This window comes from Salmo trutta, chromosome 21, assembly GCF_901001165.1.
Source record: "Salmo trutta chromosome 21, fSalTru1.1, whole genome shotgun sequence".
NCBI classification, from domain to species: domain Eukaryota; kingdom Metazoa; phylum Chordata; class Actinopteri; order Salmoniformes; family Salmonidae; genus Salmo; species Salmo trutta.
In genome coordinates, this window is record NC_042977.1 from 36,523,822 (window position 1) to 36,668,000 (window position 144,179).

Here is a 144,179-nt window from a genome sequence, read left to right on the forward strand (position 1 = left end):
CTTCTATAAAAAGAAGGCGACTCAATTACCACCCCATCGACGGGGGGGATTGTGCGATAAATCTCTTGGTAGACGCAGCACTTCCCAGGAGTCCCGCGTATCCCATCGCAAGAGGAGATGGCGGCTATGGAAACATATGTCTCCGAATCCCTGGGGCAGGGGTACATTCGGCCCTCCACTTCACCTGCCTCCTCGAGTTTCTTTTTTTTGAAGAAGAAGGATGGAGGTCTGCGCCCGTGTATTGACTATCGAGGCATCAACCAGATCACAGTGAGGTACAGTTACCCGCTACCTCTCATAGCCAGTGTGATTCAGTCAATGCACAGGGCGAGCTTCTTCACAAAATTGGATCTCAGGAGCGCTTACAACCTGGTGCGTATCCGGTAGGGAGACGAGTGGAAGACGGCTTTTAGTACCACCTCAGGGCACTATGAGTACCTCGTCATGCCGTATGGGTTGATGAATGCTCCATCAGTCTTCCAGGCCTTTGTAGACGTGATTTTCAGGGACCTGCACGGGCAGGGTGTAGTGGTGTATATTGATGACATTCTGATATACTCCGCTACACGCGCCGAGCATGTGTTCCTGGTGCGCAGGGTGCTTGGTCGACTGTTGGAGCATGATCTATACGTCAAGGCTGAGAAATGTCTGTTCTTTAAACAGTCCATCTCCTTCCTAGGGTACCGCATTTCCACTTCAGGGGTGGATATGGAGAGTGACCGCATTTCAGCCGTGCGTAATTGGCCGACTCCCAGCATGGTAAAGGAAGTGCAGCGGTTACTACCGAAGGCTTATCCAGGACTTTGGTCAGGTAGTGGCTCCCATTACCTCACTGCTGAAGGGGGGACTGGTGCATTTGCAGTGGTCGGCTGAGGCGGACAGGGCTTTTGGACACCTGAGGGCTCTGTTTACATCGGCTCCCGTGCTGGCTCATCCGGATCCCTCTTTGGCGTTCATAGTGGAGGTGGACGCGTCCGAGGCTGGGATAGGAGCCATGCTCTCTCAGTGCTCGGGTACGCCACCAAAGCTCCGCCCCTGTGTCTTCTTTTCGAAGAAGCTCAGCCCGGCGGAGCGAAACTATGACGTGGGGGACCAGGAGCTGTTGGCTGTCGTCAAGGCCTTGAAGTCGCGGAGACATTGGCTTGAGGGGGCTAAACACCCTTTTCTCATCTGGACTGACCACCGCATTCTGGAGTACATCCGGGCGGCGAGGAGACTAAACCCTCGCCAGGCAAGGTGGGCCATGCTCTTTACCCGTTTTGTCTTCACCCTGTCCTACAAACCAGGTTCCCAGAACTCTAAGGCAGGCTCACTGTCCCGGATGTATGACACGGAGGAGCGGTCCATGGATCACACTCCCATACTCCCGGTCTCTTGCCTGGTGGCACCGGTAGTGTGAGAGCTGGACGCGGACATCGAGCGGGCGTTGCGTACAGAGACCACTCCCCTCTAGTGTCCAGATGGGCGTCTGTACATTCCGTCTGCTGTTCGCAACCGTTTGATCTATTGGGCCCACACGTCACCCTCCTCTGGTCATCCGGACATCGGTTGGACAGTGCGCTCTTTTAGTGGGAAGTACAGGTGGTCCACCTTGGCCAAGGATGTGAGGGTTTATGTTTCCTCCTGCTCGGTGTGCGCCCAGTGCAAGGCCCCTAGGCACCTGCCCAGTGGGAAGTTACAACCCTTACAATGGCCGTGGTTGCACCTGTCGGTGGACTTCCAAACAGATCTTCCTCCCTCACAGGGTAACACCACGATCCTGGTCGTTGTGGATCGGTTTTCTAAGTCCTGCCATCTCCTCCCTTTGCCCGGTCTCCCTACGGCCCTACAGACTGCGGAGGCCCTGTTCACACACGTCTTCCGGCACTACGAGGTGCCTGAGGACATAGTATCTGATCGAGGTCCCCAGTTCACGTCAAGGGTCTGGAGGGCGTTCATGGAATGTCTGGGAGTCTCGGTCAGCCTTACCTCAGGTTTTCACCCCGAGAGTAACGGGCAGGTGGAGAGAGTGAACCAGGATGTGGGTAGGTTTCTGCGGTCTTATTGCCTGGACCGGCCGGGGGAGTTGGCGGCGTTCATACTCTGGGCAGAGATGGCCCAAAACTTGCTCCGCCACTCCTCCACAAACCTCTCCCCCTTCCAGTGCGTACTGGGGTACCAGCCGGTTCTGGTGCCTTGGCATCAGAGCCAGATCGAGGCTCCTGCGGGGGACGACTGGTTTAGGCGCTCGGAGGAGACATGGGACGCTGCTCATGTGCACCTTGAGCGGGCCGTGAGGCGTCAGAAAGCTAGCGCAGACCGCCACCACAGTGATGGGACCGGGTCTGGCTGTCGACCTGAAACCTGCCCCTCTGCCTGCCCTGCCGGAAGCTGGGTCCGTGGTTTGTGGGGCCATTCAAAGTCCTGAGGAGACTGATCGAGGTATGTTACAGGTTACAGCTTCCCCCCGATTACCGTATTAACCCCTCGTTCCATGTGTCTCTCCTCAGGCCAGTGGTGGCTGGTTCACTCCAGGATTCTGAGTTGCGGGAGGTTCCTCCACTCCTCTGGACATTGAGGGGGCCCCGGCGTATGCAGTTCGAGCCATGCTAGGCTCGAGGTGTTGAGCGAGGGGCCTTCAGTACCTAGTGGAGTGGGAGGGGTACGGTCCAGAGGAGAGATGCTGGGTGCCGGTGGAGGACGTATTGGACCCTTCGATGCTGCGGGAGTTCCACCGTCTCCATCCGGATCGCCCTGCGTCTCGTCCTCCGGGTCGTCCCCGGGGCCGGTGTTGGCGCACTGCTGGAGCCGCACGTCAAGGGGGGGGGGGGGTACCATCACGACTTCCACCGAAGTCGGTCCCTCTCCTTATTCGGGCGGCATTCGGTGGTCGACGTCACCGGTCTTGTAGCCATCGCCGATCCACTTTTCATTTTCCATTTGTTTTGTCTTTGTTTTCTACACACCTGGTTACTATTCCCTAATTACATGTTCATTATTTAACCCTCTGTTTCCCACATGTTAGTGTGCGTGTTTATTTATTGTTCACGGCGGTACTTGTCGCCTGGTTATGTTTGCCGGGTTATGTATTTACGCCCGTTATTTTCAAGTGACCGGTATTTCTCCGCACTTTGAGTATTGTCTGTATACTGGTGCTGTCGTGGAATTAAATACCTTGACACTCATTTTTTTGCTCTCCTGCACCTGATTCACTGCACCAGTTAACCACCGCCTGACACTCTGTCAGGTTAGATTGGGAGCATCGCTGCACAGCTATTTCAGGTCTCTCCAGAGATCGTCGATCAGGTTCAAGTCCTGGCTCTGGCTGGGCCACTCAAGGACATTCAGAGACTTGTCCCAAAGCCACTTCTGCGTTGTCTCAGCTGTGCGCCTATGTGTCTTTTACTGAGGAGTGGCTTCCGTCTGGCCACTCTACCATAAAGTCCTGATTGGTGGAGTGCTGCAAAGATGGTTGTCCTTCTGGAAGGTTCTCCAATCTCCACAGAGGAACTCTAGAGCTCTGTCACAGTGACTATTCTTGGTGACTGTCGTGGAAATATTCGCTCAATCATATTTCACAAATACCGGAGCCAGTGAGTTCAAATAGACTTCTATTACTACAAAATAAAAATCGAGCTGGTTCTTGAATACAACTCTTTCCAGTCTTGGCACACACGTTTTATACATTATTCCTCCTTACATCACACTCAGTAACTCCTCTTAATGATTCATCCCCTCTGGCATTTAGCCCCGATATCTTATTGCTTTGCACTAAGTTTAGTTTGGTTTCATATTAGGGCATGGAACCCGTAGAGCCACAGAAATAGACAGACCTGTTCTTGACTTAAGACAGGTGCATACATGTAGGACCCTAGCCACAGTCCTCGGTACTTTACAAAAATAACCAGACAAGTCATCCTGCTAACTCCTCTGAAAGGGACACCCATGTTCTGGAAAAAAAACTAGAGGTGTAACCATAGCAACAGTACATAGTAGGCCATAACACAGTTACAGGAATAACCAGTCGTGTCCAACTCCAGACAGGTGCATGTCTAACGGTGTCTAATGACCCAGAGCACAGATAGAGTACACTAGTTTTGCTGGCTCCTTCTGAAATAAATAATTGCCACATATGTACTGGGAAATTCACAATATGACCTCCCTGTACCGGGTCACCTTCAGTGAGTCTCATCTTTCCATATACTGTAGTGGTCATATTAGTTTGTAGCCCAAACCGTTCGGACGCTACAGACGTTTTTGAGAGAAGACCGATTTTCACGATATCTCCTGGTAGCCCTGCCACTTTCCACCGCAGATGCAGAAGGCATTGACATTGGCGGATTGAGACACAGCCCATGCAATATCTCTATCTTAAACAGATGGATTTTGATAGGGTTGTTTTAATTATGTTAATTCGATTAATATGTGAGATACAGTTGAAGTCGGAAGTTTAAATACACCTTAGCCAAATACATTTAAACTCAGTTTTTCACAATTCCTGATATTTAATCCCAGTAAAAATTCCCTGTCTTAGGTCAGTTAGGATCACCACTTTATTTTAAGAATGTGAAATGTCAGAATAATAGTAGAGAGAAGGATTTATTTCAGCTTTTATTTCTTTCATCACATTCCCAGTGGATCAGAAGTTTGCATACACTCAATTAGTATTTGGTAGCACTGCCTTTAAATTGTTTCGGGAAGCCTTCCACAAGCTTCCCACATGAAAATGCAAATCAATTTATAACATTTTTGACATGTGTTTTTCTGGATTTTTTGTTGTTGTTATTCTGTCTCTCACTGTTCAAATAAACCTACCATTAAAATTATAAACTGATCATTTCTTTGTCAGTGGGCAAACGTACAAAAAGCAGGGGATCAAATACTTTTTTCCCTCACTGTAGATGTCCTAATTGACTTGCCAAAGCTATAATTTGTTAACAAGAAATTTGTGGAGTGGCTGAAAAATAGTTTTAATGACTCCAACCTAAGTGTATGTAAACTTCCGACTTCAACTGTATATGGTCAACTTTGTCATTTCTAGCTAACCATTTATTTAAAGAAGTGTGGTTGTGCTGGTTCGGCCAACAAAGGGAACTGCTCACTCTAGTGGTTACTTCACAAGCTCTCACTGCTGTAGTTCTAGTGCTAGCTTGTTGTCAGTTAAATGAGTGACAAGCCAACTGTAGCTATATTAAGAAGAGCAACCAGATATAAACTCATTGTTTTAAACTTGATTTTCAAGGTATAAGGCTCAATCTTTCTACTCACCACACCCAATTACAAGAGGGCAACACATGGGTGCGACTGGTAAGGATTAATGTATTTTTTCCCCCATTCTATCTCTGCCCTGCAGCTCCTGTAATAGGGTTGTCACTTCCTTTAGGATACAAATTACATTACGCTCAAATTAAACCACCATAACATATTAGGCCAATACTTGGAAAACACCCTACTAGCACCATAGTTCCCTTGTTTCTTTTATCTAAAAAAACAACAGCATGCAAAAACATTGATTTACAATTAGAAATCACAGAGGTAAGGGAATACCCCTCTGAATTGGACAAAAATTAATGGAAACATATTGCCATTGGGCGAAACATATACACGATTGCAAATGCCACTCAATTGTACGCCAATACATTCAAACCATATTGCAAATGTCATACAATATCAAAAGATATCATTCTGACACCAAACCCACTTTGTCCAACTCTGTTAGAAGCCAACTATCATGTATTTCAGAGCAGGCCCAAAATTCACAGCGTCTTCTGTTTAAACTATAATAAAAACCTAAAACACGTAGTTACGTTCTAGCTGCGGGTTCAGTTCTGACATTATGTGTAGGCCTAGCTGAGGCGACCCCAAATCTCGGCTCGATCGGTCATTTGGTGCCCGAGCAACGACCTTAATTGGTGCTGAAAATTCACTTTTTCCGGGCTTTGCTACGGGGTCCTTGAATGAGCTATCGGACAGAAACGTTAGGGTCCGTCTCTATGGGCCGAGGCGGTTTCAATGCACCTAGTCTTGTGACTCTGGGACTTTTCTAAATGTCGTCATTTTCATGATGGTCAAAATGAATTGAAGTTTTTGCAAATGTACAAGGCTGTTTCTCGGTCGGAGAACCTTCTAGAGCCACATAGCTCACCGTACACTATCGACTTGAGCTCTAGAACAGGTTTCTAAAGTTTCAGAGCTCTAGGTCTGACGGTTCTTTGATAGATCAAACGAAAGTAACTATTGCAGGCTCTGTGTGTCTGTAAGCCCCACACTGTGTCACTCCATCCTTGCTGTGTGTGAGTTTTTCTTGGAAATCTGTTGGGAGAAATTACTGATTAACAGTTGATGAAGGTTGCCTAATCACACATATGAAGTTTTGGAAAGATTTGACTTTAACCCTTCGAAACAGCCCCTATGACCCCAATTTAAGGCACTTCCGGTTGGCACAGGAAGCTGAAAGTAAACACATATCCTCATTGGGGTAGGCTTTTACAGAATCCTGAGTATCAAGTCTTTACGTTAAGAAATTACTGATTTACACAGGGTTGAATGCAATGTTTTTCACAAACTGCAGGATGGGTATATCAAAACACCTTTAGGGTGAATTTTCGGTTGATCCAGGAAGCTTAGAATCAACACAAGTAGACCTCATAGTGGCTTGATGAATTGTCATCGAAGACAGGTTCATAAGGCATTCATAACCCACATAGGCTTCAGGTTGAATTTAGGGGAGCAGGCCATGTATTCCTATGGGCAGAGAAGTCATTGCAAATTTTTTTCGTAATTTCCGGTCACAACTTGCAGACTTGTTTACGTGCTGCTGTGCATTATTTTGCTAACCTTACTTTGCTACCTGACAACTTTACATTTTTTACTTTTTAATTACCATTTATATTTTTAGTTTTTCCCTCGCTCTACTTTTTTTTAATTCAACTTTTTCACTCCGGACGCTTTATCTGGACGTGGTTTGTCAGGACCTCCACCAGCCGAAGCTAAGTAGAGACATTAACATGATGCCCAGCTTCAGACGCAATCCTTAAGCAAGGGTAATTTCAGTGTAGGAAAGGATGAAACAGCATCTGTACCACCAGTAAGTACAGATAGTAGTATAAATCCCCTCACACAGTCTCCGCATCCGGACAACTTTCTCATGGCTTCTGGAGGGAAATGCTGTAGGAATGCTAAACCGGTGTCGCTCATTCAGCCGACAGAAACTTTCAACCGGTTCTCCCCATTGAGCAGCGAGTCAGAGGCCGAGCCTTCTCTGGTCTCTCCTCCCGTTATGGGGTCTGAGACGCCGAAGCCTCCCACCATTAGCTCTGACAAATTGAAAACCCTAGTCATTGGCGACTCCATTACCTGTAGTATTAGACTTAAAACGAATCATCCAGCGATCATACACTGTTTACCAGGGGGCAGGGCTACCGACGTTATTAAGGCTAATCTGAAGATGTGCTGGCTAAAGCTAAAACTGGTGAGTGTAGAGAGTATAGGGATATTGTTATCCACATCGGCAACAACGATGTTAGGATGAAACAGTCAGAGGTCACCAAGCGCAACATAGCTTCAGCGTGTAAATCAGCTAGAAAGATGTGTCGGCATCGAGTAATTGTCTCTGGCCCCCTCCCAGTTAGGGGGAGTGATGAGTTCTACAGCAGTCTCACAACTCAATCGCTGGTTGAAAACTGTTTTCTGCCCCTCCCAAAAGATAGAATTTGTAGATAATTGGCCCTCTTTCTGGGACTCACCCACAAACAGGACCAAGCCTGGCCTGTTGAGGAGTGACGGACTCCATCCTAGCTGGAGGGGTGCTCTCATCTTATCTATGAACATAGATAGGGCTCTAACTCCCCTAGCTCCACAATGAGATAGGGTGCAGGCCAGGCAGCAGGCTGTTAGCCAGCCTGCCAGCTTAGTGGAGTCTGCCACTAGCACAGTCAGTGTAGTCAGCTCAGCTATCCCTATTGAGACCGTGTCTGTGCCTTGACCTAGGTTGGGCAAAACTAAACATGGTGGTGTTCGCCTTAGCAATCTCACTGGAATAAAGACCTCTTCCATTCCTGCCATTATTGAAAGAGATTGTGATACCTCACGTCTCAAAATAGGGCTACTTAATGTTAGATCCCTCACTTCCAAGAAAGTTATAGTCAATGAACTAATCACTGATCATAATCTTGATGTGTTTGGCCTGACTGAAACATGGCTTAAGCCTGATGAATTTACTGTGTTAAATGAGGCCTCACCTCCTGGTTACACTAGTGACCATATCCCCCGCGCATCCCGCAAAGGCGGAGGTGTTGCTAACATTTATGATAGCAAATTTAAATTTACAAAAAAAAACTCACGTTTTCGTCTTTTGAGCTTATAGTCATGAAATCTATGCAGCCTACTCAATCACTTTATATAGCTACTGTTTACAGGCCTCCTGGGCCATATACAGCGTTCCTCACTGAGTTCCCTGAATTCCTATCGGACCTTGTAGTCATGGCAGATAATATTCATATTTTTGGTGACTTTAGTATTCACATGGAAAAGTCCACAGACCCACTCCAAACGGCTTTCGGAGCCATCATCGACTCAGTGGGTTTTGTCCAACATGTCTCCGGAGCTACTCAATGCCACAGTCATACTCTGGACCTTGTTTTGTCCCATGGAATAAATGTTGTGGATCTTAATCTTTTTCCTCATAATCCTGGACTATCGGACCACCATTTTATTACGTTTGCAATCGCAACAAATAATCTGCTCAGACCCCAACCAAGGATCATCAAAAGTTGTGCTATAAATTCTCAGACAACCCAAAGATTCCTAGATGCCCTACCAGACTCCCTCCGGCCTACTCAAGGATGTCAGAGGACAAAAATCAGTTAACCACCTAACTGAGGAACTCAATTTAACCTTGTGCAATACCCTAGATGCAGTCGCACCCCTAAAAACCAAAAACATTTGTCATAAGAATCTAGCTCCCTGGTATACAGAAAATACCCAAGCTCTGAAGCAAGCTTCCAGAAAATTGGAACGGAAATGGCGCCACACTAAACTGGAAGTCTTCCGACTAGCTTGGAAAGACAGTACCGTGCAGTATCGAAGAGCCCTTAAGTTACTTTCAATCATTCTTACTGTCAGAGTATAGGGTGCATACAGTGCCTTCAGAAAGTATTCATACCCTTTGACTTGTTTCACATTTTGTTGTTAGTCCCTGAATTGAGAATTTATAAAAAATACTTTTAAAAAACTACACACAATACCCCATAATGGCAAAGGGGAAAAAAATGCACATTTATTGAAAATGATATACAGAAATATCTCATTTACACACCCTTCAGTCACGTTTTTCTGGGTAAGTCTCTAAGAGCTTTGCACACCTAGATTGTACAATATTTGCAGATTATTCTTTTAAAAGTTCTTCAAGCTCTGTTAAGTTGGTTGATGATCGTTGATAGACAGCCATTTGCAAAATATTGGCATACATTTTCAATCTTATTTAAGTCAACTGTAACTAAGCCACTCAGGAGGATTCAATGCCATCTTGGTAAGCAACTCCAGTGTAGATTTGGCCTTGTGTTTTAGGTTATTGTCCTGCTGAAAGGTGAAATTGTCTCCCAGGTTCTGTTGGAAAGCAGACAGAATCAGGTTTTCCTCTAGGATTTTGCCTGTGCTTAACTCTATTCAGTTTCTTTTTATCCCCCAAAAACTTGCTAGTCCATGCCGATGACAAGCATACCCATAACATGATGCAGCCACCACCAAGCTTGACAATTTGAAGAGTGGTAATCAGTGACGTGTTGTGTTGGATTTGCCCCAAACATAACACTTTGCATTCAGAACATAAATTTAATTTCTTTGACACATTGTTTTGCAGTATTATTTTAGTTATTTTTGCAAACAGGATGCATGTTTTGGAATATTTGTATTCTGTACTGGTTTACTACTTTTCAGTCTTTCATTTAGGTTAGTAATGTGAAGTAGCTACAATGTTGTTGACCCATCTTCAGTTTTGTCCTATCACAGCCATTAAACTCTGTAACTGTTTTAAAGTCACCGTTGGCCTCGTGGTGAAACCCCTGAGCGGTTTCCTTCCGTTACAGCAACTGAGTTAGGAAGGACGCCTGTGTCTTTGTATTGACTGGGTTTATTGATACACTATCCAAAGTGTAATTAATACCTTCACCATGCTCAAATGGATATTCAATGTCTGCTTTTTTGGGAGGGGGGAGGCTGTAACACAACAAAATGTGGAAAAAGTAAAGGGGTTTGTACTTTTCTGAAGGCATCATGTCAAGACCAAAGTTATTCTTGACCATACATGTCTTGCCAAAATTACCAATTGAAGAACGCAGTGTATAGTCTATATTATATATCAATACAACAAAGAATTCCAATGTACATGTATCTATGGCTTTTAATACCTGCAAATGGCAAATAAACAACTTGAACTTTAATTTATTATAGAGTATAGCCTACACTCCAGTGATCTGTCTTCAAACAGTGAGTTGTCATTCTAGTGAAGCCTGATATGATTGTCCCCTCAAGATGCACAGACATGAGATGAATTCCCTTTAGTAGGGCCATGCAATAATACCTTAGATGCCACAAAGAAATCAAAGATCATATAATCTCTGTGTGACTTTGACAGATTTCATATCAAAATGTTAATGCGTTCATCAGGGTAGAACATGCATGCCCCATCTCTCATCACTTTATCTGTAGAATCATTATCTGTTGAAACAATGGCTTCCACTATTGGTCTGCTATCAATGAATCTCTTTCTCAGTGCATCACTATCTGGTTATTGTTATGACCCTTAACAGGCTTGGTAGAAAATCACTTAGTTTTGGATTTGTGTTTACTGATCAATAAGATTGTGACTTACAGCTGGAAGGCGTGTGGAGATGAAATATTGTGGAAAAATACAGCGCCACTTTTGGAGACCACCACCAGTTGGTGGCGCTCTTTATCAATGTGAGTTGTACTTACCACACATAGGTTGCTTTTGTCATTTATACCTCAATACATTGAAAGCATTTAGAATTGGAGATAAGACACCGGCTACATTTAGCCTAGTCCTTGATGAAAAATCATTTTTCTTAATGGAAAAGCTCAATTGAAATTGTTTTCAGGTCAGAACAAAGCTCAATTTAGGTTTGGGGAACCAGTGAAGATATGAGTTAGTTGTGTGTGTTCATTTTAGACTTGGATCTTTTGTGAAGAATAGTAGCTATAATTCTAAACCATTATGCTTTCTGTCAACTTAAGTGGAAGCATTTCATATTCACAAGCAGCCACAGATTTGCACGTGCACACACACATCCACACACCTGAGCAGCAGAGGAAAGTGATGTTGGCAGATAGGTTATATTGGCGACGCATGGTGTGTAAACAGCGGAAGGCTCATAATGAGTTTAAATGACCCTGTGTACCACGGAGTGCCATAGTGCTTCTGTCTGAGACACACACGTGGGGAAGCCAGCTTAACTTCCGTTCCTTTATTTATGACATAAATAAATATTATTTAGGTAACACACTTGTCTTGCTGTCTCACACAGTATATGTCGTTTCTTGACATATTGTCATGACATCGACGGAAGATGGCGCCCCTCCTCGCCCAGGCGGCGCTCGGCGGTCGTCGTCGCCGGCCTACGAGCTGCCACCGATCCTCTGTTTCATTTTCTGTTGGTTGGGTCTAGGTTAGGTACGCACCTGTTTTGTATTAGTTCTTTAGTGGGGGGGGTATTTAGTCTTGCTATGTAGGTTTGTTTTTTGTGTGTGATTATTTTACGTCAGGACAATTCGTCTGGGGAACAGGTGTTTCCCTCTGCCTGTGGGTTTTGCAGAGTATATTGTGGGCTGCGTCCCTACATTGTGTGCGGGCTGTTATTTTGGGCTTTTTGTATTGTTGCCCTGCCCTACCTAGTTTTTGGACAAGAGTGGATACCTATTAAACGTGTGTTCACGGACTTGTGTCTCCTGCGCTTGACTTCCCCCCTCCTGCTTACTTGAGCCGCCTGACAGAATCACACACCCAATTGATGGAGTCAGCAGGAGCTTCAGCGCCAGCCCCGTCCATGGAAGAAAGGGTTGCCCAACACTCCGCCCTCCTCCACCGTCATGGACCAGGTGTTGGCGCGCCTGGAGAGTTGGGACCGAAGTGCTCCCGCCCCCACTAACGCGGCTGCTCAACAGCCTGCACCTCAACCAGCGCCGACAGCACCCAGTACTAGCGGGGTTAAACTCGCGCCCCCCAGGGAGTACGATGGGACGGCCGCTGGGTGTAAGGGTTTCCTACTCCAGCTGGAGCTATACCTGGCGACCGTCCGTCCCCCTCCCTCGGGAGAGGAGAGTGTCAGCGTCCTCGTCTCGTGTCTCACGGGTAGAGCCCTGTTATGGGCCAACGCCATGTGAGACAGTCCGGACTCAGCCAGGGACAACTACCCGGAGTTCACCCGCCGCTTCCGGGCAGTGTTCGACCATCCCCCGGAGGGTAAAGAGGCGGATGAGCGACTGTTTCACCTGATACAGGAGACGAGGAGCGCGCAGGACTTTGCTTTGGAGTTCCGGACCCTGGCCGCTGGAGCGGGGTGGAATGAGAGGGCCCTTATAGATCACTACCGGTGTAGTCTTAGGGAGGACGACCGCCGGGACACCACCATCACCCTGGATCAGCTGAGTGACCTGTCCATCCGACTGGACAATCTGCTGGCCGCCCGCGGGCGTCCGAACCGGGCCCTGCTCATTCTACCTCCCAGCCCTCCTGCTCCAATGCCTATGGAGATAGGGGGGGGGGGGGGGCTACAGCCAGGAAGACTGGAGTGGGAGCCCTCTCCTGCACCCACTGTGGTCGCAGAGGGCACACTGTGGACCGGTGCTGGAGGAGCTCGCCCGGGAGTCCAGAGGGCAGGCAGAGCACTCCTTTGACATCTCAGGTGAGTCAGCACCAGCCTCACCCAGAGCCCCCTGTCAGTCACATGCAGGCATTAGTTACCTTTCCTGCTTTTTCCCCTCACTCCCGGCTTAAGGCGCTAGTCGATTCAGGCGCGGCGGGGAGTTTTATGGACCGTGGGGTCGCCGCTAAGTTAGGGATTCCCCTGGTCTAGTTGCACCAACCCTTTCCCGTGCACGCCTTAGACAGTTGACCACTAGGGTCAGGGCTGGTCAGGGAGGTCACTGTGCCACTGGTCATGGTAATGCGGGGGGGGGGGGGGGGGGTCATGAGGAGAGTATCAGTCTCTTTCTCATTGATTCCCCGGCATTTCCGGTGGTACTAGGGATCCCCTGGCTAGCCACTCACAACCCTAAGATTTTGTGGAGACTGAGGGCTCTTAAGGGGTGGTCGAAGGAGTGCTCGGGCAGATGCATAGGGGTTTCCGTCGGTGCGACTACGGTGGAGAGTCCAGACCAAGTCTCTACCGTGCACATTCCCTCAGAGTATGCCAATTTGGCTATTGCCTTCAGTAAAACGAAGGTGACTCAATTACCACCTCATCGACGAGGAGACTGTGTGATAAACCTCCAGGTGGGCGCTGCACTTCCCCGGAGTCATATGTATCCCCTGTCTCAGGAGGAGACAGTGGCTATGGAGACATACGTCACTGAGTCCTTGAGGCAGGGATACATTCGGCCACCCAAATCACCCGTCTCCTTGAGCTTCTTTTTTGTGAAGAAGAAGGAGGGGGGTCTGCGCCCGTGCATTGAATATAGAGGTCTAAATTCCATCACGGTGGGTTTCAGTTACCCGCTACCTCTCATCGCCACGGCGGTGGAGTCATTTCACGGGTCGTGCTTCGTCACGAAATTGGATCTCAGGATTGCGTACAATTTGGAGCGTATTCGATGAGGGGACGAGTAGAAAACTGCATTTAGTACCACATCTGGCCATTATGAGTACCTCGTCATGCCGTATGGGTTAAAGAATGCTCCCGCCGTCTTCCAATCCTTTGTGGATGAGATTCTCCGGGACCTTCTCGGTCAGGGTGTGGTGGTGTACATCGACGACATTCTGATCTACTCCAGCACACGCGCCGCGCATGTGTCTCTGGTGCGTGAAGTGCTTGGGCGACTGGTGGAGCATGACCTATACGTCAAGGCTGAGAAATGTGAGTTCTCCAAACCAGCCGTCTCTTTTCTGGGGTATCGCATTTCCACATCAGGAGTGGTGATGGAATGTGACTGCATTTCGGCCGTGCGTAATTGGCCAACTCTCACCATGGTGAAGGAGGTGCAGCGGTTCTTGGGGTTTGCCAATTACTACCGGAGGTTTATCCGGGGCTTTGGGCAGGTGGCGGCTTACATTACCTCACTGATGAAGAGGGGACCGGTGCAGTTGCGGTGGTCGGCGGAGGCGGACAGGGCCTTTAGTCGCCTGAAGGCTCTGTTTACCGATGCTCCAGTGCTGGCGCATCCGGATCCCTCTTTGCCATTCATAGTTGAGGTGGATGCGTCCGAGGCTGGGGTAGGAGCCGTGCTATCACAGCGCTCGGGCACACCCCCGAAGCTTGGCCCCTGTGCTTTCTTCTCTAAGAAGCTGAGTCCGGCGGAGTGTAACTATGATGTGGGGGACAGGGAGTTGCTGGCTGTGGTAAGAGCCCTGAAGGTGTGGAGACATTGGCTTGAGGGGGCGCGTCACCCTTTTCTCATCTGGACCGACCACCGTAATCTGGAGTACATCCGGGCGGCGAGGAGACTGAACCCTCGTCAAGCCAGGTGGGCGATGTTCTTGAAGAGATTTCAGTTTACAATCTCATACATCCCAGGTTCCCGGAACACTAAGGCTGACGCACTGTCTCGTCTCCATGACACCGAGGAACGGTCCACCGATCCCACGCCCATACTTCCAGCCTCCTGCCTGGTGGCACCGGTGGTCTGGGAGGTGGATGCGGATATTGAGCGGGCGTTACAGGCGGAACCTACTCCTCCTCAAGGTCCCGTGGTTCGTAAGTACGTCCCGCTCGGTGTCTGCGATCGGTTGTTCCAGTGGGCGCACACGCTACCCTCCTCGGGTCACCCAGGGATTGAGCGGACGGTGTGTGGTCTTAGTGGGAAATACTGGTGGCCCACCTTGGTGAAGGACGTGAGGCGCTATGTCTCCCCCTGTTCGGTGTCCACCCATTGTAAGGCTCCTAGGCACCTGCCTACAGGGAAATTACAGCCCCTCCCACGTTCCACAGCGACCATGGTCCCACCTGTCGGTGGATTTCCTCACCGATCTCCCGCCGTCTCAGGGGAACACCGCGATCCTGGTCGTTGTGGATCGGTTCTCTAAGTCCTGCCGTCTGCTCCCTTTACCCGGTCTTCCTACGGCCCTGCAGACCGCGGAAGCTCTATTCACCCACGTCTTCCGGCACTACGGGGTGCCTGAGGACATCGTCTCTGATCGAGGCCCCCAGTTCATGTCCCGGGTGTGGCGGGCGTTTATGGAGCGACTGGGGGTTTCGGTCAGTTTGACCTCAGGTTTTCACCCCGAGAGTAATGGGCAGGTAGAGAGGATTAATCAGGATGTGGGCAGGTTTCTGCGGTCCTACTGCCGGGACCGGCCAGGGGAGTGGGCGAGGTTCGTGCCATGGGCCGAGATGGCTCAGAACTCTCTTCGCCACTCCTCTACCAACCTGTCGCCTTTTCAGTGTGTGTTGGGTTACCAGCCGGTCGTGGTGCCCTGGCATCAGAGCCAGACGGAGGCCCCTGCGGTGGAGGACTGGGTCCAGCGCTCTAAGGAGACCTGGAACGCCGTTCAGGAATCCCTGGAACGGGCCAGGGCACAACAAAAGGAGAGCACTGACCGCCACCGCAGTGAGGCCCCCGTGTTTAACCCAGGGGAGAGAGTCTGGCTCTCGACCCGGAACCTGCCCCTCCGCCTGACCTGCCGGAAACTGGGTCCGCGGTTTGTGGGGCCATTCAAAGTCCTGAGGAGAATAAACGAGGTGTGTCACAGGTTACAACTTCCTTCTTATTATCGTATTAACCCCTCGTTTCATGTGACTCTCCTCAGGCCGGTGGTAGCTGGTCCGCTGCAGGACGCTGAGGTGCAGGAGGTCCCTCCACGGCATACACAGTCTGGTCCATCTTGGACTCCAGGCGCCGGGTGAGGGGCCTGCAGTACCTCGTGGACTGGGAGGGGTACGGTTCGGAGGAGAGGTGCTGGGTACCGGTGGAGGACATATTGGACCCAGCGCTGATACGGGAGTTCCACAGCCTCCATCCGGATCGCCCTGCGCCTCACCCTCCGGGGCGTCCTCGAGGCTGGCGTTGGTGCGCTGCTGGAGCCGCGCGTCAAGGGGGGGTACTGTCACGACATCGATGGAAGGTGGCGCCCCTCCCCGCCCAGGCGGCGCTCGGTGGCGCCGGCCTACCAGCTGCCACCGATCCTCTGTTTCATTTTCTGTTGGTTAGGTCTAGGTAAGGTACGCACCTGTTTTGTATTAGTTCTTTAGTGGGGGGGGTATGTAGTCTTGCTATGTAGGTTTGTTTTTTGTGTGCGATTATTTTACGTCAGGACGATTCGTCTGGGGAGCAGGTGTTTCCCTCTGCCTGTGTGTTTTGCAGAGTATATTGTGGGCTGCGTCCCTACATTGTGTGCGGGCTGGTATTTTGGGCTTTTTGTATTGTCGCCCTAACCTACCTAGTTTTTGGACAAGAGTGGATACCTATTAAACGTGTGTTCACGGACTTGTCTCCTGCGCTTGACTTCACCCCTCCTGCTTCCTTGAGCCGCCTGACACATACTGTATCAAATGGATGTTTTTGACAATACGGTGAGCATACTGTATAATATGTTCCTTATTTTTCTATCTATCACTCTCTTTCTCTCTCCTCCACACCTGGATGTTTTGTTTGTGTTGTGTTTTTAAGGGTTTACATAACAAAAGGTGTATCTCTTATCTAAGACTGCCACTGGGTTAGAGGACCAGAGGAGAGGGAAAGAGGGAGGGGGAGGGAGGGGAAAGGAGAGGGGGAGGGAGGGAGGGAGGGAGGGAGGGAGGGAGGGAGGGAGGGGAAGAGAGAGAGAGAGAGAGAGGAGGGGGTGAGGAAGATGGAGGGAGTCTGAGAGAAATAAAGGTCAGCAGTAGGAGGGGGGCAGAGGAAGAAAATAATAGAAGTGAAACATATGCTGGGGAAGAGAGAGGGAGATGGGAGATAGACAGAGAGATAGAAATGTCAGCATGTGGGGGATGCAGGAGGGCTTGGGGAAAAGGGAGAAGGGATAGAGAAAGAACAGGGGAAAAGAGGTGGACAACGTGAAAATAGGATATGGAGGTGGAGGACTACTCTAATAACTATAAATTAATAAATTATTGCTCTTAAGGCGCTACAGAGGGTAGTGCGTACGGCCCAGTACATCACTGGGGCCAAGCTTCCTGCCATCCAGGAGCTATACACTAGGCGGTGTCAGAGGAAGCCCAAAAAATTGTCAAAGACTCCAGTTACCCAAGCCATAAACTGTTTTCTCTGCTATCGCACGGCAAGCGGTACTGGAGCGCCAAGTCTAGATCCAAAAGGCTCATTAACAGCTTCTGATCCCAAGCCATAAGACTCCTGAACAATTAATCAAATGGCCACCGGATTATTTACATTGACACCCCCCTCCATTTGTTTTTTACACTGCTGCTACTCACTGTTTATTATCTATGCATAGTCACTTCACCCCTACCTACATGTACAAAATACCTTGACTGACCTGTACACCCCCGCACAATGACTCGGTACCGGTACCCCCAGTATGTAGCCTTGTTTTTGTTACTTTGTGATTTTTTTAATTCTTTTTTACTTAAGAAAATATTTACCAAATAAACTAAACTCTTTCTTCAACTGCACTGCTGGTTAAGGGCTTGTAAGTAAGCATTTCACGGTAAGGTCTACACATGTTGTATTCGGCGCATGTGACAAATACAGTTTGATTTGATATAATAATTGTATTGAGTGGTCAGACAAAAATACTGTACACCAGATTAAGACCTCTGTCTTTGCGCCACAGCTCATTACCTCTGAACTACACTGTGTGTGCGTACACACGTGTATGCGCATATGTGAGTGTACAGTGTATGTGAGAGGGTGGGAGGCAAGTTAGGGACAATATAGGGAAGGACACAGGTGTGTGCCCTCCTCTCTCTTTCTCTCTCTCTCTCTCTCTCTCTCTCTCTCTCTCTCTCTCTCTTTGTATGCAGCAAAGCCTCAGATGGTGAAAGGATGGATTTTCCTTTGAGCAGGACCCTGGTCACGGTGAGTGTGAAACACCTATAAACAACCTGATTTCTCTGTCTTCTGCTAAAGTCCTTCAGTCTATCAATCTTCCTACTGTTATTTCAGTATGCACACTCTTGTCTTTATATTCATTTATGTTTCCACCAATTACAGTTGAAGTCGGAAGTTTACATACACTTAGGTTGGAGTCATTAAAACTGTTTTTCAGCCACTCCACAAATTTCTTATTAACAAACTATAGCTTTGGCAAGTCGGTTAGGACATCTACTTTGTGCATGACACAGGTAATATGTCCAACAATTGTTTACAGACAGCTTATTTCATGTATAATTCACTGTATCACAATTCCAGTGGGTCAGAAGTTTACATACACTAAGTTGACTGTGCCTTTAAACAGCTTGGAAAATTCCAGAAGATGATGTCATGGCTTTAGAAGCTTCTAATTTGAGTCAATTGGAGGTGTACCTGTGGATGTATTTCAAGGCCTACCTTCAAACTCAGTGCCTCTTTGCTTGACATCACAGGAAAATCAAAAGAAATCAGCCAAGACCTCAGAAAAATAATTGTAGACCTCCACAAGTCTGGTTCATCCTTGGGAGCAATTTCCAAACGCCTGAAGGTACCACGTTCATCTGTACAAACAATAGTATGCAAGTATAAACACCATTGGACCACGCAGCCATCATACCACTCAGGAATGAGATGCGTTCTGTCTCCTAGAGATTAACGTATTTTGCTGCGAAAAGTGCAAATCAATCCCAGAACAACAGAAAAGGACCTTGTGAAGATGCTGGAGGAAACAGGTACAAAAGTATCTATATCCACAGTAAAACGAGTCCTATATCGACATAACCTGAAAGACCACTCAGCAAGGAAGAAGCCACTGCTCCAACACGCCATAAAAAAGTCAGACTACGGTTTGCAACTGCACATGGGGACAAAGATCATACTTTTTGGAGACATGTCCTCTGGTCTGATGAATCAAAAATAGAACTGTTTGGCCATAATGACCATCGTTATGTTTGGAGGAAAAAGGGGGAGGCTTGCAAGCCGAAGAACACCATCCCAACCGTGAAGCACGGGGTGGCAGCATCATGTTGTGGGGGTGATTTGCTGCAGGAGGGACTGGTGCACTTCACAAAATAGATGGCATCATGAGACAGGAAAATTATGTTGATATATTGAAGCAACATCTCAAGACATCAGTCAGGAAGTTAAACCTTGGTTGCAAATGGGTCTTCCAAATGGACAATGACCCCAAGCATACTTCCAAAGTTGTGGCAAAATGGCTTAAGGACAACAAAGTCAAGGTATTGGAGTGGCCATCACAAAGCCCCGACCTCAATCCTATAGAAAATTTGTGGGCAGAACTGAAAAAGTGTGTGCGAGCAAGGAGGCCTACAAACCTGACTCAGTTACACCAGCTCTGTCAGGAGGAATGGGCCCAAATTCACCCAACTTATTGTGGGAAGCTTGGGGAAGGCTAGCCGAAACCTTTGACCCAAGTTAAACAATTTCAAGGCAATGCTACCGAATACTAATTGAGTGTATGTAAACTTCTGACCCACTGGGAATGTGATGAAAGAAATAAAAGCTGAAATTAATCATTCTCTCTACTATTATTCTGACATTTCACATTCTTAAAATAAAGCGGTGATCCTAACTGACCTAAAACAGGGAATTTTTACTGGGATTAAATGTCAGGAATTGTGAAAAACTGAGTTTAAATGCATTTGGCTAAGGTGTATGTAAACATCTGACTTCAACTGTATGTTATAATGATTGAAGTCATAGTTATATAATGTCATGCAATGGTAATGGGATAGAATAAGAGTTAATTCCATTGGATTATCACTGCAAAGTGTTAAATAAACAATCCTGGTTAAATGTACAAAATTATGAACACAGTGAAGTTGAGATGATTTAATAGTGGACACAATGTGTCTAAAGCTATGCACAGCTTACGGAGCTGTGAGGGGAACGGCACCTCCGTACCTTCAGGCTCTGATCAGTCCCTACACCCAAAGAAGGGCACTGCGTTCATCCACCTCTGGCCTGCTCGCCTCCCTACCTCTGCGGAAGCACAGTTCCCGCTCAGCCCAGTCAAAACTGTTCGCTGCTCTGGCACCCCAATGGTGGAACAAGCTCCCTCACGACGCCAGGACAGCGGAGTCAATCACCACCTTCCGGGGACACCTGAAACCCCACCTCTTTAAGGAATACCTTGGATAGGATAAAGTAATCCTTCTAACCCCCCCCCCCCCAAAAAAAAAAAGATATAGATGTACTATTGTAAAGTGGTTGTTCCACTGGATATCATAAGGTGAATGCACCAATTTGTAAATCGCTCTGGATAAGAGCGTCTGCTAAATGACGTAAATGTAAACATTTCTTCAAGTGCAGTCGCAAAAACCATCAAGTGCTATGATGAAACTGGCTCTCATGAGTGACCGTACATACGGTCACTGTGGGGACAACGTCGTTGATGCACTTATTAATGAAGCCGGTGACTGAGGTGGTATACTGCTCAATGCCATTGGATGATCCCTGGAACATATTCCAGTCTGTGCTAGCAAAACAGTCCTGCAGCGTAGCATTCGCGTCATCTAACCACTTCCCTATTGAGTGAGTCACTGGTGCTTCCTGCTTTAGCTTTTGCTTGTAAGCAGGAATCAGGAAGATAGAATTATGGTCAGATTTTCCAAATGGAGGGCGAGGGAGAGCTTTGTACACGTCTCTGTGTGTGGAGTAAAGGTGGTCTGGAGTTTTTTTCCTCTGGTTGCACATGTGACATGCTGGTAGAAATGAGGTAAAACAAATTTAAGTTTGCCTGCAATAAAGTCCCCGGGCCACTAAGAGCGCCGCTCTGCCAAGAATACAATTTAAAACAATAACAACATGAACCTAAAGAGACTTGACCTGTACACAGCTCCAAAACATTTGCATTTAATTGCCCACTTCAGATTGGGTACATGTATTACATAAATCACTATCCACAAGATTCATTTTGAGCCTTCGCTCTGGGTAAAATAAAACCTTTGAGTAAATTTGAAATGAATAAGTTGATGGGCAAGTCTCTTAGAAGAGGTACAAATATTGCCCCATATCGTGGTCCAATCCCATTCAAACCCTGCACTTTGTAGGTCCTTCTCCCAGATCTCCATAACAATTAGATGTTTTATATTATGAGTAACTAACCTATCATACAATGAGGACACCACTGGACATGAAAGTGAATTCAATAAAGATTGGGAGTTTGGTTTGGTGTCCCATGGTACACCGTAGGTTTTCAATGCTGTACGGAGTCTGAGATAATATTAATACAAAAAACAGGAAGAACCAAGGAGAGAATGACTTTCAGATCTTGAAAGGAACGAAGCCCTCGTATGTTGAAGATGACCTTCACTACCTTGCTGAGACCATAGGGGAATGTAAAGGGCGATTAGGACGTTTTTTGCTTTATCCCAGAAGAAGGAAGGTCCTGAATTCTAATTGGATGTGACTTGACTTACTTTATTTTCCGCTAAGGCATATCAGATGAAGAGTCAAGACAAATAGTCCGTGACCTCAGCTGGAATGCCTAATAGTAGAGTTTAAAGTAGGGTAAAGAGATCCCTCCAAACTTTTTGGGGTGTTGTAAGGTGGAGAGGACAATTCCAGGACATTTCCCATTCCAAATGAAATGTCTCACCAAGATAATGTACAGTGCATTCGGAAAGTATTCAGACCCCTTCCCTTTTCCACATTTTGTTATGTTACAGCCTTATTCTAAAATGGATTTTATAAAAATGATTTTATAAAAATGTTCTAATGACAAAGTGAAAACAGGTTTTTAGATAAAAAAAAAAAAATACCTTACTGACATGATTATCCAGACCCTTTGCTATGAGACTCGAAATTGAGCTCAGGTGCATCCTGTTTCCATTGATCATCCTTGAGATGTAACCCCTCCTTCCACCCCTCCTATCACCCTTCATTCCACCCCTCCTATAACCTTTCCTTCCACATTTCCTATCACCCCTCCTCTATAGTGCAGTGTCTCCCACCACCATGCCGGCCATAGTGAACCTGCTCTTCAACACGGTGTTCACCAACACCACCATCTCCTTCTCCCTGGTGCTGCTCCTGGTCAGAGTGCTCTCCCTCCTGGTGGGGGTCGGGGGTCATCTGCTTATGTGACCTTTGCTGATGTGTAACCCACGGCGACACTCCAAGCCCAGCTCCGTGCTGCTCCTCAACCTGAGCCTGGCCACCCTGGGCGCCCTGATCACCCTGCCCTGCGTCCCTCTCAGCGACAGCTCCCAGGACTGGGAGCTAGGGGACCGTATCTGTGTGCTGCCGGGCTTCATCACCTCCCTGATGGCCGGAGTGCATATACAGTATTTAGTCTGGAAACCTTGCCGGTGCTCAGGTACCGCATAGTGGCCCCACCTGCTAGAACACCCACCAGCCCCACTGAAGTGGAAGTATAGGAACTTTGGAATTACACTACTCATCTACACTCAGTTGTACCCACCTCCGCTATATATTCTCCTCTCTCCCGCTCTTTTAGTGCCGGTATCGTGGCAGTGATCTCGCTAGTCTCTGTCACCATGGCCATTCCCCACCTATATCCATTTTGACGGTGGGTGTATGTAGTCTGTAGCTGGGTTTCCTGGTGCCAGCCTTCCTGGTCTACTACGTGGCTCTGCTCCTTTGCATTGCCCTCAACTCTGGACTCATCATCAACCACCTCCGCAACAAGAAGGCCACGGCGCTCCTGATCCTCTCCACGCTGTTCTTCGCCATTATCTGGCTGCCTTACTACACCCTGGAATACGTCAACGTCAGCTCTGCTGCCTCGCCTATCAGCCAACAATCATTCAGGCGTGAAGCGGTCTCCTGTTGCCCTTTTCCTACCTCAACTCGTCTGCTTCCCCGACACATAGGAGTCTCTACTCTGGGAGGTCTCTGTCGGACATCATGTTGGTGTGTTTAGCATCCTGCTGAAACCCACCCCTCTACTTCCTCTTGTCTTGCCCAGCGGTGCGTCAGCTCCATGCCCTCCTACCGTCACTGAGGAAATGCTTGGGAAAACGGCACCAGCGAATCACCCCCGCGCTGCCACCACGTTTTCCTCACCTCCTCCCGGCACACCTTGCCACTCAGGCTGATCCAGTGAGATGAGCACATACACACACACACACAATGCAATTACACAACCGATTTTGATTACATACATGCTTACACAGTTTATGGGACAATTACTTTTCTTCTAACAGGCTATACCTTTTAGCCTACATATGTCAGTGTGTGTGTGTTCATAAGCATCATAAATGTGATGTGTCATAAAAACAGAGGCTTAGAATCTTAGATTTCCAATCACATTGCAATTGTCACTTAGCAACTCAGACTCCTCACACAGGGAGGAGAGACTTAGTGGGGGGCCTGGCAGAGAGAGGGAGAGGATGGAAAAAATGAAGAGAGCGTAATTCAGGGGGCTGATCAAGTGGTAAAGTGTGTGTGTGGAATGAAATTACAGTATTGAAGGCAGAAGGGCATGAAATATATTGTTAGTGTTTCTCTCACAGAGAAGACAACAACATGACTGACAGGTGAGAACCATTTATGCCATCATTGAACAACACAGTTAGTATTATAAACAAACCAAGCCTCCCAAACCAATAATACTAACAATCATGAAGAATACTGATATAAGTGGACATACCATTGATCCTTCATCTAACTGGGCCTTAATTGCATGCTGTGCATAATCTTAAAGGCCCAGTGCAGTCAAAAACATATTTTTTCTGTGTTTTATATATATTTACACACTGAGATTGGAATAAAACTGTGAAATTGTGAAAATCTGACAATGTCCTTTTAGTGTAAGGTCGGCCCCGGGGGCTGCATGCAGCCTGCGACCTGACTCAATATGGCCCGTGGAATCATGCTCAGATCACATAAAGAATTTGCGATAGTTAAGTTTTGAAAAACATATTTGTTATTCAAATTAAAAGCCCAATGAATACTCGCCTTTGTGTAATGATTTAACTCCCACCGCTTGTGGGACATTTATTTTGAAGGCACGTATAAATCACAACTGTACGAGGACAGACAGTGACTGACAGGCTGACACACATGTCACAGTTACAAATAGTAGCTAGCTAGAAATTGTGCAAAAAAAATGTCAAAGCTAAGTTTTTCAAAGCTAACAAAGTAGACAATGAATGCAGGGTGTTCCAGCAAGAGTGGACATCGAAATATGTCTTTATTCAGGTATCAGGGAAAGCTGTGTGCTTAGTGTGCAAAGAGAGCATGGCTGTCTTGAAAGACTACAACTTGTCCCGACACTTCCAGATGAAGCATGCAGAGAAATATAAGAATATGTCTTCTGAGCAGAGGGCAAGTGCATCGAAAGAGCTTCTTTCTCAGTTGCAAAACCAGCAGGGACTTTTCACAAAACTGCATTCAGTGAACAACAGAATTGCGAGAGCTAGCTATGCGCTGTCACACAAAATTGCTAAACATATCAAGCCATTCGCTGAGGGAAAATTCATTAAATAATGTTTAATTGACTCTGCAGCAATACTTTTCCCCGACAAGGAAGAGCTGTTTGAAAATGTTCCCTGTCAAGACGAACAGTTGAAAGACAAGTTAAAGGATTTCACCTATTTCTCTTTGGCCCTGAATGAGAGCAGTGACACGGCACAGTTGTTGATATTCTTACGAGTCATAACCACAGACTTTGAAATCACAGAGGAGTTTGCTTCAGTGCAGTCAATGAAGAGCACAACCACAGGGAAAGATTTATTGGAGGAGGTTAATAAGTGTGTGGCAAAGCTGAGTTTTGAAAAGTTATCCAGTGTGACCACTGATGGGTGCCCAAACTTGACAGGAAAAAATGTTGGCCTTTTGAAAAGGATACAAGATCAAGTAGCTGAGCTGAACCCAGATCAGAAAAGTATTTTCCTGCATTCAAGAGGTGCTCTGTAAATGTGTTCTGAAAATGAACCATGTTGTGGATACAGTCACTAAGTGATAAACTTCATAAGAGCTAAATCTGTTAACCACAGGCAGTTTGTCTCACTGTTGGAAGAGACAGAGTCGGGTCATGCATACCACACAAACGTGAGAGGGATGTTTGGGGAAGGTGCTTAAAAGGGGGTGGGCCCTGAAGTCAGAGATTGCTAAGTTTTTGCAAATGAAAGGAAAATATGTGGATTTCCCTGAACTGCAAGATAAAGAATGGTTGGCTGATTTTGCCTTCCCCCCGTGGACATCATGGCCCTTTTTTTTATTTTAAATTTCACCTTTATTTAACCAGGTAGGCTAGTTGAGAACAAGTTCTCATTTACAACTGCTACCTGGCCAAGACAAAGCAAAGCAGTTCGACACATACAACAACACAGAGTTACACATGAAATAAACAAACATACAATCAAGAATACAGTTGAAAAAGTATATATAGAGTATGTGCAAATGAGGTAGGACAAAGGAGGTAAGGCAATAAATAGGTCGTCGTGACGAAGTAATTACAATATAGCAATTAAACACTGGTATGGTAGAATGTGCAAAAGATGAATGTGCAAGTAAAGATACTGGGGTGCAAAGGAGCAAGATAAATAAATAAATACAGTATGTGGATGAGGTAGATTGGATGGGCTATTTACAGATGAGCTATGTACAGGTGCAGTGACCTGAGAGCTGCTCTGACAGCTGGTGCTTAAAGCTAGTGAGGGAGGTAAGAGTCTCCAGCTTCAGTGATTTTTACAGTTTGTTCCAGTCATTGGCAGCAGAGAACTGGGAGAGGCGGCCAAAGGAAGAATTGGCTATGGGGGTGACCAGTGAGATATACCTGCTGGAGCGCGTGCTACGGGTGGGTGCTGCTATGGTGACCAGTGAGCTGAGATAAGGCGGGGCTTTACCTAGCAGAGACTTGTAGATGACCTGGAGCCAGTGGGTTTGGCGACGAGTATGAAGTGAGAGCCAGCCAACGAGAGCATACAGGTCACAGTGGTGGGTACTATGTGGGGCTTTGGTGACAAAACGGATGGCACTGTGATAGACTGCATCCAATTTGTTGAGTAGAGTGTTGGAGGCTATTCTGTAAATGACATCGTCGAAGTCGAGGATCGGTAGGATGGTCAGTTTTACGAGGGTGTTTGGCAGCATGAGTGAAGGATTCTTTGTTGCGAAATAGGAAGCCGATTCTAGATTTAATTTTGGATTGGAGATGATTAATGTGAGTCTGGAAGGAGAGTTTACAGTTTAGCCAGACACCTAGGTATTTGTAGTTGTCCATATATTCTAAGTGAGAACCGTCCAGAGTAGTGATGCTGGACAGACGGGCAGGTGCGGGCAGAGATCGGTTGAAGAGCATGCATTTAGTTTTACTTGCATTTAAGAGCAGTTGGAGGCCACGGAAGGAGAGTTGTATGGCATTGAAGCTCGTCTGGAGGTTAGTTAACACAGTGTCCAAAGAAGGGCCAGAAGTATACAGAATGGGGTCATCTGCGTAGAGGTGGATCAAAGAATCACCAGCAGCAATAGCGACATCATTGATGTATACAGAGAAGAGAGTCGGCCCGAGAATTGAACCCTGTGGCACCCCCATAGAGACTGCCAGAGGTCTGGACAACAGGCCCTCCGATTTGACACACTGAGCTCTATCAGAGAAGTAGTTGGTGAACCAGGTGAGGCAATCATTTCATGAATGAACTGAATTCTAAACTACAAGGGAAGGGCCTTCTTGCACATCAGATGTACAACCTTGTCAAAGCCTGCAAGGGAAAATGACTTGACAACACACAGCATATCATATCAACAATATCTCATGGTTTGACACATTTTTTTAAAAAATATTTTAGTCATTTAGCAGACACTCTTATCCAGAGCGACTTACAGTAGTGAATGCATACATTTCATACATTTTCTTTTCTGTGCTGGCCCCCCGTGTGAATCAAACCCACAACCCTGGCGTTGCAAACACCACTCATTGCAAAAACCATGCTCTACCAACTGAGCTACAGGGAAGACACAGTTTGACTTCTGTATTCAATGTTTGTCATGGGGGGTTTAAACATCAAATGTAGATTCCAAATGATTAAGGTCAGTGTTGTAAAGTACTTAAGTAGTTTTTTGGGGTATCTGTACTTTACTTTACTATTTATATTTTTGACAACTTTTAATTTTACTTCACTACATTCCAATAGAAAATATTGTACTTTTTACTCCATACATTTTTCCTGACAACAACAAGTGCTTGTTACATTTTGAATGCTAAGCAGGACAGGAAAATTGTGAAATTCACGCACTTATCAAGAGAACATGTGGTCATCCCTACTGCTTCTGATCTGGCAGACTCACTAAACACAAATGCATCTTTTGTAAATATTATTTGAGTGTTGGAGTGTGCACCTGGCTATCTGTACATTTTTTAAACAAGGAAATGGTGCCGTCTGCTTTGATTAATATAAGGAATTTAAAATTCTTTATACTTTTACTTCTACTTTTGATACTTAAGAATATTTTATCAATTACATTTACTTTTGATACTTAAGTATATTTAAAACCAAATACTTTTAGACTTTTACTCAAGTAGTATTTTACTGGGTGACTTTCACTTTTACTTGAGTAACTTTCTATTAAGGTATCTTTACTTTTACTCAACTATGACAATTGGGTACCTTTTCCACCACTGATTAAGGTAACGGTTAATGTTTGGGGTAGGGTAAAAAAAATCTAACATGAGTGCCTAGCGCTGGGATTGAACAAGCTTGCGGTTTACCCCCATCCGCCATCCTTGTCCACTACGCCCTAGCATGCCTACCTCATGATAATAGCGCTCACTGTTACCTCGAGTGACCGGTTTTGAAGGCATCTCCCGACGTCCTGGGGATGTGGACGAATGTCGAATGTCACCTTGGATCTCGAGTGACCTGGCCGGTCATATAGGCTATTTGTTAGGCCTTCAGTCGGCATAATCTCCTTCAACAGCCGTGTAACCTTGAAGAAAGACGTTCCTTGACTTATAAGTGTTAATAGAGAATTGCTTGTTTTTATCTGGAGGTTGGACAAAATAACTTGGACAGGGACAATAGGAGCACATTGATGAATAGAGGGAGATGTCATTTTAACAAGGAATGACCAATCAAATCTACATACTTGGGTCTGACTCTGTAATATTATAGCAAAGAGCACAAAGGGCATCCCATGTTTTGGCATGGTTTGACAAGCAGACTCTCTAAAGTAGGCTAATTGGATTTGAATGCGAGGCAATTCATATTTAGAGACAGCAAAAGTGGTATTTAAAATTCATTGGCATGGTGGGAATCACTTGAGCCCGAGATTGATTATGTAATCAGTTGTTTTGCATCAGGCTGAGTGCGTGTGTGTGTGTGTGTGTGTGTGTGTGTGTGTGTGTGTGTGTGTGTGTGTGTTAGTTGCACTCATTCAGTTTGAGAGAGCACGTTCAAAACCCACTGTAATCTAACAACACAATGACATGGAACACTTACTTCCAAATGTTCAATGACTAGTCTGAAAACGCACTCTGAGAAAAACAGAAATCTGCCCTATTTGCCACTTGACCCCTCTAACCTATTTCAGCCGGAAAGATCCTGCACACTATTGTTAATCAATCAACCTATTAACATGAGGAGCAGGAAGCATTTTGTCAGGCTGAGCTTGCTGTTAATGAGTGCAGTCATCTCAGTGAACTGCCTGCACTGTGATTCACACACACACACACACACACACACACACACACACACACACACACACACACACACACACACACACACACACACACACACACACACACACACACACACACACAATGCTCGTTCTAATGTACTGATGAGACTTCAGTACTTCCTGCAGTGAAATGACCAAATCGCCCTCTAGTGGCCTCATGGGTGGAATGTTATTTATATTTTTCATAATTTCGTAATGAATAAACTTTCTGTTTTTTTTTAACTGCAGAAAATCCAAGGTTTCTATTTCAAACGGTTTTGTTATTTCAGTCCTCATTCAGTCCCCATTCAGGCTGCATCAGTCTCACTCTGAACCATAACATGCTGCCCCGCTCTAGCTGCCACTGCTACTGAGGCTTGGGCCCAGACAGACAAAGAGATAGACAGACACAGGAGATTGCTTTATCAGACCCATAAGTGTGTAACAATTAACCCCAAGGAGTAACTGGGGCTCTTGTTAATTATCCCTGGGGTGTAGTGAGTGTGTTGGAGGTGGTTCAGAAACAGTTGTTCATGTGATGAGTAACCTAACCTTGGCTGAGACCTGCAGACTCATGGTAGCTCCCAGAGGAAATCCCTGTTCCAAAAAAGGTCCAGTTGCCAGGACCACAAATACAAATTCCATCTAGACACCGTAGCCCTAGAGCACACAAAACACTATACAGACCTCGGCCTAAACATCAGCACCACAGGTAACTTCCACAAAGTTGTCAACGATCTGAAAGACAAGACAAGGGCCTTCTATGCCATCAAAAGGGACATAAAATTTGACATACCAATTAGGATCTGGCAAAAAATACTTGAATCAGTTATAGAACCTATTGCCCTTCATGGTTGTAAGGTCTGGGGTCTGCTCACCAACCAAGAATTCACAAAATAGGGCAAACACCAAATTGAGACTCTGCATGCAGAATTCTGCAAAAATATCCTCTGTGTACAACGTAAAACACCAAATAATGCATGCAGAGCAGAATTAGACCGATACCCGCTAATTATCCAAATCCAGAAAATAGCCGTTAAATTCTACAACCAACTTAAAGGAAGCGATTCCCAAACCTTCCATAACAAAGCCATCACCTACAGAGAGATGAACCTGGAGAAGAGTCCCCTAAGCAAGCTGGTCCTGGGGCTCTGTTCACAAACACAAACACTGTGACTGACCCAAACTTAAGGAAAGCTTTGACCATGTACAGACTCAGTGAGCATAGCCTTGCTATTGAGAAAGGCCACCGTAGGCAGACCTGGCTCTCAAGAGAAGACAGGCTATGTGCACACTGCCCACAAAATGAGGTGGAACCTGAGCTGCACTTCCTAACCTCCTGCCAAATGTATGACCATATTAGAGACACATATTTCCCTCAGATTATACAGATCCACAAAGAATTCGAAAACAAACCCAATTTTGATAAACTCCCATATCTATTGGGTGAAATACCAGTGTGCCATCACAGCAGCAAAATGTGTAACCTGTTGCCACAAGAAAAGGGCAACAAGTGAAGAACAAACACCATTGTAAATACAACCCATATTTGTTTATTTATTTTCCCTTTTGTACTTTTACTATTTGCACATCATTACAACACTGCATATAGACATATGACATTTAAAATGGCTTTATTATTTTTCAACTTCCGTGACCGTAATATTCACTGTTCATTTTTATTGTTTAGTTCACCTTTGTTTATTATCTACTTCACTGTTTTGGCAATGTTAACATATGTTTCCCTTGCCAATAAAGCCCTTGAATTGAATTGAAAGAGAGCGAGAGAGAAAGAGAGTGGGGGAGAGAGAGATGAGCTGTGTAGCTCAGGTATACACTAAGGGCATTCTTGGGCGTTGGGACAAGAGGATGAGAAGGGGGCGTGCTAACGTTTTTTTCTGTGCACAAGAAGGGCCGCTTATTCATAACACCCAAACGCAGGTGTAGACCAGGCTACCTATTCATATGCTCTGCACTCTTCTTCGATCAATACCTACACATCGAGACCAAGGGGCTTCGGGAGGAATTACCAGCCGGGGAATGGTTTCGCAATGTTAATTGATATTTGGTGCGGTTATTTTGTTCTCTCTCATCCATACTTCCCGAGCGCAAATGACTTGACATGGATTGTGGTCGCAATTAGGGACTTTATTTGTGAAAAATAGAGGAAGAATTTAACACGATGACTGACCAGGTAAGGTGACAAAAAAATGTCAGCACTGACCTCACTGTTTTTATGTGCCAAACGTTTTCTTTGAGTTCAGTAGACTATAACAAATTGCATCTTTAAGCTACATACCGGTGCGATGTATGCTACATAACGTCTTCAGCGGAAAGACTACGGAGCCGGCTTGGGAGCTTCGCGATATGTGGAATTCTAGTAGCACGTGCACGCTGACAAGCTGTCACTATGTTTACGCGCACAACTCACACTCTCAATCCGAGTTGTCTGTTGTCTTCCCGAAAGGTGCGGACACATCAATTAGTATTTGTTTAATAAGCAGGCTCATCTCTCTTCTATCATAAATTAGGATCATTATTATGATGTTTTTACTGTATAATTACTCGACATGTTGAATTCGAAACTAAAATGTGATCATCAGTGGGCGAAATAATAGTGGGTCTAATAATTACACTATAGTGGCAACACCACCAACAGTAGCCTAGCAGCCAGAGCAATGTATGTTCTACAGTGGTAATAACATGAGCAAACAGAAGTATAGCAACAAAGCATTGCCTGTAGGCCTACAGTATTGAACTGTAGTATTTTGTTATTGCCCAATGTTGTCTGTGTTACGGTTTGACCTAGTTTCTCACCTGTCAGTCGGTCCTTCTCTGTGTCTGTCTTTATTGCTCTCCTGCATCTCCTTGACAACAAAGACCATGATTAATTAATTGCACCCTTTCAATTACTCTTATTGGTACTGTGTCTGAGTCCAGCAATACACTCTATCCCTGTGTGTCACCGAGTGGAGCTCAGCCACAGGTACACCTGCTCCTGGCTCTGTGCTGGCTGTTTGCTGGCTGTTTTCTGGCTCCCAGGGTGAGTGCTCCAGCTAGATGAATTGCTGTATTAATATTGATGGCGGTCATCTGACTGATCTGCTGCAGTACACACACTGAATGCTCCCAGGAACACAAACTGATGGCTTTAGTTGTTGTTGAAACCAGAGAACACTGAAGTATCTATACTGTGTGTGTGTGTGTGTGTGTGTGTGTGTGTGTGTTTGCATATGCACACACACACAAAGGTTTATGTAGGCCTATACGTAGGTGTATGTGTTTACGTTTTGCGTGCATAGAGCCCATAGCTTACTGTAGACATGTCTATCTGCTTTTGTGTGTGACATGCAGGAGGGCTCATGGACATTTATGTTCTGGACCTATTTTCTGCTAATGCATCCCAGAGTCCCATTGTAACAGTCTTGCTTCCATCCCTGTCCTCGCCCCAACCTGGGCTTGAACCAGGGACCCTCTGCACACATCAACAACCGCCCCCCACGAAGCATCGTTACATTTCACTCCACGAAAGCCGTGGAGCTGATCTGATTGGTCAGAAGACCAATTAGTGTCTAAACGCAGCCTTTGCTTCCATAGTAGTAGGCCTACTGTGTCAACTATTTGTGTCAAATGTAACTCTTCTTCTCCTGCATTAACATTCACTCAGCTCCATGCTCATAAGGGTCATGTCCTTTGGGGCGTGTACTCACTACCTATTTTTTTGTCTCTCTCAGTACAGTATGTTTCTTACCACCGCTCCCCCTCTGAGAAGAGGAAGCACACCTCTACCAATCAAGCACCAGCTGAGGCGGGAGGAGGCCGTATCAGAGGACCGTGATTGGATACCAGGGATTGACGAACCATCCACACTGCCAATCAGTGACACTGTTTGCCAGGATGAATCATTTGGTCAGGCGGTGGAGGGGTATCATGGGAGTGCTATAAGGATCGTACTACTTGGGCAGAATGGGGTTGGAAAATCATCGCTGGCTCTGTCCCTGGCTGGACTGTCAGACAGATCTCTGTCGGTGGACTCTGAAACAGCCTGTGGTAAAGTTCTTCAATGTGTGTGTATATTTGTGTGTGTGCGTGCGTGTGTGGATTGTAGTGGGTGTGTGTGCAGTGTGCACGTGGTATCTACTTTATGTCAATCGCGTTATGTCAGCCGCCACAAAATACCAACATCATTCTGATTCGTGAGGTTGAGAGTTACTTTTCCCATTTTCTGAGTGCACTCTAAAGGCAGAGAAATTACAAGATAAACCAAAAAAGCACTCTGTGTCACTAGGCTGTCTGAAAGGTCAGGGTGATAATAACAGCAGTCTTGGGCCAATCACTCAACCAATCAATGCTCCAGCAGAGTGATGGGCACACTGCTCTGTAAGTGGTGCTGCCAGAGACATGTCATGAAGAGTCAGACCACAAAGTATTCATTATGGTTCCTAGAATCCTGGCAAGTCAAGGTATTTGCAACATAGCTATTTCTGGAACCTTAATGCTCTATGTGGGCCACCGTACTGTAGGCTACCATAACCTTGTCCCATATCTGTGTGTGCTTCCAACTCCTCAGCCTACCATTGTGTAATACCAGACATAGGCCTCGGTTAACTTTAATCAATAGGCTCAACTCAAACCATTTGTGAGTGTGTGTTATCATGTGTTTGTGTATCACTTTATGTGGAAGTATTGTTGTGTATGTTCATGTGTCATGTTTGGTTACAGGAGAAGGCTACGAGCGCACAGTGTCAGTTGACGATGAGGAGAGTTCAGTCATCATTTATGACAACTGGAAACAGGTATTTAAGGCATTCTCTACACCGCAGGTGTCAAAACTCATTCCACGGGGGGACAAGTGTCTGCGGGTTTTCATTCCTCCCTTGTACTTGATTGATCAACTAAGGTCACTGATTAGTTACAAACTCCCCTCACCTGGTTGTCTAGGCCTTAATTGGACCCAAATTGAATGAAAATAACAAAAACCAGCAGACATTCAGCCCTTCATGGAATGAGTTTGACACCACTGCTCTACACTGTCATTCTACTACTGTCTATATGTTCAACTACTTCTCTCTGTACTGTCTGTCTTGTCTTGGTCTCTCTCTCTCTTTCTCTCTGAATGTAATTCACTTTGCCTTTATGACACTGATTGCATTCCTGTTCATGCCGCTACATTTTGAATAGATAAGCCACGCGGAGACAGTGGCAGCCACAGATTATTTGACTTTTAGCCATTTTTAGCTCTTACTTAGATAACTTGAAATTGCTTTCACATTCATGTGATTTGCTCCAATTTCTGTCTGAGTACAAATATTTGGAGGGTGGTAATGCAGATGATTTGCTTCATTATATGATAAATAGATAAATTACATGATAAATTACATGATAAATAGCCTGAATGCGTACAGTCCTCTCTTTTCTGGCAGAATTTGGAAGGGATTTTGAATGATCTTAGAATGAGATTGTTTTGTCCTATTGAAATATTTTTTTTGGGGGGGGGGCACTGACGATTTCATTATGATAAAGTACACTTGGTAATAGTCTAATATTAACCAGGTAATAGCCTTCTATGATGATGGTACACTCAATGCTGTAGTGTGTACACATGGACTTTATACCAGATGTCCAGGAGGACTCCCTAGTTTACTAAGTCTGAATTATTTAAACCTACAGATGTAGGATCTTAATTTTATCACCCTGTTGCAGGACAACTTTCCTGAAATACAGGACATTTAAAACGTGTAGTGTATTTGAGGTATAAAAAGGCTAGACAAGTTTTAGTAATTTCCACTATGAAATGTCAGACTTGATTTTCCCTTAGGAAAAATGTGTCAACCCATACAAAAATGTCCATGAATTATAATCCCCATAATAATTCCCATTTCCTGTTGCAGAATGATTTTCCTGCTGTAACAAACTGGTTTAAATTAAGATCCTGCATCCAATAAAAGAAAATAGTGTTTGTGACATGCTTCATGACAAAAACATGTGTAGACAGACAGTGAAATGCTTACTTTCGGGCCCTTCCCAACAATGCAGGGAGAAAAAAAGAGAAATAATAGAAAAATAATAACGGGTGTAATAAATACATAATGAGTAACGATAACCTGGCTATGCACGGGGTACCAGTAACGAGCCAATGTTTAGGGGTATGAGGTAATTGAGGTAGATACAGCACAGTGCCTTCAGAAAGTATTCAGACCCCTTGACTTTTTCCAGAATTTGTTACATTACAGCCTTATTCTAAAATTAATTAAATTAATGTTTTTCCTCATCCATCTACACACAATACCCCATAATGACAAATTTTAGCAAATGTACACTACCGTTCAGAAGTTTGGGGTCACTTAGATATTTCGTTGTTTTTGAAAGAAAAGCAAAAAAAAATTGTCCATTAAAATAACATCAAATTAATCAGAAATACAGAGTAGACATTGTTAATGTTGTAAATGACTATTGTAACTGGAAACGGCAGATTTTTTTAACGGAATATCTACATAGGCGCACAGAGGCCCATTATCAGCAACCATCACTCCTGTGTTCCAACAGCACATTGTGTTAGCTAATCCAAGTTTATCATTTTAAAAGGCTAATTGATCATTAGAAAGCTCTTTGCAATTATGTTAGCACAGCTGAAAACTGTTGTTCTGATTAAAGAAGCAATAAAACTGGCCTTCTTTAGACTAATTGAGTATCTGGAGCATCAGCATTTGTGGGTTCGATTACAAGCTCAAAATGGCCAGAAACAAAGACCTTTCTACTGAAACTCGTCAGTCTATTCTTGTTCTGAGAAATGAAGGCTATTCCATGCGAGAAATTGCCAAGAAACTGAAGATCTCGTACAACGCTGTGTACTACTCCCTTCACAGAACAGCGCAAACTGGCTCTAACCAGAATAGAAAGAGGAGTGGGAGGCCCCAGTGCACAACTGAGCAAGACGACAAGTACATTAGAGTGTCTAGTTTGAGAAACAGACGCCTCACAAGTCCTCAACTGGCACCTTCAATAAATAGTACCCGCAAAACACCAGTTTCAAAATCAACAGTGAAGAGGCGAATCCGGGATGCTGGCCTTCTAGGCAGAGTTGCAAAAAAAAGCCATATCTCAGACTGGCCAATAAAATGAAAAGATTAAGATGGGCAAAAGAACACAGACACTGGACAGAGGAACTCTGCCTAGAAGGCCAGCATCCCGGAGTCGCTTCTTCACTCTTCCCAAAAACCGAGCCATGAGGTCGAAGGAATTGTCCGTAGAGCTCCGAGACAGGATTATGTCAAGGCACAGATCTGGAGAAGGGTACCAAAAAATGTCTGCAGCATTGAAAGCCCCCAAGAACACAGTGGCTTCCATCATTATTAAATGGAAGAAGTTTGGAACCACCAAGACTCTTCCTAGAGCTGGCCGCCCAACCAAACTGAGAAATCGGGGGAAAAGGGCCTTGGTTAAGGGAGGTGATCAAGAACCTGATGGTCACTCTGACAGAGGTCCAGAGTTCCTCTGTGGAGATAGGAGAACCTTTCAGAAGGACAACCATCTTTGAAGCACTCCACCAATCAGGCCTTTATGGTAGAGTGGCCAGACGGAAGCCACTCCTCAGTAAAAGGCACATGACAGCCCGCTTGGAGTTGCCAAATTGCACCTAAAGGACTCTGACCATGAGAAACAAGATTATCTGGTCTGATAAAACCAAGATTGAACTCTGGCCTGAATACCAAGCATCACGTCTGGAGGAAACCTGGTGGTGGCAGCATCATACTGTGGGGATGTTTTTCAGTGGCAGGAACTGGGAGTCTATTCAGGATTGAGGGAAAGATGAACAGAGCAAAGTACAGAGAGATCCTTGATGAAAACCTGCTCCAGAGTGCTCAGGACCTCACCTTCCAACAGAACAACAACCCTAAGCACACAGCTAAGACAACGCAGGAGTGGCTTCGGGACAAGTCTCTGAATGTCCTTGAGTGGTCCAGCCAGAGCCCGGAATTGAACCCAATCAAACGTCTCTGGAGAGACTTGAAAATAGCTGTGCAGCGACACTCGCCATCCAACCTGACAGAGCTTGAGAGGATCTGCAGAGAAGAATGGGAGAAACTCCCCAAAAACAGGTGTGCCCAGCAATTTGCAGAAATATCTAAAAACCTGTTTTTGCTTTGTCATTGTGGGGTATTGTGTGTAGATTGATGACGGGGGGAAACACAATTTAATCCATTTTAGAATAAGGCTGTAACGTTAAAGAAAAATGTTTTTTTTACATCGGTAGTGTCGTCTCGCTCAGGGGAACTCTATTTTAAGGCATTTCTCTAAAAGGGAATCAACTTTCAAGCTTTCTTTCACCTCTTTTTATCTCTCTGGTCTTGCTTTTTTCAGTAAAGCTGTCTCTTTCTCCTCCCTCCATCTTTTCCCTGATTTACCTCTTTTCTACAAAAAATATAATCAAATTGTATTTGTCACATGCGCCAAATACAACAGGTGTAGACCTTACAGTGAAATGCTTACTTACAAGCCCTTAACCAACAATGCAGTTTTCATCTTAAAATCCATATCCTCTCTCTCTCCTTCTCTCTTGCCCCTCTCATTTGTGTGCTCCCTTTCTTACTCAGAACTGACCCTTTTTTAGTGTAGTTAAAATCTCTCTGAAAGTCAATTACATGTGTTATTCTCTGCATGTTTATACAAGTGCAGGTGTTAAGCCATGGCAACATGAGCAGGCCAGTGGGGTTTGGAGCGGCTCCAGCCCAGCAGCAGTAAGGAGAGAGAGCAGACTGGACCAGCTCCCGCTCGCCCCAACACACATACACATACACACACACACATACCCACCAACACCCTTCTTTCACTGCTGATGCCACATTGACCCTGACAGCAGCAGGACTGCAACGAATTGTGGGTGTGCGTACTTGTATGTGTAGCATACGTGCAGTGTGCACTGGCCCCAGAGGATTTTGCCTAACTCTAGCTAGTTCCCTATTCCATCTGTGCTCCACCCTCCCCAGGTTACCATGGTGACCAGTGGACTGAACAAATCCCCAACATGGATTACATCATGTAGTTGTAGAAGCAGTGGGCTACAAAGCTTCTGGCTCCCATTGTCGGTAGGAACCTCTGGTTTTACTGTAGCTGCATGTGCCTCATCATAACCCAACCAATTATCTGGAGTATTTTATTAGGATAATAAAACATTTAGAAAAACTAGATTGGGATTTTAGAGTGGTTCCTTGGTTCCCAGCTGATTCACACCTGTTGCTAGTTGTACCTTCTTCCATGTCAAACCAACTGAGTCCTACACTATCAGCAGCCATACAGCCACATCATCACAGAACATTTCAGAATACACACACACACAAAGCGCTCAGAGAATCTACACACACACAGCAGCGCTCCGAGCTTCTCTTCAGCTAGCCCTGGGACTGGGAGTCTTGACGTCAGGCTTAAATAAGTCATCCAGCTTCCTAAAATAGCTGGCACATGCTTGGCCAGGACCTGGATGTCCTCTACTGTACTATTTGCCATCTTCCGTGTAGATCACTCATGCAGACAATCAGCCACCATCTTTCAGGGCCAGTGGGATGTGTTTGATGGTTGTGGGTTGGTTCTCTAGCACTTCCTCTCTCTATTAACAGGCTGACCACACCTGTATGCACCACCAGGCTTTTTCGATGCTGGAGGTATGAGCCAGCTGTGAGCGAATGGATCTCAGTGTAGAGCCATTCATTACTGCACTGGCAAGCCTATCGAAATACACTGTCTGTCTGCTGCAAGTGTCTATAATTATTTGACAAGTGTAAAGTGCAACATTTATGGTAGAAAACCTTGGAAGCACTCCGAGGCCAATCGAAGTAGGCCAGTACACGGTAGCTATCTTGTAAGGAGACAAGGATGTGTGTGATTTGGTGCTGTGCACTGACTGGCTTGGGCAGGAGCTCACCGGGGCCGAGTACCGGCACCTCACATTTTCTACTGCTGGAGCTCGTTTAGTTTAATTTTAGTTTCATTTATTTTCACCAAAGAAAACAAGTGATCGACAACAATAAAAAAAAATAAAAAAAAGTGAGCCGGTGTGGATGGATCCCAAGGGCTAAAATGAAAAACACCTCTTGTAGAATATTGTGGAGCTCCTGCACCTAAATATAAACATTACCGGCACCCAAATTGAGTACCGGCACCTATTTATGTCCAAGTCATGCGCTGGTGGTGTGTGGAGGTCTGGGTCAGAGTCAGTAGTAAGGCCTCATTAGTGTCCTAAGTTTTCATAACTGTGACCTCAATTGCCTACCATCTGTAAGCTGTTAGTGTCTTAACGACCGTTCCACAGGTGCATGTTCATTAATTGTTGGGAAACAGTGTTTAAACCCTTTACAATGAAGATCTGTGAAGTTATTTAGATTTTTACGAATTAAGAAAGGGACGTTTCTTTTTTTGCTGAGTTTGTATGTAGAGCAGTGTTGTGTGTGTCTGAATAGAGGGGTCAGTATCTATTGTTGTGTGTGTCTGAATAGAGGGGTCAGTATCTATTGTTGTGTATGTCTGTCTGCATAGAGGGGTCAGTATCTATTGTTGTCTGTGTCTGAACAGAGGGGTCAGTATCTATTGTTGTCTGTGTCTGAATAAAGGGGTCAGTTAATATTGTTGTGTGTGTCTGAACAGAGGGGTCAGTATCTACTGTTGTGTGTGCCTGTAAGGCTTGGGCGTAGTGGGTGAGGAGTCAAGCGCAGGAAGCAGAGAATACAGGCTAGTGGCTTTTAATGAACACAATGGCGAAACACAAGCCACCCCAACAGCTATACTGAGCGCACACAAAACCAAAGTGCCCCAAACACAGGGGACAGAAGATGGTTGGCGCAAACCACGCACTAGCACCTAAACACATATAGCGTGAACACAAGCCAAAAATACAGAACAATAATCCCACACACAGAGCAGGCAGGCCTACTGGCTAAAATAGCCCAGTAAATCAGCCCAACACAGAACAGGTGGAAACAATAACGGAAAGGGGGGGAAAAAAGGGAATCAGTGGCAGCTAGTAGGCCGGTGATGACGACCGCCGAGCGCCACCCGAGCAGGAGGGGGAGCCACCTTCGGTAGGAGTCGTGACAGTGCCTGAACAGAGGGGTCAGTTAATATTTTTATTCTTTGTCTGAACAGAGGGGTCAGTATCTACTGTTGTGTGTGCCTGAACAAAGGGGTCAGTATCTATTGTTGTGTGTGTCTGAACAGAGGGGTCAGTATCTATTGATGTGTGCGTCTGAACAGAGGGGTCAGTATCTATTGTTGTGTGTGTATGAAAAAGGGGTCAGTATTTATTGTTGTGTGTCTGAATAGAGGGGTCAGTATCTATTGTTGTGTGTGTCTGAATAGAGGGGTCAGTATCTATTGTTGTGTGTCTGAATAGAGCAGTCAGTATCTATTGTTGTGTATATCTGTGGTGTGTGTGTACGGCCGCAGCCAGAGCTGGCCAGATGGCCTCTATAATGTCTGTCCGGAGGGGTGTGACCCCTCAATACCCCAAGAAACCAACTCAGCCCTCAACACCACTTAAGCTCTACGTCCAATTATCAGATTTTGACTCCTCAGCCAGAGGAAGGTCTCTGGGCCTATCTATCTCTGTCTCCACTCCTCTCCCGCTCCATTCATCATTCTCTTGACCTCTTTATTCTCTTGTGGTGCTGGACGGGGTGTGTGTGTGTGTGTGTGTGTGTGTGTGTGTGTGTGTGTGTGTGTGTGTGTGTGTGTGTGTGTGTGTGTGTGTGTGTGTGTGTGTGTGTGTGAATAGGTGTAATGAGGGGTGCTTTCTGAACTGTTTTCCATGTACAGGCTGTAAGCTGCTTTATTTTGAACTCATAACTCATCTTGTTTTTGTTAAGAAGTGGCTTTAGAACAAATAGATATGAGTGGTTTTTACAGAGTTCAGAGTTTAACATGGGACACAGTATTTGGTAGTTCATTCAGCTATTGCTGAAGAAGCAGCTACTCTTCCTGGGGTCTACATGAAACATGAAACATTACATCATACAGAACACTAATAGACAAGAACAGAACTACACACATTTAAAATAAGAACAATGGACCACAGGAGGAGAATGCAGACTGTCTTGGAGAGACTAATATACAGTAAGAGAAAGAATTTAATTTTCTTTTGGAATCTTTCATCAGAGAGGCTAAGCATACAAGTCAACTGTATGTCTAGAAATGCATTGGAAATAATTCAGCTTTCTTTGTAAAAAAAAAATATATAATATATATATACTTTTAACTTCAAAACATATTTGACAAAATGATGTCTAATGTCATGTATATTCACCGTTTTCCTGCATTGCATTTACACATTATCCTGAATGAGATTCATGGTGAAAACATCAGGTTTCAGTTGTTTCTGTTTATGGCTTTTACTCAGGAGGCCCTGGCGCATCAATAATCTTTGGTGATTATATGGGGACATACGCTAAGTGACAAGTTACTGGACTCTCACAAGCTCACTTTGAGTATATGTGTGCATTAGTGTGGGCATGTGAGAGTGTAGTACACGTATGCAAGCTGTAAAAAAAAACGTTTTGTGTGTGTGTGTGTGTGTGTGTGTGTGTGTGTGTGTGTGTGTAGGGCAGTATACCATGACAGATGGTCTGAGTGGAACAGAACAAAGAAGAGCTGACTGACTAGAAGACAAACACAGTGTTAAGTTATCAAGCATCCCACTGATGGAAAGCTCTTTTATTTTTGTCACAGTTACCCTGGAGAGCTCTCTGTCATGACACCGCCCATCCTTCTCCGACGTGGCCGTGTTTCTCTTGGCTGCTTACAAAGATTAGTGGCTGTCTCTCCCTGCTCCACAAAGCCTGCTAGTCCCACTCCACTACCCCATCTCCTCCCTCCTCTCATCCCCCTCCACTCCACCCGTCTCTCATCCCTCCCCTCTCCTCCCCTTGCACCAAGCCCAGACGGTGACAGGTGGCCAGGCTCACTTCCGCGCCGCTAACTCCCCTCCCTCCTCCGGAGAGAGATGGAGTGGGTTCCGGAGACCATGGATTCCCTGCTGTGGGGTACAATCCTCTTTGGCTTGTAGGAGCTGGGAATTTTTCAGGCGGAGTCTCTCCAGAGGGCTGAAATGTACCTTCAGATCCATGTGGATCTAGGGCACACAGACCGAAACAGACACAGGCAGACACAGGCAGACACAGGCAGACAGGGCTGGCTATGGTGGGTTAAGAGAGGGGGCTGGCAGCTCTTCTCCTTCTGTGTGCCTGAGTGAGTGAGTGAGTGAATCAGAGAGGCCTGTCCTCCAGAGCCACAGTTTACTATACAGGCCAGGACTAGAGGGAGGGAGACATCATTTAAGCCCAGTGAAACAGTGCTTGTGTTTCACCACAGTGGCCACCACTAAAAGGGTCAGAAGCTTCAAACTGAATCAGGAAGTTCACAAGGGCACAATGTGTTGTGTTGGATTTAGGACAAAGCCCCTGTGAGTCCACTCAGCAGAGAACGTAAAGTAGGATTAAAATAAGCTTTATGCCAGGTGGTGAGGGATAAGAACTGGCACAATAATCATCTTAAATCCTCCCTCTGATATAAGCGTTCATTATGTTACATACATTAAAACAAGGTAGGTTGTAGCCTGGGTGGTGTGGTGGTCAGTATACATGTTTGCCTGGGTTTGAATCCAGCCCACTCTTTACCTTTCTTTCTCTCAGTCTCTACGCTATCCAACAAAACATAAAAAAATGCTAAATATGTTTATATAAACAAAAGGTAGGTTATTGAGAAGAGAACAAGCGTGTATCAGTGTCATTAATGTGTGTGTGTGTGTGTGTGTGTGTGTGTGTGTGTGTGTGTGTGTGTGTGTGTGTGTGTGTGTGTGTGTGTGTGTGTGTGTGTGTGTGTGTGTGTGTGTGTGTGTGTGTGTGCGTGTGTGTGTGTGTGATGCAGGACCTGTCCACGCTGCAGTGTGAGGTGGTTGTCCTGGTGTTCTCGGTGACTGACAGGAGGAGTTTCCAGCGCACTGCACAGCTCCGCCTCATCCTCAGGGAGTCACTGCCCCACACTCCCATCATCCTCGTGGGCAACAAGAGTGACCTTGTCCGTTGTCGAGAGATCAGCACAGAGGGTAGGGAGGACATCCTCGCTATATATACTGTAACACACATACGTACTGTTATCACATGAGTGCCCAAGGCATATATGTTTTTACGTACCTCCTGTCAATCAATCTAAGGGTCTCTCCTTTCCACCTTGTGCCACCATTCTCATGTAATCACCTACAGTGCAGTGTACAGATATAATACAGTATCGCATGCAAATGTATAAAATGCATACTTACAGTCGATACAATAGAACCCCCACCCCTTTTCCCAACCAATCTCATCATAACACCTGCAATGTCTCAGTACAGTATGGTTGAGGTTGGCACAGGAGTGAAAATCCATTCCTGTCCCTTCTTGTCCTGTCAATTTTTTTACTGTACAGTCTTGATCCTGCAACAGTTCTATAACGCCGGAATTTTCCTGTCCCGCCCAATAAAAATCACTCCTATTCCATCCCGTGCTCATTTTTACACGCAGAAATCAGCTCTGCAGATATCATCTCTGCATGTGAGTAGCCATAGCAACTGCTCCATTTTGGCTGCCGCTTAGGGCTCACGAGACAGTTGCCTGCCCTGCACATACAGCCGATAACAGCCACATTAGGAGATTCTTACGATGAAGGCAGCCTCACTACTTAGTCGGAATAACTCAATTCCTCTCTTAAAGGCTTCGTCATTCACTGACATTCGTTGGCATCTGAGGTAAAGTAGTGAGTGCGGAGTATCCTTGGCTACAACTGGAGCGAAATGACAATACATTTTTTATAGGTTTTTATTAAGTAAACTACACTACCGTTCAAACGTTTGGGGTCACTTAGAAATGTCCTTGTTTTTGAAAGAAAAGCACATTTTTTTGTCCATTTAATCTAACATCACATTGATCAGAAATACAGTGTAGACATTGTTCATGTTGTAAATGACTATTGTAGCTGGAAACGGCAGATTTTTAATGGACTAACTACATAGGCGTACAGAGTAGGCGTACAGCGCTACAGAATGATTTTTATTTAAAGGTAATGTTCCTGTGTGAGTGGAGACTACATTCACGGTAAATGCTGAATATTTTGGCTCAATCTTAAATGACTTTTAACTTCTTATGGGCAGGTGGGATGGTAGCGTCCCATCTGGCCAACATCCGGTGAAATTGCAGAGCGCGAAATTCAAACGACAGTACTATAAATATTTAACTTTCATAAAATCAGAAGTGTAATAAATCAAAATAAAGCTTAACTTCTTGTTAATCCAGCCACTGTGTCAGATTTCAAAAAGGCTTTACGGCGAAAGCAAACCATGTGATTATCTGAGGACAGCGCCCCGCATACAAACACATGAAAAACATATTTCAACCAGGCAGGTGCGACAAGAAAGTCAGAAATAGCGATATAAGAAATGCCTTACCTTTGATGATCTTCTTCTGTTGGCACTCCAAAAGGTCCCAGTTACATCACAAATGGTCCTTTTGTTCGATAATATCCTTCTTTATATCCATAAAAACTCAGTTTAGCTGGCCCGCTTCAGTCAATAATCCACCCAGTTTCCCTCCATCAAAATGCATACAAAATGAATCCCAAACGTTACTAATAAACTTTTCCAAACAAGTCAAACAACATTTATAATCAAACCTTAGGTACTCTAATACGTAAATAAACGATCACATTTAAGACGGAGAATCGTTATTGTCTTTACCGGAGAAAAATCCTAAAGAACTCTTCTATGCGGTTGGAAATACTACAGCCAAAATGGGAGCCACCTAGAAAAACTACAATTTCTGGGTCATTTTTCCAAAAACCAGCCTGAAACTCTTTCTAAAGACTGTTGACATCTAGTGGAAGTCCTAGGAACTGCAATCTGGGAGGACTTGGCCTTATAATAAAAGTTAAAGCCATTGAAAATAATGGTAGGCTGAAATCTTTTTTTGGGGGATGGTTTGTCCTCAGGGTTTCGCCTGCCATATCAGTTCTGTTATACTCACAGACATAATTTTAACAGTTTTAGAAACTTTTGAGTGTTTTCTAGTCAAATCTAATTATATGCCTATCCTAGCTTCTGGACCTGAGTAACAGGCAGTTTACTTTGGGCACGCTTTACATCCGGACGTCAAAATAATGCCCCTACCCAAGAGAGGATAAATGTATATTGCACAATCTGTAACAGATACAGATTGAAAAGAGCCCTTACTGTGAAATGGCTTCCAGTGGGTTTAAGAGCAAACATTCTCTAGGGCTGGGAAATTATGTTGGCTACCTTTGGATAATGGTGCCGGAGGGGATGGCTACCATTTTACGGGCTCCTAACCAACTGTGCTATTTTGTACATTTTTTCTCATTGTTTGTTTATTTTGTACATAATGCTGCTGCTTCCGTCTCTTATGACCGAAAAGAGCTTCTGGATATCATAACAGCGACAACTCACCTCAAACTGGATGAAGATATTTTCTTTAATGAATCCGCCGAGAAGGATATACTGCTACCCCGAGACCAGGCACTAATCCCCGTCATTCGTGTGAAGGAAAGACGGAAATACAGGGGGCGGAGATCGGGGTGCCTTGTGACAATTCGTTGGAGAGTGGGTATCCCGCCTCTACCATCCGTTCTATTGGCCAAAATGCAATCACGCCGTTCGAGATTATTCTACCAACGGGACATTAAAAACTGTAATATCTTATGTTTCACGAGTCGTGGCTGAACGACGACATGGATAATATAGAGCTGGCTGGGTTTTCCGTGCATCGGAAGGACAGAACAGCTATGTCTGGTTAGAAGAGGGGTGGGTGTGTGTGTCTATTTGTCAATAACAGCTGGTGTGCGATGTCTAATATTAAAGAAGTCTGAAGGTATTGCTCGCCTGAGGAAGAGTACCTCATGGTAAGATGTAGACCACACTATCTACCAAGAGAGTTTTCATCTATATTATTCGTAGCCGTCTATTTATCACCACAAACCGATGCTGGCACTAAGACTGCACTCAACGAACTGTAGAAGGCCATAAGCAAACAAGAAAATGCTCATCCAGAAGCGCCGCTCCTAGTGGTCACGGACTTTAATGCAGTAAAACCTACATACGTTTTACCTCATTTTTACCAGCATGTCACGTGCAAACAGAGGGAAAAAAACTAGACCAAATTTACTCCACACACAGAGACGCATACAAAGCTGTCCCTCGCCCTCCATTTGGCAAATCTGACCTGATTCCTGCTTACAAGCAAAAACTAAAGCAGGAAGTACCAGTGACTCGCTCAATGCCCTCAGACAAACCATCAGTACAGGACTAAGACTGAATCCTACTACACCGTCTCTGACACTCGTCGGATGTGGCAGGGCTTGCAAACTATTCTGGACTACAAAGGGAAACCCAGCCGCGAGCTGCTCAGTGACACGAGCCTACGAGATGAGCTAAATGCCTTTTATGTTCGCTTCGAGGCAAGCAACACTGAAGCATGCATGAGAGCACCAGCTGTTCCAGACAACTGTCTGATCACGCTCTCCGTAGCTGCTGTGAGCAAGACCTTTAAACAGGTCAACATTCACAAGGCCGAGGGCCGGACGGAATACCAGGATGTGTACTCAGAACACGCGCAGACCAGCTGGCAAGTATCTGAACTGATATTTTCAACCTCTCCCTGACTGAGTCTGTAATACCTACATGTTTCAAGCAGACCACCATAGTCCCTGTTTCCAAGATAGCAAAGGTAACCTGCCTAAATGACTACTGCCCCGTAGCACTCACATCCGTAGCAATGAAGTGCTTTGAAAGGCTGGTCATGACTCACATCAACACCATCATCCTGGAAACCCTACATCTACTCCAATTCGCATACCGCCCCAAAAGATCCACAGATGACACAATCTCATTCACACTCCACACTGCCCTTTCCCACCTGGAAAAAGGAACACATATGTGAGAATGCTGTTCGTTGACTACAGCTCAGCGTTCAACACCATAGTGCCCACAAATCTCATCACTAAGCTAAGGACCCTGGGACTAAACACTTCCCTCTGCAACTAGATCCTGGACTTCCTGACTGGCTGCCCCCAGGTGGTAAGGATAAGCAACAACACATCTGCCACACTTATCCTTAACACTGGGGTCCCTCAGAGGTGCGTGCTTAGTCCCCTCCTGTACTCCCTGTTCACCCACGACTACATGGCCAAGCACGACTCCAACACCATCATTAAGTTTACTGACAACACAACAGTGGTAGTCCTCATCACAGACAACAATGAGACATTCTATAGGGAGGAGGTCAGAGACCTGGCAGTGTGGTGCGAGGACAACAACGTCTCCCTCAATGTGAGCAAGACAAAGGAGCTGATCGTGGACTACAAGAAAAGGAGGGCCAAACAGGCCCCCATTAACATCGATGGGGCTGTAGTAGAGCGGGTCGAGAGTTTCAAGTTCCTTGGTGTCCACATCACCAACAAACTATCATGGTCCAAACACACCAAGACAGTCGTGAACAAGGCATGACAACACCATTTCCCCCACAGGAGACTGAAAAGGTTTGTCATGGGTCCCCAGATCCTCAAAAAGTTCTACAGCTGCACCATCGAGAGCATCCTGACCAGTGCATCACCGCCTGGTATGGCAACTGCTATGGCAACTGTCTCTGTATACATTTCCGTGATTACAATGCAAAACTCATAGTCACATAGCCTACAGTAAGCAACAGAAAACCCTTTTAATATTATTCTATCAATGAAAGCAGTGACCTCTACGTACTTGTAGAGGTGTTTATGGACATGTAGCTCTCCCTCCTACCTCATCCCCTGCTGGGGGAATTCAACTGTATGCCTCCTGTCTTCTGTTGTTATTTGGATTATCTCTCTAGCACAGAGGACTGGTGTCACTATCTTTACACTCATGCAAGCACCCACACACGCGCACCCACACAAACTTACAAACACTAGCCGGCAATCACATGCACACACTCTCACACCTCTCTCTCCCCGCTCAGTGTGTGTGTGTGGGGGGGGGGTGACACTGCCTGTGCCATGTGTGGAAAGCTGTGATAAGGAGCGTCAGAGAAGAGAGAGGAGAAATGACTGCAGGGGCGTGTGAATAAAAGTGATTAAGTCGAGCCAGTTGTGAGAGACGGTATTTGTGTACAGTGTGGGTGTGAGACCTTTTGTTTTGGGTGAAACATTTTTTGTTTAGTATAGGTTGTCCAGAAGAGAATGGAAGTGTGTGTGTGTGTGTGTGTGTGTGTGTGTGTGTGTGTGTGTGTGTGTGTGTGTGTGTGTGTGTGTGTGTGTGTGTGTGTGTGTGTGTGTGTTGTGTGTGAGTGAGTGAGAGAGAGAGAGACAGAGAAAACCACAGTAATGATGTGGTCATCGATGTGGAAATGCTACATCTGTCTTTTGTATCCATCGATCTACGGTATTCTGAGCCCTGACTCCCTGTCCGATATTTGAGCCTGAATAAGGAAGAAAACTTGCCTGGCTGGTGGACTACTTAACATTGACTGTATTGTTTAGTGCCTGTGGTTGAGATATGGGTTTAGGTCATAAAATGTATTTATGGTATTACTGTGGCACATTTATTTCTCTCTCCCTTTTCTTTCTCTTACTATGTATATATACAGTGCATTCGGAAAGTATTCAGACCCCTTGACCTTTTACACAGTTTGTTACGTTACAGCCTTATTCTAAAATTGATTAAATCGTTTTTATCCCTCATCAATCAACACACAATACCCCATAATGTCAAAGCAAAAACAGGTTTTTAGACATTTTTGCAAATGTATTAAAACCCATAAACGGAAATATTACATTTACATAAGTATTCAGTACTTTGTTGAATCACCTTCGGCAGTGATTACAGCCTCAAGTCTTCTTGGGTATGACGCTACAAGCTTGGCACACCTGTATTTGAGGAGTTTCTCCCATTCTTCTCTGCAGATCCTCTCAAACTCTGTCAGGTTGGATGGGTAGCATCACTGCACAGCTATTTTCCAATCTTTCCAGAGATGTTCGATCGGGTTCAAGTCCCGACTCTGGCTGGGCCACTAAAGGACATTCAGAGACTTGTCCCAAGGCCACTCCTGCGTTGTCTTGGCTGTGTGCTTAGAGTCGTTGTCTTGTTGTAAGGTGAACCTTCACCCCAGCCTGAGGTCCTGAGTGCTCTGGAGCAGGTTTTCATCAAGGATTTCTATGGAATTTACTCCGTTCATTATTCCCTCAATCCTGACTAGTCTCCCAGTCCCTGCCGCTGAAAAACATCCCCTCAGCATGATGCTGCCACCACCATGTTTCACTGTAAGGATGGTGCCAGGTTTCCTCCAGACGCTACCCTTGGCATTCAGGCCAAAGAGTTCAATCAATCAAATGTATTTAGAAAGCCCTTTTTACATCAGCAGATGTCACAAAGGCCTATACAGAAACCCAGCCTAAAACTCCAAACAGCAAGCAATGCATATGTAGAAGCACGTTGGCTAGGAAAAACACCCTAGAAAGGAAGGACCCTAGGAAGAAACCTAGAGAGGAACCAGGCTCTGAGGCGTGGCCAGTCCAGTTCTGGCTGTGCATCGTGGAGATTATAAGAGCACATGGCCATTTAAGGCCAGATTGTTCTTCAAGATGTTCAAACGTTCATAGATGACCAGCAGGGTAAAATACTAATCCCAGTGGTTGTAGTGGGTGCAACAGGTCAGTACCTCAGGAGTAAATGTCAGTTGGCTTTTCATAGCCAAGCATTCAGAGGTCAAGACAGCAGGTGAGGTAGAGAGAGATTCGAAAACAGCAGGTCCGTGACAAGGTAGCATGTCCGGTAAACAGGTCAGGGTTCCCTAGCCACAGGCAGAACAGTTGAAACTGGAGCAGCAGCACGACCAGGTGGACTGGGTGACAGGAGTTATCAGGCTGAGGCATGATCCTAGAGCTCCGGTCCTCCGGGAGGGAGAGAGAGAATTAGAGGGAGCATACTTAAATTCACACAGGACACCTGATAAGACAGGAGAATTACACCAGATATAACAGACTGACCCTAGCCCCCCGGAACATAGACTATTGCAGCATAGATACTTGAGACTGAGACGGATACCCCCGGACAGGGCCAACCAGGCAGGATATAACCCCATCCACTTTGCCAAAGCACAGCCCCCACACCACTAGAGGGATATCAACAGACCACCAATTTACAACCCTGAGACAATGCTGAGTATAGCCCACGAAGATCTCCCCCACCGCAAAAGCCTGAGGGGGTGCAAAACCCGGACAGGAAGATCATGTCTGTGACTCAACCTACTCAAGTGATGCACCCCTCCTACGGAGGGCATGGAAGAATCCCAGGGGACAGCCGTTCATCGCTCCAGTGCCTTGCCGTTCACCTTCGCACCTCTGGGCCAGACTACACTCAATCATAGGACCTACTGAAGAGATGAGTCTTCAGTAAAGACTTAAAGGTCAAGACTGAGTCTGCGTCTCTCACATGGATAATCAGATAATTCCATAAAAATGGAGGTCTATAGGAGAAAGCCCTGCCTCCAGCAGTTTGCTTAGAAATTCTATGGACAATAAGGAGGCCTGCGTCTTGTGACCGTAGCATACGTTTAGGTACAGTGAGGGAAAAAAGTATTTGATCCCCTGCTGATTTTGTACGTTTGCCCACTGACAAAGAAATGATCAGTCTATAATTTTAATGGTAGGTTTATTTGAACCGTGAGAGACAAAATAGCAACCAAAAAATCCTGAAAACGCATGTCAAAAATGTAATAAATTGATTTGCATTTTAATGAGGGAAATAAGTATTTGACCCCTCTGCAAAACATGACTTAGTACTTGGTGGCAAAACCCTTGTTGGCAATCACAGAGGTCAGACGTTTCTTGTAGTTGGCCACCAGGTTGGCACACATCTCAGAAGGGATTTTGTCCCACTCCTCTTTGCAGATCTTCTCCAAGTCATTAAGGTTTCGAGGCTGACATTTGGCAACTCGAACCTTCAGCTCCCTCCACAGATTTTTTATGGGATTAAGGTCTGGAGACTGGCTAGGCCACTCCAGGACCTTAATGTGCTTCTTCTTGAGCCACTCCTTTGTTGCCTTGGCCGTGTGTTTCGGGTCATTGTCATGCTGGAATACCCAATCACGACCCATTTTCAATGCCCTGGCTGAGGGAAGGAGGTTCTCACCCAAGATTTGACGGTACATGGCCCCGTCCATCGTCCCTTTGATGCGGTGAAGTTGTCCTGTCCCCTTAGCAGAAAAACACCCCCAAAGCATAATGTTTCCACCTCCATGTTTGACGGTGGGGATGGTTTCCTTGGGGTCATAGGCAGCATTCCTCCTCCTCCAAACACGGCGAGTTGAGTTGATACCAGAGCTACATTTTGGTCTCATCTTACCACAACACTTTCACCCAGGTCCTCTGAATCATTCAGATGTTCATTGGCAAACTTCAGACGAGCATGTATATGTGCTTTCTTGAGCAGGGGGACCTTGCGGGCACTGCAGGATTTCAGTCCTTCAGGGCATAGTGTGTTACCAACTGTTTTCTTGGTGATTATGGTCCCAGCTGCCTTGAGATCATTGACAAGATCCTCCCATGTAGTTCTGGGCTGATTCCTCACCATTCTCATGATCATTGCAACTCCACAAGGTGAGATCTTGCATGGAGCCCCAGGCTGAGGGAGATTGACAGTTCTTTTGTGTTTCTTCCATTTGCGAATAATCACACCAATTGTTGTCACCTTCTCACCAAGCTGCTTGGCGATGGTCTTGTAGCCCATTCAAGCCTTGTGTAGGTCTACAATCTTGTCCCTGACATCCTTGGAGCGCTCTTTGGTCTTGGTCATAGTGGAGAGTTTGGAATCTGATTGATTGACTGCTTCTGTCGATAGGTGTCTTTTATACAAGTAACAAGCTGAGATTAGGAGCACTCCCTTTAACTTCTATGGGCTAGGTGGGACGCTACCGTTCCACCTGCGGGACACACTATTCAACAGCCAGTGAAATAGCATGGCGCGAAATACAAAACAGCAAAAATCTCATAATTTCATTTTCTCAAACAATCAACTATTTTACATCATTTTAAAGATAAACTTCTCGTTAATCTAACCACATTGTCCGATTTCAAAAAGAAAGCATAAAATTACATTATGTTAGGACATAAACTTCACAAGAAAAACCACACAGTTATTTTCCAAGCAAGGACATGCATCACAAAAACCAAAAATACAGCTAAAATATTCACTAACCTTTGATGATCTTCATCATATGGGCCTCATAGGACTTTATGTTACACAATACATGTATGTTTTGCTCGATAAAGTTCATATTTATATAAAAAAAAAACATTTTACATTGGCGCGTGATGTTCAGAAAATGTATTCCCACGAAAACTTCCGGTGAATGTGCACATCAATTTACAAAAATACTCATCATAAACATTGATAAAATGTACAACAGTTATTGAAATTATTATAGATATACTTCTCCTTAATGCAACCGCTGTGTCAGATTTTAAAATAGCTTTACGGAGAAAGCACATTTTTCAATATTCTGAGTACATAGCTCGCCATCAAAGCAAGCTATATAGATACCCGCCAAGTTCTGGGGTCAACTAAACTCAGAATTAGTATTATAAATATTCTCTTACCTTTGCTGATCTTCGTCAGAATGCACTCCCAGGACTCCTACTTCCACAAGAAATGTCATTTTTGTTCGAAATTCTCCATATTTATGTCCAAATACCTCTGTTTTCAGTAGGGGATCAAATACTTTTTTCCCTCAGTGTATGTACAGCAGGACCAAATCGGAGTTATAGGTAGCAAAGCCCATGTAATGTTTTGTAGGTTAGCAGTAAAACCTTTAATTAATAAGGCTAGGCATCCCGCTAGCGGGACCACTTCCGTTGAAAAAATAATTATGGATATTAAACATTTAGGTACATACAAGTGCTTATATCGTTTAAAAACTTAAATTCTTGTTAATCTAACTACACTGTCTGATTTACAGTAGGCTTTACAGCGAAAGCATGCCATGCGATTGTTTGAGGACGGCGCCCAACATCAAAATATTTTTCCACCAGCACAGGTTTCATAAATTCACAAATAGCGATTTAAACATTCACTTACTTTTTGAAAATCCCAGTTGCAAAATGTAGTGTCGTTTTGTTAGATAAAATCCTTCTTTATATTCTTTATATCCCAAAAAGTCTGTTTAGTTGGCACCATCGATTTGAGTAATCCACTCGTTCAACATGCAGAGAAAGGAATCCAAAAAACTACCGCTAAACTTTGTTAAAACAAGTCAAAATACGTTTCTATTTAATCCTCAGATACCCTAAAATGTAATTAAACTATAATATTTCATATGGAAAGAAGTATGTTCAATAGGAAAACAATATTAGCAGGTGCGTCTCCTCCTCGTCACGTGCGCATACATGAGTTTCCAAGTCTGTATCCCTGTAGTAAAACTCATAATTCTTACTCATTTTGGAAGAAACAAGCCTGAAACCTTGAACAAAGACTACTGACACCCAGTGTAAGCCATAGGAATTGCATACTGGGAGCTAGATTTCATTTCAAGAAAAATGTATGTTGGTTTTTCTTTGGATTTTGTCCTACCATATCTATTGTGTTATAGTCGCCTACATTATTTTAACATTTCTTCAAACTTCAAAAGTGTCTTCGTTTCAATGGTACCAATTATATGCATATCCTGGCTTCAGGGCCTGAGCAACAGGCAGTTTACTTTGAGCACGTCAGTCAGGCGGAAAGGACCCTAGCCCTAACAAGTTTTAAATTAGCCCTAGCCTTGACAAGAAGCTAATAGAGGCTAGCACTGGAGTAATTCTAGCAGCCATGTTTAGCACTGACAGAAGTGTATTTAGTGCTTTATCTGGGTAGCCAGAGAGTACAGCATTGCAGTAGTCTAATCTAGAAGTGACAAAAGCATGGATTAGCTTTTCTGCATAATTTTTGGACAAAAAGTTTCAGATTTTTGCAATGTTACGAATATGAAAAAACCGCTGTCCTTGAGATATTCTTGATATGTTCGTCAAAAGAGAGATCAGTGTCCAGAGTAACGCCAAGGTCTTTCAGTTTTATTTGAGACGACTGTACAACTATCAAGTGGCTCAGCGGTCTAAGGTACTGCATCTCAGTGCTTGAGGTGTCACTACAGACACCCTGGTTTGAATCCAGGCTGTATCACAACTGGCCGTAATTGGGAGTCCCATAGGGTGGTGCAAATTTGGCCCAGCATTGTCCGGGTTTGGCTGGTGTAGGCCATCATTGTAAATAAGAATTTGTTCTTAAATGACTTGCCTATTTAAATAAAGGTAAAATAAAATCTATATGAATTGTCAGATCCAACAGCAGATCTCTTTGTTTCTTGGGACCTAGAACTAGCATCTCTGTTTTGTCCGAGTTTAAAAGTAAAACATTTGCCGACATCCACTTCCTTATGTCTGGAACACAGGCTTCCAGGGTAGGCAATTTTGTGGCTTCGAAATATACAGCCAAGTGTTGTCCGCATAGCAGTGAAAGTTGACATTATGTATACGAACGACATCACCAAGAGGTAGAATATATAGTGAAAACAATAGTGGTCCTAAAACAGAACCTTAAGAAAAGTTACAGTTGATTTGTCAGAGGACAAACCATCCACAGAGACTGATATCTTTCTGACAGATAAGATCTAAACCAGGCAAGAATTTGTCCGTGTAGACCAGTTAGGGTTTCTAATCTCTACAAAAGAATGTGGTGATCGATGGTGTCAAAAGCAACACTAAGGTCTAGGAGCACGAGGACAGATGCAGAGCCTTGGTTTGACACCATTAAAAGGTCATTTACCACCTTCACGAGTGCAGTCGCAGTGCTATGATGGGGTCTAAAACCAGACTGAAGACTGAAGCATTTCGTATACATTATTTGTCTTCAGGAAGGCAGTGAGTTGCTGCAAAACAGCTTTTTCAACAACAAAATATTGAGGAATGGGATATTCGATATAGTCCGATAGTTTTTTACATTTTCCGGGTCAACGTTTGGCTTTTTCAAGACAGGCTTTACTACTGGTACACATCCAGTTGATAGGGAGTCATTTATTATGTTCAACACAGGAGGGCCAAGCACAGGAAATAGCTCTTTCAGTGGTTTAGTTGGAATAAGGTGTAGTATGCAGCTTGACGGTTTAGAGTCCATTACTATTTTCATGAATGTGTCAAGAAATGCAGGATTAAAAAACTTGAGCGTCTCCATTGATCCTAGGTCCTGGGAGTTCTGAGCAAACTCAGGACTACTGAGCTTTGGAGAAATACGAAGATTCAAATTGGAGTGTGTAATTTGCTTTCTACTGATCATGATCTTTTCATCGAAGAAGTTCATGAATTTACCACTGCTGAAATGAAAGCTATCCTCTCTTGTTTAATGCTGCTTTTTAGTTAGCTTGGTGACAGTATCTTATTCTCCTCAATTAGGTTGGAAAAATAGGAGGATCAAGCAGCAGTGAGGGCTCTTCGATATTGCACGGTACTGTCTTTCCAAGCTAGTCGGAAGACTTCCAGTTTGGCGGAGCACCATTTTCGTTCCAATTTATTGGAAGCTTGCTTTGGGACTCGGGTATTTTCTATATACCAGGGAGCAAATTTCTTGTGACAAATGTTTCTTGTTTTTAGGGGTGCGACAAAATCTAGGGTATTACGCAAGGTTAAATTAAGATCCTCAGTTAGGTTAACCGATTTTTGTACTCCGACGTCTTTGGGTAGGCGGAGGGAGTCTGGAAGGGCATCTAGGAATCTTTGGGTTGTTTGAGAATTTATAGCACGGCATTTGATGATCCTTGGTTGGGGTCTGAGAAGATTATTTGTTGCAATTGCAAACATAATAAAATGGTGGTCCGATAGTCCAGGATTATGAGAAAAAACATTAAGATCCACAATATGTATTCCACGGGACAAAACTAGATCCAGGGTATGACTGTGGCAATGAGTAGGTCCGGAGACATGTTGGACAAAATCCATTGAGTCGATAATGGCTCCGAAAGCCATGTGAATATTAAAGTCACCGAAAATTTGAATAATATCTGCCATGAATACAAGGTCTGATAGGAATTCAGGGAACTCAGTGAAGAACGCTGTATACTGCCCACGAGGCCTGTAAACAGTAGCTATAAAAATGATTGAGTAGGCTGTAAATTGGATTGTAAATTGAAATTGCTGTCATAAATGTTAGCAACACCTCCGCCTTTGCGGGATGCGCGGGGGATATGGTCACTAGTGTAACTAAGAGGCGAGGCCTCATTTAACCCTATAAATTCATCAGGCTTGAGCCATGTTTCAGTCAGGCCAATCACATCAAGATTATGATCAGTGATTTGTTCTTTGACTATGACTGCCTTGGAAGTGAGGGATCTAACATTAATTAACCCTATTTTGAGACGTGAGGTATCACAATCTCTTTCAATAATGACAGGAATGGAGGAGGTCTTTATTCCAGTGAGATTGCTAAGGCGAACACCACCATGTTTTGTTTTGCCCAACCTACATCTCTACACTAGTCAGTTTTAGCCCTAGCCAGCACCATCTTCAGATTAGCCTTTACATCGGTAGCCCTGCCCCCTGGTAAGCAGTGTATTCTTTTTAAGTATAATATTGCGGGTAAAAGAGTCGCCAATGATTAGGGTTTTCAATTCGTCAGAGCTAATGGTGGGAGGCTTCGGCAGCTCAGACCCAGTAACGGGTGGAGGAGAGACCTGAGAAGGCTCGGCCTCTGACTCCGACTTGTTGCTTAATGGGGAGAACCGGTTGAAAGTTTCTGTCGGCTGAATGAGCGATACCGGTTGAGTATGCCGACACCATTTCTTTCCAGAACTCTTGAGAAAATTGTCCGGCTGCGGGGACTGTGCGGGGGGGATTTATACTACTATCTGTACTTACTGGTGGCACAGACGCTATTTCATCCTTTCCTACACTTAAATTGCCCTTGCCTAACGATTGCATCTGAAGCTGTGCTTGCAACATGGGTATCCTCACCATAAGGCGATAGTTCTCCTGTATATTATGAGTACAGCGACTGCAATTAGATGGCATAGTGTTAATGTTACTACTTAGCTTCGGCTGATGGAGGTCCTGTAGAACCATGTGCAGATAAAGCGTCTGGTGTGAAAAAGTTGAGCGAGGAAAAAACTAAGATGTTGGTAAATGTATTAAAAGTAAAACCCAAAAGGTTTGGCAAATAGCCAAGTAGCAACAAACAGCACAACAGCACTGAGACAAGTCCGGAAGTTGAGGGCGCAGCAACAAGGTGGGGGCTGAGCAACTAATCAATTGCTGATCAATCTCAGACCTAGAGAATCTTGTTTCTCATGGTCTGAGTCTTTAGGTGCCTTTTGGCAAACTCCATGCAGGCTATCATGTGCCTTTTACTGAGAAGTGGCTTCCGTCTGGCCACTCAACCATAAAGGTCTGATTGGTGGAGTGCTGCAGAGATGGTTGTCCTTCTGGAAGGTTCTCCCATCTCCACAAAGTAATTCTGGAGCTCTGTCAGAGTGACCACTGCAGCTAGCGACTGGAATGAGCTGCAACAAACACTGAAACTGGACAGTTGTGGCTGCTTTATGTGATGTATTGTTGTCTCTACCTTCTTGCCCTTTGTGCTGTTGTCTGTGCCCAATAATGTTTGTACCATGTTTTGTGCTGCTACCATGTTGTGCTGCTGCCATGTTGTGTTGCTAACATGTTGTTGTAATGTTGTGTTGCTACCATAATGTGTTGTCATGTGTTGCTGCCATGCTATGTTGTTGTCTTAGGTCTCACTTTATGTAGTTTTGTGTTGTCTCTCTTGTCGTGATGTGTGTTTTGTCCTATATTTTTAATCCCAGCCCCAGTCCCCGGAAGGAGACCTTTTGCCTTTTGGTAGGCCGTCATTGTAAATAAGAATTTGTTCTTAACTGACTTGCCTAGTTAATTAAAGGTTAAATAAATAACAAAAATGTACCATCGGGTTCTTGTTCACCTCCCTGACCAAGGCCCTTCTCCCCTGATTGCTCAGTTTGGCCAGGCGGCCAGCCCAAGGAAGAGTCTTGGTGGTTCCAAACTTCTTCAATTTAAGAATGATAGAGGCCACTGTGTTCTTGGGGACCTTCAATTCTGCAGAATGATTTTGGTACTCTTCCCCAGATATGTGCCTCGACACAATCCTGTCTCGGAGCTCTATGGACAATTCCTTCGACCTCATGACTCGGTTTTTGCTCTGACATTCAAGTTCAACTGTGGGACATTATATAGACAGGGGTGTGCCTTTCCAAATCATGTCCAATCAATTTAATTTACCACAGGTGAACTCCAAGTTGTAGAAACATCTCAAGGATGATAAATGGAAACAGGATGCACCTGAGCTCAATTTCAAGTCTCATAGCAAAGAGTTATTTTTTAAAACCGCTTTGTCATTATGGGGTATTGTGTGAGATTTACGAGGGAAAAAACAATTTAATCATCATAGAATAAGGCTGTAACGTAACCACAGCCTGTGGAAAAAGGCTAGGGGTCTGAATACTTTCCGAATGCACTGTGTGTGTGTATATATATATATATATATATATATATATATATATATATATATATATATATATATATACACTGCTCAAAAAAATAAAGGGAACACTTAAACAACACAATGTAACTCCAAGTCAATCACACTTCTGTGAAATCAAACTGTCCACTTAGGAAGCAACACTGATTGACAATAAATTTCACATGCTGTTGTGCAAATGGAATAGACAACAGGTGGAAATTATAGGCAATTAGCAAGACACCCCCAATAAAGAAGTGGTTCTGCAGGTGGGGACCACAGACCACTTCTCAGTTCCTATGCTTCCTGGCTGATGTCACTTTTGAATGCTGGTGGTGCTTTCACTCTAGTGGTAGCATGAGATGGAGTCTACAACCCACACAAGTGGCTCAGGTAGTGCAGCTCATCCAGGATGGCACATCAATGTGAGCTGTGGCAAGAAGGTTTGCTGTGTCTGTCAGCATAGTGTCCAGAGCATGGAGGCGCTACCAGGAGACAGGCCAGTACATCAGGAGATGTGGAGGAGGCTGTAGGAGGGCAACAACCCAGCAGCAGGACCGCTACCTCCGCCTTTGTGCAAGGAGGAGCAGGAGAAGCACTGCCAGAGCCCTGCAAAATGACCTCCAGCAGGCCACAAATGTGCATGTATCTGCTCAAACGGTCAGAAACAGACTCCATGAGGGTGGTATGAGGGCCCAACATCCACAGGTGGGGGTTGTGCTTACAGCCCAACACCGTGCAGGACGTTTGGCATTTGCCAGAGAACACCAAGATTGGCAAATTCGCCACTGGCGCCCTGTGCTCTTCACAGATGAAAGCAGGTTCACACTGAGCACGTGACAGACGTGACAGAGTCTGGAGACGCAGTGGAGAACGTTCTGCTGCCTGCAACATCCTCCAGCATGACCGGTTTGGCGGTGGGTCAGTCATGGTGTGGGGTGGCATTTCTTTAGGGGGCCGCACAGCCCTCCATGTGCTCGCCAGAGGTAGCCTGACTGCCATTAGGTACCGAGATGAGATCCTCAGACCCTTTGTGAGACCATATGCTGGTGGGGTTGGCCCTGGGTTCTTCCTAATGCAAGACAATGCTAGACCTCATGTGGCTGGAGTGTGTCAGCAGTTCCTGCAAGAGGAAGGCATTGATGCTATGGACTGGCCCACCTGTTCCCCAGACCTGAATCCAATTGAGCACATCTGGGACATCATGTCTCGCTCCATCCACCAATGCCACGTTGCACCACAGACTGTCCAGGAGTTGGCGGATGCTTTGGTCCAGGTCTGGGAGGAGATCTCTTAGGAGACCAGCCGCCACCTCATCAGGAGCATGCCCAGGCGTTGTAGGGAGGTCATACAGGCACGTGGAGGCCACACACACCACTGAGCCTCATTTTGACTTGTTTTTAATAAGATTATTTATTTCATTCAGATCTAGGATGTGTTGTTTAAGTGTTCCCTTTATTTTTTTTAGCAGTATATATATATATATATATATATATATATATATATATATATATATGTGTGTGTGTGTGTGTGTGTGTGTGTGTGTGTGTGTGTGTGTGTGTGTGTATATATGTATATGTATGTGTGTGTATGTATATATGTATATGTATGTATATGTATGTATATATGTATATATATATGTATATATATATGTATATATATGTATATATAAATATATATATGTATATATGTGTGTATGTATATATGTATGTATATATGTATATATATATAAATGTATGTATATATGTATATATAAATATATGTATGTATATATGTATGTATATATGTGTGTATGTATATATATGTATGTATATATGTATATGTGTATATATATGTATATATGTATGTGTGTGTGTTATTCATTCATTAGCTAATTGAGGGTCGAAGCGCTACCACCTCAATTTGGGAGGACAGGCTCTTGGTAATGGCAGGAGCGGAATGGGTGGAATGGTTTCAAATACATCCAACACATAGTTTGATGCCATTCCATTCGCTTTGTTCCAGCCATTATTATGAGCCGTCCTCCCCTCAGCAGCTTTCACTGAGCTCTAACCATCTTTAATAACACAATGCTGTTGTTTAATATCTGCTGCTCTCTCTCTAATGCCTTATCCCTAGACCTCCTCCCTCTGTCACCCCTCCTCCCTCTTTCACCCCTCCTCCCTCTGACACCCCCTCCTCCCCCTGACACCCCCTCCTCGCTCTTTCACCCCCTCACTCCCTCCTCCCTCTGACACCCCCTCCTCCCCCTGACACCCCCTCCTCCCCTCCTTCCTCTGTCACCCCCTCCCCCCTCTCTCCTTCGTTGTCCCTGCTCTCTCTCTCCCTCTTGCTCTCTCTCTCGCTCGCTCTCTATTCCCCTCCTCTCTCCTCTTCCCACCTCAGCCACTGCCACCACAACACTATGATCTCACGGTGGTCTCATCTTATTGTGGCTCATCCCTGCATCGGCTCAGCTGAGGCTCAGCTCCATTAAAAAAAATGTCATTTTCATTCCGCTCTTAACAGGTTAAGACTCCATTCAATCAGCTGTTATATGTAGTAGATATTAGGATAAGCCCAACTGATCTGATTGAGGATTTTTTTCCTTTCCACTAAACATGGCTGTCATCGCCTCTCTCTGTGTTCCAGAGGCCCACTCCAGTGCCATGATGTATGACTGCCAATATCTGGAGCTGTCTGCCTCCCTGGACCACGGCACCACCGAGCTGCTGGAGGGGGCAGTGAAGGCTGCCAGGGGTGACTGCGTGGGACCAGGCTGGACGGAGGGGGACCCCGGGGCGGGGCGCAGGGAGAGCCTGACCAGCAAGGCCAAGCGCTTCCTGACTGGCCTGGTGCCACGATCCTACGGCCGAGGAGACAGGGACCGAGGCCAATACAGGGAGATGAGCAGGCACCGGGGGAGCAAGATCCTCCGACAGAAATCCCGCTCCTGCCATGACCTCAGTGCAATGTGACACACCAGACAGACAGTGAGAGGGGATGGGAGGTGTGTGAAAAGGGGAAGAATGAAGGAGGACAACAGGGGATGGGAGATAAGTTATGGAGGGGGAAAAGGAAGAGGAGGATGGTGAGAAGTGTAGAGGAAGAAAGACTAGTGGAAGATACACAAAGGAGAGAGAGAGAGAGAGCAGAGGACAACCTGGTTAGAAATGAGGCAGTACCTGAGGGGGAGAGAATGAAAGAGAGGTGAAGTCATCAGAATTGCAAGATGAGATGGATACGAGACGACTCATTACGTAATGAGAGAGAGAAAAAAACAATGAAGAGTGAAATTGGAGAAAGATTAATGAATCAAGTAGGAAAACGGTTATTGGAAAATGTGCAAGATGGAAAAGAATTGGTCACAAATTAATACACCCAAGAGGCATGTAGTGTCTGATTATGTAGAGACTGATAGAGATCTAATGTAGACCTAATGATTATGTAGACTGATAGAGATCTAATGTAGACCTAATGATTATGTAGAGACTGATAGACATCTAATGTAGACCTAATGATTATGTAGAGACTGATAGAGATCTAATGTAGACCTAGTCCCTGTTTAAAAGCATGATGTTACACAGTAAATAGATTTGCAGAGATAAGACTTGCCCAGTAGGCTCATGTAATTATAATAACAACGTCCTGGATTTACTTCTTATTGGCCGGAAGCTATGGTATACTATCCTTCTCCTGTGATCTCCAATGCGATGCCCTTTACAAAAGCCTCATCCATGCACCTTTTATACCGATCAGATTTAATGTCGCTGCTGCATAATCCCTTTATATCAGGTATTGCTTTTGGAGATTATTTTTTTCTGTAGAGCAGGTAGTGCTCAATAATCCCATAGATGAGAGAACTTGGTTGGAGCAGGTCATATATTACAGGAGCTATTTTGAAAGTGAATGTAAACTCAAGTCTTGCGGTTATATGGAATCTGGCCACTTATCCCACTACACTCTCCTCTACACTGACTCAATGCTAAACATCCCTGCACTCAATCATGATCCTATTTAATAGGGCAAAGAGATTATCCTCACCAGGATAAACTACAGGCTCTACCTATATATATGCAGCTACTGCAGAGCCTAGCGATAAGTAAATAGCTCTAAATTAATAGAAGTAAGGAATACTTGTAACTAGGGCCCAGACCTGACAGGGAAAACTCTGGCAGAATCCCCAGACTGGCAGAATCCACAGACTGGCAAAACCCACAGACTGGCAGAAGCCACAGACTGGCAAGAACCCCAGACTGGTAGTACCCATTCCACTAACTGCTGACTGAGGCTGAGTCAGAGCACATTGGCTTGCTAGAGGAACACAGGAATATAGATTATACAGTGCCTTCGGAAAGTATTAAGAACCCTTGACATTTTTCACATTTTCTTACGTTACAGCCTTATTCTAAAATTGAGTAAATCATTTCTTCCCTCATCAATCTACACACAATACCCCATAATGACAAATGTGTTAAATAAAAAATGGAAATATTCCATTTACATAAGTATTTAGACCATTTACTCAGTACTTTGTTGAAGCACCTTTGGCAGCAATTACAGCATCGAGTCTTCTTTTGTATGACGCTACAAGCTTGGCACACCTGTATTTGGGGAGTTTCTCCCATTCTTCTCAGTAGATCCTCTCAAGCTCTGTCAGGTTGGATGGGGAGCATTGCTGCACAGCCATTTTCAGGTCTCTCCAGAGAAGTTAGATCGACAAGAGGAATACTGGACAAGAGGAATACCTATGTAAGAATGCTGTTCATCGACTACAGCTCAGCATTTAACATCATAGTACCCTCCAAACTCGTCATTAAGCTCCAGACCCTGGGTCTCAACCCCGCCCTGTGCAACTGGGTCCTGGACTTCCTGACGGGCCGCCCCCAGGTGGTGAAGGTAGGAAACAACATCTCCACCCCGCTGATCCTCAACACTGGGGCCCCACTTTGTGCTTTCTCAGCCCTCTCCTGTACTCGCTGTTCACCCATGACTGCGTGGCCATGCACGCCTCCAACTCAATCATCAAGTTTGCAGATGACACTAGAGTGGTAGGCTTGATTACCGACAACAACGAGACGGCCTACAGGGAGGAGGTGAGGGCCCTCGGAGTGTGGTGTCAGGAAAATAACCTCACACTCAACGTCAACAAAACAAAGGAGATGATCGTGGACTTCAGGAAACAGCAGAGGGAGCACCCCCCTATCCACATCGATGGGATAGTAGTGGAGAAGTTGGAAAGTTTTAAGTTCCTCGGCGTACACATCACAGACAAACTGAAATGCTCCACCCACACAGACAGCGTGGTGAAGAAGGCGCAGCAGCGCCTCTTCAAACTCAGGAGGCTGAAGAAATTTGGCTTGTCACCAAAAACACTCAAACTTTTACAGATGCACAATCGAGAGCATCCTGTCGGGCTGTATCACAGCCTGGTACGGCAACTGCTCCGCCCACAACCGCAAGGCTCTCCAGAGTGTTGTGAGGTCTGCACAACGCATCACCGGGGGCAAACTACCTGCCCTCCAAGACACCTACACCACCCGATGTCACAGGAAGACCAAAAGGATCATTAAGGACAACAACCACCCGAGCCACTGCCTGTTCACCCCGCTATCATCCAGAAGGCGAGGTCAGTACAGGTGCATCAAAGCTCGGACCGAGAGACTGAAAAACAGCTTCTATCTCAAGGCCATCAGACTGTTAAACAGCCATCACTAACATTGAGAGGCTGCTGCCAACATGCTGACTCACTAGTGACTTTAAACAATTCCACTTTATATAATGTTTACATACCCTACATTACTCATCTCATATGTATATACTGTACTCTATACCATCTACTGCATCTTGCCTATGCCATTCGGCCATCGCTCTCCATATATTTATATGTACATATTCTTATTCATTCCTTTACACTTGTGTGTATAAGGTAGCTGTTGTGAAATTGTTAGATTACTTGTTAGATATTACTGCATGGTCGGAACTAGAAGCACAAGCATTTCGCTACACTCGCATTAACATCTGCTAACCATGTGTATGTGACCAATAAAATTTGATTTGATTTGATCGGGTTTAAGTCTGGGCTCTGGCTGGGCCACTCAGAGACTTGTCCCGAAGCCACTCCTGCGTTGTCTTGGCTGTGTGTTTAGGGTCGTTGTCCTGTTGGAAGGTGAATCTTTGCCCCAGTCTGAGGTTCTGAGTGCTCTGGAGCAGGTTTTCAGCAAGGATCTCTCTGTACTTTGCTCCGTTCATGTTTGCCTCGATCCTGACTAGTCTCCCAGTCCCTGCCGCTAAAAAACATCCCAAAAGCATAATGCTGCCACCACCATGCTTCACCGTAGGGATGGTGCCAGGTTTCCTCCATACGTGACGCTTGGCATTCAGGCCAAAGAGTTCAATCTTGGTTTCATCAGACCAGATAATCTTGTTTCTCATGGTCTGAGAGTCTTTAGGTGCCTTTTGGCAAACTACAAGTGGCTGTCATATGCCGTTTACTGAGGAGTGGCTTCCATCTGGTCACTCTACCATACAGGCCTGATTGGTGGAGTGCTGCAGAGATGGTTGTCCTTCTGGAAGTTTCTCCCATCTTCACAGAGGAACTCTAGAGCTCTGTCAAAGTGACCATCGGGTTCTTGGTCACCACCCTGACCATTGCTCTTCTCCCCTGATTGCTCAGTTTGGCCAGGCGGCCAGCTCTTGGAAGAGTCCATTTAAGAATGATGGAGGCCACTGTGTTCTTGGGAAACTTCAATGCTGCAGACATTTTTTGGTACCCTTCCCCAGATCTTTGCCTCGACACAATCCTGTCTCAGATTGTGTCGGACAATTCCTTTGACTTCATGGCTTGGTTTTTGCTCTGACATGCACTGTCAACTGCGGGACGTTGTATAGACAGGTGTGTGCCTTTCCAAATCATGTCCAATCAATTGAATTTAACACAGGTGGAATCCAATCAAGTTGTAGAAATATCTCAAGGAGGATCAATGGAAACAGGATGAACCTGAGCTCAATTTCTCATAGCAAACGGTCTGAATACTTATGTGAATAAGGTATTTATGTTTTTTATTTTTAATACATTTGCAAAAATGTCTAAACTTCTTTTCACTTTTTCATTATGGGGTATTGTGTGTAGATTTCTGAGGAATAGTTTTTATTTAATCCATTTTAGAACAAGGCTGTAACGTAACAAAATGTGGAAAAAGTCAAGGGGTTTGAATACTTTCCAAAGGCACTGTATAAGAGGAGATGACGAGAAAGACTCAACTAGCCTACCTGTGGTTGTTTCATGTGAGATCGTTTTTTTTTACCTGTTGAAATTGTGTACATACAGTGCATACATACGGAACATGTACATAAACATTCACTACCATAGAACAGAGCACTGTGCGGGCTGGCCACACAGGCAAACACAATAATAAGCGTTCTGGAAACGTTGCTTGGATGTGTTGACAGCGTGTGGCAACATCATTGATATACATTTAGCTACACATGCTCACTTATTTGTCACTGTCTATTATTTTGCACTCTTGTCTTTCGAAAGAGAATAAATGAATTTTGTTTGACGCCCTTGATGAGTGTTATGCTCTTGTCTCATTTGTGTGAACATGATAATAGCATACTAGCGTTGTAAAGTAGCCTAGCAGTTAGAGAGGCATGCCAGCAGCCAGAGGTTTGGCAGGTCGAGTCCCGGGACCGACGGGAAAAATCTGGCGGGAAGTGAGCAGGCAACCGGAGGGTTGCTGGCATCAAATCCTAGATGTCATTGCAACCTGTTGTGCCCTTGAGCAAGACACATACCCCCTCCCCCCCCCCCAAAAAAGAACAGCTCCCTGGGCACCCAGTGTGACAGCCCCCCGCACCTCTCTAAAACCTGTGTATGTATGTGTGTGTGTCTTTCGGAAGGGCTAAAACTGGAAGCAAATTTCAGTTAGACCTGGTGTATAATTGACCAATACAATGATCTTGTTCTTAAAGTAAAGGGCTCTATACAATCTGTATTTCTGATTGTGCCGAGCCGTCATGCTCATAGATTCGTTTTTTGGGTTGTTTCTCTTTAGAAAAAGAACCACCAGTCGCCCTGGAGCCAACATATGCAGTGTTTACCGTGAATGCAGTCTTCTCCAACTCGAAACATTGCCTTTACATTTCAATCACGCTAAACTCCGGGATATGAATTGAATAGAGCCCAAAGTCATCCTAAATGGTTTACTACAAAAATTATACAAAGGCTATTGAGGGCAGGTATATGTGCTCTAGTTGAAATTTCTGCTGTGTCAGTTCTTCAAGTAAAAGTACAACCTCAACACTTCGGGGATAAACATTTTTTTCTGCTGTGTCAGTTCTTCAAGTAAAAGTACAACCTCAACACTTTGGGGGATAAAAAAAAACTTCAATGTCAACATGTTATTGTACTCCTCCAGAAAGAAAACATTAGAAATCTTCATCAAGGACAAGTCTTCTGGCATTTATCACCGTTCAAGTATTGTGTCCCAGTATTGCACAGTTCTTTCTACTTTCCCCTAGTTTGTGGCAAAAATAACATCACACACTCTGTTCCCTTTCAGAGGCGAATACACAGCCAAAGCTACAGACTCAGAACTACTGATGTTCATGGGGGCTAGCTGAAGTGAATCCAGGTGAACTCTTGAGATGGAGAGGGAAGATGGGGGAAGGGGCAGACAGAGGAGTAGGGGGAGATGGGGGTTGAAGAGTGATGGTTGCTTGGAGACTGTTGTCAAGGAGACACAGAGTCCCAGAGTCATTTGGCATCTGTCTTTTTATCTTTTTTTTCAATCTTTTGGAGTAGATTGTTTTTGTTTTTTCCAGAAGAGAGGGACAGAAATAAGCAGTGAGGTGCTGTCTGTGTTCAAGAGAAAGTAGAGAGGAAAAGGATATTATATTCAGGCAAGGACTAGTCAGAGCTATTTAATACACACCTCTCTCTCACACAGGCCTGCACAAATTGACAAATATACTGTACACTTGAGGAACACCACATATGCATTAACATATTATCAAAATCACAGTAACACACTCAAAAATAGCTGTAGACTCACGGTCACACTGAAATCACATTTGAACACGCACCACATAATGAGAAGCTCAAATTGGAGAGTACAGGGGTAAAGCAAAGTGTAAAATTATAGAAAATGAGACATGATTCTTCACTGAAACCTGATCAGTCTCTCAAATCGTGACAGATGCCAGATGCCTTCTATCACTCCTATGCTGACTCATTCTCCGGGCAAAGACAGAGACAGACTGGGTAGATGAAGAGGAGGGATGGGGGGAGAGAGGTAAAGAGGTGGACTAATATCTATGCCAGATAGCATTTATATCCTGACTAATGTTTAAAACATCCCCTAAAAACAAGTCAACTAATTCTTAGGAAATTGGAGTATAGGCTACATCTCTAAACACACAATGATATTAATATGCATATCTTTGTTTCTGTGTATGTGTGTATGAGTGCGTACGTGTGGCGGTATGTTATGAAAGAGGCAAATTAACTGGAGGGGGATGGAGCAGAATGCAGATGAAGGCAGCTGTGCTCATGTACTGATAGCTGCCATGTACTGAAGTAACTAAGATGTTGAATGGCATTGAGGGATGCTGCTCTGAATCCCAGGGGAATGGTTGTGATTTATTTTCATGGAGCACTGCCTCATTGTTCCCTAAAGGTCAGTGTTCTGCCGGCTTCCCCTGTGCATATACATCAGATTATACATGCACACTAATAAACAACCACAGAGTTTCCAAGGAGAGAGAAACACACCACTAAATGGAGTACAGTGTGTCTTCTTATTCGTGCAGATTTTGTTGCATAAGAATCGTGCCCCACAGAATACAGTAGAGACAACGCATCATGCTAAGTGATTGCAGTGTCAGAGGAAAAGTGGCAAATCAACACCAATATGGTATGAAAGCCCACTAAACCCCCCTAATGTGGATTAACAGCAGGTCAAGGGGGAAAAGGAAAACGACATGTGGTTCTTAAGCTCTTTTTGGCTAGAGTACGACATAATGGGTTTATGGCAGTGGTATCGATTTGAATGTTTGGACATAGGCCTATTGTTGAAAACAATTATACACAATAGATTACATGAAGAGGATAAACTGAACTTACTCAATAACATAGCATTGGAGGTAAAATAAATGATATCAACCTATAAGCTCTCTCTGTATGGATACAGTAGTATCCAGTAGTTACAGTAGTATCCATACAGATATGTGCTTTAAGAGCTGATTAATGGTGAAGTTGCAGTGCATTATCATGTGATTCTTTGCAATCACACTGCCATCTATTGGGGAGTATAGAGCATTGTGTGGCCCTATGGGTTTATTCTTCATGCTGAGCTGGAAAGAAGAGGCCTTTTTAACCAGACCTTCATTAAACAAATCAGGTAAGTGCTTCCAGTTCCAGTTGCAATACCATTATGACAAGTGCTTCCAGTTGAAATACCATTAAGACTGAGCACATAGAACATCACTAGAGACAATAGAGGAAGTTAAATTGATTAACCAAAACATTTATTGATTCTCAATGAAAAACAAAAATAAGCATGACATGCCTTTTGGAATAAGTTCAGATTTGACACAAGTATAATGCATTCCCATGAATCAGTCAAGATTTCTTTGTAAATAAATAGTTCCTTCAAAATAAGTGTTTCAGTAGATCAAATCAAAAGTGCAGTCAAATCAATTATATTTTCGGGAAACACTGGTTGACAAAAACAAAAACTTAACAGTATTCAATCACATCTCATGTGACAAACGATCCCTCTTTTTCTACATGAGTTTGCAGATGGCTCTTCAGATGATCTCTCCTGACGAAACCCTTACCACATACACCACATTGGTGTGGCTTCTCCCCAGAGTGGATCTTCTCATGCCTTCTGAGGTGAATAAGCTGGGCAAAGGTCTTCCCACACTGGGTACAGACGTGTGCCCCTTCTCCGGTGTGGCCCAGCTGGTGACTCACCAGCTGCCCTAGGTAGAAGAAGGACTCTCCACAGTGAGCAGTGGTAGGGCTTCTCCCCAGTGTGGAGCTGTTGGTCCTTCTTTAGATACGCTACTGAACTGAAACTCTTCTCACAGTCGGGGCAATCGTACATCTTTCTTTCCCCCTGGTGGTTTCAGACATGGAGTTTGAATTTGCTGGAAGAGCTTAGTGTTTTCACGCAATATGAGCATTTGTACTCTTTAGCACCAGAGTAGAGGTCCTGGTGTTTCTTGAAAGTGTATTTTCTAGTGAAGGTCTTGCGACACTCACCACAGTGAAATGGTCCCTCGTGGTGAATGATGTAATTTCAGATTACTAGGAGTTTTAACACCCATCCTACAGTGACCAAAGCTGTTATCTCTGGTTAGTATGAATTTTCTCATGACATTTGAGGCTTTCAAACCTGCTGAAGGTCTTTCTACACTGCACACACAAGAAGGGTCTGTCCTCGGAGTGTGTTTTCTGATGGCTTTTCAGAGTGGTCGAGTGTCGGAAATTCTTCTCGCATATGGAACACTTGTATTTCTCCTCAGTATGGATACGGAGGTGTTTCGACAGATCGCCAAAGCAGCTAAACCTCTTCTCACACTGGCCACAAGGGTAAGGTTGGTCACCGATGTGAGCTCTGTGGTGGTTTTTCAGAATATTGAGGCAGCTGAACATCTTCTCACATAGGGTATATTTGTGTGGCTTCTCTCCGTGATAAGTTCTCGTGTGTGATGTTAGATGCGTCAGAAAGCTTTCTCTCATTTACAGCACTGAAACGGTCTGTCTTCAATGTGTATCATTTAATGTGCAACAAACTCATATTTTCTCGTGAAGTCCTTGCCACACTTTGAACAAACAGGAAAATGGTCTTTGTCCAGCATGTAGACTTCCTCTAATCACCTAACTCCAGGAGCAAAGCTGAGTGATGTCAGGTACTTCACAATGCCCTTGGTGAGAGGTTTGCAGAGCTTGGGCCGGTTTCTGTAACACACCGTCAACATGGTCTGGAGCATTGTACTAGCCACAGCATCGGTCACACACACTGACGGAGAGATAGGTCATGTAATGTTACTGTGACAAAATGTCTCCAATAGTATGTACTATCAAACAGGACCAAGCCTGGCCTGCTAAGGAGTGACGGACTCCATCCTAGCTGGAGGGGTGCTCTCATCTTATCTACGAACATAGACAGGGCTCTAACTCCTCTAGCTCCACAATGAAATAGGGTGCAGGCCAGGCAACAGGCTGTTAGCCAGCCTGCCAGCTTAGTGGAGTCTGCCACTAGCACAGTTAGCGTAGTCAGCTCAGCTTTCCCCATTGAGACCGTGTCTGTGCCTCGATCTAGGTTGGGCAAAATTAAAAATGGCGGTGTTCGCTTCAGTAATCTTACTAGTATAAAGACCTCCTCCATTCCTGCCATTATTGAAAGAGATTGTGATACTTCACATCTCAAAATTGGGTTACTTAATGTTAGATCCCTCACTTCCAAGGCAGTTATAGTCAATGAACTAATCACTGATCATAATCTTGATGTGATTGGCCTGACTGAAACATGGCTTAAGCCTGATGAATTTACTGTGTTAAATGAGGCCTCACCCCCTGGTTACACTAGTGACCATACCCCCCGTGCATCCGGCAAAGGCGGAGGTGTTGCTAACATTTACGATAGCAAATTTCAATTTACAAAAAAAAAAAATGACGTTTTCGTCTTTTGAGCTTCTAGTCATGAAATCTATGCAGCCTACTCAATCACTTTTTATAGCTACTGTTTACAGGCCTCCTGGGCCATATGTAGTGTTCCTTACTGAGTTCCCTGAATTCCTATCGGATCTTGTAGTCATAGCAGATAATATTCTAATTTTTGGTGACTTTAACATTCACATGGAAAAGTCCACAGACCCACTCCAAAAGGCTTTCGGAGCCATCATCGACTCAGTGGGTTTTGTCCAACATGTCTCTGGACCTACTCACTGCCACAGTCATACTCTGGACCTAGTTTTGTCCCATGCAATAAATGTTGTGGATCTTAATGTTTTTCCTCATAATCCTGGATTATCGGACCACCATTTTATTGCGTTTACAATTGCAACAAATAATCTGCTCAGACCCCAACCAAGGAAGATTAAAAGTCGTGCTATAAATTCTCAGACAACCCAAAGATTCCTTGATGCCCTTCCAGACTCCCTCTGCCTACCCAAGGACGTCAGAGGACAAGAATCAGTTAACCACCTAACCGAGGAACTCAATTTAACCTTGCACAATACCCGAGATGCAGTTGCACCCCTAAAAATTAAAAACATCTGTCATAAGAAACTAGCTCCCTGGTATACAGAAAATACACGAGCTCTGAAGCAAGCTTCCAGAAAATTGGAACGGAAATGGCGCCACACTAAACTGGAAGTCTTCCGACTAGCTTGGAAAGACAGTACCGTGCAGTATCGAAGAGCCCTCACTGCTGCACGATCATCCTATTTTTCCAACTTAATTGAGGAAAATAAGAACAATCCGAAATTTCTTTCTGACACTGTCGCAAAGTTAACTAAAAAGCAGCATTCGCAAATGGAGGATGGCTTTCACTTCAGCAGTAATAAATGTATGAACTTCTTTGAGGAAAAGATCATGATCATTAGAAAGCAAATTACGGACTCCTCTTTAAATCTGGGTATTCCTCCAGGGCTCCATTGTCCTGATTCTGCACAACTCTGCCAGGACCTAGGATCAAGGGAGATACTAAAGTGTTTTAGTACTATATCTCTTGACATAATGATGAAAATAATCATGGCCTCCAAACCCTCAAGCTGCATACTGGACCCTATTCCAACTAAACTACTGAAAGAGCTGCTTCCTGTGCTTGGCCCTCCTATGTTGAACATAATAAACGGCTCTCTATCCACCGGATGTGTACCAAGCTCACTAAAAGTGGCAGTAATAAAGCCTCTCTTGAAAAAGCCGAATCTTGACCCAGAAATTATAAAAAACTATCGGCCTATATCGAATCTTCCATTCCTCTCAAAAATTTTTGAAAAAGTTGTTGCGCAGCAACTCACTGCCTTCCTGAAGACAAACAATGTATACGAAACGCTTCAGTCTGGTTTTAGACCCCATCATAGCACTGAGACTGCACTTGTGAAGGTGGTAAATGACCTTTTAATGACGTCAGACCGAGGCTCTGCATCTGTCCTCATGCTCCTAGATCTTAGTGCCGCTTTTGATACCATCGATCACCACATTCTTTTGGAGAGATTGGAAACCCAAATTGGTCTACATGGACAAGTTCTGGCCTGGTTTAGATCTTATCTGTCGGAAAGATATCAGTTTGTCTCTGTGAATGGTTCGTCCTCTGACAAATCAATTGTAAATTTCGGTGTTCCTCAAGGTTCCGTTCTAGGACCACTATTGTTTTCACTATATATTTTACCTCTTGGGGATGTCATTCGAAAACATAATGTTAAATTTCACTGCTATGCGGACGACACACAGCTGTACATTTCAATGAAACATGGTGAAGCCCCAAAATTGCCCTCGCTAGAAGCCTGTGTTTCAGACATAAGGAAGTGGATGGCTGCAAATTTTCTACTTTTAAACTCGGACAAAACAGAGATGCTTGTCCTAGGTCCCAAGAAACAAAGAGATCTTCTGTTGAATCTGACAATTAATCTGGATGGTTGTACAGTCGTCTCAAATAAAACTGTGAAGGACCTCGGCGTTACTCTGGACCCTGATCTCTCTTTTGAAGAACATATCAAGACTGCTTCAAGGACAGCTTTTTTCCATCTACGTAACATTGCAAAAATCAGAAACTTTCTGTCCAAAAATGACGCAGAAAAATTAATCCATGCTTTTGTTACTTCTAGGCTCGACTACTGCAATGCTCTACTTTCCGGCTACCCGGATAAAGCACTAAACAAACTTCAGTTAGTGCTAAATACGGCTGCTAGAATCCTGACTAGAACCAAAAAATTTGATCATATTACTCCAGTGCTAGCCTCCCTACACTGGCTTCCTGTTAAGGCAAGGGCTGATTTCAAGGTTTTACTGCTAACCTACAAAGCATTACATGGGCTTGCTCCTACCTATCTTTCCGATTTGGTCCTGCCGTACATACCTACACGTACGCTACGGTCACAAGACGCAGGCCTCCTAATTGTCCCTAGAATTTCTAAGCAAACGGCTGGAGGTAGGGCTTTCTCCTATAGAGCTCCATTTTTATGGAATGGTCTGCCTACCCATGTGAGAGACGCAGACTCAGTCTCAACCTTTAAGTCTTTACTGAAGACTTATCTCTTCAGTAGGTCCTATGATTAAGTATAGTCTGGCCCAGGAGTGTGAAGGTGAACGGAAAGGCTGGAGCAACGAACCGCCCTTGCTGTCTCTGCCTTGTCGGTTCCCCTCTTCCCACTGGGATTCTCTGCCTCTAACCCTTTTACAGGGGCTGAGTCACTGACTTACTGGTGTTCTTCCATGCCGTCCATGGGAGGGGTGCGTCACTTGAGTAGGTTGAGCCACTGATGTGGTCTTCCTGTCTGGGTTGGCGCCCCCCCCTTGGGTTGTGCCGTGGCGGAGATCTTTGTGGGCTATACTCGGCCTTGTCTTCGGACGGTAAGTTGGTGGTTGTAGATATCCCTCTAGTGGTGTGGGGGCTGTGCTTTGGCAAAGTGGGTGGGGTTATATCCTGCCTGTTTGGCCCTGTCCGGGGGTATCATCGGATGGGGCCACAGTGTCTTCTGATCCCTCCTGTCTCAGCCTCCAGTATTTATGCTGCAGTAGTTTATGTGTCGGGGGGCTAGGGTCAGTCTGTTACATCTGGAGTATTCTCTTGTCTTATCCGGTGTCCTGTGTGAATGTAAATATGCTCTCTCTAATTCTCTCTTTCTCTCTTTCTTTCTTTCTCTCGGAGGACCTGAGCCCTAGGACCATGCCTCAGGACTACCTGGCATGATGACTCCTTGCTGTCCCCAGTCCACCTGGCCATGCTGCTGCTCCAGTTTCAACTGTTCTGCCTGCGGCTACGGAACCCTGACCTGTTCACCGGACGTGCTTGTTGCACCCTCGACAACTACTATGATTATTATTATTTGACCATGCTGGTCATTTACGAACATTTTAACATCTTGACCATGTTCTGTTATAATTATCCACCCGGCACAGCCAGAAGAGGACTGGCCACCCCTCATAGCCTGGTTCCTCTCTAGGTTTCTTCCTAGGTTTTTGGCCTTTCTCAGGAGTTTTTCCTAGGGAGTTTTTCCCAGCCACCGTGCTTCTTTCACATGCATTGCTTGCTGTTTGGGGTTTTAGGCTGGGTTTCTGTACAGCACTTTGAGATTTCAGCTGATGTTCGAAGGGCTATATAAATAAATTTGATTTGATTTGATTTGATTTGATCAATATCTACTATGAAGATGTACTATGAAGTGCAATGTGGAGCTTAGTTCAATATACTGTAGCTTGATGACAGAATCCTTGCCATTGTTCATCAAGGAGGTAGACAGGGTTTTCAGTTCCCACCAAAATTACGTATGTCAGCTGAGTGGTGACATTCATGTCCTTTACACCTGAAACAAAATACACAGACAAGATAAGTTAGCGTGTATGAGTGTGTTTGGATAGTTTTGTGTGTGTGTACCTGGGCGGGCTGGACCGAGGCAGCCTGCCAGTACATGTATGAGCGTGCGAGCTACATGGGAGCCATGTGTGTGTCTGATGAACTCTGCACAGTGCTCCCTCACCACGCGACACAGGGACAGAACCTGAGCCTCCAGTATCCCCTAATCCTCCCCTTCTGTCTCTGCATCTCCTTCTGTGGTGGCTGACTTGTCCTCCGATGAGCTCTTTTCTAAGAGAAATAAACAAGATTCATTATATGTGTTATGACCTTAACGAAGTTACCTAACACAAGACATTTCAGGGCCTAGACGTTGTTTTCAGATTGGTAACCATCAGATTCACCTCTCCATCTGGGAATCTGTCTGAGGGCCCTCTCCACGACGTGACCCCCACATTTTTCACATGACATTGTCTTGAACTCCAACCCGGATTCTCTGCTGAGCTCGGCCAGCACCTCCCCCACCAGGCCAGGGCTAGCCAATGGGAGCAGCTGCTGGAGGATGACACTTCCAGTCACATCCATGGCAACCAGGGCGGCCTGCCCTTTGATCTCTGTCAGCACGTTCTCCACAAAGAGAACTACAAGGAAAGGAGGGAGAAATTAAGATATGAAGCTATGTTGTATAGACCACAGAAATGTTCATTTACACACACACACACAATTTCTCACCCAATCCCCTCCCCCTGAGCAAGGTCATTCATTTCACCTCTCTCCTCATCCTCTGTGAAGTCTTCACTGAGTCTCTCTCCCACTCTGCGGAAGTAGCCCAGAGTGGGAGAGGCATCCAGACGCTTCCTGGCACCTCCTTCTTCACCTCTTCCTCTTCCACCCCTACCTCCTATTCCACCCACTCCTCTCTTTCTCGCTCCATCTTCTCCTCATTCACCCGCTTCTCCTATCCTTCTCTCTTCATCCCTTCTTCTTTCTTCCACTCCTCCTCCTTCATCTCTCTCTAGGATGCTACGAGTTAACTGACAAGCCAAGATAATTTTTTGTCAAGTGAAACATCTAATTTTGACCACTTTCGTTTAAGGAGCGGTCAACAAATGAAGAATATGTATGATCTGAATCTGCTTCTAGTGAAGCTAGCTAACGTTATAGTAGCTAACAAGAAACCATGGTCGTGGAAGCCAACTACATGTGACGGCTGTCTGTGGAAGTAGACCAAGGTGCAGCGGAGTTAGTGTTCATCTTGGGTTTTAATTTACAAACGAACACTATACAACAAAACAAGAAAATTGACAGCCAAACAGTACTGTCAGGTGCAAGACACTAAACAGAAACAGAAAACAATCACCCACTAAACCCAAAGTAAAAATAGGCTACTTATGTGTGACTCCCAATCAGCAACAACGAACTTCAGCTGTGCCTGATTGGGAGCCACACACGGACCAAAACAAAGAAATACAAAACCATAGAAAAAAGAACATAGAACGCCCACCCAATGTAACACCCTGGCCTAACCAAAAATAAAGAACAAAAACCCCTCTCTATGGCCAGGGCGTTACTCTACAACCCCTCTCTACCTATTCAAATCGCCTACATTGTTGACCTTTATTAATATCTTATAAGTTTACCATATCAGTCAAATCAGTAACAATACATATTACAATATAAATGTTACAAAATACAGTCAGCAAGCTAGGTAATAGTATAACTCACATGTGAAGAGATGGCAAAAATATTTTTATCTAACTCAAGATAGTTGATCTGTGTCGTTTACAGTGGGAGCAAATGAACCATAGTGGACAGAAAAAGCAAGGAGGTCGGCAAAGCCAAGCACGAGCTAGCGAGATCCTATTGGCGCGTTGTAGCGTGTACTTGCATATTGCCGTTAGGGAACGCCTCCTTTGGCAAAGCGTCAAGTCTATAAAACTTTGTGGACTGTGTCCATAACAGATTGTAGTTTTAGGAACATAAACATTTATTGAGATCATATGTTTCGTCTATAACAGAATTAGCTGAAAATCGGCCCTTGTTCCATACTCTCCCACTACCCGCGACTACCTCTCACTACCATATTTGGTGGTGAGAAAACGTTCTAAACGGATGCTTCAGCGTTGTAGCCCCTGGCCCCTGGCAATGCTGTGTTTTTGGGGCGTGATGATGACGTCAATGTGCAAAAGTCGTGTTTTTTTTAAATTAACTGTCAGGGGGCTCTTGGCTTTGTGTCATTGTTTTATCCCCAGGGCAATTTAGTGAATCATGAATAGTGGTTGCTGGTTGGCAAATGCAGTATATGTGTTTTATGAATGGGTTGATACAAAGAAAAAATAATCATCGTCATCACATTGTCTCACATCCCTTGACTCACACACAAATGTATACACGTTTCATCACATTAATGTAAGACTCACAGTGAGGCCATCACCCGTATGATGTCACCAGGGCAGTAGCTAGAACTCTTCATTGCAAAATCCCTCCACTCCCCTGACGTAAACCCTTAGACACAGTGAAGACATGACACAATAAAGCACGATAAAACATGTCAAATGTAAATGCAAAACATGCACATAGATCATCTGTTTTATTCGTTTATTTAATAATTCCCTCACTCCCTTCCTGACCTTAATAATGTTGCTGAGTTCTCTTCATTTATAGGTTCTCTCTCTCTGTGTAATCTACAACATATATCAAACATTTCCCTAATTTCAATTTCCAAAATTTGGTTACCTTAATCTACAATATACTTATATTCCATACATGTCCAATGTGGTCCTCTTGGCTGTCTGTCAAAATGATCACCAAAGCCATCACTTCCTGTTGAATGTTCTTCATTGTGTTGGTTTGCCTTCTTAAAACCCAGGCCAACAAACCATAAGTCACTATATTAAACAATTCATTGTTTGCCTATTTCCGTTTAATGAATTTCAGGGCTCCAAAGATACAAAGTCAAATCAAAATCTAATTGTATTTGTCACATGCACAGAATACAACAAGTGTATACCTTACCGGCAAATGCTTTACCCTTCAAGCCCTTAACCAACAATGCAGTTTTAAATAAACTAAAGTAAAAAAGTAAAACATTTACTAAAAAAGTAACACAATAAAATAACAATAACGAGGCTATATACAGGGGTTACCGGTACCGAGTCAATGTGCAGGGGTACAGGTTAGTCCAGGTAAATACCCATGCTCTTCAATATGCTCTATTCAAATATTTCAGCTCTTTCAGACTGTAATGGGCTATGGCCAATGTTTTACAGTAGAGTGGCTTGCAAAAGTTTTCACCCCACTTGGCATTTTTCCTATTTTGTTGCCTTACAACCTGGAATTAAAAAAGATTTTTTGGGGGATTGTATCATTTGATTTACACAACATGCCTACTACTTTGAAGATGCAAAATATTTTTTATTGTGAAATAAGACAAAAAAACAGAACACTTGAGCGTGCATAACTATACCACGCAGCCGTCATACCGCTCAGGAAGGAGACGCGTTCTGTCTCCTAGAGATGAACGTAATTTGGTGCGAAAAGTGCAAATCAATCTCAGAACAACAGCAAAGGGCCTTGTGAAGATGCTGGAGGAAACAGGTACAAAAGTATCTATATCCATAGTAAAACGAGTCCTATATCGACATAACCTGAAAGGCCGTTCAGCAAAGAAGAAGCCACTGCTCCAAAACCGCCATGAAAAAGCCAGACTACGGTTTGCAACTGCACATGGGGACAAAGATCATACTTTTTGGAGAAATGTCCTTTGGCCTGATGAAACAAAAATAGAACTGTTTGGCCATAATTGTGACGACTTCCGCCAAAGTCGGTGCCTCTCCTTGTTCGGGTGGCGTTCGGCGGTCGACGTCACCGGTCTTCTAGCCATCGCCGATCCACTTTTCATTTTCCATTTGTTTTGTCTTTGTTTTACACACCTGGTTTCAATCCCCCAATTACTTGTTCATTATTTAACCCTCTGTTCACCCATGTTTGTTTGTGAGTGATTGTTTTTATTTAATACGGTCCGTTTATTGTGGGCTCACTTATTTTGTATTGTATCTGTCTATTTTGAGTAAAATATGTTTATTTACTCATATCTGCTGTCCTGAGCCTGACTCCTCTACACCAGCTACACACAGACTGCATTACAATAATGACCATCGTTATGTTTGGAGGAAAAAGGGGGAGGCCTGCAAGCCGAAGATCACCGTCCCAACCATGAAGCACGGGGGTGGCAGCATCATGTTGTGGGGGTGCTTTGCTGAAGGAGGGACTGGCGCACTTCACAAAATAGATGGCTTCATGCGTAAGGAAAATGATGTGGATATATTGAAGCAACATCTCAAGACATCAGTCATGAAGTTAAAGCTTGGTCATAAATGGGTCTTCCAAATGGACAATGACCCCAAGCATATTTCCAAAGTTGTGGCAAAATGGCTTAAGGACAACAAAGTCAAGGTATTGGAATTGTAACGGCCGTCGAAGGGAGTAGACCAAGGCGCAGCGGGTTGAGTGCTCATTTTTTACTTTTTGAACACGAAAACAAAACAAGAAACGAACGACAGCTGAACAGTTCCGTCAGGTACAAAACACTAGACTGAAAACAACCACCCACAAACACAAGCTGAAAAACCTCTACTAAATAGGACCTCCAATCAGAGGCAATAAGAAACAGCTGCCTCCAATTGAAGGTCAAACAAAAACCCTAAACATAGAAATAGAAAAACTAGACACGGACATAGAAATATACTAACATAGAACATATACCAAAACCCCGAAACACTCTAAACAAACACACCCCTGCCACGTCCTGACCAAACTACAATAACAAATAACCCCTTATACTGGTCAGGATGTGACAGGAATGGCCCTCACAAAGCCCTGACCTCAATCCTATAGAAAATGTGTGGGCAGAACTGAAAAAGCATGTGTAAGCAAGGAGGCCTACAAAACCTGGCTCAGTTACACCAGCTCTGTCAGGAGGAAAGGGCCAAAATTCACCCAACTTATTGTGGGAAGCTTGTGGAAGGCTACCTGAAACGTTTGACCCAAGTTAAACAATTTAAAGGCAATGCTACCTAATACTAATTGAGTGTATGTAAACTTCTGACCCACTGAGAATGTGATGAAAGAAATAAAAGCTGAAATAAATAATTCTCTCTACTATTATTCTGACATTTCACATTCTTAAAATAAAGTGGTGATCCTAACTGACCTAAGACAGGGAATTTTTACTAGGATTAAATGTCAGGAATTGTGAAACACTGAGTTTAAATGTATTTGGCTAAGGTGTATGTAAACTTACGACTTCAACTATATGCACCAACCCCTTTTCAGTTATTCATTTAAAAAAATGTTTTTAAAATAAGTTATTTTTCTTGTTACTTCACCAATTTGGACTATTTTGTGTATGTCCATTACATGAAATCCAAATAAAAATGTATTTAAATTACAGGTTGTAATGCAACAAAATAGGAAAAATGCCAAGTGGGGTGAATTATTTTGCAAGGCACTGTAAATACCAGCCCTGACCCAACCCATATCCTGTTAGAGAAACATTGATAGTATGATAGTCCAGTGATGATATAGAATCAATACCTGAAATTCCTGCTCTAACCCTGGCTTGGCCTTTCCCCAATGCTTGTTTTATTTAACCTTTATTTAAACAGGTTAGTCTTGTTGAGATACAAATCTATTTCTCAATAGAGACCTAGACCAAGGCAGCAGCATCAACACATCCGTTTCAGACAAACAGGCACATAACATCAACCAGACGAAGATACATCAGTATAAAAAGCAACACCCCAGTAAAGAACATGTAGATGACACAAGTCAAAAAATATTACAGTGCAATACATGAAATTACAGGGCCGTTACAGTATCAAACAACATGTTTCCTTACATAAGGCAATGCTGACTAGTGATATTGGGTGACAACTAGAAACAGCTACATGACTCACCAACCTGTTCATCTATTCGACCTTTGAACTCCTCTAGGGACACCAGGTCCTGTGGCTTTAGGTTGGCTTGGAGGGAATTCCAAGACCAGGGGGCTGAGTAATGAAAATACTTTATTTTTTTCATGTTTGGAACTGTCAGCATAAAACAACATTAGGATCTGAGCTTGTACATATATGTGTTTTCGTTTCAAGCTAGAAGAGATGATAGATAAAATGGCAGTTTTCCTAAAATGGCCTTATAAATAAGAATGTATCAGTGTTTGAGTCTGCGAGTTGCTAGCGATGTCCACCCGGCATTGTAAAGTTTACAAAGGTGAGTTAGACATCTCTGGTTAGTGACAAAACGAAGGATGCATGATAGACAGTCAATAGCCTTCAGTGTAGAGCTTGAGGCTTTCACATAAATATTATCACCATAGTCCAACACAGAAAGAAAAGTACAACGAATCAACCCCCTTTGTCGGCAAAGAAAAATAAAGCCTTGTGCCGTTAATAAAACCCAATACGCAACTTGAGTTTCCTGACAAGGTTCTCTACATGGGTAGTGAAGCTCAATTTGTCATCTTATCCAAACTCTATGGAATGTCCTTCCAAGATAGTAATGACATGGTTATCAGTGTTTACTATTGGAAAAAACCATGCATTTTGATTTTGAGGAATTTAGAACAAGCTCCAACTCGTACAAATTCTGTTAAACGGTGTTAAAAACTGTTTGAGCTTTTGCTTGTTGCACCCTTGTTGCTTGACTTGTTGCACCCTCGACAATTACTATGATTATTATTATTTGACCATGCTGGTCATTTATGAACATTTGAACATCTTGGCCATGTTCTGTTATAATCTCCACCCGGCACAGCCAGAAGAGGACTGGCCACCCCTCATAGCCTGGTTCCTCTCTAGGTTTCTTCCTAGGTTTTGGCCTTTCTAGGGAGTTTTTCCTAGCTACTGTGCTTCTACACCTGCATTGCTTGCTGTTTGGGGTTTTAGGCTGGGTTTCTGTACAGCACTTTGAGATATCGGCTGATGTAAGAAGGGCTATATAAATACATTTGATTTGATTTGATTTGCTTAAAGATTCAACAGAATCTGTACGAGTAGGAGCTGTTTGAGCCTTTTCAAAAGTCGAACTGCTGCCACTAGAGTAGAAAAATAACGGTTTCAGCATAAAAATGTACAACAGCTGACTCAATATGTCAGCAGCGTACCACTCTGCATCCCACTGCTGGCTTGCCTCTGAAGCTAAGCAGGGATGTGCAGGGATGTTTTGTGAATGGGAGACCAGATGCTGCTGTAAGTGGGGCTGGAGGGCCAGTAGGAGTCACACTTTCCTCTGGTCAAAAAAATAATAATCCAGATCTGTCTTTCAGATGGAATGTTAAACTGGTGTTCTGACTCTCTGTGGTCACTAAAGATCTAAAAGTAGGGGTGTTACTTTTGTATTCTTTATTTAACTAGGCAAATCAGTTAAGAACAAATTCTTATTTACAATGACAGCCTAACCCTGGTGTCCTGGCTAAATTCCCAATCTGGCCCTCATACCATCATGGACACCTAATCATCCCCAGCTTCCAATTGGCTCATTCCTTTCCCATGTAACTCTTCCCAAGGTTGTTGTTGAGAATGTGTTCTTGTTCAACTTACCTGGTAAAAAAATGGATAGATAATAAACAATAGGAGGCCTCAAATGTAACCTTCAGGCAGATCTGAGCACAGATCTATGGTACAACCATCTGCCTTAACACACTGGGTTCGATTTGACAGGTAGTTCACAAACCACTCCATAGCATGACCAGTAATCCCGATACACTTCAAACTCTGCACAAAGACAGTATGGTCGACAATGTCAAAAGCTTTTGAAAAGTCTATGAACACAAAACACACAATGCAACTTGTCATCCAGGGCACAGTGGATATCATTCAAAACATTCAAGGTTGCTGTCGCAGTGCTGTGGCTTGACCTGAAACCTGATTGCATGTCACTCAGAATGTTGTTTTCCTGAAGGTAGACCATAAACTGTTTATTGACTAGGGACTACTTTGCCAAAACAGACAATTTAGATATGGGCCGATAGTTGTTCAGTAGAGTGGGATCTCCTCCTTCCAAAAAAGGTAGGACAAATATGCTGATTTCCATAGTTTGGGGATTTCATTCCTTTCTAAGGTGAGGTTGCAGATGCATGTTATAGGCATAGCAATGATGTCGGCGGCCAATTGTAGAAGGCGGGGGTCTAGATCATCAGGGACAGGGGATGATTTTGACATCAATTCGCCTTCAGGTCTCTACACACCTCTGAGACAGAGAAGGGTGATAAGGAGAACCTGGAGAAGGAATAGACAGGGGTATCAGTTCATTTCACAGGGTGCTCATTTTGACATGTAACACTTTCAAATCATTTGCCTGTGTCAAGGAAATGCTGATTAAGAGTTCAAAATAGAGGTTTTCTCACTTACCGCTTATGTGTCGACCAGCAGTTGTTTAGGAAGTTGTGCATTTTTTTTGCACTCCAAACCTTTCACTACTTGCCAAAATTTGCAGGGATTATTCAGATTCTATGCAGTAGATTTGAGGTAGCGGTCAGCTTTCATCTTTCGGGTCATAGACACACCCTGATTCCAAAGATGTTGGAGCTGCCGTTGACCACTGAAAAAATGGTTTACTTTCCTTACACCTTCAGCTGTAGTAGTAATGGGAGAGGTGACTCCGTTATTATTTAACAAAGTGTCAATATGGCACATACCAATCGTGACTCTTGACCCTCAGCCTTGATCACAAGAACTCCAGTTCTAGACTGTGTTAGGTGTACTGTAGTAAGACAAGCATACATTTTTTTTTTACATGTGAGTATAAACCTGAGAGTTAAAGAGTGGGTTGTTTTGTGAGATTTAGTAGGACAAAGGTTTTGTATTTTCCTTTTGCCATTGCTCTACGGTCATAATAATGGATCGTAGAGAGAATCTATTCAGTGCATCCTGATTATTACCTTCTTCATCACATTCAATCACGTCAACATGATGTTAAAGGTAATATTTATCACTCTGCAAGGGCAAGTTTAGACAGGACAGGGCAGGGCAGGCTCTGGTCTCCCACAGCAACTATGGCAGTTTGTGATGATAAAGTAAACCACAGACCTGCCAAGTCATACTTTCCCCTCCACTGCTACGTGACAGGTCTCTGAGGAGATACTGGGCACAAACGTCAATTCAATGTCTATTCCACGTTAGTTAAACTTCATTTAATTTAAATGACATGGAAGCAATGTTGATTTAACCAGTGTATGCCTAGTGTGTGGGAACATCACCGTGAGACTTGGAACTCAGGTGTTGGTGACAGGTGTTTTCATTTACCTGATGAGTTGAACGTGGGACGTTTTCTGAGGGCACACATTGGACACAGGTCTTGACAAAAACCTACAGTACAGACTAATAAATTAGATGTGCTCATGTCATCATGTGTCATTGTTTCTGACTGAATGTAATCCTGAAAGACCAAAATTAGTTTTTTTTCCTTTATTTTTATTATGCTCAAACTCTCGATCTGCCTCAGCTTGACATTTCAGCCCCATGACCAAAAAGGATATTGATCCAGGATATGACCTTCTGAGAGGATTACGATAGGAACTCAGAGGAACTCTTGTCACAGATGGGATCCAGCTTGTGAGGTCATGAGTTATGAAAAAGTGAGGCGGGGGTGTAAAGTAAAACAGAACCGAAAGTCATTAAGGGAAGTTGACATGGAATGAGACCATACTAAACTTTTTAGGGATGTATGTGTGTGTGTGTGTGTGTGTGTGTGTGTGTGTGTGTGTGTGTGTGTGTGTGTGTGTGTGTGTGTGTGTGTGTGTGTGTGTGTAGGCCTACTGTTTAGCTCACCCACTATCTTTACATTCATTAGGAAACAGTGATGAGTTGTATCCAAATTTAGAGAGGGAATGAGAAGGCCTACAGTATTATGTCAAGCAGCCACTTGGGTAGAGGTTAACTGTATCTGTATCCAAAGGTGATCGACTTGGTTTTCTTCTGGCCTTGCTCCTATATGATCATCACAGTCCACCCACTGTAGATGAGGGTAGGGTAGGGTGATGACCTATGACCGATTACTCACTTCCTTCCCTGTGTCGCTTTTTTTTTCTTACCACATGCCTTTCTTTTATTCCCTCCACTGCCTTTCCCTGTATTTCCCCTCCCTTTCTGCATTGGAAACAAACGGCCTGCTATTGCGTAACCTGCGGGTTTGCTATGCTGTGCCTCGATGCTCCACACAGGACATCCTGGGCTACAATGGTTCATTTGATATAGCCTACTACTGTGCTAACAGTGACTGGAGGGGCGGGGGGAGGGGAGGCTTGAAGCAGAGGGTGTGTCAAATCAAATCCCGTTTGCATTCCTAAGGAGCGTATAAACCAGTATCTTAGACGCATATGTAAGACAGAGGAACTGGTAAGAAAAACTTTTAAACCTGATAATACAAGAATGGAGAGCCATTGAAAACTTTAAAACGCACTCAAACTTTTTTGGTGAATCAAGAAGCCATCACCCAAGACAAAGTAAGGATTTTTTCATTAATTCATATGTATATGACCTATTTATCAAATGCGCTTACAACTCTTGACAAATAGTTACACTGTGGTAGGCTACTCATGTGATGAGGTTTTTCACAACTTTATCAGTCGGGATGCGTTTTACTGATTTGCGAACCGTTAGACACTCACTGCACAGCTCATAAAAGGCAGGCAGAGGAAAGTGCTCATGTAGCCTATTGATCATGTAGCCTAAGAAAAATACCAGGCACTTAAATGGTAGATAGAGACAGTTATTAGCTCAGCTGAGCAATATTACGTTTCACTTGACATGGGTGGATGGGTTGATGGGTGTTAATCCTATTGGCTCCAGTGTCACAAGGCTCTTCTGCTCATACAGTGAAGTAATCCCAATTGCAAACATAAGTCCACAGAAATATTTCAGTAACCATACTGATAATAAAACCAATTTTTCTCTCCCTCCAATAAGGTTGTCTTGTTCCATCACATCATGTTGCCCAGCTAGCACATTTGGTTCCTTGGAAGTTGTGGGAATGTACGTTTCTCATTTCCCATTGGTTCTGGGAACCAAGCTATAAGTTTCCTAGGAACCAAGCTATAACGTTTTGAGAACTGAAGTGAACATTTTGCCTGTTTTGGGAATGTTCATTTTTAGGTTGCAGGGAGGTTCTGAGAACATTTTAATATGTTTCCCTGAAAGTTTTCCTGGGAGGTTTTATTAACGCTCTGAGAATGTAAACATTATTTAGAGTTAATTATTTTTATTTTATTTAAGCTTTATTTAACTCTGCAAGTCATTTAAGAAAAATAAATACTTATTAATAATGACTTCTTAAAACTTTCACTGAATGTTTCAATAAGACTTTTAATAACACTGCTAGATTATTTGGGGTTAACTTTTTAGAACTCCAAGCAGAGATAGGATACATGGAAATTCACTCTGGATAAGAGCGTCTGCTAAATGATGTAAATGTAAATCATGCAAACACAGTTTTTTTTTTTATTGTGAGATGGCATCAGATTCAAACAAAGTCTTCTGTTCTCTATCCATGGAATTAGTCCACTGTGCCACCAGGATGGAGCTAGCATGCCATGTTTTTTACTAATACTAAGCTGTTCCTTTTAGTCTCTTCAAATAGACCCCATTTCAAATGAAACCGGCACTCATTAAGATCAGGTGTGGCCGATATGTGGGTGCGGCCAACACACCTGAAAACACTTAACAAGATAGAGTTTTGTTAATGCTGAGAACGGATTGTATATGTTTTTAAATAACATTATTAAAACATTCTCTGAACGTTACTAAAGTTTTCTTGTGTTGAAAAAGAAAAGTTGTTCTTAAGATTCTCTGAACAATTTGAGAACTTTACTTTAAATAGAACCATGAGGAAATCTATAGGAAACATTATGCTAAAGTACTGAAATTCCCACAGAGGAACATTGTTTCTTAACATTCTCTGAACAATTTCAGAACATTCCCAATGTCAATCCAGTTGGAGAACATTCCTAGAACATTACCAAAATGTAAATGTTTGAATTTTTAACCTTCTGTTAAAGTAATGAAGTACCAAGAAAAGAAAGTTTCTTAAATGTGCTGAGAATGTTCCAAAGCCAAGCAACTATCGCATCATTTCCAGAAAGTTGTGGGAAGGTTGTATGCAAAATAACCATAGGACCAAGCTCTAAGAAACAAATGGTTCTCAGAACATTATGTGCTAGCTGGTGTGCTTCGACAACCAATGAAAAATCATGTGGCATTTTTACCATTTATCCTATGACCTCTGCCATCATTTCACCTCTCATGTGGTCTAATGACCTTTGTTCTCAAACAAGTGGAGATAGAATATATGTTGCATGCCATTTCATTTTTAAACAAATGCTGATTGTGGGTGTTAAATACATCAGGCATCAACTTGAGGGATGTTGTATGTGTGTTGGGGAAGCAGGCTTCAACTCATTGTATTTGGGGGTTGTTGTTGGAAAAGTGCATTGAATTAGAAGCTCTTATCTCAGAGGCCCGTGTGCATTCCAATCATGCTAGCAAGGTGCTAACTGCCTAAACAAACCCACTGTGCGGGAGGGAGGGAAACAGGTGGAGGGGCAGGGGCAGGCACGGGTGAAAGAGAGGACCATGGAAACATTGGGGAGTGGTGCTAGAGACAGGGCGGTTTTGGGTGGGGTCCCAATTGTATGTTGCAATCAATTTTGACTTTGGCATTTGTCATAATTGTTACATGATAAGTAATGCTTCTGACATGTACTGCTCTTTTTAAAAAACACAATACGGTCTCTTTTTGCCAATTCCTAGGATATTTAGATGACTGTAAGGGAGGGGAACATTATTGGACCAGCATGTGGACTGAGGAGTTTCAAAATCAGTCACTCACGCAGGAATGTATTCAGCTATACAAACACACATACACACACACACAGTGCTATAGTTACTAAGCCCACCATGACTACACACCCCTCTGCTACACCCGCTCGCTGTTCTCTCTACTCCCTCTGAGCTTCTCCCTATGTTCTTTCTGTTTAGCGCTCTTAGCAGTCTTAATTATCAAAAGGTTTGAAACTTTTTCACTAGCCTCTACACACATTAAAGTGTCTTATGTTTAGACACAGCAGATAAAGTACAGATGGAGACCATGGTTGGAAACTCCTCTTGGTCTTCTTTAAACATGCTTCATGTTCCTCTTGTTTTTAACTCACCTGACCTCTGACATTTGACATTGAACCCCCATTAAGTTTTAGAGTTGAAGCCTGAACTGAGCCTGGATCCACTCAGATTCGTAGTCTCATGGTTCCCCTAACCTTTCAGTTTGATGAATGGCGGTCTAAAAATATCAACTAGACTAGATGTAACTGGGATTAACTAAGTGCTCTGCGTTGTCATGAAATTATGATTGTTTCCCATCATATCTATAGATTACACACACATACATCTGTGGCTAGGTGGGGCTGTAGGGTCCGGTATCAATCAGTGAGTCAAGAGTTATGTTGGGTTGTTTGGGGAATTTCAGGAGTGTCTGACCTGGGACAAAAGGTTAACTACCCTGGCATGCTTTGGGAAAGGCAGACTGTTGTAAAAAGTGTGAGTCGGGAATGTGGTAATTGTGAGAAAAGATTAAAAAGAAAACAAGCTAGTTTCTGGAATGGAGGGAGGAAAAGAGTGGGAGAAAAGATGTAAGCAGAGAGAATAAAAACCAAGAATAAGAATGTTACTATCGTTCTCAGTGGATTATTGTGCAGTGTTGTCCAACAGTGTTGTCCAAGTAATAAGTGTGCACTTAACCTCTCCAACATTGAATTGTTGACATGCTTTTATCTTCATTTGTTGTTATTTTATAGATTTTCTCAATCAATTGCTCTTGTTTTCTATCCTTTCATTTCTTGAACTCGGCACTCTCCAATATGAGTACTATTTATCTCTGTCTGTATCACCCATCTAACAGTCTCATCTCATCTCTAACTTCTGTATCACCTCTCTAACAGTCTCATCTCATCTCTAACTTCTGTATCACCTCTCTAACAGTCTCATCTCATCTCTAACTTCTGTATCACCTCTCTAACAGTCTCATCTCATCTCTAACTTCTGTATCACCTCTCTAACAGTCTCATCTCATCTCTAACTTCTGTATCACCTCTCTAACAGTCTCATCTCATCTCTAACTTCTGTATCACCTCTCTAACAGTCTCATCTCATCTCTAACTTCTGTATCACCTCTCTAACAGTCTCATCTCATCTCTAACTTCTGTATCACCTCTCTAACAGTCTCATCTCATCTCTAACTTCTGTATCACCTCTCTAACAGTCTCATCTCATCTCTACTTCTGTATCACCTCTCTAACAGTCTCCTCTCATCTCTAACTTCTGTATCACCTCTCTAACAGTCTCATCTCATCTCTAACTTCTGTATCACCCATCTAACAGTCTCATCTCATCTCTAACTTCTGTATCACCTCTCTAACAGTCTCATCTCATCTCTAACTTCTGTATCACCTCTCTAACAGTCTCATCTCATCTCTAACTTCTGTATCACCTCTCTAACAGTCTCATCTGATCTCTAACTTCTGTATCACCTCTCTAACAGTCTCATCTCATCTCTACTTCTGTATCACCTCTCTAACAGTCTCCTCTCTAACTTCTGTATCACCCCTCTAACAGTCTCATCTCACCTCTAACTTCTGTATCACCCCTCTCAGAATGCCAGGAGACCGGTCGACGGTGAGTGGTTCTGATGTGGGCCGTTTCCATGGCGTCTCCCCGACCACAGCGCAGATAACCAACCAGAAGGAGGCGGAGTCTAATTCTAAGGAGCAGGGAGGCTGTCGCCGTTGGTTTCAGAAGATGTGCCCCTGCTGCTGTCGACGCCAGAGCAGCTCGTATGACATCACAGACACTGTCATCACGGATGACGGGGTGAAACCGGCCACGCTCCCCGTGCCTCCTCAGCCCCACACTGGAGACAACGAGCTGGAAGGTAGGTTACATGAAGCAACAGAATCAGTCAAGTCAAATTCATTAGTTCATAATACTAACCCTATAGGAAAAAAAACCTGTCTCTATATATAAGCAGTAAGCACTGACCATTGCATTAACTTTTTAAATCTCTCTCTCAGAGCTGATGTTGTCAGTGCGCTCGGTGGATCTACTGAGCTCTAAGACGGGTCAGAACCGCCTGGAGCATCATACCAACCTTTACCATGGCAATGAGCTCATCATCCGACGTGGCCAGACGTTCCAGATAGAACTGGACCTGTCGCGACCTTTCAACTCCAATACAGACAAACTCCACCTGGAACTCAAGACAGGTCAGTTTGACTTTGAGGGCTCTCACAAAAAGGCTGTTTTGTTACCCTTGGTGCAGTACATGATATACTATCAAGTTGTAGGATGTGTCCAGCTGTTTCCTGGCTCCCCAGACACAAGAAAGGAACATAGGCAGCTGTGAAATTAGAATTGTGAACATTATTTACACCGCTTAAGACATACAGTGAACTCCAAAGGTATTGGGACAGTGTGATTATTTTCTTTGTTTTGGCTCTGTACTCCAGCATTTTCAGTCATATCAGGTCAACTGTTTAGAAATATCAGCCCCCCCCCCCCCCCCCCCCCCCCATTTTATGTTATCAAAAGTATTGGTACAAATTCACTTATGTGTATTAATGTAGTAAAAAGTTAAGTATTTTGGTCCCATAGTCCTAGCACACAATTACTACATCAAGCTTGTGACTCTATAAACTTGTTGGATGCATTTGCTGTTTGTTTTGGTTGTGTTTCACTTTTATTGTAAATAAGAATAGAATATGTTTCTAAACATTTCTACATTCATGCGGATGCTATCATGATTACAGATAATCCTGAATGAATTGTGAATAATGATGAGTGAGAGAGTTACAGACGCATAAATATCCTACCCCCCCAACAAATGCTAACCTCCCATGTTATTGTTGTGGTGAGAGGTTAGTATGTCTTGGGGGTAGGATATTTGTGCGTCTGTAACTGTCTCACTAATCATTTTTCATGATTCATTCAGGACTATCCGCTAGCCGAGCCCCTAGTTGGTATTTCTGACTTTGGTAGTATATTATGGCTAAAGCTCATTAGTAATGCCATTACTTTTACTCCACCACATACTGCTGTTTTGATGGGGCCAGGAGTTTTTCCTGATCTTGTGAGCTGACCAGGAAGAACTCCTCTTCTTTCATACCAACTGCTGCAGAGGTGAAGGGTCAAAGCCCTTGTTACTCAGGCTCTATATATAGCCCAGTTTCCTGTCAGTCATATGGGCAGGAAAAAAAACATCTTTAATTCACTTTCACAACTATGATTCATTCTAAGAAGAGGAAATCATGTGATATGAAAGAACAATGCTCTATAGTTGTTGCCTTGAATGACTTCCTGAGTGTGTCTGACAACCTTGGAGGTCTGAAAGAGAACAAGGTCTCCTGCACACTGTGTATATTTGCAAATTGACACATGCAATTTTTCCGTCATAAGGAATCAAAACTATGGAAACTAATAAGGATTCAGCGGCTGGCCTTACTAACAATGCTAGGAGAGAGAGTGTTTGGATAGATTTCCTCTCAACAAGCGCTTAGAGAGACAGAGAGAAACCCATTAGCTTAAAGCAAAACACCAGCCTAGAGATGTGATAGGCCTACGCACACAGGCACACATACTTTATGAGGTTCTATATATTTGTGAGGACGTTCTGTGTCTATGCTCTCAGTGGAGTTTTCACAGTACTACACTATGTTTATCTCAGCTGAACTGAACTGTATGACAGTGACACATTTGTGGTTTACACTTGGTTTGTCACTGTCACTCTCTGCGACAGCAGACTATGAATTACAATGATGTGGATACTGTGGTTTTTCTCACTTGTCTGCATACAAGACTACACATTACCATTAAAGATAGACCACTGTCATTCCACTATCTTACCTTATTTCGTATCTTTTAAGGTAAATTCAATTCAAACGTTTTACTGGTTTGCAGAGCTTTCTCTTGCTCTTTCACACAAGCAAGCACACATGTACATACTCATTCACTCTTTATAAATAATCAACGTTGGCATTTGCCAAGTAGAGTGTGACGGTATTGGAATTGCTATCTCCATGGTTATGAGAAGAATGTGATTTCCTGCCTCTACAATAGAATGTATGTGCCAGTCATGTGCAGCTGTTATGTTTTACTCTATGCACATTTAAATGTTGGTTTAGTGTGGTCCTTTTGTGACTGAAGAGTGAGCCCTTTGACATGTTCAGGAAAGGTAGGAATGCAATGTGGGTTGGCTCAGTTTCCATCAGAGATAAGAGAACAATCAATATCTATCTGGGGTGTGTTCGTAAATTACATCTGGAGTGCCAGAGTGCGCTCTGGGCGTTCGTAAATTCAGAACTTTGTCAGATTGTAGGTTTGTAAATTCGGAGTGTTTCCCTCTCAGAGCGTTCAGAGTGCACTGGACGCTCTGGCCAAGGATTATGGTTGATCCAAGCGTTCTGACCTCACAAAGGCAGTCAAGCACCCAAGCTATCTGGCTAACGTTGGCTAGCTTGCTAGCTACTTCCAGACAAAAATGAGAGAACACCTCACTCTGATCATTTTACTCGTCCTATCAGAGCTGGTTAGGATGTTTTCATGTTATCCAGAGCATTGGTGACTGTAACTGTGCTGCTGGCAACAATTTAATTACGCTTTTGTGTCGACGTTTACCGACACCGGCCATATTCAATAGGTGTTGAGCGTTTGTAAATTCATCAGTTATTCTGCGCTCTGGCACATTCAGACGAGAGTGCTCTGAAATTGAAGTAGATAGCCAGAGTGAATTTACAAACGCACCCCTGTACATTGCGTAGTTTGTTGAGGTGGGTTTCAGGCACCACTACACTGTTATTAAACCGATATTACACTGTTATTACATTGCTATTACACTGACATTACACTAATTGGTACCGGAGTGCCAAGTCTAGGACCAAAAGGCTCCTCAACAGCTTCTATCCCCAAGCCATAAAACTGCTGAACAATTAATAAAATCACCACCGGACAATTTACATGGACCCCCCTCCCTTTTGTACACTGCTGCTACTCGCTGTTTACTATCTATGCATAGTCACTTCATTCCCATCTACATGTACAAATTACCTCAACTAACCTGTACCCCCGCACATTGATTTGGTACCGGTGCCCCCTGTATATAGCCTCGTTATTGTTATTCTTATTGTGTTACTTTTTATTATTACTTTTTATTTTAGTCTACTTGGTAAATATTTTCTTAACCAACAGTGCAGTTCAAGAAGAGTTAAACCTGTTGAGGACAGACGTTCCGCTAGCGGAACGCCTAGCCAACATCCAATGGAACAGCAGGGCGCGAAATACAAAACATCAAAAATCTAATAATTTCAATTTCTCACCTTAGGGTGAGAAACACCTTAGGGTGTTTTTAACATAAATAATCGATAACATTCCAACCGGACAATAGCGTATTCATTACAGAAGAAAAATAAAAAATGCTAGCCATGCGTGAACGCGCATGAACTAACTACATGACCTCAGCTAGTCCACTGCTTGAACCGGCTGTTATTCAGTCAAAATTCACCATAGAAGCCTCAAACAACTTTGTAAAGACTGTTGACATCTAGTGGAAGCCTTAGGAAGTGCAAACTGTAGTTTCAATAGAAAATGGTCTGAAAGACTACAAGTCTCAGATTTCCCACTTCCTGGTTGGATCTTTCTCAGGTTTTTGCCTGCCATATGAGTTCTGTTATACTCACAGACATCATTCAAACAGTTTTAGAAACTTCTGAGTGTTTTCTATCCAAATCTACTAATAATATGCATATCCTCGTTTCTGGGCTTGAGTAGTAGGCAGTTTAATTTGGGTAAGTTTTTCATCCGGCCGTGAAAATACTGCCCCCTATACCTTAACAGCTTTTAAGGGCTTGTAAATAAGAATTTCACGGTAAAGTCTACACTTGTTGTATTCGGCGCACGTGACAAATAAAGTTTGATTTGGTTTACACTGTTATTACACCAATATTACACTGTCATGACAATGCTATTACATCAATATTTCACTGTCAGTACACTGTTATTACAACAATATTATGAGTTATTACATAATATTACACTGTTATTACATGGATATTACACTGATATTGCATTGTTACTACACTGCTTAAATCACCCTGAGGCTTTGTTTTACTTCCCTGATAATTGTAAACTAATCATTTATTAATTTGTCTGACAGGATCCCTCCCCATGGTGTCTAAGGGCACACACATCATAATTAAATTGGTGGAGGAACTGGAGGACCACCGCTGGGAGGCCAAGATCGTGAAGCAGAAAGGCAACAGGATCAAGCTGTCCGTAAACTCGCATCCCAAAGCCGTGATTGGCCAGTACAAGCTCACTGTGATGGTGAAGTGCCCTAAGCGGGAGGTGGCCATCACACACGACCCCAGCAAAGATGTCGTCATGCTGTTCAACCCATGGTGTGAAGGTAAGAATGAGTAAGGATGAGTGGAGTGTTATGAGACAGCAGAAGGTAGAGAGAAGAAGAGAGGTGGTAGATAGAGAGACAAAAGTTGCGCTTTGATTAGCTGCCTAGCAAACTGGGTGGGCGGGGTTTGCATGTTTGGGACCATTGCCACTGACGTCCAAACAACACCCACCCGTGCTCACCAAAAGTGTGAAACAAGTGGGGCAAACAAAGATATTGCATTGAATCACAATTCAGCTTCGATGCTGTATATAGGTCTAGTGTTTCAATGTTGTTATTCCATTGCAATAGGGACAGCCAAATTCAAACACCAGGGCCAAGTGTGACAGACCCCAGAGCAGACACAGAGGAGGCTGGTTCTGGGTCTACAATTTATCCTCTTGCTCTCTCAGAACAGCACTAATGTAAATGTACACATAGGCAGGGCATGTAGCTTACTGCCCAATAACGTGTTGCTATCCATCACAAAAAGAGTCACTGCTTGACCGAGAACATTTGTTTCATTCTCTGGTTGTGAGTCAAGACCACACGTCCATTTGCTTGGGACTCTGGTCTTTGCCAATTGATGTTGACCTGCTTTACCGTTATTGTCTCTAACTGTTCAATCAAAACCTGTATTTTGAGGTCTCTGGAATTAAAACACTTTCAGGATGTGCATTTTGATTCATTAAAACTAAATATGCACATGCACATACTTGGTAAAATGAAAATAAATTGAAACTGGTTATATTGATTTAAATATGCTTTGTTTCATCTGATTAGGATGTTTGTTCTGCCTTCTGGAAAGGGTTTTGATTGAATAGCGCTATCTGTCTTTAATTGCACTGTTTGGCAGGTAGCCCAATCTATCCTTTCCTGTCATAAAAGTTGACATTCCACAATTACTGTACAAACCGCCTTAGGACCATATGATGGAAGCACAACAGCTGGTGGAAATCTCTATCTCTCTCTCATTATCTCTCTCTCTCATTATCTCTCTCTCTCATTCTTTCTCTCTCTCTCTCTCTCTCTCTCTCTCTCTCTCTGTCTCTCTCTCTCTCTCTCTCTCTCTCTCTCTCTCATTCTCTCTCTCATTCTCTCTCTCATTCTCTCAGAGCGCTTGTTGAGAGGAAATCTATACAATGCAGCCCTATTCCCATAAATGAGCTGCCCCCCTCTGTGAGCTCCAGACATTGTGTTAGTAACAGTGAACCCTCTTCTGGCTGCACTGACTCTCCCTGGTGTTTATCAAAATAGTATTTTAGTACGTAAGACAGATATGACAATGTTGTGTAATGTGAATGAAGCAACATTTAAGAAATGTCATGCAAAAACGTACACATTTCACCTGTAACTCCAGGAGTGAATAAATGTATACCTAATCTTTGTCCCCTGGTTCTCTCTCTCTCTCTCCTTAGATGACACAGTATACATGGATGACGAGGAGGAGAAGAAGGAGTATGTGCTGAATGACATAGGAAGACTCTACTACGGTACAGAGACACAGATTGGAGCTCGCACATGGAACTATGGACAGGTATTAGACAGGGAGGAAATCAAGTGTGGTTGGATTGAAATCTTTTTGCAAACCCCAGTCTTTCTGCAAACCCCAGTCTTTCTGCAAACCCCAGTCTTTCTGCAAACCCCAGTGTTTCTGCAAACCCCAGTCTTTCTGCAAACCCCAGTCTTTCTGCAAACCCCAGTCTTTCTGCAAACCCCAGTGTTTCTGCAATCCCCAGTCTTTCTGCAAACCCCAGTCTTTCTGCAAACCCCAGTCTTTCTGCAAACCCTAGTGTTTCTGCAAACCCCAGTCTTTCTGCAAACCCCAGTCTTTCTGCAAACCCCAGTGTTTCTGCAAACCCCAGTGTTTCTGCAAACCCCAGTCTTTCTGCAAACCCCAGTCTTTCTGCAAACCCCAGTGTTTCTGCAAACCCCAGTCTTTCTGCAAACCCCAGTCTTTCTGCAAACCCCAGTCTTTCTGCAAACCCCAGTCTTTCTGCAAACCCCAGTGTTTCTGCAAACCCCAGTCTTTCTGCAAACCCCAGTCTTTCTGCAAACCCCAGTCATTTAAGAAGCAGCCTCTGTTTATTCCCTGTTTTGACCTCCATCCTCTCTTCCATATCACCGTGTCTGTCTGTTTCCTCCTGTTTGTGCTGTTCAGTTCCTTGAGGGGATGCTGGAGGCCTGTCTCTATGTGCTGGAGAAGAGTGAGATCCCTCCGTCTGGTAGAGGAGATTCTGTCAACGTGGTCAGAGTCATATCTGCCATGGTGAGTTACCGGTCAACTTATATGACATTCAGTAGTGAACGTAAAACATGTTTCTCATACTCCACATACTTTCAATGTATTTATGCCTGTCAAATCATGTGTCATATCATCTTTATGAACGACTGATCTGAATTATGCTGAGGTATGCTGATGTCAATTTCATTACCATTACTGTATTATTGTAGAAAACAAGATGTGTTCTCAATAACTTACCTGGTTAAATAAACCACCTGCTATACTTTATCTTACTGTAATCATCCTAATATTTATATATTCCTTAATTCCATTAGTTTACTTTTAGGTTGTGTGTATTGTGTGTATTGTTGTGAATTATTAGATATTACTGCACTGTTGGAGCTAGAAACACAAGTATTTTGCTACACCCACAATAACATCTGCTAAACATGTGCAACTGACCAATAAAATTCGATTTTACTCTTTCTAATTCTCTCCCTTTGATGCATCAGATCAACTCCCCAGATGACAATGGGGTCCTGGCAGGAAACTGGTCAGGGAACTATGTAGGAGGAGTTTCCCCTACAGCCTGGAGTGGCAGTGTGGACATTCTGATGAAATACCACAAGGAGGGAGGCCAGCCTGTCAAATACGGACAGTGCTGGGTCTTCTCTGGTGTTACCACCACAGGTGTGTGTGTGTGTGTGTGTGTGTGTGTGTGTGTGTGTGTGTGTGTGTGTGTGTGTGTGTGTGTGTGTGTGTGTGTGTGTGTGTGTGTGTGTGTGTGTGTGTGTGTGTGTGTGTGCCCGTACTAGTTTCTACACATGTGTTTTGCATACCTAGACACAGTGGCAATATGATGATCCATCATGATCCACACAGGCCCGTATGTTGTAGTGATGCGCGGGTTGACTCATAACCCGCAGTCCCCTGGTTATAGCCATGGGCGGGTTTAGGGTCATTAAGTATTTTGTGGATGAAGGGCGGGTGGGTTGAATAAAGAGAAAGCAAGCAAAGAAAGGTTTTTCTTTCATTACTTTAGGCTATCTGGCATTAGTGCGTAAGCCTAAGCTTTAAGGTCTATCTATAACTGTACACTTGCCCAATAGCTTACATGCTAATCACCAAATGCTTTTGCGAACGAGCAGAAAAAGTATTTGGGCCTGAGCTACAGACACTATATTGGTCCGCTAAAACAGGACTAGTAAAGGCCCAGTGCACTACATTTTAACACATTCTTTATTAAGACTTTTATGTTTATTCAGATTTTTTAGGGGATGCTGCAGCACCCTCAGCACCCCTACTTCCTGCAGCTATGTCCACAGTCCCAAAACATCTTTGCTCTGCAAAAGAAACAGAGATGACAGAGAACTTGATCAATTTCAACTAGATTGAAACATTCATTCTATCGATTTATGACATTCTGTTGAGCAAGGGTTTATTTAGTCTTCTAGGGCAACATATAATGACAGAAGAGAAGCTGCATGTATCTAATGATTATAAACAAGTTAACTAACAAATAGCCTACCAAAATGTCGGAAATTATAAGCAGAAACATATCTATATCAGGCAGGGGAAAAATCCTCCACCCCCTGTCAAAAAAATAATTCCCCGTCTCTGATGGGATGGGTTATTAGCAATTGCGGGCGGGTGTTGGTGAACAAAGAGTTGACCCGCGCACCATTAAGGCTGTGTGATGTCTCCTGTTTGCTTGCTTTTCATATCTATGCCAATTTTGTTAATCCCTGGCCTTGTTTTTGCTTAATATATGGTCACTTGACTTCATATACACTCTTTTTTAACCTGGTCTCGCTCTCTCAACCCCCCCCCCTTCTCTCCATCTCTCAGTGCTCAGGTGTCTGGGTATACCGTGTCGTAGTGTAACAAACTTCCAGTCTGCCCACGACACAGATGTCTCACTCACAACAGACGTGTATTTTGATGAGAATATGGAGCCGCTGGACCACCTCAACTCTGACTCTGTTTGGTGAGTTATAATCCAAATTAAGTAGAGCCCGGTTCTTCCTGGCCAGGTCAAGTGCATCTAACCTGCCACAGGTTAAGAGTTCTCCACTTCAATCCAGGCCACATGAGTATATATTTGGCTTTGCTCTAAATACACAGAAATGCCTTGCCACAAATCATACTCTATAAAAAAAACACCAGGCTGGAGTTGTTGAAATAAACATCTTCGGTAAAACTCAAATCAAATTGGATTTGGCACATGCGCCGAATTTATTTTAGAAAAAATTAAATAAAGTAAAGTAAGAAAAAAAGTAGCACAATACAATAACAAGTCTATGTACAAGGTGTACCGGTACCGAGTCAATGTGCGGGGGTACAGGTTAGTCGAGGTAATTGAGGTAATATGTACAGCACATGTAGGTAGGGGTAAAGTGACTATGCAAAGATAATAAACAGTGAATAGCAGCAGCGTAAAAAAAGGGGATCAATGCAAATAGCAGTGTTATGGCTTGGGGGTAGAAGCTGTTAAGGACCCTTTCGGACCTAGACTTGGCGCTCCAGTACAGTCCATGACTAGAATGGCTGGAGTCTTTGACCCTTTTTAGGGCTTTCCTCTAACACTGCCTGGTATAGAGGTCCTGGATGGCAGGAAGCTTGGCCCCAGTGATGTACTGGGCCGTAAGCACTACCCTCTGTAGCGCCTTGCGGTCAGATACTCCTAACTATGTAATCCCAACAACCCCCTTCTCTGTGTAGGAACTTCCATGTATGGAACGACTGTTGGATGTCCAGGCCAGACCTTCCTCCTGGTATGGGTGGCTGGCAGGCGCTAGACTCCACCCCCCAGGAGACCAGCCAGGGGACCTTCCGCTGTGGCCCTGCCTCTATCACCGCCATCCGCACCGGCCAGGTCTACCACAAATATGACACGCCCTTCGTCTTCGCTGAGGTGAGCTCTATGGGAAGGAGATGGTTGAAGATCTATGATCAGTTGTGAATACTAATAATAAAATATGCCATTTAGCAGATGCTTTTATCCAAAGCGACTTAGTCATGCGTGGCCCTGGGAATCGAATCCACAATCCTGCCGTTGCAAGCGCCATGATCTACCAATTGAGACATACTTCATCTTACCCATCACAGATCTCAAATTAGAGAAGAAATGGCTACACTGACCTTGGATTACTTCCTATCTTTTATCAAATATTACACACTTTCCCTGTTTCTCCATAAATGAATGGTGCTGATCCTGCCTGTCTGTCTGTGTCTCCTCAGGTGAACAGTGATAAGATCTACTGGCAGAGGAACCTGGACGGTACCTTCACTCAGATCCACAGTGAGAAGAAGGCTGTGGGACACTTCATCAGCACCAAAGCTGTGGGCTCTGATGAGCGCGCTGACATCACACACCTGTACAAACACACCGAAGGTACAGTGATGTCATCATGCACTTCAATACACTGTCAGAGGGTCGCTTGGTAACCGTATTTATACATGGAATAACACTCAGGTTGTAAGGGTGACATCACTCACCTGTAAAGACAAGACTAGGTAGCCTAGTGGGGGTTGGCAGGTAGCCTAGTGGTTAAAGCATTGGGCCAGTAACTGAAAGGTTGCTAGATCAAATCTCTGAGCTAACAAGGTAAAAATCTGTCATTCTACCCCTGAACACGGCAGCACTGTTCCTAGGCTGTCATTGTAAATAAGAATGTGTTCTTAACTGACTTGCCTAGTTAAATAAAGGTTAAATAAAATTAAATCATCTGAGATCAGGCTATGAGGAAGGTGCCACACTTGGTCAAAAACAACAACCATGCACCTGCAATGAACAGCATTTTCAATATAGGCATCAGGGATAGTCAGATAATCACACTGTCATTACCTGGGATAATGAGGTTTTTGATTGAAATTTGCACACACAAACAATAATCTCCCCCCCCCCCCCACTAACCAGAATCAGAGGAAGAGCGCATTGCTGTGGAGACGGCCAGTCGCTATGGCACCAGGCCTGATGTGTACTCCACGCCGATGGCGAAGGACGTGAGCGTGGAGGTGAAGATGGAGGGGGAGGGGCCTCGTATGGGGGAAGATGCCCAGCTGACCATCGTGGTGACCAACCTAAGCTCCCAGCCGCGCAGGACCACGCTCCACAGCCAGGTGGCCGTCATGTACTACACCGGGGTGTTGAAGGGAACCGTCCAGAAAAACAAACTGCCTGTGGAACTCATGCCCAATGAAGGTGAGTCAGCAAGGGGAATAGTTGGAGGATGTTGCCCCTAACTGCTACAGGGTCAGATTATTGTCATACTCCTAACTGTTATGGGGTATTGGGGTAATCTGATCCTAGACCTGTGGTTTAGAGCAACTTCTATCTCAACCCAACTGAGGCCAGCAGCATTCCCCACTAGCACCTTTTCAGCTCAGTAACAATATTGTCTCCACTCTGCATTTGCTGTTACCACATGTGTATCCTCAATCCTCTCATCTGACCCCTGTACTGTAGAATGTGTAGTAATCTCAATGTCTCTTCCTCCTCCTCAGTGAAGACCATGCAGTGGATCCTACCCTACCAGAGCTACCAGAACCAGTTGGTGGACCAGGCTGCTCTGATGCTGACTCTGTCTGGACGGGTCTCTGAGACCCAGCAGGTCCTTGCCACTCAGACCAACTTCAGGCTCCGCACACCTGACCTCAACATCGAGGTAAGAGGCAACTTAGCTTTAGCACAACCTGTCACTGTATTCCTATGTTCCTAAGTTATTCCTAAGTTATATTTGAGAAACAGTACTGTTTACAGTATGCTGGTTATGTTCAGTTTTCTATTTAAATATACAGTTGAAGCCGGAAGTTTACATACACCTTAGCCAAATACATTTAAACTTTTTCACAATTCCTGACATTTAATCCTAGTACAAATTCCCTGTCTTAGGTCAGTTCGGATCACCACTTTATTTTAAGAATGTCAAGTGTCAGAATAATAGTAGAGAGAATGATTAATTTCAGCTTTTATTTCTTTCGTGACATTCCCAGTGGGTCAGAAGTTTACATACACTCAATTAGTATTTGGTAGCATTGCCTTTACATTTTTTAACTTGGGTCAAACGTTTCAGGTAGCCTTCCACAAGCTTCCCACAATAACTTGGGTGAATTTTGGCCCATTCCTCCTGACAACGCTGGTGTAACTGAGTCAGGTTTATAGGCCTCCTTGCTCGCACACACTTTTTCAGTTCTGCCCACCAATTTTCTATGGGATCGAGGTCAGGGCTTTGTGATGGCCACTCCAATACCTTGTTGTCCTTAAGCCATTTTGCCACAACTTTGGAAGTATGCTTGGGGTCATTGTCCATTTGGAAGACCCATTTGTGACCAAGCTTTAACCTCCTGACTGATGTCTTGAGATGTTGCTTCAATATATCCACATCGTTTTTCTTCCTCATGTTGTCATCTATTTTGTGAAGTTCACCAGTTCCTCCTGCAGCAAAGCACCCCCACAACATGATGCTGCCACCCCCGTGCTTCACGGTTGGGATGGTGTTCTTCGGCTTGCAAGCCTCTCCCTTTTTCCTCCAAACATAACAATGGTCATTATGGCCAAACAGTTCTATTTTTGTTTCACCAGACCAGAGGACATTTCTCAAAAATGTACAATCTTTGTCCCCATGTGCAGTTGCAAACCGTAGTCTGGCTTTTTTATGGCAGTTTTGGAGCAGTGGCTTCTTCCTTGCTGAGCGGCCTTTCAGGTTATGTTGATATAGGACTCGTTTTACTGTGGATATAGATACTTTTGTACCTGTTTCCTCCAGCATCTTCACAAGGACCTTTGCTGTTGTTCTGGGATTGATTTGCACTTTTCACACCAAAGTACGTTCATCTCTAGGAGACGGGTCTCCTTCCTGAGCGATATGACGGCTGCATGGTCCCATGGTGTATATACTTGCGTACTATTGTTTGTACAGATGAAAGTGGTACCTTCAGGCGTTTGGAAATTGCTCCCAAGGATGAACCAGACTTGTGGAGGTCTACAATTTTTTTTCTGAGGTCTTGGCTGATTTCTTTTGATTTTCCCATGATGTCAAACAAAGAGGCACTGAGTTTGAAGGTACACCTTGAAATACATCCACAGGTACACCTCCAATTGACTCAAATGATGTCAATTAGCCTATCAGAAGCTTCTAAAGCCATGACATCATTTTCTGGAATTTTCCAAGCTGTTTAAAGGCACAGTCAACTTAGTGTATCAAAACTTCTGACCCACTGGAATTGTGATACACTGAATTATAAGTGAAATAATCTGTCTGCAAACAATTGTTGGAAGAATTACTTGTGTCATGCACAAAGTAGATGTCCTAACCGACTTGCCAAAACTATAGTTTGTTAACAAGAAATTTGTGGAGTGGTTGAAAAACGAGTTTTAATGATTCCAAACTATGTGTATGTAAACGTCCGACTTCAACTGTATATACCAAACCCAATGCAATGCCGTAGAAATGAAGTAGTACTGATGTCTTGACTAGCGGCCATGGTACAGACTGCATACAGATGTCATTGCCCAGATAAACAGCAACACTGGAAAGTATGATGATGTGTTTGTTTCCTCAGCCTGAAGGGGACGCGGTGGTGGGTAAGGAGATGGCAGCCAAGATCACGTTCACCAACCCTCTGCCACATAAACTGAGGGGTGTGGTGTTCAGGGTGGAGGGACTGGGCCTGCAGAAGGTCCGCGAGGTGGTTGTGGGGTAAGATCATAAAATTAAGAATTAGAAAATGTCACGAGAATTTTCTATCCCAATGATAATAACTAACAATCAATAAGCTTCGACTAATCCCCAAGGTTTGTAAGACACTGGGTTAATAATAATTAGTCAAAGACTCAGCTTCTGCAAAAGGTCTGTACAGTTTATTCAGAGAACGTTCTGAAGTCCATAATACAAAGACATTCATTTTATGCTCACTCCCTACTTACGCACATACCTCCACACAAACAGTATATATTCCAAGCACATACATACACACGAACAGTAGATGAGTTGTCTCCTACTCCAGAGTTCTCAACACAGTATATCACTATCCAGCCGACAGTTCCATTCCCCCGAGATTAGGAAAACCTTGAGGGGTACTCCCTCTCAAACCCTCAGAGTTCAAGCTAGGTCAGGTCAACCACAGTTTAACGGTTCTTGGTGTTTACTTAAACACACACACACATTCCTTTCTTATCCTAGTCCAACCTCGTTAGACATTTGTTTAACACTTTAATTATTCATTATACATACTACATAGACTATATCCATAATAGTTAGGTTTCAGGGTATAATTATTTAATCATTTATCTTTAAACATATAATTATTCTATCAGAAAACGAGTAATTTAACATGATCTCTATGGGCAAGACACTGTAACCATCTCAATGTACAGATGTAGGATCTTAATTTGAGCAAGTTTGCTACAGCAGGAAAATAATCCTGCAGCAACAGGAAATGTGAATTATTATTATGTGGATTATATTGAATTTTTGTAGGGGTTGATACATTTTGTTGGGGAAAATCATGTCTGAAATTTCTTAGTGGAAATGTAAAACTTTAAAAGCATTTTTAAAACTCAAACAAACTACAAGTTTGCATTTCCTGCTTGGCAGGAAAATTCTCTGATCAAATGATATCCTACATCTGTATTAGCCTATTCTCTCTGCACCTCCATCGCCTTTTCTCAGTCAATTACGCTCACATCTATATCTGCCTCTGTATTAAACCCCTCTTTGACCCTCTTCTAAGTAATGTTAACCCCCCTTTCTCTCTGTCTCGCTCTCTCAGTGATGTTGGAAGCCACTCCACGGTGACTCTGACAGAACACTTCATCCCTACCCAGGCTGGGCCCAGGAAGTTGGTAGCGGCTCTGGACTGTAAACAGCTGACACAGGTGCACGGCGTTGCTGACATCGATGTCCAGAGCCAATGAGAGGGAGCCTGCAGCTCTCTCCTGTCCACTTACCTGGCCTTTCATTCAAGTCTCATCATAGAAAATGGGAAACCTTTTATTCAGTTCTCCCAAGGCATTGAATACAAGTATTGTTTGGTATATTTGATATTTCATGCTGACATGTAATTATGGAAATATCCTGATCTTTGGATGAAGTTGTAAACTATTGTTAAGCAGCACTAATGTTTTTGATACGTAATATCCTAGAACCACCAGTGCGCTTTGCTCTGAAATGGATTTGCTGTTACTGTAAGGGCTGTCCACACCTATAAAGAAGAAACATCAAACTATTGTTGGGGCCATTGAGATGGTTTATGAAAAATCCTGTGGTAAATGTAATTATCTAGCTGTACATTATCTAATATTACTGTATTTTTTTAACAAACAATGTCATGGTGCTGTCATCAAAACATTTGATAAATGCACTGTATACATGCATTATAGTATTCAATTATGTTAGTGTTCAAGTATTTATGTTATCAACATGTTGGATAAAGTGTAATGTATGTAGCATAACATGTCGGTCAAATTGTATCTTACATGGCTTATTTGAAGGTGAAGAACTAGTTTGATTTTATATGAGGGTCATGCCTAAAGATGACCTTCTCAATGTGTGTGTGTTTGTGTGAAAAAACTGAAGTCAGTATTATGGCCCATTCATTGGTCATTGTGCTTCGTTGCCTTAAACTGTTGTTATGAAACAAAGAGTCAGCTCCTGAGCATTAAGAGATGGAACCAAGGCCTTTCTTGACCTCGCGCTGCTCCTAGTGTTAGGGAGTTTTTTACTGCACTTAAAATACAAGGAAGTAAACTGCTTTAAAGAGTTACATTTTATTGTATTAATGTACCGTCAATGTATCTGCTAATAAAACAACTAGAGTGATGTTCCCTATTGAGTTATGTGCATGACTCCCTGGAAGACAAGCCCCGACTGAATGGAAACGTGTGAAGAGATCAGAAAGATGCTATTATTCACTGTAGCAACTACATACTTGTAGTAGCAGAACTTTCCATCTGCAGCCAAGTCTCGGCTTATGCATTAACCTGTTATTATCAATGTAAATTGTATGGCTTCAGGCAAAGGTGTGTCTTGCACACTTTATCCAGTGGAAATGGAACATTTCATGCATCTAATTGAATCTCTACAGTACATTTACAAGTTGATATGATTGGGATAAGTGTGGCTCATTCTCACACCCCTTATTGGACTCTGGCACGTAAAAGGAGTGGTGCATTGAAAAGAACTTAGTGGAAACACCCCAAACCTCCTGCACAGGACAGTACCTTAGTTAGCAAGATGCTGACCTCTAGTGGTCATGTGAATGCATTTCAAGCTTACAGAGCATTCAAAGTGACGATCCTTAGCTTAGCTTCTGGAGAGCACAAATCTAACTATATACTTCACCCTTTTTAAATAAGCAAAATGAGGTGCATAGCAATTACCAAAAAATGGATAGTAATGGTTGGATACCCTCGACATTGAGAAACGGGCAGAGACAGACGCCTGACAGATCAATGACAAGTATTATGTTAATCATATACATTTCTATTGAATCCATGTAGTAGTATAAAATACAGACATTTTGATAGTGAAGATCAGAGGTCACAGAGAAAATTACAATCACATATTTACTTTCCAACTCAGGCACATGATAAAAGCATGCTGCAGTGGCATTTACCATAGTTACAGAAAGAAACAAAAATATACCCTGAACATTTTGAGTGTTCCACCCAAACTCTTATTGCATTGACTTTCCATAATTCATTCAAATAACAGAATTGTGAACTTCACTTTAGTCAGAAGGCTGCAATATGAACTAAATGACCATGGATTACTGTGTATAACATATAGCTAGATCATAGAGGTTTCCCAGACTACATGGAAAAACTCCTTGCCCTACTTATAGGAACAGTACTGATAAAATACAACTGAATAAGTGATTGAAAAGTAAACACTCCATTGTCAAGGCCTTGTCTATCGTCTTCAACCTGGACAGACGACCTTCAGTGAAGGGTCTGGTTTCCCTGACAGTCATTGGAGCAGAACCAGGAGTCCACCAGACCATGTAACCTGCCCAGGACTTTTCCTGGTCAGGTCACATGGTCAGTTCCTGGCCCTAAGCGTTCCAATTGCTCCTGCATGGCTCAGTTGTTAGAGCACGGTGCTTGTAATGGCAGGATTGTGGGTCTGACTCCTGGGCCACCCACATGTAAAATGTATGCACGGATGACTGTTAAGTCGCTTTGGATAAAAGCATCTGCTAAATGGCATATATTATAACCACTTAGCCAACTAGTGTCCACTAATCAGAACATAGTGGAATAGGCCCATCTTATAAAAATCTCCCACCAACATTGGAGCCATTTCTGTGGCACTAACGAGGTACAGACCAAGACACACATTATGACATCTTGGTTTGTCAGTCATGTATGCTTTTTCAGTCTACATCGTTACATATGTTCTTGACCACTCTGTTGAACTCCATTGGTTGGTCAGCATATACATGGTGAGACGCATCATCTATCATCTGAAGAGAGACGGAGACAGGAATGATAAACATGGGTATCGTATTATGTCTTGTTGTATGATACGTTTTATCCTCTAAGACCTCAAAACTTAAATGAAATCAAATAAATCCCCCCTTTCTCACCACAGTGCGTGTGGCTGTCTGGACCCTGATCTGGGCCACCTTGTCCCCCGAGGCGCTGTCCACCCAGGAGCGTGAACCGTATAGCATGGTAAGAGGCATGGAGGGGGGTAGCAGGTGAACCCGCTGTAGCATGGGCCTCTTGGCCCAGCCCAGGGACTCTGACATTGCCCTGAAGCCTACCTCCCCACTGGAGATAGAGGGAAGAGAAGGAGGACAAAGAGGGTTGAGCGTGACAGAGGGAAGAAGATAATGGAATAAAGGAAGAGGTTTGAGGAGAAATTAATGTTTTGTCATTCTGTGGCAAATTCAGGCCAGTAAAGTAAGGACATGTCCCTATGGGCTCAGGAGAATGTGAACGCAGTATGCAGTTTAATAGTGGTGATATGTAATACAAGCCAAGGAGTGACTCTACGTACCTAGGGGTCTGAGCATTACAGTGGTAGATGTACTCAGTCATGGTATCATCATCAAACAAGTCCTCAAATTTCCTCTTGAAATCTGGACGCAATCTATTTACCAACCCTGGACCTGACAGAATGAAAGGAAAAGAGAAAAAGGGAACGATGGAGGTATGAATATAACATGATAAAACTGTGAAAGCTTTGAATAAGTGATCTGAATGTGAATAAAGTGTCTCTCACCCCATGGACCTGCTGCTCTGATGACAGCCAGAGGGTTGAACAGAGAGACGACTGAGGCCACAGCCTTGACCCAGCGTGGCAGGGGCGGCCTCTTCACCACCTCTGGCCCTTGGCCCGCCGGGGTCTCCACTCCTGGCTGTGGGTGTTCAGGGAAACCCCACGGGTCCACCAGGATCAGGTGACTCACCCTAAAGAAGGGGAGATACAATCTAAGTTATTATTCCATTACTATAATAAAATTGGTCATGGAGTTTTTCCTGACCAGGAATCATGGTCCTAATGATTAATAATAAAGTGCAGTGTAGATCAATTTTTGAACTGTCACCGTACATAAGGAGACATACTGTACGTCAATCAATAGCTTTAAGGCAATACCATCATAAATACTATGACATCATCATAAATAAAAACATGGCCTCTCACCTAGAAGGGTGCTGGATGGCGTAAGATGTTGCCAGGTATCCCCCCAGACTGTGTCCCAGTAAAATCATGTTCTCCAGGCCTACAGACTCCCTCCACTGCTCCATGGAGTTGACAAACTGCTCCTCGGCCAGGGCAGCATCTGTGGGGAAGGGGGGTCGGGAGCTCCGGCCAAACCCCAGGAGGTCGAAGGCGTAGACGGGCCGAGAGTGACTCAGAGCATCCAGGTTACGAATCCACAGACCCACTCCTCCTCCAAACCCATGGACCATCACCAGAGGAGTCTTCTTAGGGGCTATGGGAGGGAGGGAAGGCATAGAAAGAGAGACAGACAGAGAAGCAGACCGAGAGACAGACAAGAAGTTAATACCAAGACAAAAGCTAATTCATATGTCAAAAGCCTAGAGGGACAAGAAGAAGGAGACAGTGAGAGTGAGAATACCTTGCTCAAGAGGTTTGTGGGCGGTCTTGTTGGTCAATGTGAGGGTCCAGATCCTGTCCTGGTTAGGTAACGTGACAAACCTGGACCACAGTTCATTCTGTATACCTGACACACACACGTCAGAGACAAGTGAAGTGTTACTATATGAACAAGAAGTCAACCATTTTGCTCCTCTGAAAAGATAGACAGAAGTAAGATGTTTAGTTATTAACATGGTCTTACAGGAGAGGACCTTGGCCTCTGTGCTCTTCAGGAGGGACATGGAAGTCGGACGCCAGGAAGGCCACCAGCCCCACCCAGAGTATGGCCTGGAGGAAGAGAGATGATAGACATTGTGTTACTATAGCCATCAGGAACATGAACACTGTACTATGACACTAACGACATGATCACTACAGTGCAGACAGAGTAGGGTAAAGGTCTAAGCATCAGCCTATCAAACACACCTGACGCTAGTACTCCTTGAGAGACCTCAGACACAGTTATACAACCAGGAGTTCTCACCACGTGACCTGACCTGGGAAAACTCCCGACCCTATAATTAAAAAACAGCTGACACTGGTGGGGGTCAGTAATTAAAGTAATGCAGGGGACATGATGAAAAGTGCTGCGTCACTCACTGTTACTGGCTCCCCCCACACTGCGTCGCTGCCGCACTGCTCTTCAATGAACACAGATCGAACCTACGTTGTAGCCTACATTGTTGTTATGTAGCCTAGTCTCAATGTCATAGTTGGCCGGCCGGCCGGCCAGCCACCATAATAACAAAACTTGTTTTGACAGACATTATATAGTCAGACCATTTAAAGGTGGTATATCATCAACACATCAAAATATTATGAAAGCAGTAGGATATGTCTGGAAGGATAGTTAAACCACATGAATTACAACTTACTCTGTCTCAGTTTCGTGTTGCATTGGCGCTACTGTGGGATCCATAGCATGACATATTCTGATAACGACACACAAGCTGTAGCAGTAGCCTAACAAACGTCAAAAATCAGTAGTGTTTTCCTCTGTTTGAGATTGCGACTCGTGTACAGTGCCAAACATCCGTGTTCAATGTTTTGTAACACGAACATTCCTAAGTCAGCTGACCCAGAAGTGGGTGGGGTTTCGTCCACAGATGTTATGATTCGTTAAACTGGCTGTCATTTTTCTGCTTTGTTCATTATGATCAGCTTCGTTGGCTTTCTTGCCAATCGTTGATATACGTCGGCTAGTTATACAAGTCTGTTGACCATCACTGGTTTGGAAGCTGACGTGGTGTATAACATAGAAATAAGAATGAATAGAACGGGCTTGGACCCTCTAACCAAATATTTTTTTTATAACTAACCCAAGATAGACCAGAGCCTGTCGTTTCCAATGGGACCAAATTAATCATAATGGGCAGAACAGGCAAGGAGATGCGCAGAGCCAAGAACGAGATAATGAAATCCTATTGGCGCGTTCTATCATTAACATATTTTAGTTAGGGAACGCCGACTCTGTGAAGTAAGCGTGTGCAATAACTCAATTGCACTCCTTCTAAACAACGCTTTTTTTTTACTGTGACAAAAAGTAAAATATACAAAACGAAGTCCACTCTGTTTGTTACAGATTCTAGTTTTGGAAACAGAAAGCTATATGGAGATGAAATGTTTTATCGATTAGAAAATGTGCAGAATGTCGGCCAAAATACATCTCGCTCCATCTTCTCCCACTGCCGGCCACTGGGCTTCTTCTGATCACCATACGGATGCATCGCATTTACACATGCAGGGCAATATCTGGTTCATTATTGTATCTGTGCTATGGGTACACACGCAATGGCCGCCCCAGTCCACCCATTATGCCGGCTTCCACTAACTCCCCTAGCTCCACAATGAGATAGGGCGCAGGCCAGGCAGCAGGCTGTTAGCCAGCCAGCCTGCCAGCTTAGTGGAGTTGGTAACATTTATGATAGCAAATTTCAATTTACACAAAAAGAAAACGACTGCGTTTTTGTCTTTTGAGCTTCTAGTCATGAAATCTATACAGCCTACTCAATCACTTTTTATAGCTACTGTTTACAGGCCTCCTGGGCCGTATACAGCGTTCCTCACTGAGTTCCCTGAATTCATATCGGATCTTGTAGTCATGGCAGATAATATTTACATTTTTGGTGACTTTAATATTCACATGAAATATCCACAGACCCACTCCAAAAGGCCATCATCGACTCAGTGGGTTTTGTCCAACATGTCTTTATTGAAGATTCATCTCTTCAGTAGGTCCTATGATTGAGTGTAGTCTGGCCCAGGAGTGTGAAGGTAAACGGAAAGGCACTGGAGCAACAAACCGCCCTTGCTGTCTCTGCCTGGCCGGTTCCCCTCTCTCCACTGGGATTCTCTGCCTCAAACCCTATTACGGGGGCTGAGTCACTGGTTTACTGGTCCTCTTCCATGCTGTCCCTAGGAGAAGTGCGTCACTTGAGTGGGTTGAGTCACTGACGTGATCTTCCTGTCTGGGTTGGCCTCCCCCCCGTTGGGGAGATCTTCATCGGCTATACTCGGCCTTGTGTCAGGATAGTAAGTTGGTGGTTGAAGATATCCCTCCAGTGGTGCGGGGGCTGTGCTTTGGCAAAGTGAGTGGGGTTATATTCTGCCTGTTTGGCCCTGTCCTTGAGTATCGTCGGACGGGGCCACAGTGTCTCCCGACCCCTCCTGTCTCAGCCTCCAGTATTTATGCTGCAATAGTTTATGTGTTGGGGGGCTAGGGTCAGTCTGTTATGTCTGGAGTATTTCTCCTGTCTTATCCGGTGTCCTGTGTGAATTTAAGTATGCTCTCTCTAATTCTCTCTCTATTTTTCTCTCTCTGTTTTTCTCTCTCTCTTTCTCTTTCTCTCTCTTTCTCTCGGAGGACCTGAGTCCTAGGACCATGCCGCAGGACTACCTGGCCTGATGACTCCTTGCTGTCCTCAGTCCACCTGGTCGTGCTGCTGCTCCAGTTTCAACTGTTCTGCCTGCGGCTATGGAACCATTGCCTGTTCACCAGATGTGCTACCTTGTCCCAGACCTGCTATTTTAAGCTCTCTAGACACAGCAGGTGCGGTAGAGATACTCTGAATGATCGGCTATGAAAAGCCATCTGACATCTACTCCTGAGGTGCTGACCTGTTGCACCCTCTACAACCACTGTGATTATTATTATCTGACCCTGCTGGTCATCTATGAACTTTTGAACATCTTGGCCATGTTCTGTTATAATCTCCACCCGGCACAGCCAGAAGAGGACTGGCCACACCTCATAGCCTGGTTCCTCTCTAGGTTTCTTCCTAGGTTCCGGCCTTTCTAGGGAGTTTTTCCTAGCCACAGTGCTTCTACACCTGCATTGCTTGCTGTTTGGGGGTTTTTGGCTGGGTTTCTGTACAGCACTTTATGACTTTAAGTCAAAATTGGCTCTATATAAAAAATGTATTTATAGTTAGGGATAGGCATAGTTAGCAGTGTGGTTAAGGTTAAGATTACAATTAGAGTTCGGTTTAAAATACAATTTTATGAAAATAAATTGTAGAAATAGGCAGGGTAACTATACCTACATGTATATATTACCTCAATTACCTTGACACCAGTGCCCCCTCACATTGACTCTGTACAGGTACCCACTGTATATAGCCCTGCTATTGTTATTTACTGCTGCTCTTTAATTATTTGTTATTCTTATTTCTTACTTTTTCTTACGGGATTTTCTTAAAACCGCATTGTTGGTAAAGGGCTTGTAAGTAAGCATTTCACTGTAAGGTAACCTGTTGTATTCGGCACATGTGACAAATACAATTTGATTTGATTTGATTTGGTTTCTGACTTTGTGGCTGTGGTAACTGGTGAAGACCCGATATGCCATCATTGACTTGAATGGGGATGCCGGTTCTATTCGTTCTTATTTCTATGGTGTATATATATATCAAGTAATATGCGCATCAAATAAGTAGACAATATAATGAGGACATACAGTTGATGTCGGAAGTTTACATACAACTTAGCCAAATACATTTCAACTCAGTTTTTGACAATTCCTGACATTTAATCCTAGTAAAAATTCCCTGTCTTAGGTCAGTTAGGATCACTACGTTATTTTAAGAATGTGAAAGGTCAGAATAATAGTAGAGAGAATGATTTATTTCAGCTTTTATTTCTTTCATCACATTCCCAGTGGGTCAAAAGTTTACATACACTCAATTAGTATTTGGTAGCATTGCCTTTAAATTGTTTAACTTGGGTCAAACGTGTCGGGTAGCTTTCCACAAGCTTCCCGCAATAAGTTGGGTGAATTTTGGCCCATTCCTCCTGACAGAGCTGGTGTAACTGAGTCAGGTTTATAGGCCTCCTTGCTCGCACACGCTTTTTCAGTTCTGCCCACAGATTTTCCATAGAATTGAGGTTAGGGCTTTGATGGTCAATCCAATAACTTTACTTTGTTGTCCTTAAACCATTTTGCCACAACTTTGGAAGTATGCTTGGGGTCATTGTCCATTTGGAAGACCCATTTGTGACCAAGCTTTAACTTCCTGACTGATGTCTTGAGATGTTGCTTCAATATACCAATCCCTCCTGCAGCAAAGCACCCCCACAACATGATCCTGCCACCCCCGTGCTTCACGGTTGGGATGGTATTCTTCAGCTTGCAAGCCTCCCACTTTTTCCTCCAAACATAACAATGGTCATTATGGCCAAACAGTTCTATTTTTGTTTCATCAGACCAGAGGACTTTTCTCCAAAAAGTACAATCTTTGTCCCCATGTGCAGTTGCAATGTGCAGCAGTGGCTTCTTCCTTGCTGAGCGGCCCTTCAGATTATGTCTATATAGGACTCGTTTTAATGTGGATATAGATACTTTTGTACCTGTTTCCTCCAGCATCTTCACAAGGTATTTTGCTGTTGTTCTGGGATTGATTTGCACTTTTCGCACCAAAGTACATTCATCTCTAGGAGACAGAACACATCTCCTTCCTGAGCGGTATGACAGCTGCGTGGTCCCATGGTGTATATACTTGCATACTATTGTTTGTACAGATGAACGTGGTACCTTCTGGCATGGAAATTGCTCCCAATGATGAACCAGACTTATGGAGGTCTACAATCTTTTTTCTGAGGTCTTGGCTGATTTCTTTTGATTTTCCCATGATGTCAAGCAAAGAGGCACTGAGTTTGAAGGTACGCCTTGAAATACATCCACAGGTACACCTCCAATTGACTCAAATTATATCAATTAGCATATCAGAAGCTTCTAAAGCCATGACATTCTTTTCTGGAATTTTCCAAGCTGTTTAAAGGCACAGTCAACTTAGTGTATGTGAACGTCTGACCCACTGGAATTGTGATGCAGTAAATTATAAGTGAAATAATCTCTCTGTAAACAATTGTTGGACAAATTACTTTTGTCATGCACAAAGTAGATGTCCTAACCGACTTGCCAAAACTATAGTTTGTTAACAAGAAATTTGTGGAGTGGTTGAAAATCAAGTTTTAATGACTCCAACCTAAGTGTATGTAAACTTCAAACTTCAACTGTGTTATATTAACACATTTTCATAACTGTTTAGGCCTTCCTTTGAGTCAGTATCAGCATGGACATGACTTGTGTTGTCAAGAGAAGCATTATTTCACATTTCACCGTGCAAAGTTAGTAGCATTTAGACTTAGCCTAAAATTAGCCTAAATCTGCTACATATTGTGTGTCCGCATGCGGATATTATCTAATGGACTTGCCAGAAGTTACTGCTTCCTGTCCATGTCAACAGCTTTGGCCTCTAACCCACACTTCAGCCCTCCAACATACATTTTAGTCATTTAACAGACACTCTTATCCAGAGCGACTTACAGGAGAAATTAGGGTTAAGTGCGTTGCTCAAGGGTACATGGAGAGATTTTTCACCAAGTCGTCTCGGGGATTGGAACTAGCATCCACACACTCTCACACGCATGTGCACGCTAATGTTTTTCTGTTGTTGTGACTCACTCACACCTGGTCCAAAGTCACATGTCTAAAATATCAGCTAGTTTCATTTTCAGTGTGTGTGTGTGGGGGGGGGGGGGGGGGGGGCTGTGACTGTGTAATAGTGAGGGGAGTATCATGATGATTATAACGTGACCACCCATCGTCATCACACACACACACACATCATCACACACGAACACACACAAATCTATTAGCCACTTACCTATGTCAGTGGGGTGTATACAGCTCCAATAACAACATATGAGAACCAATTAATGTCTGCCCTCCTGCCCACACGCACAGCAGGTTGTTTTAGGTGCGCTTGAATGGCCAACTACACCATGGGAATTTACCCCATTTCACATTCAAGAGCGTTAAGGTACACCTCCATCTCTCTTTTGCTCTCTCTCTGACACACACACGTACACACATGTGCACACACCATAACACCACTCAATGAGAGAAACTAGTGAAGACTAATATAATGTTTTTGTACATTTTATTACAAACATGTTGAGCCATAAAAAAGCATACATAAATACCATAACAACAGTGAATGGTGACAAAGTAAAAAATATTTACCTAAAAAATCTCAGGACATTAGAAAGAACGACTGACCAGCAGACTTCTCCTTACTCTCTCTCACACACACACACACACACACACACACACACACACACACACACACACACACACACACACACACACACACACACACACACACACACACACACACACACACACACACACACATTATATTAGGCTATAGCCTATTGTCTCTGTTAACTGGAGTGCAGACTAGATGACTCTGACTCTGTCGTTGTGGACGTCATGGCGCCTGTTCGTCTACGTGGGACAATCTTCAGGCTGGAGGTGCGTGTAAGTGTGAGGGCGCGGCGAGCAGAACTCTTGAACCCCACTCCAAGGAACGCATAGAGCAGCGGATTCAAGCAGCAGTGAGCGTACGCCATTGGTTCAGACACCGCTAACCACACCCCCAGGCCTGACTCCAGCGTACAGCCTCGAGGGATCAGCTCCAAGCGGAGGAGCGCATCCACGGCAATGCCAATGCAGTACGGCAGCCAGCAGAGGAAGAAACAGAGAACCAGAGCTACAGTGGTCCGCACCGCCCTCCTCTTCTGTCTCTGGCCCCCCAACGGACCCCGGGTCAGCCTGGACACAATCACGCAGTAACACACCAGCAGCACCAGGCCCGGCACCACCAGCCCCACCAGCACAGTCTGCAGGTGGAACAGGGACACCCACAGTGGGGCGTTCTCCGGCGGGTAGAGCCTCGTGCACACCATCTCCCCCTCCCCTGCCTCCTGGGTCCGAGCGAACACCATGTCAGGGATGGCCAGGAGACCAGCAGGCAGCCAGGCACCAGCGTACACCAGCCTGCGTGCCAGCAGCTGCCGGGTGTGTGTGGTGCTGGTTACCGTGGCTTTGACCACTGCAAGGTAGCGGTCCAGACTGATGAAGGCTAGGATCAGCACACTGCCGTATAGGTTCACTGTGTAGATGACATGCACGCCCACGCACATGACTGCTCCGACGCGCCAGTCCCCGAGCGCAGCATCCACAGCCCAGAAGGGCAGTGCCAGAACGAAGAGCAGGTCGGCAGCGGAGAGGTGCAGCCGGTAGCGGTCCGTTAGGCTAAGACGGGCCTTCCGCTGGCAGCCCAGTACGAACACCACCAGGCCGTTCCCAGTGATCCCCAGGGTGAAGATGATACCGTACACCACCGGGAGGAAGATACGCTGCACACTTGGGCTCAGCAGCTGGTCACATGGCTCCTCAAATCCAGTGCCGAAATCCCCCAAGCCAGAACCAAAACCGGAACTTGTGTCGTTGTAGTCATAATCCGATTCTGATATCACAAAGTGCTTCAGAGAGGGGAAGAAAGAGAGGATAATTGAGTAAACTTGCAAATACATGTGCAAAACTCTAAGTGAATAACATGATAACTGGGATAAATGTTCCAGTAATATAAAGTCCCATAAAAGTTTGTTAACATGGTCTAAATAGTGAATGAAACCGTACCTCATAATAGGACATGATGGAGCCAGCTTACTCTCTGTCTCTCCGTTCTTTACGGCCCTTTTCTCCTTTTCTTCTCAGAGTGGAGTATAGTTTTGTACCCGGTGAGGTTAAATAGCCGTGCCAACACCGCTCCCTCACTTGCTCCACCCTCAACCCACACACACACACACACACACACACACACATCTGTGTCCCGTGGAAACGCTTTTCCTGTTTTCGAGGTGTCAGGTGCTGAAAGTGGCTATATCACAGGATATTGAGTGTGTGTGTGTGTGTGTGTGTGTGTGTTTGTGCCTTTGTTTATTGTTTAGGCTCCTAACATCAAATCTGTGAGAATAATATTGTTGGCAATAGCATGATGATATAACACTGTTGTCTAATTGACAGCAAACCAAAGTAAAGAGGAAATGTTATAAACACATTCTCACTTTAGTGCGTGTGTATATGGGGGTACAGCTGCACTGTGTATGTGTGTGTGCGTGTGTGTGCGTGCATGTGTGTGTGTGTGTGTACGAGAGATAAACAGAGAGAGAGAGAGAAATAGAGAAATAGAGAACTGTTTTAGTGTTGCACCTCTCCCTTTTACACAGAGCTGAACAGTCCTGCATGAGTAGCTGGAGTTTCGGCTCTGTGAGAGAATTCTCACACTGGCGTCATCTGATATATGGTTATGATTGTGTGCAGTGGTGGGAAAAGTACCCAATTGTCATACTTGAGTAAAAATAAAGATACATTAATAGAAAATGACTCAGTGAAAGTTACTCAGTAAAATATTACTTGAGTAAAAGTCTAAAAATATTTGGTTTAAAATATACTTTATCAAACGTAAATGTAATTGATAAAATGTACTGATGTATCAAAAGTAAAAGTATAAATCATTTCAAATTCCTTATATTAAGCAAACCAGACGCCATATTCTAGTTTTAGAAATGTACGGATAGCCAGGGGCACACTCCAACACTCAGATATAATTTACAAACAAAGCATTTGTGTTTAGTGAGTCTGCCAGATCAGAGGCAGTAGGGATGACCAGGGATGTTCTCTGTTTAGTGAGTCTGCCAGATCAGAGGCAGTAGGGATGACCAGGGATGTTCTCTGTTTAGTGAGTCTGCCAGATCAGAGGCAGTAGGGATGACCAGGGATGTTCTCTGTTTAGTGAGTCTGCCAGATCAGAGGCAGTAGGGATGACCAGGGATGTTCTTTTTATAAGTGCGTGAATTGGACCATTTTCCTGTCCTGCTAAGCATTCAAAATGTAACGAGTACTTTTAGGTGTCAGAGAAAATGTATGGAGTAAAAAGTACATTATTTTCTTTAGGAATGTAGTAAAAAGTAAAAGTTTTCAAAAATAAAAACACTAAAGTGAAGTACAGATACAAAAAAAATGACTTAAGTAGTACTTTACACCCCTGATTGCGTGTCTGTGATATTATAGTCATGAATGTCACATGCTTATCTCCTCCCATTCTCTGTTCAGTTAAATACCTGCTGGTCTCCACAGGTACTTTCACACTAAACGAACACTGTGTCTTATTACCGTGTTGCCTCTCAGTGCGCCAGTCTATGCTCCACATGCTCAACTAAAGATTAACGTGAGATCTGGAGGCGCAGGGTGCCTTTGCTGCATTCTGGGTGCTCAGTCTACCCACAGCCAGTGTGTGAATTGTGTACAGCAGGGATCATCAACTAGATTCAGCTGCGGGCCGATTATTTATCGAGCGGATAGTAGGGGGCCGGACCTTAATTACAAATTATTTGTAGACTGCAAATTGACCGCAAGAATCCCAAACAGAAGTAATGTTTGACTAAAATATAATCATTTCAAACCTTGCCTACATTTGTATACAATCACGTCTCTCTTTATAATGCGTGGGAATAATTAGGAACACATTTTCAAAAATAAAATCACTAGGAGCTGATTTCCTGGTGTTTTTATAGTTTTTTATGTCCAACAATAAAAATTGCACACAAAAAATAATATATATACAGTGCATTGGGAAAGTATTCAGACCCCATGACTTTTTCCACGTTTTGTTGCATTACAGCCTTATTTATAACCTTTGTTTTAACTAGGCAAGTCAGTAAAGAACAAATTCTTAATTAGCGCAAACTGGCTCTAAACAGAATAGAAAGAGGAGTGGGAGGCCCCAGTGCGCAACTGAGCAAGAGGACAAGTTCATTAGAGTGTCTAGTTTGAGAAACAGATTCCTCACAAGTCCTCAACTGGCAGCTTCATTAAATAGTACCCACAAAACACCTGTCTCACTTCAACAGTGAAGAGGCGACTCCGGGATGCTGGCCTTCTAGGCAGAGTTGCAAAGAAAAAGCCATATCTCAGACTGGCCAATAAAAAGAAAAGATTAAGATGGGCAAAAGAACACAGACACTGGACAGAGGAACTCTGCCTAGAAGGCCAGCATCCCGGAGTCGCCTCTTCACTGTTGATGTTGAGACTGCTGTTTTGTGGGTACTATTTAATGAAGCTGCCAGTTGAGGACTTGTGAGGCGTCTGTTTCTCAAACTAGACACTCTAATGTCCTCTTGCTCAGTTGTGCAACGGGGCCTCCCACTCCTCTTTCTATTCTGGTTAGAGCCAGTTTGCGCATTTCTGTGAAGGGAGTAGTACACAGCGTTGTACAAGAGCTTCAGTTTCTTGGCATTTTCTCACATGGAATAGCCTTAATTTCTCAGAACAAGAATAGACTGACGAGTTTCAGAAGAAAGTCCTTTGTTTCTGGCCATTTTGAGCCTGTAATCGAACCCACAAATGCTGATGCTCCAGATACTCAACTAGTCTAAATAAGTCGTATTGCTTCTTTAATCAGCAAAACCGTTTTCAGCTGTGATAACATAATTGCCTAAGGGTTTTCTAATGATCAATTATCCTTTTAAAATTATAATCTTGGATTAGCTAACACAACGTGCCATTGGAACAGAGGAGTGACGGTTGCTGATAATGGGCTTCTGTACGCCTATGTAGATATTCCATAAAAAATCTGCCGTTTCCAGCTACGATAGTCATTTACAACATATTTCTGATTAATTTGATGTTATTTTAATGGATAAAAAAATGTGTTTTTCTTTCAAAAACAAGGACATTTCTAAGTGACCCCAAACTTTTGAACGGTAGTGTATATGTAAAATATATTTATCCTCCAAAGAGGGGGAGTGGTGGAGGGGTAAAACAAATAGTTATTTACAATGACTGCCTACCCGGGCGGCGATGGGCCAATTGTGCGCTGCTCTATGGGACTCCCAATCACGGCCAGTTGTGATACAGCCTGGAATTGAACCAGGGTCTGTAGTGACACCTCTAGCATTGAGATGCTGTGCCTTAGACCGCTGCGCTACTCAGGAGCCCGAGTTAACATGGTCTTCTTCTAAAATTGATTAAATACATTTTTTTCCTCATCAATCAACACACAATGCCCCATAATGACAAAGCAAAAACAGGTTTTTAGAAATGTTTTCAAATGTATTAAAAATAAAACAGAAATACCTTATTTACATAAGTATTCAGACCCTTTGCTATGAGACTCGAAATTGAGCTTAGGTCCTGTTTCCATTAATCATACTTGAGATGTTTCTAAAACTGCATTGGAGTCCACCAGTGGTAAATTCAATTGATTGAACATGATCTGGAAAGGCACACACCTGTCAATACAAGGTCCCACAGTTGACAGTGCATGTCAGAGCAAAAACCAAGCCATGAGGTCGAAGCAACTGTCCATAGAGTTCCCGAGACAGGATTGTGTCTCGGGAAGGCTACCAATTTTTTTTTTCAGCATTGAAGGTCCCCAAGAACACAATGGCCTCCATCATTCTTAAATGGAAGAGGTTTAGAACCACCAATACTCTTCCTAGAGCTGAGCAATCGGGGGTGAAGGGCCTTAGTCAGGGAGGTGACCAAGAACCCAATTGTCACTCTAACAGAGCTCCAGAGTTCCTCTGTGGAGATGGGAGAATCTTCCAGAAGGACAACCATCTCTGCAGCACTCCACCAATCAGTTTGCTAAAAGGCACCTAAAGACTCTCAGACCATGAGAAACAAGATTCTCTGGTCTGATGAAAACAAAATTGAAATCTTTGGCCTGAATACCAAGTGTCACATCTGGAGGAAACCTGGCACCATCCCTATGGAGAAGCATGGTGGTGGCAGCATCATGCTGTGGGGATGTTTTTAGTGGCAGGGACTGGGAGACTGGTCAGGGTTGAGGGAAAGATGAACGGAGCAAAGTACAGAGAGATCCTTGATGAAAACCTGCTCCAGAGCGCTCAGGACCTCAGACTGGGGCGAAGGTTCACCTTCCAACAGGAAAACGAGCGTAAGCGCACAGCAAAGACAATGCCGGAATGGCTTTGGGACAAGTCTCTGTATGTCCTTGAGTGGCCCAGCCAGAGTCCGGACTTGAACCCGATCGAACATCTCTGGAGATACCTGAAAATAACTGTGCAGTGACGCTCCCCATCCAACCGGACAGAGCTTGAGAGGATCTGCAGAGAAGAATGTGAGAATCTCCTCAAATACAGGTGTGCCAAGCTTGTAGCTTCATAACCAAGAAGTCACAAGGCTGTAATCGCTGCCAAAGGTACTTCAACAAAGTACTGAGTAAAGGGTCTGAATCCTTACAGTTGAAGTCGGAAGTTTACATGCACTTAGGTTGGAGTCATTAAAACTAATTTTTCAACAATTCCACAAATTTCTTGTTAACAAACTATAGTTTTGGCAAGTCGGTTAGGACATCTACTTTGTGCATGACACAAGTAATTTTTCCAACAATTGTTTGCAGACAGATTATTTCACTTATAATTCACAGTATCACAATTCCAGTGGGTCAGAAGTTTACATACACTAAGTTGACTGTGCCGTTAAACAAATCAAATCAAATCAAATCAAATTTATTTATATAGCCCTTCGTACATCAGCTGAAATCTCAAAGTGCTGTACAGAAACCCAGCCTAAAACCCCAAACAGCAAGCAATGCATGTGAAAGAAGCACGGTGGCTGGGAAAACCTCCCTAGGAAAAACTCCTGAGAAAGGCCAAAAACCTAGGAAGAAACCTAGAGAGGAACCAGGCTATGAGGGGTGGCCAGTCCTCTTCTGGCTGTGCCGGGTGGATATTATAACAGAACATGGTCAAGATGTTAAAATGTTCGTAAATGACCAGCATGGTCAAATAATAATAATCATAGTAATTGTCGAGGGTGCAACAAGCACGTCCGGTGAACAGGTCAGGGTTCCGTAGCCGCAGGCAGAACAGTTGAAACTGGAGCAGCAGCATGGCCAGGTGGACTGGGGACAGCAAGGAGTCATCATGCCAGGTAGTCCTGAGGCATGGTCCTAGGGCTCAGGTCCTCCGAGAGAAAGAAAGAAAGAGAGAAAGAGAGAATTAGAGAGAGCATATTTACATTCACACAGGACACCGGATAAGACAAGAGAATACTCCAGATGTAACAGACTGACCCTAGCCCCCCGACACATAAACTACTGCAGCATAAATACTGGAGGCTGAGACAGGAGGGATCAGAAGACACTGTGGCCCCATCCGATGATACCCCCGGACAGGGCCAAACAGGCAGGATATAACCCCACCCACTTTGCCAAAGCACAGCCCCCACACCACTAGAGGGATATCTACAACCACCAACTTACCGTCCGAAGACAAGGCCGAGTATAGCCCACAAAGATGTCCGCCACGGCACAACCCAAGGGGGGGGCGCCAACCCAGACAGGAAGACCACGTCAGTGGCTCAACCTACTCAAGTGACGCACCCCTCCCATGGACGGCATGGAAGAACACCAGTAAGTCAGTGACTCAGCCCCTGTAAAAGGGTTAGAGGCAGAGAATCCCAGTGGGAAGAGGGGAACCGACAAGGCAGAGACAGCAAGGGCGGTTCGTTGCTCCAGCCTTTCCATTCACCTTCACACTCCTGGGCCAGACTATACTTAATCATAGGACCTACTGAAGAGATAAGTCTTCAGTAAAGACTTAAAGGTTGAGACTGAGTCTGCGTCTCTCACATGGGTAGGCAGACCATTCCATAAAAATGGAGCTCTATAGGAGAAAGCCCTACCTCCAGCCGTTTGCTTAGAAATTCTAGGGACAATTAGGAGGCCTGCGTCTTGTGACCGTAGCGTACGTGTAGGTATGTACGGCAGGACCAAATCGGAAAGATAGGTAGGAGCAAGCCCATGTAATGCTTTGTAGGTTAGCAGTAAAACCTTGAAATCAGCCCTTGCCTTAACAGGAAGCCAGTGTAGGGAGGCTAGCACTGGAGTAATATGATCAAATTTTTTGGTTCTAGTCAGGATTCTAGCAGCCGTATTTAGCACTAACTGAAGTTTGTTTAGTGCTTTATCCGGGTAGCCGGAAAGTAGAGCATTGCAGTAGTCGAGCCTAGAAGTAACAAAAGCATGGATTAATTTTTCTGCGTCATTTTTGGACAGAAAGTTTCTGATTTTTGCAATGTTACGTAGATGGAAAAAAGCTGTCCTTGAAGCAGTCTTGATATGTTCTTCAAAAGAGAGATCAGGGTCCAGAGTAACGCCGAGGTCCTTCACAGTTTTATTTGAGACGACTGTACAACCATCCAGATTAATTGTCAGATTCAACAGAAGATCTCTTTGTTTCTTGGGACCTAGGACAAGCATCTCTGTTTTGTCCGAGTTTAAAAGTAGAAAATTTGCAGCCATCCACTTCCTTATGTCTGAAACACAGGCTTCTAGCGAGGGCAATTTTGGGGCTTCACCATGTTTCATTGAAATGTACAGCTGTGTGTCGTCCGCATAGCAGTGAAATTTAACATTATGTTTTCGAATGACATCCCCAAGAGGTAAAATATATAGTGAAAACAATAGTGGTCCTAGAACGGAACCTTGAGGAACACCGAAATTTACAATTGATTTGTCAGAGGACGAACCATTCACAGAGACAAACTGATATCTTTCCGACAGATAAGATCTAAACCAGGCCAGAACTTGTCCATGTAGACCAATTTGGGTTTCCAATCTCTCCAAAAGAATGTGGTGATCGATGGTATCAAAAGCGGCACTAAGATCTAGGAGCATGAGGACAGATGCAGAGCCTCGGTCTGACGTCATTAAAAGGTCATTTACCACCTTCACAAGTGCAGTCTCAGTGCTATGATGGGGTCTAAAACCAGACTGAAGCGTTTCGTATACATTGTTTGTCTTCAGGAAGGCAGTGAGTTGCTGCGCAACAACTTTTTCTAAAATTTTTGAGAGGAATGGAAGATTCGATATAGGCCGATAGTTTTTTATAATTTCTGGGTCAAGATTCGGCTTTTTCAAGAGAGGCTTTATTACTGCCACTTTTAGTGAGCTTGGTACACATCCGGTGGATAGAGAGCCGTTTATTATGTTCAACATAGGAGGGCCAAGCACAGGAAGCAGCTCTTTCAGTAGTTTAGTTGGAATAGGGTCCAGTATGCAGCTTGAGGGTTTGGAGGCCATGATTATTTTCATCATTATGTCAAGAGATATAGTACTAAAACACTTTAGTATCTCTCTTGATCTTAGGTCTTGGCAGAGTTGTGCAGACTCAGGACAATGGAGCCCTGGAGGAATACCCAGATTTAAAGAGGAGTCCGTAATTTGCTTTCTAATGATCATGATCTTTTCCTCAAAGAAGTTCATAAATGTATTACTGCTGAAGTGAAAGCCATCCTCCATTTGCGAATGCTGCTTTTTAGTTAGCTTTGCGACAGTGTCAAAAAGAAATTTCGGATTGTTCTTATTTTCCTCAATTAAGTTGGAAAAATAGGATGATCGTGCAGCAGTGAGGGCTCTTCGATACTGCGCGGTACTGTCTTTCCAAGCTAGTCGGAAGACTTCCAGTTTAGTGTGGCGCCATTTCCGTTCCAATTTTCTGGAAGCTTGCTTCAGAGCTCGTGTATTTTCTGTATACCAGGGAGCTAGTTTCTTATGACAGATGTTTTTAATTTTTAGGGGTGCAACTGCATCTAGGGTATTGCGCAAGGTTGAATTGAGTTCCTCGGTTAGGTGGTTAACTGATTCTTGTCCTCTGACGTCCTTGGGTAGGCAGAGGGAGTCTGGAAGGGCATCAAGGAATCTTTGGGTTGTCTGAGAATTTATAGCACAACTTTTAATCTTCCTTGGTTGGGGTCTGAGCAGATTATTTGTTGCAATTGTAAACGCAATAAAATGGTGGTCCGATAATCCAGGATTATGAGGAAAAACATTAAGATCCACAACATTTATTCCATGGGACAAAACTAGGTCCAGAGTATGACTGTGGCAGTGAGTAGGTCCAGAGACATGTTGGACAAAACCCACTGAGTCGATGATGGCTCCGAAAGCCTTTTGGAGTGGGTCTGTGGACTTTTCCATGTGAATGTTAAAGTCACCAAAAATTAGAATATTATCTGCTATGACTACAAGATCCGATAGGAATTCAGGGAACTCAGTAAGGAACACTGCATATGGCCCAGGAGGCCTGTAAACAGTAGCTATAAAAAGTGATTGAGTAGGCTGCATAGATTTCATGATTAGAAGCTCAAAAGACGAAAACGTCATTGTTTTTTTTTTTGTAAATTGAAATTTGCTATCGTAAATATTAGCAACACCTCCGCCTTTGCCGGATGCACGGGGGGTATGGTCACTAGTGTAACCAGGGGGTGAGGCCTCATTTAACACAGTAAATTCATCAGGCTTAAGCCATGTTTCAGTCAGGCCAATCACATCAAGATTATGATCAGTGATTAGTTCATTGACTATAACTGCCTTGGAAGTGAGGGATCTAACATTAAGTAACCCAATTTTGAGATGTGAAGTATCACAATCTCTTTCAATAATGGCAGGAATGGAGGAGGTCTTTATACTAGTAAGATTACTGAAGCGAACACCGCCATTTTTAATTTTGACCAACCTAGATCGAGGCACAGACACGGTCTCAATGGGGAAAGCTGAGCTGACTACGCTAACTGTGCTAGTGGCAGACTCCACTAAGCTGGCAGGCTGGCTAACAGCCTGTTGCCTGGCCTGCACCCTATTTCATTGTGGAGCTAGAGGAGTTAGAGCCCTGTCTATGTTCGTAGATAAGATGAGAGCACCCCTCCAGCTAGGATGGAGTCCGTCACTCCTCAGCAGGCCAGGCTTGGTCCTGTTTGTGGGTGAATCCCAGAAAGAGGGCCAGTTATCTACAAATTCTATCTTTTGGGAGGGGCAGAAAACAGTTTTCATCCAGCGATTGAGTTGTGAGACTCTGCTGTAGAGCTCATCACTCCCCCTAACTGGGAGGGGGCCAGAGACAATTAATCGATGCCGACACATCTTTCTAGCTGATTTACATGCTGAAGCTATGTTGCGCTTGGTGACCTCTGACTGTTTCATCCTAACATCGTTGGTGCCGACGTGGATAACAATATCTCTATACTCTCTACACTCGCCAGTTTTAGCTTTAGCCAGCACCGTCTTTAGATTAGCCTTAACGTCGGTAGCCCTGCCCCCTGAGGGGCAGTTACACTAAGTTGACTGTGCCTTTAAACAGCTTGGAAAAGTCCAGAAAATTATGTCATGGCTTTAGAAGCTTCTGATAGGCTAATCGACATCATTTGAGTCAATCGGACGTGTACCTGTGGATGTATTTCAAGGCGTACCTTCAAACTCAGTGCCTCTTTGCTTGACATCATGGGAAATTCAAAAGAAATCAGCCAAGACCTCAGAAAAAAAATGGTAGACCTCCGCAAGTCGGGTTCATCCTTGGGAGCAATTTCCAAACGCCTGACGGTACCACGTTCATCTGTACAAACACTAGTACGCAAGTATAAACACCATGTCCGTCATACCGCTCAGGAAGGAGATGTATTCTGTCTCCTAGAGATGAACATACTTTGTTGCGAAAAGTGCAAATTAATCCCAGAACAACAGCAAAGGACCTTGTGAAGATGCTGGAGGAAACAGGTACAAAAGTATCTATATCCACAGTCCTATATCGACATAACCTGAAAGGTCGCTCAGTAAGGAAGAAGCCACTGCTCCAAAACCACCATAAAAAAGCCAGACTATGGTTTGTAACTGCACATGGGGACAAAGATCATACTTTTTTGAGAAATGTCCTCTAGTCTGATGAAACAAAAATAGAACAGTTTGGCCATAATGACCATTGTTATGTTTGGAGGAAAAAGGGAGAGGCTTGCAAGCCGAAGAACACCAGCACGGGGGTGGCAGCATCATGTTGTGGGGGTGCTTTGCTGCAGGAGAGACTGGTGCACTTCACAAAATAGATGGCATCATGAGTTAGGAAAATTATGTGGATATATTGAAGCAACATCTCAAGACATCAGTCAGGAAGTTAAAGCTTGGTCGGAAATGGGTCTTCCAAATGGACAATGAGTCCAAGCATACTTCCAAAGTTGTGGAAAAATGGTTTAAGGACAACAAAGTCAAGTTATTGGAGTGGCCATCACAAAGCCCTGACCTCAATCCCATAGAAAATCTGTGGGCAGAACTGAAAAAGCGTGTGAGAGGAAAGAGGCCTACAAAACCTGACTCAGTTACACCAGCTCTGTCTGGAGGAATGGGCCAAAATTCACCCAACTTAATGTGGGAAGCTTGTGGAAGGCTACCCGAAATGTTTGACCCAAGTTAAACAATTTAAAGGCAATGCTACCAAATACTAATTGAGTGTATGTAAACTTCTGACCCACTGGGAATGTGATGAAAGAAATAAAAGCTGAAATAAATCATTCTCTCTACTATTATTCTGACATTTCACATTCTTAAAATAAAGTGGTGATCCTGACTGACCTAAGACAGTGTCATGTCCTGACCATAGAAAGCTTTTATTTTTCTATGGTAGAGTAGGTCAGTGCGTGACAGAGGGTTTTGTCTAGTTTATTTATGTCTATGTTGGTTGTAGTTTCTTTTTTCTATGTTATGGTTTTGTCTAGTTTATGTATTTCTATGTGGGGTTCTAGTTATTGTATTTCTATGTTGTTGTTTTTTGGGATGATCTCCAATTAGAGGCAGCTGGTCATCGTTGTCTCTAATTGGGGATCATATTTAAGTTGTTGTTTCTCCCACTAGGAGTGGTGGGAGATTCTGTCACGTCTGTCTGAAGAAGGGGACCAAAGCGCAGCGTGTGTATCGTTCCACATTTTATTATAACTGTGAAACTATGCAAGACATACTAATGAACAAAACAACAAACCGTGATGATGAGGTGCAACATACACTTACTCAAAATAATCTCCCACAACTCCTAGTGGGAGAAACAACAACTTAAATATGATCATTTTCAAAAACTTCTAAAAACCTGTTTTTTCTTTGTCATCATGGGGTATTGTGTGTAGATTAATGAGTAAAAAAACGATTTAATCAATTTTAGAATAAGGCTGTAACGTAACAAAATGTGGAAAAAGTCAAGGGGTCTGAATACTTTCAGAATGCACTGTATATAATTTATATTTTTTTGCTCAGAGAACTTTGGGGGATGGGCAAATAAAACCACCCGTGGGCCGCCAGTTGTGGAACCCTGGTGTGTGTTTGCGGTATAAACAGTGTGTGTGTGTGATGTTCGTTACAGGGGAGCCATATCCTGTACAGACAGACTCAGACAACACTGACTGACGTCACCTTACTGTTCTCTCTCACCCTTAACCCCCCCCTCTCTCTCTCTCTCTCTCTCTCTCTCTCCTCAGAGGCCTAATTAAAGACCTCCTGTACTTATGGCCCTACTTTGCAGCTACTCTCATTTCTCATGTACAGTGGCTTGCGAAAGTATTAACCCCTTTGGCGTTTTTCCTATTTTGTTGCCTTACAACCTGGAATAAAAATTGATTTTTGGGGGGGTTTGTATCATTTGATTTACACAACATGCCTACAACTTTGAAGATGCAAAATATTTTTGGGGTGAAACAAACAAGAAATAAGACAAAAAAACAGAAAACTTGAGCATGCATAACTATTCATCCCCCCCAAAAGTCAATACTTTGTAGAGCCACCTTTTGCAGCAATTACAGCTGCAAGTCTCTTGGGGTATGTCTCTACAAGCTTGGCACATCTAGCCACTGGGAGTTTTGCCCATTCTTCAAGGCAAAACTGCTCCAGCTCCTTCAAGTTGGATGGGTTCCGCTGGTATACAGCAATCTTTAAGTCATACCACAGATTCTCATTTGGATTGAGGTCTGGGCTTTGACTTGGCCATTCCAAGACATTTAAATGTTTCCCCTTAAACCACTCGAGTGTTGCTTTAGCAGTATACTAAGTGTCATTGTCCTGCTGGAAGGTGAACCTCCATCCCAGTCTTAAATCTCTGGAAGACAAACAGTTTTCCCTCAAGAATTTCCCTGTATTTAGCACCATCCATCATTCCTTCAATTCTGACCAGCTTCCCAGTCCCTACTGATGAAAAACATCTCCACAGCATGATGCTGCCACCACCATGCTTCACTGTGGGGATGGTGTTCTAGGGGTGATGAGAGGTGATGGGTTTGCCCCAGACATGGCATTTTCCTTGATGGCCAAAAATATCAATTTTAGTCTCATCTGACCAGAGTACCTTCTTCCCTAAGTTTGGGGACTCTCTTACATGCCTTTTGGCAAACACCATACGTGTTTGCTTCTTTTTTTCTTTAAGCAATGGCTTTTTTTCTGGCCACTCTTCCGTAAAGCCCAGCTCTGTGGAGTGTACGGCTTAAAGTGGTCCTATGGACAGATACTCCAATCTCGGCAGTTCCTTCAGGGTTATCTTTGGTCTCTTTGTTGCCTCTCTGATTAATGCCCTCCTTGCCTGGTCCGTGAGTTTTGGTGGGCGGCCCTCTCTTGACAGGTTTGTTGTGGTGCCATATTCTTTCCATGTTTTAATAATGGATTTAATGGTGCTCCGTGGGATGTTCTGATTTTTTTTTATAGCCCAACCCTGATCTGTACTTCTCCACAACTTTTTCCCTGACCTGTTTGGAGAGCTCCTTGGTCTTCATAGTGCCGCTTGCTTGGTGGTGCCCCTTGCTTAGTGATGTTGCAGACTCTGGGGCCTTTCAGAACAGGTGTATATATACTGAGATCATGTGACAGATCATGTGACACTTAGATTGCACACAGGTGGACTTTATTTAACTAATTATGTGACTTCTGAAGGAAATTGGCTGCACCAGATCTCATTTAGGGGCTTCATAGCAAAGGGGGTGAATACATATGCATGCACCACCTTTCTGTTTTTTCATTTAAAAGTTATTTTTCATTTCACCTCACCAATTTGGACTATTTTGTGTGTGTCCATTACATGAAATCCAAATAAAAATCTATTTAAATTACAGGTTGCAATGCAACAAAATAGGAAAAACGCCAAGGGGTGAATACTTTTGCAAGACACTGTAGACTCCAAAAGATTGAAGTGAAATATTGTATTTTGATAACAATTGCAGTTGGTGCCGTTTAAGATGAGGGAGGACAATTTTTTTGTTGTTGAACATGGCCTTATTTCTATTACAGTATATTGGATGACTGTCATTAATATTCCATTCACCCAGTTCAATGTAACATTGATAGGTTTAGGCTATTACATGATACTTTAATCTTTCCTATACCCATTATGAGTTTGCTACAACCTAGCCTATGAATTACATTTTTCAATGTTGTTGCACAGGTCAATAATCTTTTTTTGTAATCAAGGTGACAGACAGTGACACATTCAATACCACCTTGAACACTCTTACCTGCATCTAGCTGATCTAGGGTGTAATCATTAGTCCAACAATTGCAAATGAGAGTTTCTATTGGACAAATTCAGGTATGTTGATCCTCGTTTTGTTCCGTTTGCTTCCGTTTAAGAAAGGTTTTCAACAGAATCGGCGCAACGAATACACCCCTGATCACACGCTAACACAGTTCACTTTCATAGCAGCCACATACAAATAGCATGATCACTTTGCTCGTTTCCATTATTTTTCGAAAACTATGCGCTCTCCTCCTCTCTCACCTTTTCCCTTCACTTGTGGACTTCAGTGCACAACACATCAGCTGTCTGGGACCTGGTGAAAAAACCTTTCCAAACCAAACCTTCATATCATAACCACTAACCGCTACACACAGCTTATATCGTTGTCACCATATTAGCTAACTAACATCAGTCAACATAGCAAATAGAATTAACGTATTAGTAAACCCGCTACAACGATGCAGTACAGTGTACAATCAACTAACAGGTTAGGAGTTACATCGGCAGGCCCTGGTGGCAATAAATTAATAAAGACAAAAGCCTACCTTGACTTGGAAGAATTCCAGTTTTGGATAGCCATATCCAGCTAGCTAACATTGCATCCCTCTCTGTTTGAGCTAGGCTAAACTAGCTAGCTGCATTGGCTAGGTAAGTAATGTTACGAACTGGCTCAGAGTTCGCAACAAAAGGGAGACAACGTGGAGACAAGGAGTATCAAAAATATATATTTATTAGATACCATAACTAGCACAACCAAAAACAAGGTGTCTGCATGGAGAGAGTCTCTCCTATGACTGTGGAAGAGGTGCCTTTATCCTGGGACACACCCGAGCCCAGGTGTTTCCCATCTAGCTGACGACCCTTCCAACTCCGCCCACCAGCATCCTAATAAGGAACAAGAGCAAAGAGAGAAATACAGCAGACAGAGTGGGAGGGTCGTCACACACCCCCCCATAAAACCGGGGACCAACAAGGGCCCCGGAACAACGTACCAGCCTCTGCGTCCCAAATTGACACAGGCCTCTGCATCCCAAATTGACACAGGCCGCTGCGTCCCAAATTGACACAGGCCGCTGCGTCCCAAATTGACACAGGCCGCTGCGTCCCAAATTGACACAGGCCGCTGCGTCCCAAATTGACACAGGCCGCTGCATCCCAAATTGACACAGGCCTCTGCGTCCCAAACTGACACCGGTCTCTGCATCCCAAATTGATGAGGCTACATGTTCACCTTCCACTTGCCCCAGCCAACCTCCTTCTCCCCAGACCTCAGCAACCTTTGCGCACAGGAAGCAACATTTAAGAGGAAAGGAGAACACAAGACCAGGAGGGAACAGACAGGAATGTTAGAACATGACAAAACAATGGTCAGTCACATAACACTCAGGAACAGGGCACACAAGAGACCGTATCAGCTACAAACGCAAACAACATCTCCCAACGGTTCATAGTCACTTCTCAACGGTTCAGTCATTTCCCAACGATTCATAGTCACTCCAACGATTCATAGTTACTCCAACGATTCATAGTCACTCCAACGATTCATAGTCATTCCAACGATTACTCCAACGATTCATAGTTACTCCAACGATTCATAGTCATTCCAACGATTCATAGTCATTCCAACAATTACTCCAACGATTCATGCTGAGCACACCAGACCACAACAAGAGAATACAATCACACCGGGCACCACAGAAAAGAGATGAGAAATGGAGCTTCCCCAAAACCTACAATAACTCAACCCTAGTCTTCATGCAGATTTGCGGTGGGTAATTATGCACTGTAGCCCGCTGGCGAGGAAGTAACCCCCCAGCACGCTGGTAGATTCCACCAAGCCACGGATGTGCCCCCGAGACAACTGCTCAGTCCACAGACACCACACAAAAACAACAAACATTAAGAATGCCCAACATATTCCAGGGGAAAAAGGCTATAGCTCCGGGTAGTAAGTTTCACTACCCTACCCAAATCTCCCACCGAGGTACACAGCTGATTGCACTCACCTCCTCAGACCAACGTCCCAACAGCAAGTAGAACAAGCGTTTCCAAGCTGGGCAGGGGCCTGGAAACTAACCAATGTATTCTCTCCAACGCAGCACACAAACCAAACCAACAAAGGCAACCAGTACTGAGCACCAAACTCAAACTAACAAACCAAGCACCTCAATTTAACATACCTCCACGTTTTCTCCCAAACACAAGTTCAAGATCCCGGACGAGCCCCCACTTGTTACGAACCGGCTCAGAGTTCGCAACAAAAGGGAGACAACGTGGAGACAAGGAGTATCAAAAATATATATTTATTAGATTTTTTTTTTTTTTTTGAAAAAATAATTTATTACAATCAATACCATTCATACAATACAAATCAAATTTTTTTTCATTTAAACTAAATTAATCATGGTATTTTTAATACAAAAAACAAACGAAAACCCAAACAAAAACTCAGGGGAGCATCATCCCTCCCCGTCATCCTAAACACTACCTTTCCCTATCTTCCTGTCCCTAATCTAAAATAACCCCAGCCCTAAACCCCCCTTCCACCTCTCCCGGGCAGCGTGCTGCCCCCACTTCCTCTCCTCCCTCTTCATCCTCCCCCTCAAATCTCCTTCCACCCTCCTCACTATTCCTTCCACCCCCCAATCTTTCCCTGTCTTAACCATGTTTTGCCTGGCTTCCCACAGCCCCCGCTTAAAGAGGCTCATGAGAAGCCAGAGCAGAAACCTATCCCTATCCGTTCCCCTCGCTCTCCCTACACCTCTCTCTAACCTAGCCCACGTCAAAACAAAATCCCCTCTAACCCTTCCTAACAACACCCGTGCCTTCGCCCATACTACTCCGGCAATGGCACAGTCCCAAAAGACATGGCGCACAGTCTCCTCCCTGCCACAAGAAAGTCTTGGGCAGGTGGGGGATCGCGCCAAGCTATGCCGGTACATGGTGGAGCGTACCGGCAAACACTTGTGGAGGCTCAACCAATTCAGGTCCTTGAGCCTGTTGTCCAGACCCCGCGCCTGCACTCCTTCCCAGACCACTGCCGGGATGCCAACCACAGGTGCTGGACTTACTGCCCGTCTGACCTCCTCGTACAGGTGCCTGTGATCTAAACCTACTCGGGCGACTTCAACCTCGGGGTGCGCACGCAGCCACTTGGCCGCATGGCCAAAGTGCCACGGCAGCTGTTCCGCCCGAGGACCCGTGTTAGACCACACCATTACGCTTCTCGCCTGATACGAGAAGAACACCCGCAGGAGGTAACCGGACGGGTGTAGTACTGGCTGAGCAAGCTCCGTCAACAGAAAAGAAACAAAAATTGCGTCCAGCTTGAGGGGGAGATGTGGTACCCCCCTACCTCCCTCCCCGATGGGACAGATCATGCGTGCCCTGGCGACCCACTCGTACCTGCCACCCCACATGAACTGAAACACTAGCCTCACTAGAGGCCTCCTCAGACAAGCCGGCAAAGGGTAGATGTACGCCAAATACAAAAGAGATGGCAATACATCCACCTTGAGAACCAGGACCTTGCCTAAAAAAGACAAAGACCTAGCCCTCCACATCGCTAGCTTCCTCTGTACCACTGCGATGCCCATGTTCCAGTTCAGCGTCGCTGAGCCGGAGGTCTCAAAATGGACCCCGAGAATCCTCAGGGCCCCGTTACAGAGAGATAACCCTCCGGGCACATCTGTCCTACCACTCCATCTTCCGAAAAACTTAACGGAAGACTTCGCGTGGTTGAGAACCGCTCCGGATGCTCGGGTGAAGTCCCCAATGATGGCAAGGGACCTTGTCAGGCACGAGTCCTTGCAAAGCAGCAAGGATGTGTCATCGGCGTACTGTGTCAACTTTACACGGAGACCGCCACTTCCAGGAATCAGCAAGCCCTCCACCCCTGTGTCTGCCCTAATAGCAGCCCCCAGAGGCTCCATGTACAGGACAAAGAGGAGAGCCGAGAGCGGGCATCCCTGCCTGACCCCAGACGAGAGGTCAAAAACATCACCTAAGTGACTGTTTACGCTAACCCGGCACCCCGCTCCGACATATAAAGTACGGATCCATTCTATAAACTTTTCCCCAAATCCTAATCTACCTAACACCCTGAATAGAAAAGATCTATTCACGCGATCAAAGGCTTTCGCCTGATCAAGCGCTGCTACCATTAAAGGCAGCCTTCTACCCAAGCGATGGAGTCCCTGATCAACTGTAGGTTCCACCTAATAGAGCGTCCCTCTACCCCACACGTCTGATCCTCGTGGACGACGTAGGGAAGGGCTGTGCGCAACCTGTCTGCTAAGACCTTTGCTAAGAGCTTATAGTCTACACACAGCATGGTCAACGGCCGCCAGTTGCCAAGGTCTCTTACTTCCCCCTTCTTGTAAAGAAGTGATAGCACACCGACAGCCATTGATCCCCCCGGGACCCCCGTCTCAAGGATGGCCTTCAAGACTTCGAGGACCACTGGTCCAAGTATACCCCAAAACTTGAGGTAAAACTCGGCCGGCAGCCCATCCATCCCAGGCACCTTCCCTTTTCCCATCCTCCTGAGAGCGCTCTCAACCTCTTCGAGGGAGATCTGAGCCTCCATCGCGTTTCTAATGTCCTCCGGCAATCGCCAGGACAAGTGTTCTAAAAACACATTTCCCTGCTCTACATCTATTTCCCTCTCCTTAAATAAACCTCGGAAATGATCAGTTGTTACCCTGACCATCTCCTCCGGCTTTCTAACTATACTTCCATTTTCTTCCCTAACCCCATGCATTACCTTCCTACTCTGTCTGCCCCTAACTGACTTAAAGAACATAGCGGAACAAGTCTCATTGTGTTCTAAAAAGCCATTATGCGCACGCTGCAGGAAAGCTCGAGCCTTCCGCTCCTGCAGCACCCTGAGCTGCGCCTTCAGGGCTGTGGATCTCTCCCAGTCAACCGACCCGCCGAGGTTGCCTGCCTCGTACTCGAGTTCGAGCAACCTTTGGATACGATCCACCTCCCTCCTTTCCTCCCTTTTTTTCCTCTTGCAATATCCTATTATAAAGGCCCTAGTCCTTACCTTAACTAAATCCCACCACTCTAACACCCCCTCGCACATGGACCGGAGGCCTTCAATCCTCCGAAAGAAACCAAAAAAGGCGTCAACGAAAGCTTGCTCCTCCAGCACATCCCGATCTAACTTCCAGTACCCCCTACCGAAGAGGCAGACTGGTGACCCCACCTGTAGGAGCACCCCGTCGTGGTCCGAAAAGAACACAGGCAACAGCCGCCCAGACAACTGACCCAAAAACCTGGATACAAAAATGTAGTCGAGCCTCCGCGCAACCCCCCGGGAGTTGCGCCATGTGGGACCAGCCATTGTCGGAGTAGAGTGCAGGCCTCCATCAACCAGACCATGGCAAGCCATTAGCCCGGTGATGGCGCCTGCACTACTATCCCCCGCTAACCCTAAATCTATGTTAAAATCCCCTCCTATCACCAAGTGCCTATTTGTGACACACAGGGGCGCCAGACAGTCCACCATCTCCCTCCTGTCTGCCGCCACCTGTGGCCCGTATACCACCACTAATCTAAATTTACAATCCCTTAACGTGACATCCACCCCCAAAACCCTCCCCTGCATAACCACAAAAGAACCCTCCACCTTTACCTCCCTGTGCCCGCACAAAATCCCTACCCCCGATGAGTGCACCCCCCCCCTATACCCCAAACTGACTCCCCCTTGTCCCACTCCCTCCTAAACCTACTAACATCCCCTCCATCCCTCAGGTGAACCTCCTGCAAAAAACAAAAATCAAACCCCACACCCTCCAAATAACTAAATACCGCCCTCCTCTTAACACAATCCCTTAATCCCCTAACATTTAAACTAACAAATGTAAAATTAGTCCCCATAAAAATTTAAAATTAAAATTAAAAACAATCTCCCCTCAAATACTAACCCCAAACAGAAAACAAAACAGGAGGCTCACCCGATGCTCCCCTGCTCCATCTCCACCGGCAGGGACGTCTTCCCTTCTTCTGACGTCCCCCCGTTCTCCTCCATCTCCCCAATCCAGGATGCAGGTAATGTGTTGGGCACCCGAGTGCCCTGCATCCCGGATTGTCCATCCAACTCCTCCATGCTGCCATCTGTCAGGCCTAGGATGGGGGACCCAATGTCCCCAAGCAGGTAACTAGGTCCCGCCCCCTCTGTCCAACCTCGATCTGTGCCTAGGGGGTCCACCCCCACCAGGAGTGAGCCCGAGGGAGAAGCCAACGAGGACTTAAACTTTTCTCCCTTACCCATCAATCGCTTGGCCTCCCCCTCTCCCCCCACCCCCCTTCCTTCCGTCGAGCTCCCCCTCTTCTTCACCCTCTTCTTTACAGATGGTGGTAAAGGGGAGACACTTCCCCCCCTCTCTGCCAGCTCCTCCACCATCCCCCTCATTTCTTCCACCAGGGCGCTCGATGTCTTGCTTTCCCCCCACTCCTTCACTCCGTCTCCTTTCTCCGCTTCATCCTCTGGTCCCGTCTCCGCTTCTCCCTCTGTTCCCGTCACTGTTTTTTCTTCTCCTCCTGTTCCGGCCTTCTCTTCCACTTGCCTCTCTCCTCTCGCAACCTCCTTCCTCCCATCCTCTTCCTGTGCCTTCTTTTCCCCTGTGCCATTACTGTCATCCGCATCCTTCCTTTCTCTTCTTCCCCCATCCCCCGCTCCCCCTCCAGCTGCAGACGCGTACGACCTTTGACGAGCCGGGCAATCACGCCACAGGTGTGTTGACGCGCCACACCCGTGGCAAGCCTTGGGCTCGTCACAGTCCTTGGCCTCGTGCTCTCCCGACCCACAGAACCTGCACTTTCTGGTGTTGCACGAGGCCAGGACATGACCGTAGGCCATACAACACCTGCAGAACGGAGGCTGACGGGCATAAAACAATGTCCCCCTGTCAGCCCCCAGGGAGAACATTGCCGGGGGATGGAGGTAGCCACCCAATCCCTTCGGGTCCTCCCTGAGAAGGACCTGGAACCCTCTCCTTCCGTTCCAGAATCCCAGGGAGTCCCTGAGGTGCCTCGCTGAGGAGACGTTGTCAGCGTACCTCCCCAGAAAGGCCCTCACCTCCTCATCCTTCACATGCGGATTGTACATATTTACGGTGACCACCCTGAAATTGTTCTTAGCCAGGCTGGTCACCTCGTAATGGCACAGGGGCTTCTCTTTCCCAAGCTCTCTCGCCTTCTTCAGTACTTCTTCGTGCTTCTCCTCCTTGTGCAGCGTCACGTCGTACGCTCCCTCCATTGGATTCGCTTGGAGGCATAGCACGTCCTTCACCTCCAACTTCAGGATCCCCATAAGAATGGTTCTCCCAAAAGTCTCTCTTTCAAACTGCTCCATCTCTTTGTTCTTCCAAGCGAATCGCACTGTGTTAGCCAAACCAGTTCCTGGCATCCCCTTGCTAGAAGAGTTGCGTGCCATTTCCACCCTGGACAATGACACGCTTCTCAAAATCAAAAACAAAAAAACTCTCTTTTTAAAGAAGCCAAAAAAAACGGGACTGAGATGGAAAAGGATTTTCCCACTCAAAAAATTTTACCGCTCTCTGTCTTCGACCTTCTGACTCAGCGAGCTCTGGGGCACCTCGGTACCAAGCTTGATCTGAGCCAAAAGGCCGAGAAGCACCTCAATTTAACATACCTCCACGTTTTCTCCCAAACACAAGTTCAAGATCCCGGACGAGCCCCCACTTGTTACGAACCGGCTCAACGTGGAGACAAGGAGTATCAAAAATATATATTTATTAGATACCATAACTAGCACAACCAAAAACAAGGTGTCTGCATGGAGAGAGTCTCCCCAATGACTGTGGAAGAGGTGCCTTTATCCTGGGACACACCCGAGCCCAGGTGTTTCCCATCTAGCTGACGACCCTTCCAACTCCGCCCACCAGCATCCTAATAAGGAACAAGAGCAAAGAGAGAAATACAGCAGACAGAGTGGGAGGGTCGTCACATTTTTTTTTTTTTTTTTTTTAATCAAAAATATATATTTATTAGATACCATAACTAGCACAACCAAAAACAAGGTGTCTGCATGGAGAGAGTCTCTCCTAGGACTGTGGAAGAGGTGCCTTTATCCTGGGACACACCCGAGCCCAGGTGTTTCCCATCTAGCTGACGACCCTTCCAACTCCGCCCACCAGCATCCTAATAAGGAACAAGAGCAAAGAGAGAAATACAGCAGACAGAGTGGGAGGGTCCTCACAGTAAGTGAAAGTGAAAAAAATAGTACGAAATATAGCTCTCTTTCTCTCTCTCGCTTCTCCTTCATTTTTGAAGAAATGTGTTTGTTCACAACTTTTCAATTATTGTCTTTCTCTCTCTTTGAGTCAAGTACTCACCACATTTTATGGACTGCAGTGCTTGCTAGCTGTAGATTATGCTTTCAGTACCAGATTCATTCTCTGATCCTTTGATTGGGTGGACAAAATGTCAGTTCATGTTGCAAGAGCTCTGATGGGTAGGAGGATGTCCTCCGGGAGTTGTCATAATTACTTTGACTATGGAAGGGGGTGAGAACCATGTTTTGTGTTGAAGTTAATGTACCCAGAGGAGGAAGGAAATTACGCAACATGTACAAAAGTATGTCGACAACTGCTCGTTGAACATCTCATTCCAAAATCATGGGCATTAATATGGAATTGGTAACCCCTTTGCTGCTATAACAGCCTCCACTCTTTTGGGAAAGCTTTCCACTAGATGTTTGAACATTGCTGCGGGGACTTGCTTGAAAGGTTGCGCAGGAGGGGATGGTTACAGTTTTATTGGGTCTTAACCAACCGTGCTATTTTGTTTGTTTTTTCGCAATGTTTTTAACTCATTTTGTACATAATGTTGCTGCTACCGTCTCTTATGACTGAAAAGATCTTCTGGACATCAGAACAGCGATTACTATCCTTGAACTGGACGAATAATTCTTTAATGAGTCGGCCGAGAGGGATTTACTCAAGACACCTGAACAGGCCCTCATACCCATCATTCGCAGGAAAAAGAGACGGAGGTTTCGCAGAAGGTGATCGGGGTGCCTTCTGAGGATTCGGCGACAAGTGGCTAATCTTCCTTTGCCATTGTAACTATTGGCCAATGTACAATAGCTTGATAAAGTGGATGAACTACAAGCACATATATCCTACCAACGGGACATTAAAAACTGTAATATCTTATGTTTCACCGAGACATGGCTGAACGACGACATGAATAACATACAGCTGGCGGGTTATACACTGTATCAGCAGGATAGAACAGCAGCCTCTGGTAAGACAATGGGTGGCAGGTCTATGTAAATTTGTAAAAAACAGCTGGTTAACAATATCTAAGGAAGTCTCAACTATTTGCTAGCCTGAGAGAGTATCACATGACAAGCTGTAGACCACACTATCTACCGAGAGAGTTATCAATATTCTTCGTAGCCGTCTATTTACCACCACAAACCGATGCTGGCACTAAGACCGCACTCAATGATCTATATACGGCCATAAGCAAACAGGAAAACGCTAATCCAGAGGCGGCACTCCTAGTGGCCGGGGATTTTAATGCAGGGAAACTTAAATCTGTTTAACCTCATTTCTACGAGCATGTTAAATGTGCAACCAGAGGGGGAAAAAAACTCTAGAACACCTTTACTCCACACAGAGACGTGTACAAAGCTCTCCCTCGCCCTCCATTTGGCAAATCTGACAATAATTCTATCCTCCTGATTCCTGCTCACAAGCAAAAATTACAGTAGGAATCACCAATGACTCGGTCTATAAAAAAGTGGTCAGATGAAGCAGCTAAGCTAGAGGACTGTTTTGCTAGCACAAACTGGAATATGTTTCGGGATTCTTCCGATGGCATTGAGGAGTACATCACATCAGTCACTGACTTCATCAATAAGTGCATCGATGACGCCCACAATGACTGAACGTACATACCCCAACCAGAAGCCATGGATTACAGGCAACATCGCACTGAGCTAAAGGGTAGAGCTGCCTCTTTCAAGGAGCGGGACTCTGACCCGGAAACTTATAAGAAATCCCGCTATGCCCGCCGACAAACCATCAAACAGCAAAGTGTCAATACAGGACAAAGATTGAATTGTACTACACCGGCTCCGGCGCTCGTCGGAGGCTGTGTGATCACGACGACTGTGTGATCACGCTCTCCGCAGCCGATGTGAGTAAGACCTTTATACAGGTCAACATTCACAAGGCCGCAGGGCCAGACGGATTACCAGGACGTGTACTCCGAGCATGCACTGACTGTTACGAACCGGCTCAGAGTTCGCAACAAAAGGGAGACAACGTGGAGACAAGGAGTATCAAAAATATATATTTATTAGATACCATAACTAGCACAACCAAAAACAAGGTGTATGCATGGACAGAGTCTCTCCAATGACTGTGGAAGAGGTGCCTTTATCCTGGGACACACCCGAGCCCAGGTGTTTCCCATCTAGCTGACGACCCTTCCAACTCCGCCCACTGGCATCCTAATAAGGAACAAGAGCAAAGAGAGAAATACAGCAGACAGAGTGGGAGGGTCGTCACACACCCCCCCATAAAACCGGGGACCAACAAGGGCCCCGGAACAACGTACCAGCCTCTGCGTCCCAAATTGACACAGGCCTCTGCGTCCCAAATTGACACAGGCCTCTGCGTCCCAAATTGACACAGGCCTCTGCGTCCCAAATTGACACAGGCCTCTGCGTCCCAAATTGACACAGGCCTCTGCGTCCCAAATTGACACAGGCCTCTGCGTCCCAAATTGACACAGGCCGCTGCGTCCCAAATTGACACAGCCTCTGCGTCCCAAATTGATGAGGGTTTACATGTTCACCTTCCACTTGCCCCAGCCAACCTCCTTCTCCCCAGACCTCAGCAACCTTTGCGCACAGGAAGCAACATTTAAGAGGAAAGAAGAACACAAGACCAGGAGGGAACAGACAGGAAAGTTAGAACATGACAAAACCAAACAATGGTCAGTCACATAACACTCAGGAACAGGGCACACAAGAGACCGTATCAGCTACAAACGCAAACAACATCTCCCAACGGTTCATAGTCACTCCTCAACGATTCATAGTCATTCCTCAACGATTCATAGTCACTCCCCAACGATTCATAGTCACTCCAACGATTCATAGTCACTCCAACGATTCAAACTCCAACGATTCATAGTCACTCCAACGATTCATAGTCACTCCAACGATTCATAGTCACTCCAACGATTCTGCTGAGCACACCAGACCACAACAAGAGAAAATACAATCACACCAAACACCACAGAAAAGAGATGAGATATGGAGCTTCCCCAAAATGCAGATTTGCGGTGGGTAATTATGCACTGTAGCCCGCTGGCAAGGAAGTAACCCCCCAGCACGCTGGTAGATTCCACCAAGCCACGGATGTGCCCCCAAGACAACTGCTCAGTCCACAGACACCACACAAAAATAACAAACATTAACAATGCCCAACATATTCCAAAATGAAACACGTCGCTAAGCCTATCAGGGGAAAAAGGCTATAGCTCCGGGTAGTAAGTTTCACTAACCTATCCAAATCTCCCACCGAGGTCCCATCAGATCCACAGATGATGCAATCTCTATTGCACACCACACTGCCCTTTCACACCTGGACAAAAGGAGCAGCTATGTGAGAATGCTATTCATTGACTACAGCTCAGCTTTCATCACCTTAGTGCCGTCAAAGCTCATCACTAAGCTAAAGACCCTGGGACTAAACACCTCCCTCTGCAACTGGATCTTGGAATTCCTGACGGGCTGCCCCCAGGTGGTAAGGGTAGGTAACAACACATCCACCACGCTGATCCTCAACATGGGGGCCCCTCAGGGGTGTGTGATTAGTGCCCTCCTGTACTCCCTGTTCACTCATGACTGCACGGCCAGGCACAACTCCAACACCATCATTTAGTTTGCAGATGACACAACAGTGGTAGTACGCCTGATCACCGCCAACGACAAGACAGCCTATAGGGAGGAGGTCAGAGACCTGACCGTGTGGTGCAAGGATAACAAACTCTCTCTCAACGTGATCAAGACAAAGGAGATGATTGTGGACTACAGGAAAAGGAGGACCGAGCACATCCCCATTCTCATCGACAGGGCTGTAGAGGAGCAGGTTGAGAGCTTCAAGTTCCTTTGCTTTCACATCACCAACAAACTAACATGGTCCAAGCACACCAATACAGTCGTGAAGAGGGCACAACAAAACCTAATACCCCTCAGGAGACTTGGCATGGGTCCTCAGATCCTCAAAATGTTCTGCAGCTGCACCATCGAGAGCATCATGACGGGTTGCATCACTCCCTGGTATGGCAACTGCTCATCCTCCGACCGCAAGGCACTACAAAGGGTAGTCCGTACGGCCCAGTACATGACTGGGGCCAAGCTTCCTGCCATCCAGGACCTCTACACCAGGCGGTGTCAGAGGAAGGCCCTAAAAATTGTCATAGACTCCAACCATCCTAGTCATAGACTGTTCTCTCTGCTACCGCATGGCAAGCGGTACCGGAGCGCCAAGTCTAGGTCCAAGACGCTTCTTAACAGCTTCTACCCCCAAGCCATAAGACTCCTGAACATCTAATCAAATGGCTGCCCAGACTATTTGCATTGCTCTTTTACGCTACTGCTACTCTCTGTTATTATCTATGCATAGTCACTTTAATAACTCTACGTACATGTACATATTACCTCAATTACCTCGACTAACCGGTGCCCCCGCACATTGACTCTGTACCGGTACCCCCTGTATATAGCCTCACTATTGTTATTTTACTGCTGCTCTTTAATTATTATTATTATAATTGTTTTATTTTTTTGGTATTTATCTTAAAACTGCATTGTTGATTAATGGCTTGTAAGTAAGAATTTCACTGTAAGGTCTACACCTATTGTATTTGGCGCATGTGACAAATAAACATTTATTTGATTTGATTTGCCTCCATTCAGCCACAAAAGCATTAGTGAGGTCGGGCACTGATGTTGGGCGATTAGGCCTGGCTTGCAGTCGTCCATCCAATTCATCCCAAAGGTGTTCGATGGGGTTGAGGTCAGGGCTCTGTGCAGGCCAGTCAAGTTCTTCCATACCAATCTTGACAAACCATTTCTGTATGGACCTTGTTTTGTGCACGGGGCATTGTCATGCTGAAACACAAAGTAGAAACACAGAATCGTCTAGAATGTCATTGTATGCTGTAGCGTTAAGATTACTTAGGGGCCAAGCCCGAACCATGAAAAACAGCCCAAGACCATTATTCATCCTCCACCAAACTTTACAGTTGGCACTATGCATTGGGGAAGGTAGCGTTCTCCTGGCATCCGCCAAACCCAGACTCGTCCATCAGACTGCCAGATGGTGAAGAGTGATTCATCACTCCGGAGAACACATTTCCACTGCTCCAGAGTCCAATGGCGGCGAGCTTTACACTACTCCAGCAGACACTTTGCATTGTGCATCGTGATCTTAGGCCTTTATGCACTGTTCGGCCATGGAAACCCATTTCATGAAGCTCCTGATGAACAGTTCTTGTGCTGATGTTGCTTCCATTTTGGAACTCGGTAGTGAGTGTTGCAACCAAGAACAGACGATTTTTACGCGCTACGTGCTTCGGCACTCGGCGCTCCCGTTCTGTGAGCTTGTGCGACCTACCACTTCGCGGCTGAGACGTTGCTGCTCCTAGATGTTGCCACT

The 144,179-nt window shown here is 44.4% G+C and overlaps 4 protein-coding genes across 5 annotated transcripts; 2 read left to right on the forward strand and 2 right to left on the reverse strand.

The window, feature by feature from the left end:
- The first annotated feature begins 30,736 nt into the window (after positions 1-30,736).
- Positions 30,737-61,781, forward strand: LOC115157333 (GTP-binding protein REM 2-like). The gene is made up of 5 exons (XM_029705504.1): positions 30,737-31,078; positions 32,619-32,934; positions 33,607-33,680; positions 42,796-42,973; positions 61,085-61,781. Exons 1-5 carry the CDS (start codon positions 31,067-31,069, stop codon positions 61,408-61,410), a joined length of 906 nt encoding a protein of 301 aa, XP_029561364.1. The 5' UTR covers positions 30,737-31,066; the 3' UTR covers positions 61,411-61,781.
- A 23,481-nt stretch (positions 61,782-85,262) lies between these two features.
- tgm1l1 (transglutaminase 1 like 1) lies at positions 85,263-105,494 on the forward strand. Its single transcript, XM_029705505.1, has 14 exons — positions 85,263-85,465; positions 89,663-89,940; positions 90,080-90,271; positions 94,213-94,464; positions 95,862-95,980; positions 96,605-96,712; positions 97,180-97,357; positions 98,516-98,654; positions 99,389-99,581; positions 99,908-100,061; positions 100,587-100,871; positions 101,174-101,334; positions 103,232-103,368; positions 104,441-105,494. Exons 2-14 carry the CDS (start codon positions 89,664-89,666, stop codon positions 104,583-104,585), a joined length of 2,340 nt encoding a protein of 779 aa, XP_029561365.1. The 5' UTR covers positions 85,263-85,465; position 89,663; the 3' UTR covers positions 104,586-105,494.
- Positions 105,495-106,122: 628 nt separating this feature from the next.
- On the reverse strand, positions 106,123-109,823 carry abhd4 (abhydrolase domain containing 4, N-acyl phospholipase B). 2 transcript variants are annotated; one of them, XM_029705507.1, is made up of 9 exons: positions 109,656-109,823; positions 109,207-109,318; positions 108,983-109,068; positions 108,761-108,865; positions 108,322-108,613; positions 107,899-108,086; positions 107,674-107,785; positions 107,258-107,444; positions 106,123-107,134 (listed from the first exon to the last, which is right to left on the reverse strand). In XM_029705507.1, the coding sequence occupies exons 3-9, from the start codon at positions 109,020-109,022 to the stop codon at positions 107,045-107,047; spliced, it is 1,014 nt and encodes a 337-aa protein (XP_029561367.1). In that variant the 5' UTR covers positions 109,023-109,068; positions 109,207-109,318; positions 109,656-109,823; the 3' UTR covers positions 106,123-107,044. The 2 variants fall into 2 exon arrangements, with proteins under 2 accessions (XP_029561367.1, XP_029561366.1); XM_029705506.1 differs by lacking the exon at positions 109,207-109,318.
- Positions 109,824-115,203: 5,380 nt separating this feature from the next.
- Positions 115,204-116,919, reverse strand: LOC115157336 (C-X-C chemokine receptor type 4-like). The gene is made up of 2 exons (XM_029705508.1): positions 116,765-116,919; positions 115,204-116,607 (listed from the first exon to the last, which is right to left on the reverse strand). Exons 1-2 carry the CDS (start codon positions 116,777-116,779, stop codon positions 115,504-115,506), a joined length of 1,119 nt encoding a protein of 372 aa, XP_029561368.1. The 5' UTR covers positions 116,780-116,919; the 3' UTR covers positions 115,204-115,503.
- Between the last annotated feature and the right edge of the window lie 27,260 nt (positions 116,920-144,179).

What these genes read in the sequence shown, in the direction of transcription:
- LOC115157333 (XM_029705504.1), top strand. An exon ending in TTTATGACAACTGGAAACAG is followed by an intron (nt 33,681 to 42,795) that starts GTATTTAAGGCA and finishes TGTGTGATGCAG; the next exon opens with GACCTGTCCACGCTGCAGTG. An exon ending in TCGAGAGATCAGCACAGAGG is followed by an intron (nt 42,974 to 61,084) that starts GTAGGGAGGACA and finishes TCTGTGTTCCAG; the next exon opens with AGGCCCACTCCAGTGCCATG.
- tgm1l1 (XM_029705505.1), top strand. Translation starts at nt 89,664, where the DNA reads ATGCCAGGAGACCGGTCGACGGTGAGTGGTTCTGATGTGGGCCGTTTC. An exon ending in CTCTGGTGTTACCACCACAG is followed by an intron (nt 97,358 to 98,515) that starts GTGTGTGTGTGT and finishes TCCATCTCTCAG; the next exon opens with TGCTCAGGTGTCTGGGTATA. An exon ending in CCTGTACAAACACACCGAAG is followed by an intron (nt 100,062 to 100,586) that starts GTACAGTGATGT and finishes CCCACTAACCAG; the next exon opens with AATCAGAGGAAGAGCGCATT.
- abhd4 (XM_029705506.1), bottom strand. Translation starts at nt 109,699, where the DNA reads ATGGATCCCACAGTAGCGCCAATGCAACACGAAACTGAGACAGA. An exon ending in CCACAAACCTCTTGAGCAAG is followed by an intron (nt 108,614 to 108,760) that starts GTATTCTCACTC and finishes TCCCTCCCATAG; the next exon opens with CCCCTAAGAAGACTCCTCTG. An exon ending in GCCATCCAGCACCCTTCTAG is followed by an intron (nt 108,087 to 108,321) that starts GTGAGAGGCCAT and finishes CCCCTTCTTTAG; the next exon opens with GGTGAGTCACCTGATCCTGG.